The sequence below is a fragment of the Serinus canaria genome, chromosome 1, assembly GCF_022539315.1.
Source record: "Serinus canaria isolate serCan28SL12 chromosome 1, serCan2020, whole genome shotgun sequence".
NCBI classification, from domain to species: Eukaryota; Metazoa; Chordata; class Aves; order Passeriformes; family Fringillidae; genus Serinus; species Serinus canaria.
In genome coordinates, this window is record NC_066313.1 from 86,069,032 (window position 1) to 86,213,210 (window position 144,179).

A 144,179-nucleotide genomic window follows, 5' to 3' on the forward strand; every position below is an offset into this window, starting at 1 on the left:
ATTAGTTCCAGGCTGTGCAGTGGCCCTGTGGCAGATCCAGGCAGGCAGGAATGCTGTGAACCAGGTCACAGCAACCTGAATCTCGCACACTGCCTTTCCAGGCAGAGAAATCTCTCTGCCATTAAAAATAAAGTTCAGTGCACACGTCATTAGAATGCTCCATTTACTAAGGATTTTCCTCAGTGAAAATAATGTTGGTGCAAATAGAAGGAAAGATTAAATGGCTTTGGATGTATTTGGCACCTACTTTTCACTGTTAGTCTCTATTTCTTTGGTCCATGGTGCATTAACAAAGATGAGCAAACATTCAGCCTCTAGGCCTAATGGAAAACAGGGGCTGCAGCACAACAGTGATGTTGCTTATCTATGTGACCCCGAAAGAATATGACATCTCACTGCAATATATACTTCCCCATCTGCTCCAAGCTGGAAGGTATCCTCCTCCTCATGACATCTTTCGCTGCAACCAAGTTCCTGACTAAAGAAATAAAGTGACTCCATCCATTCCCAGCAGTTAAGGTTAAAGAGATGCACTCGGTTCTAAATCTCAGCTGCTAACGCTCTCTTGACCTTTGACTTGCCTTAGCATGGCGAAGTTTGATGGGCCCATGCCAAGCCGTCTTCTGTAACCCATGAGTTGGTTAATATACTCCCATTTCTCATTCAGACAGCCAACAGAGGCAAAAAAGGCAGCAGGGCAACAAATGCTGTCTCCTGCAAATGCTCTGTAATAAATTGCTCTTTCAGTAGTGCAGAAGACAGATTTTTCTTTCCTTTGCTTCTTTCCTCTTTTTGCACAGAAGTCACCAAAGGAAAGCTCTCTTTCCCACCTGGCCCCAGCTGACTGTGCCCATAAATTCGCCTATGCAATGCCTGTTTACGGGTCGCTGCTGGAACACGGAGACGGGTGCATTTTCTAAGCACTGGGTAGATAATCACAGTAATTGATGTTTGGAGCTGCTCACTCCTAGGAGCATAGGGTCTCTTTCTCCCAGTGAGGCCCTGCTCCATGTTATCAGTCCAGCCCATAATTAAATATCACTCTTTTACAATATGTTTCAGGTTCCTTAATGAGTCTAAAGCAGAAATAGTCACCTCTTTCCCCTTTGAGCTTTATTTGCTTGTTATTAAACAATGTTATTGAGCTGCTTTCTTTCTCTGTGTTGCCAAACCTGCATCATTTCCGTTTTATAATTGCACAATTAGAGTCAGTGCTTTGCTTTCATACATCAGCAGGACCAGAGAGAGAGAGAGAGAGAGAAAGAGGAAAAAAATCAGGTGTTCACAGACAACTCAAATGCATCTTATTTTCATTAACTACCAGATTTTGTAAAATGGGAAGCTATTTATCATGATCTGTTTTCTACCACCAGCCACCCCCACCACCCCAGTCTGGTGACTTTCACTATGACCTTGTGCTGTATTGTTAAGGGTCCAATTTGCTCATTGTTACTTGCCTGCATAATTCTATGCACCTCCCCCACCATCTTTTTTTTTTCCCAAGCAAAATCCAGTCATTTATATTCTGAGACTAAATGGTATTCCTCCTCCTCTACAGCCTCCCCCAAAAAGGGGAAAAAAAAAAAATAAAGCCCTAGGAAGATGTATAACACTAGTAATTCCTTCTAACAAATTTCCACAGATCCCCCCCTCCTTACACACATGCACACACTCTCTCTCTCTCTCTCTCTCACACACATACTCTCTCTCACATGCACACCCTTAAGCTGCTCTAAGCAGTGTATTAAGTAGCTGAAGAAAATCCATTCACATTCTGCTGTGTCGCTTTCTTCTCAAGTCATGAACCCATCACAGACTTTTTCTAGCTGTAGGTTGCCACGGTGAAGATTTACAATGCCAGTTATTCATACATCTGCCTTCTCTTTTTTCCCCCCTTATTCTTAAATCCCTTGGGCGAGGGCAACCTTGATACTGAGACTCGTAAAATTCATGCAGGCTTATCATCCTTGGTGAAGGCTCCAGGCATGCATTACCGTATCCAACTGCCTGCTCAGCGCCATGACAGAACTGGGCCTATAGCTTTTATTCCTAACAGGGGGGAAATGTGGTAATGCGCTAAATGCAAGAGGAAAACAAAAAGCTGAAATGTTTTGAGGAAGAAAACAATAGATGGCATGATCAATTTCTCTGAATGATTTTAAAATTCTTTCATTTACTCTACCCCCTACAGTAGCTAAATTTGAAACCTGTTTAGTTTTTGTTGTTGTTGTTAGTTTTTTTCAAGCTCCATATCATTTGTGTGGAATAGTGTTCAGAAAGTCCAATCACACAGCAGTGGGGAAGTACAGTACTAATACAGCCTCTGAACTCCACATCAAAGTAATGAATACAACAAATCTGGAATGAATTTTAAATGTAAATTTTTAAGCCTTTTCCTGATTTTTTTCTGATTTTTTCTTTATTTTTAATGGCTTGACATAAAAAGAAATATTTTCTTGAAAGGAGGAAGAGATGAATGCATTGATTTTACAAAATTAAAAAAAAAAAAAAAATGAAAGCAGAAGAACCCAAACCAATTGAAAGTGTTCAGTTACAAAGTCAGAGGTCAAACATGACGTCTGCCAAAATGCTAATCACTGTGATTATAATTTTGATATAACCATCATTTGCTAGAACATTAATTGCATTTGTATATGTATCTGTTCTTTTCTGAGGAATACTGCTGGGGAGAATTGGGGAATCCTCTATAGGGAGTTCAGGTGTGAAAATCAGAAGGGTTTTTTCAGTGGGTTTTTTTTTTCCTGTATTTTCCAAAAACAACAATCATGCTAAAACCACTCAAACTTTCAAGAAAAAAGATTTCTGGATCCTGTGTTTAAAGACTTTCACAACTCTTCTGCTTTTTTTTTCCCATGAATATGTGCAGTTCTGAGTCTATTGTTTCATTTTACTATGCTTTGAAATCAGTCATGATTTTAGGAATCCATAGTGCATCTAAACTATGATCATCCTAAAAAAACATCTTTCAACACACTTGTGCCTGTCCAAGTGAAGTCAGCATAGCTAGAATGGGTGAGAGTTACAGTGAAAAAATATGAAGATGGAGTGTTGCCTTCAGAAGATGCCTAGGTACATGGCAGACTTTTACTGGAAAATTGTGACTTGTAGTTTCAGAAAGAAGTCGTTTTGAAGACACAAGATTATTCAAAGCAAAATGAAACCTCATGTCCTTTGAGAAGCCGCACCCCATTATCCTCATCCTTCTTTCCCCTTTTGCGTTTTATTGTTGCTTTAAATGTTTCAAAACTGTTTCAGCCATTATGCTGTCAAAAGTGTCTTTTCAATCTTAGATCCATATCTTCTGACATCCTAAGACAGCTACAACAGAAAAGAAGACTTGTGTTGATGTTACTCAGTCAGCATTAAGTTGTCACAAGTGCTGTCTCACTTCATCTTGGTAGTGAAGCTTCGAGCCCACTCATATCACCATCTGCCTGCACAGAGGTAACATCCCGTTTGCGTGATGAAGCACTATGTACAGGGCTCCACTCACAGGTCCACGGGGCTCTGACAGCAGCACATCCTACTCAGCGTGCCCCCTAGAATCACCTGGAAGAAACATTTCTCAGCAAAATAGCAGGACTTCTAATGCTTTGAGTCTGATACACAAAAAATATTGATATGTCTCCACTAACGCAGCTGTTCTTCCACTTGAATTGGTCTTTGTAATTACTGGAAGTACTGCAGGTCACTCATCTTTCCTGGCCAGGGTAGTGCTTTCCCACAGAAGGAAGCACTCCATGGTTCACCCCAAGTGGGAGTTCACTTGCTTCACGTAGAAACCACAGGGCAGGGAAGACAAGTTCTGTTCATCCAATAAACTTTATGCTGATTTACACTAGGAAATGTCTTGCCACAAGTGCAGGTCTTTGCATGAGGACATGTCCCTATTCCCACAACAGACACGCTGCTCTTGGTGTCTCTGTACTCCAAGTGTGCGATATGAGCTCAAACTCTTGGGAGGGATGGAGATGCACTTCCACTATCCGCAGTAGATAAGGGTACTGCTTTTTCTGAGAGAGGTGTCTGCTGGTATCCTGATTCCACCAGGCTTCTTGCTGGTGCCCTTTAATAGACCAATGGGCTCAGAGGGTCATCAAGTCCAATCCCTTCATGCACAAGAAACTATGTCAACAATGCATCTAGCAAAGCAATCCCTTTGTTTTTCACAGCCCTCCCAGTAACCTGCACTGAGCTTTAGAGTGGAAGAGAAGAGAAGGAAGGAAGGAAGGAAGGAAGGAAGGAAGGAAGGAAGGAAGTGAAGGAACGGAAGGAATGACCGGTACTTCACGTTCAGTACGGCCGTACTTCCTTGCACGTCCTTCCTTCCTTCGTGCTTCCTGTCGCTTCCTTCCTTCCACGTCCTTCCTTCCATGCCTTCCGTCCTTCCTTCCTGTCCTTCCTTCCGTCCTCTTCCTCTCCCTCCCCGCTCCGCTCCTCCCGCCCTCCCTCCCTCCCTCCCCTCCCTCCCTCCGCCCTCCCTCCCTCCCTCCCGCCCCTCCCCTCCCGCCCTCCTCCCTCCCTCCCTCCGCCCTCCCTCCCTCCCTCCCTCCCCTCCCTCCCTCCCTCCCTCCCTCCCTCCCTCCCTCCCTCCCTCCCCTCCCGCCCTCCCTCCCTCCCTCCCTCCCGCCGCCCACCGCCCCCGCTCCCTCCCTCCCTCCCTCCCTCCCGCCCCTCCCTCCCGCCCTCCCTCCCTCCCTCCCTCCCTCCCGCCCGCCTCCCGCCCGCCCTCCCTCCCTCCCTCCCTCCCGCCGCCCCGCCCCGCCCGCCCTCCCTCCCGCCCTCCCGCCCTCACCCTCCCTCCCTCCCGACACGCCCTCCCTCAGAAAGAACGAAAGAATTCATAGGTTTCAAGGGCATCACAAAGTCCTTAAGTTCCTGCAGCAGCAGAACTGGCTGGAAGCCTGAGTTATTCAGGAGTGTAGGAGTTACCAACACTACTTGCTGCCAATTAGTCTTTGTATGTGTTGAGTATCCTCCCCCAAACTGACTTACAAAGGACTCACCTCCCAGATATTTCAACTAGAAATTCAGACTGTTGAGCTCAAGCAGCAAAGAAACTCATGTTATTTTCTCTTATAAGGCTGTAGTCCAGCTGATATAGCAAGCATTGAGAACCACAAGTATATCAGTGACACTTCCCACCAAGATACTTTTTTCCTGGTAAGATTTTCTTTAAACATCAGCAGAAGCTGATACTGATGCTCAGTGAATTTGGCCCCATAGTTTTGCTCCTGTGAGGACTCACACGAAGAATTGTTTTACTTGCTTCACCCACTCAGTGGACTTGATGGTTTCCCAGCATTGTTTCCTCTTGCTGCTGTCCCTGTCCTCTGATTAATCCATTGGAGAAGACTCTCTAAGCCATTAGAAAAGACTGTAAAACAAAGAAGACTTTTCAAAGCTGCTTTCCAGTTAGGGATAATTAACTGCATAATTTCCCAGCATCATTCCATTCCAGCATTCCATATGGACACCTGATTCTAGGCTGTGGTACCTGGGACAATTAGTCAAGAACCTTCAGTGCAGAGATTTTTTTGTATTCTTTAATATTAAATTTAAAGCACTCAGAATATGGGAATTTCAAGCTACCAGAAGAAAGAAGCAGATAGATCCAAAAATAAAAGGTCTGAGTAATTTCTTGTGAATCAGTTTGCTTTCTCAGGCATACCCCTTATTATTAGTTAACTGTATGAAATGGTACTGGCTTTAATTATTACTTTTCAAATTCTGTTTTCATCCTGCTGCATCCCTTGTGCATTGTTTTTTGTAAGGTTTTTTAAGGTGAAGTAGTAGAGAAAATTACATGAAGCAAATTCTGTGGGTTTGTTACATACATGGTCTACTAAACAGTGGAGATACACTGAAGAGGGAAAAAAAAAAAAAGAAGAAAGTATTCCAAGCTTGAATTGCTATTATGTTGGCACAATTTTAAAGTTCCTAAAAAGCCAAGGAAGATATGATGCTGTTCAAGGTATTATCTGGTTGGGAAGTCTTGTATTTTATTACGTTAGAAAAAAAATGGGGTGATTCTCTAGAAGCCATCACTTCTCCACCTTCTTCAACAGTGTACAAATATGGTAAATCTCTGGTTTCAGTGAGCTGAGGGGGAAGACACACCTGTTTTCAACAGGTGATTTCGAAGATTGCTTTACACGATGCCTAGACTAGTTTTGAAGGCACCTTTGCCCAAATGGAACATATTGGGGAAGGAAGGGATTGCTGGCCATGGGAGCTCAGCAAAGCTTGCAATGATCATGGCACTCTGATGCTTCAGCAACTGCTTGCGTGTTTATTTTACAATAGGGCTGACAGTCAGCACTGAAAACTAGATCTACTGACCAGCTAATGGAGTTTTAGAATGTCATGTATGGAAAAAACAGATATAATTGCAGGGGCAGTTCCCCTGGCAATGCAGGGGAATTTCTTAGAAATAATTTGTTTACCACAGAATTCTAATTTTGGAGTGGAGGAATATTGTTCTCTAATATCACAGTCCTTATTAGTAGTTGCAGAATTATAAATCGTAATTATCCATCAGTTTAGTCCACAGAGTAAATAACTATGAATGCATAAAGTAGTAGAGTTTGACAAAGTCCCTTGCAAACTGCAGCATCCCTGGTTTGGCAGTATTGTGTTTATGTTATTACAGAAAAACCAGAGTGGCTCCATGGAAGCCTATCAGTCACAGAAGACTTCATACCATTTCAGGAGTGACTAGGTAATGAAAAGGTATTGTGAATCTCAAAAAGGCTCTGTTGCCTTGAAGTTAAAAAGTGAGCAGTTGATATTTGAAAGTTTTCACTTGCAGAAAGCAAGGGGATTGAGGATTAGGCTTGTTTGTCATGTACTCAGGCGTTATAGTTGCAACATTCCATAAGCTGGTTGTGGTCACTCAGAATGAAAGCATAAAATCCACTATCAGCCCCTATCCCTAATAGATAAGAGCCTTTTTAAAGGTAATGTTCTCACAGAAATGTTGCCTCATGGTGGGTCTCCTAGTTCATTGAGACCATTAGCACATTTAGAAACAATTGCAAGAATTTCTTTTACAGAATATAGTAAAAAGCCTTCCAACAGTTCATCAGGTTCAAGAATATCTTTCCCTTTTAGATTTTCTGTCTATGGTAGATGAGATTTTTTTGTTCTACATTTTCTGGTAAATAGAATGTTAGAAGTGCAGTATTTTGTTTCCTTCCTGAAATTTACTTATGTAACTCACCTTCCTTTTCAGGGCTGCACTTAAAGACACATTTTGTCAGAAAGCCCAGAGCCTTTAGGCTTGGTCTCTTGCCATATATCAGTAACAACTGATTTTTTTTTTTTTCTGGGGTCTCTATATGCTTTTTACCTTTTGGTTTTTGGTTTTTTTTCTTGTTTTGCTTTTCTTTGTTTCCTGTCCTACATTTTCGGTATATTTTATTCAACATCACAAATATAATTAATAGAACTGAAGGCACTGCTGTGATACAAAAGCTAGCAAATAAAAGAGAGAGAGAGAAGACAGTTGAACCTAATGAACTTGAGGCTGGATTCTCTAAAGAAATTGAAGCAAGATTTCTCTCAGCTATGCTCCTGCAATGGAAGTTTAGAGCAGCACCAACCATATATTGTAACTGCATGGGCCTACTTTGCACACTTTGTCTCTGAGGTGTAAGATCCTGGATGATCAGGCCCTTGGGAAACATTTGCCATCTTAGGAGGTTTTAAAAAGCAGGATAGCCACCCTTTGAATTATGGGCAGGTGGGCTGGAAAGAATAATAGGAAGGACCTATCCCTGTTTTCTGCCATGATGGTTTACATCAGGGCTTTTAGAAAGCCAAGGGTACAAGTATAAGGCTGCTGCTCTAATTTACACTGGCTTTTAAATCTAGACTTCAGAGGGCACAAATATGACTTCTGCCCATCTTGGCTCTAACTTCCCTGCCCTAACCAGATAATGCTTCTTTTCTTCAAAGTGTTTACTCATAGGAGTAAATTTTGTTGAGCAGATAGCATTTGATGTATAGGGCTTTGAGATTAAAAGGTGCTTTTTAGGGCAGAGACTATGTTCTTGGCCCATCTTTTGTAGCAGCCTTGCACATTCATAGCTCTGAGTAGAAACAAATACAGTGTATGTCACATACTGTTCATATACTTTTTTTTGTATGTGTACACACACCTGCAAATGTATATACATATGAGGAGGAGAGAAATACAGAGACAATATATTACTATCCAGATATTTTCAATTGGTGGGTGGGACAAGCTTTTGCGCTTGGTATTTCATTTATTAAAATTTCAGTGACACTGTCTTGGAAAGCGATCATTTTGGCTTCTATTTCTTTATTTGCATTACACAGCACACCTGGTAGAAAGGATATTTAAGTAGTGAAGGACTTGCAGAATTAGTAATTAATAGGTCCCATTATGCCAACTCTCATGCAAGTTTAGGACATCTTAGATGCTAGATAAGAGATGGATAATTTGAAGTAATTTTCCTGTAATCATGCCAATCACTTCAGCAAAGTAGTTATTAAATGAAACAGTATTATGATGAATTATAGGACATCTATTGAATATCTTTTCTTATCATGTACTTATAGTGCCTGATGCTGAAAAGAGGCAAACATGTGAATGCTCCTTCCCAGTAAAATATGCACACTTCTCACTGTAAATAATAGTTTGTTTAGCAAACCTTGTTTTTTTAATGAGGCCTAGAGACACATTTGTACCTCATACTCTTTGCTGTTCCGGAAGATCATCTAGTTTTACTTTTTCTTTAAAGGTGGATATTAGCAAGGATTAGTCACCTCTGATGACAAGGAATTTTTCTAGTTCAAATTTGCTGAAGTGATTAAATATTATTTATCTAATTAAATGCTCAAAACAGATCATTATTGAAAGGAATAAATTTAGTGGATTTGTTGAGCAGTGTTAGCTGAAATGTAACTGCACATCATTTGACTTTTTAACATTTTATTATATCTAATAAGTCTTTCTGTGCTTAATTAAATCAACTTATTTTTTACAGCTAATTTAACATGATTTCATTTCAGTTACAGCTTTTGCATCAGATATGTAGAAAGCCAACTGCATAGCAAAACTAAGCTTCTGCTACTCAGGTGTTCTGCTTTACTTTTACCTCTCTAGCCACTACTGACATCCAGACTATTTTATAGTGTTTTCTTTTCTTTCACTGAGAAAGGTTACTCATTTGTTAATTATAATCTATTTTAAAAACTACAGTAAAAAAATTATACCATATGGTCATAAAACATTTAATAATTCTGTCATATGTAACAAGCTCTGAAAATCAACTTTTTTCCTTGGCATGGGACTTTGCCTGGTGTCATGAAATGCCAAACAGGAAAGTAAGATTAATTCTGCTCATGACTTCCCCAGCAACATAATCTTCATGTGTTTGGACAAAGATAGCCATAGACCTGCTAGTGACCATAAAGGTTTCATCTGTTTTTCCCAGGGTACACTGTATCTACATAGTTTTTGCATATTGTTCAAAGACTTTTGAATCTGGTTTTGTTGTTCTACTAAAAACAATGCATTGGCTTCATCCCTTTAAAACTTCTGAGGCATTTTGTCTTTTTTGCTGAACAGTAGCCCACCGTGGGGTGGGAGGTGAGAAATTCAGTCAGCCAGCCAGTGATTGCAGTTGGCTTGGATCAATGTCACTCCTTTGACTTCAGCAGGATTATGCCTGGACCCCACCAACATCTATGAGATCAAAACCAGACAGACCATGTCTCTATATTGACTAAAAAGGGGGTTTTATGGTTTTTGGTCAGCCTGCTCACTGTCCAGCTGTTCCCACTGAGTTTTTTTCAGAGTCACTCTCTCTCCAAAATAAAAATGTATAGAGCAAAACTCACTAAGTGTATGAGAGTTTTTGATAGATGATTGTCTAATATGAATATCTTCCCTCCCAAACACCTGAATATTTTTCAGAAAAGCTTGGGAATGCTTTTAGAGCTAGCCCTAAAGGAGAATGAATTTCTGCATAGTGCATAGAACCAGGTTTTAGCAGCATTATCAGTTTTAACTTAAATAAAAATAAAACCACCAGCACTTTTAAGTTCCTATGTGAAGGACTGCACAAAGACACATTTTTTACCCACGTACATGTAACACATTATTATTCCTGTGGTGGTTACCAATAACAATTTCTGTATATACAGAAAACTGCCAAACACTTGGTCTTAAATTCCCCAGAGTAACTGTTCATGATCACAAATTTGGCTAAAGGATTTTTTTCATTACCCTCAAACATTTCCTTTCACCTCCAACCTCTAGGCAGAGCCACGGCTTTCCCTTTAGACCGGGGAACATAAAGCCATGGGGCCATCGGGGCTGGCTGTGCCTGACCCCGAGGGCCCTTCTGTCAATCACTGCCTCCCCATCCCTTGCTCTCTTTCACACCAGGCAGCTGTACCCATCGCTGTCAACCAGGTAACAACCAGCAAACAATAGAGGCCTGAATGCCTGGTCTAGACACTCTTTTAGCCACTTATTTGCTGCTCTTGGCAGCTGTTGAAGCATAAATAAGCAGTTTGTAATCAGAAAGCTGACATCATTGCAGCTCAGCTGAGAGGGGGAATTGTTGCTGTGCACTGAGCTGCTTTCCTCCCTTCCCCCCCCACCCCCCCCACCCCAGCCCCCTCCCTCCTTCATTTTGTGACAACGGATTCTGGGGTGGAGATGCAGATTTCTGCTGGGCTAAGCTGGCTTTTCTTTTTATTTCTAGACTACAATGATGTAGGTTGCAGAAAATGGCATGTGCGAGGCAACTACCATAATTGAAAAGAAAAAAAATCCGTCTTCTAATAAATGGTGGAGTCCTGTCCTACTCCTTCAGAAAGCACTTCAAGCCTCACAAATGTTTTGAATTTGAAGGGTAATATTTCAACAGACTGACCATAAACTGAGAATATTGGCACAAAATATTTCCCGGTCCTGACTGGTATTTCTACCCCTCAGTTTTGTTTTTTCGCCCTGTGGAAGGAGAGAAGAGGTAAAAGCAGTCATACCAGAAGTGAGCGAACACTTGCTAACAAACTCTGGTTTGTGCCAGTGTGCCTCTGCTCCTCCTTTCAAAATGCCCAGCTATGCATCTCCCATCGCTGCAAACATTTGTTGTTCAAGTACATTTCATACACTTTTAACACTTCTCTTTTTTTCTACTTTGGGGCTCAATCATAAACAAGTTCACTGGGCAAAATTTGACACAATATTTGAAACTCAAGCTGGGTTCCTTGGGAAGGATTGGTGGGGCGAGACACGTGGCAGCGCTGCTGCTCCCTGACTGGGGGAAGACGACAGCATACTCAGTGCAAATATTTGCACATGCAAATTTAGAATTCGTTTTCCACAAACACTTGCACGTATGACTTTCAAATTAGCTTTCTGAAAGCATTCATGCTGCTAAGAAACTCTAGTTCAAATATTCATGTAAAGTGAACATAAAAGGGCCACAGGTTTAGGTGGTTTCTTTTTTCAATTTTTTTTAAAGAAAACTGCCACCAAGTGAATATTCATGCCAAAGTCTTTGCAATGTTTGCCCAGTTCTGTTGTTTTCTGACTGTCCTCCTTTAATATTGAGAAGCGATAGGTGTTCATGTAGTACCAAACAGCAATGGCAAGTTCTGCTGCCTCAAACATATAGTTAAAATGTAAACTTTATAATCTGCAGTGCATTTTGTGCTCCTTATTGATAAGAAAGTGAAGCAGAGTGTGTAACCTTCACAATATGTAATCCATTCCAAGTCCTGAAGGTTTTCCCTGAGTTTCATTCTGTCTGTCCTGGTGATGACTGTGGCAATAATGGGAAAGAGGCAAAGGGCTTTCTGAAGGGCTTTCTCCTCCCACCATTGTTTGTTTATCTATCTCTGTACACTTTATGTGTGCCAGCAGTAAGGGAGCTGAGCTTTCTTATTCTTGTGGAGCAAAACTCACATTCCACCAGTGATGTCACAAAGTCTGATCTGACTGCCTGTTGGTACACGGAGTCAGGATGAAAGCCGGTGTCTGTGGGGTTCACTAACTATCCAAAATATCTTCAGGTAGCTCTGTCAGTCTCTGGTTTCAACAAGAAAGAAGGCCAGTTCAACAAAAATATTTACTTTGTATCTCCCAAAGGCTTTCTAGTATTAGTTTGCTCTAAGTAGCTCATGATTTAGAGTACAAAGGCATTTCCAGAATGCATGTTTAACAAAATGACATAGCAGATAATTGAAATTTATTTGCAATTTTCAAACTACAATAAACACAATTCTCCTTTTCTTTCATTAATAATCGCACGGCTAATGCATAACAATCCCTCTGCAGCTTTTACAAGCAAACTTGAGCTGCTGTGTTGTAATAGCTGGAAAAGTTAATGTAGCTTGAACAAGGTTCCTAATTGTCCCTGTCTCTGTCATATTTGTCTACTTGAATGGTCCTAAATACCACAGCGATTAATTACTACAGAGCAGGTATTACAAGATGTTATCATCCTTCCCCAACTGTCTGGGTGAATGGAGAGAGGCAGTAGATTGTTGCAGTGTTTCATCTTTGCACTTCCTGTAAGGCACTTTAACCAGAAGATTTAATGTGTCAAAGTTAACTGCGTTCTCGCACAGATATTCACATTCTAATTAAAGATTAAGAACGTAGTACATTACACTGTGATTTGTCATACATGGCTTGTTAAATAGGAAACCTACCGGGATTCCCTAACATTTTATAAACATTATTCAGGGCTTTTAATGTGGGCAAAGGAAAAGATTATTCAGCTGCTCTGCAGAGTAGGAGGCAGGTCATTTTTCCCTCACTCCTCCATCCTGCCCAAGCTTCCTCTTTTCCAAATAAATTAATAAGAAAACTCAGGTGGTTTTCAAACTGGAATTCTACTGAGATCTCTTTAAACTATTTATCTTCCCAGCGTGCATGTGTGCACATGGATACATATATATGTATATATTTATATATATATGGAGAGAGAGAGACAGAGAGAGAGAAAGAGAGATAATATATATGTCTTCATTATTTTTTGGCATTTTTCAACTTTTGCTGTCAGCTATGTAAACTGAGGTAGGAAGTCTTTGTTTGAATTACAGTGGCAAAGGAAGGAAGAAAGATGAAACAGTTTTTCAATATGCAGAATATGCTTTCAGATTATTCTAGCAATGCTGAGCAGCGTACCACTTCCAGTATTAGTAGCAGAGGACTGGTTCACATTCTTTGATTGCCTGAGGAATAAATTAATGAGGTTACTAGAGACATTGAACATTTGCATATTCACGGATGCTTATTAGGTATAAAGTGAATGCCAGGTGCATTGAATTTTGGGAATACTAGCTATGTATTCGGTCTTCTATTTTTAAAGCAATCACATCTTGCTTTTTCCCTAAAGTGGGAAGTTCTGTGAGTGGAAAAAAAGCAGCATTTATAAAAATAATAACACTCAAAAAAAATCAAATTAATTCAATACAGATGAAGATTTGCTGTAAGATATGCATCAGAATAAATAAGATACAGCATGAGGCTAGGGACTATCTGAATATCTTGTTTGGAACAAGAGTTAGGATGATTACAAATATAAAAACAGTTGTTCTAAGACATAAGGAGAACAAATGTTATATTTTTCACTGTGCTCCTTATGGATTTCTAGCTTTAAATAGCAGTAGGAAAACTCATTATGAAGTTACCTTCCATGACGTCCAATGCCTAATTTTTAAAACATCAATATTTTCGCACATTTTGTTCCAGCAAGTCTCAAACTCAGGCTGCAAAGCACAGAAGATAGAATTACAAAATTTGCTCGACTGTTTCTCCAAGGAGTATCTGCACGTGGTTGCATTGTTGTCAGTGGCTTCCGTCATCGCAGTGTGAAAGCACATTGTGTGAATGATTTGCTCTGTGTCTCATTATTCCTGCAAGTTTTTATCTATATTGCTTATTTGAGATCTTGCATTTTTGCATTCTGAAAGATTCTACGGTATTTTTATTTTGCAGAGGGGGGGTTTCCACCCCATTCTTTAGCTGTCCATAATCTATCTAGAGCACAGCATTAGCACTGCTTGTCCCAGCAGAGAAATATCTGTCAATTGAAAACATGTATTGTTTGTGCTGTCTTTTGCTTCTCCTTTACAGTGTAAGCATCAAGCATGTACATGTGCACAGACTACAGGCTTACATGCCCTGCACACAGACAAATACAAACATGCATTCCCACACAGATGTGCACTTACAAAATTATTGGTATCACCTACTTCCAAGTAGCTGGTGGAGCAAAATCAAGCAGTGATAAGTGTTTTCTATGGATAATAATATGTATCTACAAACAGGCTCCCTTCTGCCCCCTTGTTTCACAGAATACTGTGCTCAACTTCCCTCTCCTGGATGTTGCACTGTGCTGATCACTGCCCTGCCTCTGCAAATCCTATTTGAAAATCTCATTTGCAGCATAACTGACAACAAAGGCATTACACGGTGTATGCCCTGCATTTTCTGCAGACTATTCCTTGCCTTTGTAAGTTATTTCTAACTTCTAATGAAAATACTGTGTGATCAGTTGATGATCTTTTTTATTTATTAATAGTCTGTAAAATTAAGTGTGTCTAATCAAAGAATGGGTCCTTTTTTAAAAGTGCAAGGTGGAATGCATTAGATCAGTGGTACAAAAAGCAGATGTTCTTTACTGTAGGCCTTTCTTTAGGTACTCTAGGAAATCAGGGACTTGAAAATTAAATTGAGGAGGATTTTGAGGTGCAATCACTCCTAGCCACTGCAAGACACAGAAATCCTCTCGAGATATACATTTTCTCTGCATTTGTTTCCAAACTGTAATTCTGTTCCACGATTAAAAAAAAAAAAAAAAAAAAAAAAAAAAAAGGAAAAATTATTTGATATTTCAGTCTCTCAGGGCAGCTTCTGAATAATTACATTCAAAGTGATCTATTAGGTATTTATTGAAAATAGTATTGCAAAGCACAAATCTGCTTTTTTTTTTTTTTTTTCAGGAAGGTCATTTTTTAAAACATCCTTTGTAGCTGCTTCACTGACGTCCAGGGGTTTTTGCAATCCACACGGCACAGATTTTTTTGATTATGTAGATTTTTTTTTTTCCTCCTCTATTGCAGTTTCATATGCAAAGCATGCATCAGCCACATCCATGCTATCTCCTAAAGCAGTCATTCTGAAACCCAATCTGGGGACAGTGCAGACTAAATAAAATTTCATTTTGATTTGGCCTCCCGCTGAGAATGGGACTGCTTTGTTTCAGCCGACAGAACCAGCAAGCCAGAAAGGTATGTCCTGTTTTGCATGGCTGATGGTGTGACTTGAGGATCACAATCAGGCCGTTCATGCTCTCAGGGCTCGGCATCTCATCCACATCCTGTACCGTCTTTCTCTTTTCCTTACCATTTGCTTTCCTTCTGTGCCGCCTGCCGTCTACCTGCAGGGCAAAGCTATGGCAGACCCTCACACTATTGTTTACTTTGGCATATGTTTAATAGCTGCATGGCTGTTTCAGGGTAGGGTTTGTCTATTCCCCCCCCACCCCTTCCCTCCCGCCCCCTTCCCCCTTCGCCTTTGTTTTTTCCCTTCCCTATCCACATTCACTTTCCTTATTTTCTAGGTGTTGAATACACAAATACTGACTTAATAGAAAATTATGTAAGTACCGCTTGCAATGCTTCAGAGATTTTACTGGGAAATCTGTAATGCAGAATTTTATTGTGAATCTGAGGTAACATTTAACAGCTTTGAAGGACTTCAGTTCTCATAGTCCTTTAGAGATGTTTAGGCAGAAAAGCATTACAATTAGTAGGAAAAAAAAAATGAAACACTCTAAGGAAGGGGTCTGGCTGCTTTGCCATCCTCACATGCCTTGCTGTTACAGCTGCAGCATTTGGAATGGGGAATATCAGTAAATATTTCTTTATCTAAATATTAGTATTTATCTTACAGCCAGTTTGCATTACAAGAGAGAATGCACAGCACTTTCCTTGCTGCTGCTGCTACTCCATCATGCAGAAGTGGTGCTGGCATTGGGGGATGACCTCTGTTTTAGCCTCTGGACCATCTTTTAGACAGGGCACCAGGACCTCTGAAAGACTCCTTATGATACAAACTTACTCCTCAAAAGTGTATTTCTCTGATAAAGCTGTGCTATCCCCAATCTGTGATAACTTTTTTTGGGGGGGAGGAAAAAGTTTTTAATGTGAAATAAAATTAGCATAAAATTTACCTCAAACTAAGGGCAGGTTTTAGTTTTGCTTACAGTTTATTTTAATATGGGTAATGTCCTGCTTTCTTACTAAGTTAGACTGGAAATATTACTCCAAAGAAAAAATTCAATTCTTAACAAAAAAAAAAAAAAAAATTAAAAACTAGGATGTTTTATAGAGCACCAACATCATATGCAAATTTATATCTTCATGGTGATAATTATGATTTTTGAGTGCAACATGACTTTGTGCTGGGTGATATTAGTAACAGCAAGTTATTCAGCAAAGTCTTATGGAATGTAGATGATCAATTACAACACTCTCTGCACAGCTTAGCAAGTTTTGTTCCCAGCTTTTTTATGTTACTTCAACTCCACTACTTTCATCAGTTTCTGAATCTCCAAAATGACCACGGATGCAGACTCTTGGCAAAACCACACATATCCTCGCGTGACAGAGTTTTGTGACTTGAGAATTCTCTTTCTTCCTAGCTTGGTTAATTTAAAAAATTAAAAATCAATAAATAAATAAAATAAATAAATGCATATGTGAGTTGGGGAATGAAAGCAGATCCAACCAAAGTTTGAGGGAAAAGAGGTAAAAATGAGATGACTCATTGGCCTCCAAGTAAGGGAGGGTGTGCCAAATTTGAGTTTCAGCTACAGACATTCACCTTGCTACACCACAACAGGATTTCCTGTACCTGACAGGATCCAGCCCAGCATGTTTTGTTATTCAGAGATATTTATAAAGTCAAATGGAGTTTAGGAAAAACTTAAAGAACTATCTGTAGTGATGTCACATTTTCTTTAAAAAATTTGAGGCTGTAGAGAAGCTACAAAGCAGCTAAATTTACGAGAAACAGGAGATACAGTTTTTAAAAGGATACAGTGGGGAAAATGATCAGTTCTGTGGGGTTTCACTCAGTATCTCTAGTCCTCCTGCTTCACCCCTCAGGTATGATTGGGAAGTTTTCCAAGTTACCACTTCTGCATTTTAATCAGAATTTACAAAAATTAGTTCCAACTTTATATTTACCATAATTTCATTTTAACAAATAAATGCAAGTTTTAAGAGAAGCTAAAATCAGTATTTTATTACAGAATATCCCAGTTTATTTACTGTCAGAACTCACAGTCCTGGTAAGATTTTTTTTCCACAGAGTATAGCTGAATTGAAATTAAAATTAGATTAAATAAATGGTTACATGTGCATGAGTGGCAAACATATGACATTTTAATGTTAAATACTCAAGGAAATTAATGGAAGTATTATGTCTTTATTTGTGAGGATGTACTACTTTTTAAATGGGTGATATTCATTATGGTAAAGTAAAATATTCTTAACTCCAGAATGTCCTTACTGTTCTGGATAGCTTTTTTATTAATTATCTAACTGTTGTATTTAACCAGGAATTAATGCAAACTTTATTCTGGTATACTTTGGAAATCAGAGTTCCTTTTTTAGGTTGGTTTATTAGAGCTATATCTTGCAGTCATATTCTGGTTAAGTAAAAGAGGTGAGTGGGTTTTGGAAGCTAGTTTTGCATTTATCACTTCCACAGAAAGAAAACTGTAAAAATATCAGCCCAAAGTCCAGAAACAAAGACTTTTTTCTTTGATAGACATATAAGGTTGCTGTCAGTGGACTCCTTGGAGCTCTTTCTTGTATAACCGAACTATAACTCACTATAACTGGAAAAAGAGAACCAAAAAAAAAAAAAAACCAAAAAAAAACCAAAAAAAAAAAAAAAAACACAAAACAAAACAAAAAAAACCAACAAACCAAAACCAATAAACCAAACCAAACCTAAAACCAAGTACTTGGGCATGTAATAGATTTACTTTTATGCATACTTTTTTTAATGCAAAGGACTTTGGAATTCTAAGTTCTTTCATTTTTCTCTCACTTTTTTTGCTTTACCTGAATGAGGTGACATGACTAAGTCATATGCATGACCAGAGTCCTTTGGAGAAAACAGACCATCTCAAAAAGAGAATATATAACAAATAGGAAATTTGACAAACACACTCAGGACACCGGTGCTTACTTGTTATAATACATATATATGTATGCAAATTGGCTCTATTATGCTACATATATATATATATTTGTATATATACATACATATATATAAGTATACATGTGTAAATATCTTTGTACAAATCCAGAGATTGAGAGAGAGAGGGGTGGAGGACACTATCACCAAAGTTCCTGGGCCCCATCAATGTCACATGGGCAAGTATTGTTTCTATGACAAAATCCTGCATGACCAGTGCATTTGCTGATCTCCAGCCTATCTGAATTTCTCAGAAACTCCTGATTGTCTCAGGAAATTCTCCTGGCAAAAATTCATGGCTGTCCGATTTTAGCATCTGCTTAAAAACTTGCTGAGGTCAATATGATCCCACACATGAAAATCTGACTGCAAGATCAGGGCCTAAAGTTTTAGTAGCAGCCCTTTGGCCAAGCCAAAACTAACTAACAAACTTGGAGAAAAAGGTGGCAGAACTCTGTGATAGCACTGGACTTGGAACCTGCCAGCAGAATTAATAGGCAGCTTATTCTCATTGAACTCAAACTCCTCGTACTGATGTTCTTGCTTTATACACCTGATTTGACCAACACCAATAAAAAAGTCTAAAAAACTGGAAAAAGATACTATAAAATTGCATATCAAAGGGCAATTGACTAGCAGCAGATATTATAAAATTATATATCAAAGGAAAGAAGTAATATCCTGTCAGCAAGTATGAGCATAGGAACCCATTGTGTTCACAGTCCTACAGGGTTAAGGAGCAGAATTGCTTTACTCTAGGGTATTTTACCCAATCTCCTTAGATATAATAAAAGCAAAACTCAAAGTTAGATTTTTATTTTTTTTTAAAAGAGTAAAGTTAATCATAGGCTTACTGATGAAGTTCACTGAAGTAACAGAATGTTAAAAAAATTAATGCCATTGCTTAGCCCTTCATTTGATAACGTTTCAGCCTTACAAAAGTTGCATTTCTTGCTCACAAAAAAGCAAAGCAGGGGCTTTCTTAGCTTTAAGGATATATTCTATACTATAAGAAGGTATTCTTCCTATAATTTTTGTTTTAAATAAAAATTTAATAAAACAATATTAGTAGCTTATCAAATGTCTGAGTGTAAACTAAAACTAAGCTTTGGACCAAAACTAAAAAAACAGAGACAACAAGCTGGCATTAACTTTGTCTAGGAGTAGAGGCAGAATGAAAGCTTATCCCAGCAGCTACTGAGAAATTTAATATTTTCTGAGTGGGGAGAGAAGGAAGTTTGGAAACTGTAGGAAAAAATGGACCAGAAAATCATTTTTTTTGTAACCTATACACGCCACTGGGATTTCCACTACTGGAATGACCTTCTCAGGAAAAAGTTACGCTCAGGTAAACTGCTTCTAAGTACATTTTAACAGATATTCCAAGAACAGAAGTCCTGGCAACGCACATCTTAAAAGATTTTCTGAACAAAAATGCATAATGGCCTCCCATGTAACTGGGAATATAAATGTGTCAAAATGTTACTAACTAAATTAAAAATAAAATAGAAAATGTGTATTAGTCAACTATTTATCAGTCTTTTCTTATTAATGGTAGAGAGAATATTTTTGTCTCCAAAATAAGGGTTAGATGGAAGAAATTACTAGTGAATGTCTAATGGATGTTACATAGACCAGAAATGGATTACAGATTATTAGAAGCATCTTCTCCTTCATTAAGTGTTCTTTACCCGATGGGGGTGGAGAAGGTTAGGTTATAGCATCATTATGTCCTCACAATAAAAATACATTTAATCTCCTAGTGTCTACTGCAATTGGTAATTCATTGTATATAATTTTCTTTATTTTTGAAACCCTTTCCATCTACCAGCTGTCTGACAAAAACAAGCATGAAACATTCTGAAAATAAACTTTAGAGATTATTTGCATTCAATGGGAAAATTCCACTACTAAAAGAGTACTCATTAAGTTTTTCTAGCGATGGACAAATCTCAGAAGATTCAGATGATTGTTTCAAACTTGTATAACAATATCGATGTTTGTCTACAGTGTTTCAAAGGACTGTCTCTGTCCTCATTTTATCTAGGAACCTCCAAATAATCGGAATTTTGGTTGTTCATTAATGACGTCTAGTTTTACTTCTGTTCCCTCCTGAGGTTCCTTTACTTTATCAAGCAGAGCAATATTTCCTCATGGGTGACAGACTACATTTCAGAGGAAATTAATTACTTTTCCAGTATATGTTTCTTTCAGAAGTAACTCACAAAATTTCGATGCAGAGGGCAGCTACAGGAGGTACTAAGAAACATTTTCTTCCATATGTTTCGTTGGTTGGTTGGTTGATTGGTTGGTTGGTTGGTTGGTTGGTTGGTTGGTTGGTTGGTTGGTTGGTTGGTTGGTTGATTGGTTGGGTTTTTTTACTTGTGTCTTCCCTGAATAAAAATTTGCCAGGTATGTATAGCATTCTTACTTCTGTATAGGTAATAAAAGGTGATTTTTGCATCTTGAAATGGGAACAAGAAAGGAAAAGCCATAAGAATATTTACAGTATTCTTACAATCTCTCCTTTATTTTTTTTTTTTTCAAATGGGAAATCCTAAATAAACCATCACAACAAAGCAAAACAAAAAATATAACCCAACAACTCCTCTATAGGATATGGCTAAACAGGATCTAACACCATCTCAATTCTTTTGGCCATACAGTAAATTACAAACAGGTTATCATCTAACAGAACTGAAACATTGGAGCTATTTTTAATGGGCTTGTTCGGAGAGAAGGGATCTGATTTTTTTGTGTTTCTCCTCTCTCTCTCTCTCTCTTTTTTTTTTTTTTTTTAAATTAAGACATTCAGTTAAGGTCCAAATTTGCACTTTAGGGAGGTAAGACAAAAAGACTAAAAGCTGTTTTAGTAGGATCAGCTAAAATGACAAAATAGATCTGGGTGTTCACAGGTTAGCAATGATAACTCACCTTAAGATCCCTAAAAATAGAAGTGAGAGAAGCACATCAGTAGTGAAGAGCAAGGGGGCCAGAACAAAATTCTAAAGATCCCCATAATTAACTGGCAGAGGGTCATATGAACACTTATTAAAATGCAACAAAGCACAACGGGGTGTCTCAAAGATGGAGTTTCAATCTCAGCTGTGAATTTCTTGGTTTTCTCAGTTCAGGCCTGCCATGTTATTTTAATAAGTACTTTTCTCTACATAATACCTTTGAGAATTTGGGGAGAATATTTATATTAAAGGGTTACGAGGGCAGTTTATAGACAATTCAGGGGACAAGGCTCCTTAGGAAGTATAGGAAGAATGATATTATGGTGATATTTTAAGATGTATCTGTATCTGATAATGGAATGCTGTGAGATCAATGCATCAATTTACCTTCCAGTTTCAAAGGCAGCAGTAAGTCTCAGTAAGAAATAGTGTTTCCCAGTGCAATATCCCTACATCACCCTAATGCTGCTAAATACTATACATTGTCAAATCCTCCTTTTACAGCAGGAATACAATATTCTTTAGCTGCCCCTGTCAAACAATTTCAATGAGGAAAAATATAAGCCCAGGCAGTAAATGTAGATCAACTACAACGAAAAAAAAGGATTTTATGGTTTTCCTGGACATAAATTTTGCTTTTTAGCACAAACCACACCTGTGTTTTAAACCATAAAGTCCATCTAATTTCACTGACTTTAACACCACTCTAATGTGGCTGATCTCTTTTGGGCTTGGATTAAAAAATGTTGCTGGAATTGGTTAATTAAAGATAACTGAAGTCAGAGAGAGTTGTAGAAACCTCTGAGACACAGGAGATCTGAAGGGGACAAGACAAAGGTATGGCAGGAGGAGAATGAATACTTCCCCACTTTTAAGAGCAGAGGGAAAATTACACTTCATTTCCTAACACTCAGACATGTTGTATGCTATTCGTTTGATATATTGGCTATGGAAAGTTTTTGGAATGGAGTACATCCCAAGGTACGTTCTTACATCATGATTTACAGGTGTTTTCTTGTATCATAAGATGTTGGCAAAACTGGAGAATATTAGGAGTAGCTGATCTGGTTGAAGTTCTCAAATTCACTGTTCCATGGCAGTGTAAGTTTCTTAGCGTACTTAAGACCAGCAGGCTTTTCTTTATCCCAGGAGTATTTTGAAGTACAGTACTGTTTATCTGCTCATATGTAGGAGGAGTTTTTTGGTTTTATTTTTTTTCCTTTTTTCTTTAGTAAGAAAGATTATGACATCTTGGATTTTGTAATTCCTTCATATATTATTTTAAGTTTTCTTTACATATGTGCATACCCCCACACACATATTTACCACTTGGAGGACAAGTTGGATAAAGCAGAAGTGTAATATCACACCTCCGCTCTCCCGAATGAAGGACTGGCCGTCAGCGGATACCCAAAGTGCTATTTACTCCCTGGAACACAAAGAGAAAAATGCTCTAGAGGCAACTGTCAATATTCTGGCCTCAGATCCTCATTGCTGGGTGACTCCTAGTTCTCTTGCAGTCACGACTCAAGCAGCAATATCGTGGTACGCTGACAGACAGGATCCTAATCTTCCAAAACATCGCCTTCCCTACCCATTATGTTAAAAAGCATTCAAGTAAACTCTGCCCCTAAATATGCAACCACAGCCCATAATGAATGCAGTGTGCAGTTTTCTAGTGGGAAAAGCAGGGGTTGTAAGTTGTTTAAAATGGACTGGTTTTTGCTTCAGTGAAGGAGGAAGTGAACTAGGAGAATAGGAGGAAATGAGAGAAACAGTCATGAGAAGGGTCCCAAAACAAAGGAGACAAAAAGCCTTGGGATTGATTATGTGTGTTAAAATGAAAGAAATCTAGTGAAGGGAAACTTCTTGCTCCATCTTCTCATATGATTAACAGGACAGAATTTTGTGCAATCTTTCTACCAGGTTTGCATCAAAAGTTATACTTCACTTGTTTTGGCCAGTCCTCAAAAGCTGCCGGTCTATGGGAATATGAGTATTTGGGAATCCACTTGAATCAGAGATTCACAAACACCTCCCTGAAGTTCACTACTTCTCACTTGTGCATTTTCTGACCAAAAGAGAGATCTTCTCCTCGCCCTTCTGCTTCTGTCTGTGGATCCTTCTCATCTTTGCTTCAGGTTATCTAAGGGTGCAATTAAAGAAGCAAGAGAAAAGAGACAAGTCCTTGTGTGCTTCTGCTAAGAAGCACAAGAAACACAGGTGTGGTTACAGCATAGGGCTCATGAAACCAATATTCGTTACTTCATGTGGATAGAGTGGATCTCATGTCAGTTTGCTCTCAGAGTTTCCAGAAGCACATTAGAAACCAAGATGCTCTGATCACGGAGTGGTTCCTGAAATTAGTATTGTAATAAATGCACCTTCCTGCCTCAAGATTATGGAAAGTCTGTCAATTTTGTTTGCAACCCTAGAATAGGACAGTCTTACCTAATTTCCTTGAGAAGAGATGCAGATTTCCTCCAATATCTTCACAGTTTCTCCTGACTCTCTGGTTGTATTCTACCTTCTGCTGAGACAACAGAATATCCCTCACACTGCTTTCATCAAAAAGCTCATTCTCTCCTAATCTTCTTCTGGTCCTCACCAGTATCTCAGCTCTAAATATATTTATACTTGTTGGTTTTCACTGATCCTAACCTACTTTTTTTACCTAGGTTTTCTCTCCACAGTGCCCAAAGCTGCCTTAGATAGTCGCATTTTGTGAAAAGCCATTATGCATTTAAAAAATTTGAATCCATAGCCTGGCAAAATGACTGATATGTTTTCCTTTTCTAAGCAAAACTTATGGACACTAATAATTTGCTCAGTATTTTGAGGCATTCACAATACAATGAGCTACCATGCAGAAATCCTGGAAAAACAGCCACTTGCTATGCACAGGCTACCTGTATAGCACCATGATCTAAAGACCCAGTGATCCTAGACAAACTTGCCACACCAGACATGCACCACATATCCTCACAGCCATGGTAGCCTGACTTCTTTGATCTTCCAGGCAAACCACAATTTTCCTATGAGGAATAGGTAAATCTTGCTCGAAGCTCTTCCTCTAGCCCAGGCTTATTCATAGAAAGAGAGAAACTATAACACATGAGCCATGCCATGTGGCAGGTGCAGGGCATTAAAGATAAGTGGAAGTCTTGACTGAGTACAAGACTCCCATAAGGCATGCTTTCCCTGCAAAATTCCTTTCTCTTGGCCATTTTACATCCCCGTAATCTCTGCTCCAGTCTCCAGAAGAATTTAAATCAGTGTTTGTCTTTAAGCCACAGAGAAGACCTCAGTGCAAACTCTCAATAACTGGTCTGGCACAGAACCCCTCCTCTGAGATTTCAGGTTCCTTCCTGTCCTCCTGAAGCACAAATTCACCAGCATCCCATCTATTCAATCTGCACAGAGCTCCTTCCTAGAAGATGCTTGTAAGTAGAAGGAGAACAGTCCTGGGAAAGTCATCCGGTGAGTTTGGCTACTTCACTGAAGGAAATTTCCAGGGAGAATTAATTTCCTGGTCCTTTTCCTGTCAGTAAAGCAGGATTTCCTCAGCAATAGGACATCACCTCCCCACACTGAAACGAGGGTGCATATTTTTGGAAGGTCCATTAGACTTGCTTTTCATTAATGGCTTTTCATTAGTGGCTGGTCTGTAGCTCTTACACAAACAAACCATTTCTCACTATCTGTAAATATTATACAGCACAACTTAGGAAACAGGACTCTCTTCATCAGTTAGTCCATGTAAATAGCAGGACCTTGGATGTGCCCAAAAGATATCTGCATGAGTTGTCCTTGAAATCTCCCAGCGGTGGAGATTCCATAGTCTCCTCAGGTGAGGTGAGTTTTCTTCCCTAGTGCTTAAATTTCCTTACATTTTTTTTTCCTAATGTTTAACCCAAATCCCTCTTGCTATGACTCAAAGCTATTATTTCTTGTCCTATCCACATTGGGCTTGTCATACAGATTATTCACTTTCTCTTACATATCTCTCAGCTGCTATCATTTCTTTCTCATTCTTCTTCACTTTTAGATAGAATAACTACAATACTCTCACTCTACATTCAGAGGTGTTGCTTTCTGGTCATTCTCATTCTCTTCTGACATCTGGTCTCCAAATGGTTCACATCTGTTTTTAAGGACAGTAGTCAAAAGTAGACAGTACATCACTGGAAATGTCACCGGTTTGCTAAAGTCAAATTGTGAGAAAAAGGTCTTTTATTTGGTTTAATTCACAAAGCATCCACTCTTCTGGCTGTAAAGGGTTGCTACCTAATGGCAGTTAGATTTTTAAGACACTGTTTAGGCAGTAAAGGAAATACTTTTTAACATTTTTAGCCTTTTAAATGCTCTTCAAACAGCTTTTGCAGGATTTTGTAATTATTAACATTTGCAATACAAGTGTAAGGAAGAGAAATATTATTGTTGCTATTTTCCAGTGAAGAGGTTGCAGGTTTTAAAAATGTGCTTTGTGAAGGTATATCTCTTCTTGCACCTTGTGAAAAGAAAAAGATTTGCTGGATTCTTCTGTACAGGATTCTGCAATGCATTTGAATTCTTCTTCCACAAAACATGATTATTCAATGAGTGTGTTCATAGTGCAGATTTCCAAGCCAAGTCTCTCTTCTCAAGGGCTCTCAAAGGTGCTTAACTGTAAGCTCATATGATTAATATTTTGTTCATTTCTGCATTTTCCATTTAAGTACCTAAGTTTTGGTCTTTCACGTGCTCCAGAGCACTTTGCCAAATACTTTTATCCCTCTTGGGATAGTTAGTCAAGGAGAAAGACAGGATGGCAGCTGGAGAAGATAGGACCAGAAAAGAACCTGAGGGAGAGGCTTCAACACTAAGCAGAGATAAGCAGAAGCATCCATCTTTAGGTCCTACCAGATTCAAAACATGGATTTTTTCCAAGTTTTATTAGTTTACAGTATCACTCTGATGTCAGCAAACACCTGGAACCCACTTCTCTCTTACTTCCCTCTTGTGGCAGATCCACCAAAAAGAGTTGGTAATCTGCTATTGCTACTAGGTTTTCAACAGCTCAGATGAGAGAGGTCTTCGTTCTGCAGCAGAGGTGTACAGCTTCAAAAGGACAAATGTACAAATCAGAATGGTTCTGTCTAACCTCATTTGTGCCATGACTAATTTCTTTTTCCTTTTCTTTTTAATCGTAATTTATGTGTTCGGTGCATTATGCGAACAGATATGCATTGTAAAATGTGCTGTGACATCAATTTCCAGCACTGCTAAGGTTTTTGCACATGGTGCAATCTGGTGCTTTAGTGGCATGTTCTCATGTGACATAAATTGAAATCACAGTGGGTCATAATGCAGCACAACAGGTGCATCAAAATGTTTTAAATGGTTTCTTTCTTTTTTAATCAAGTCAGAATCAAGAACAATGGCAGCCATTAAATTAGTTCTGTGTAGAAGCTGGAAAGAGAGGATCAAGGAGAGGATGCTTTTTGCTATTTGCAATGGGGTGCAAATGCAGTTTTGCAGTGTAAAACACTTTTTTTTTCTTTCATGTGCTGTGATAAAAGTAGTTTTCTTACCAGTATAACATGTTTCATTAATACAATGTTTAAATAATTAAATACATCAACTCTGGAGGCGATGGCTAAGATAAAAGTTTGTAGGCAATCCATTATTGTGATCAGACAGTGCTTCTTAAAACCCATGGAGATACAATTTAGTAATTTAACTTCTGAAGTCAGTTGTTTAATAAACTATTACATTTTAATATGGTTTTGTTCTTGTCAAAGGGAATGATTCATTTCGCCTCTGTCAATTGTTCCAGCTGAAGTTATTAGTGGTTCCAGGGTTGAGGGGGTGCTGGGTTCTTGTTTGAATATCACTACTGTGTTGTTCCCTTTCTCTAGACATTACCACTGGAATGTTACATGAGTGATCTTTGGTGGTTATAATTATTTTGTAGGCAAAGGAACTGCGATCATTTCTGTCTTCAATATTGATATATTTCATTAAGTTTAATTCTGTTGGCAGAGAGTAAGATGCTGGTTAAAAGGAAAATATAATTAGTGGTACTAGGATTAAATGTATATTAGTATAGTGTAATAATGGATGTCCCAGAAAGAAACCTGGCAAAACAATTAAATGAGGGAATATAGAAGCAGATAAACCAAACAATACCTCTGCTGCTGAGCTTTTCATAGTTTTAACAACCTTTGTTTGATCCAGTTCTGGTTCATTTTCCTATATAAAAAAACAAAAAGCTTTTGTAAGAAACGTATTCCTAAAAAAAATGAAAGCTGTGTTTCTATTTATTTGTCTCTCCCTTTCTATGAAGATTTTAGTTACGTAACATTGGGGTGTAGATTTAATACTGTCTGCTGGGCTCCTTCTGCAAGTTACTGCCAACTGATAAAACAGTGTTAAAGGCAGAGTTGGTAATCAGTTAGATCATTTTCTATATGCCCATCCACTACTGATAGCAATCAAGGATGATGAACATTTCCGTTGTACTTGTGCACAGAAGAGCCCAGGGAGCAAAGAGCAGGACAGCAGGAGCTGCTATGCCTTGAACTGATCCTTGTGACTCACCTGCTGTGGAGACTGTCCTGGTGCTGGGTGACAGGCCTGTGAAGATTAGGGAGCAAGGGCCTCTCCGTGAGCATTTGCTTATCATGAGCCCTGGTGACACGTGGGATTATTTGTGGCCAAGTCCTCTACCACAGCATTTACAGTTCTGAGATAAAAAGCACACACCAGGGTCCCCACCGCCGCTCCAGCTGAGATGGAAATTGGCATTATTTGAAATTCAAGGAGTTTTTACTGTACACAGGAATAATCCAAATGTGGAACGGGATTTGTTATTAACTGTAAATCCCCTTTCCCTTAGGAAAACCAGAGTAAATGCAGGAAATAAGCTCCCATTTATATACCATAGAGACAATGCTTCATTGTCACTTATACTTTAAAGTCACAAGTGAAAAGTAAATGGAAAGTGGGAGCAAATATCAAGGTGTCAGTGGCATTGATCCTTCCACAGTGCAGTCAATAGAAATTTTGTAGCTTACTTGCAACCAATGAGAGATGGCTTCCATATAGAGGATATTTGATGGTTTTCTCTCTAGAACATGTGTTAGTCGGTTCCCAAGTCAAAAAGGAGGGGGAAAGATTTCACTCCTTTTTTTACTATTAGCTCTACAAATTTCATATTCGTTTACTCTTTACATTGCAGTATTTTAATGAACTTTTTAAATATTTCTTCAAACACACAAGTAGGAACCTATGTTAAAGTGATTCCAAGAGTGTGTTCCCAGAATGCCTGAAGGTTATTGTTACTAGGTACTTTTGAGGCAAACAAGATTTTAAAAAGGAGCTACAAACAGAAATTTTGCTCAGTCCAGCTTAACTCCGTGATCAGCAAGTTTTCCCTCACCTGGGAACATTCCCAAAAAAATTATTCTCCCACAGATATGTACAAACTCTCAGGCAAATAATAACTTTCTTTCCTTGCATTTATTTCTTCTTTTTAAATTTTATTTGGACTGCATAAGCCAGAGCCTGTCTGGGGTCCCACATGGCAAAAGCCATCCTGGTTTTCTCTGTATCCTGACACACAATTTCTTGCATATATAGTGTATGTTTTCAAACTCACATTCTGGTCTCTTAAAAGTGGCCCACAGCATTCCCTATTCTACTTTTGTATCATTTAATCTCCCTTTTCTTTTACAGTCCCATAATTTCAGCCTTACAGGAGACCATAGGCAGAATGCACTTGCTGTACAATTTTGTCTTCCGGCAAAGGGGCATCTTTTCTGTAACAATCTGCACAAGTTACTGAACACGCCCCTTCCCAGAGTGATAATATTTTTTTCTCCTTTAAGGACACTACCTCAAACTCTCTAACCCTGATAGATGTTTTCTTCCAACACCTAAATTGTATGCACTCTGCTCATACTGGACAATCACACTCAGCATTTGTGTCCTAGGAATATTTGTCAATATCATTGTTATCTTGTTTGGCATGGTTTTATCCTACTTCTTGTTCCTGTGCCTCTGCAGAACTGTGGGTATGCAACCTGTGGCATGGTGCAAAGATTACAAACCTATATTTATTTTAATGCTATTATCTCAATTAGCATTTACTTTCTTTGTAGGCCCAATGGGTTCTAAAAAAACATTTTCTGCATAAGAGAATGTAGGTGAAGGGAAAAACTAGTTTGCTATCAGTATGCTAGTTAGCGTGAGTGTCTGCCAAATTACATCTCCCTTTTTTCTAAACTGACTTCAGATAAATACATGTAAATTTTAACAAACTCCTATACCATGCATTTGTAACACTAGAGGTGTTTAGTGCACATACAACAGCAAAAGCTTCCTTGTTTTGCACAAGTGGAGACATAAGAAGCAGTGGTGCTCTTGATACCTATGCATGATGGTATCCTAGCCACTGGCATAATAGAGGAATCAGATAAAATAATAATACTCAAATGATGTTTGCAAAGTTGAGCTCGTAAATGTCAAAGGTGATTTGAAGTGGACAAGAGTGAGTCTTAACAAATCAAGTAGAGGCTGCTGGCAATTGTTTCTCTTCTCAGTTCTTATTGAAACTAATATTGGACAAATTGAAAGAGTGATTGCCTTAGAGCCTTTGCAATGTCTTCACCAATCTGTTGCCCATTTCCATAAAAAATGGGAGTGAAAATGGCAGCTGACTTCTTTTGACCTCTCTCAATTTCACAGGAGCTCCTGTCGGAGGCCTGAAAAAGCAGTTTTTCAAGCAGGCCATTATCTTTCATAGCAAGTTAGTTGGCGGAGAAATTGAAAAATATCAGTCAAATAATCTATTTAAGCTTGGTCTTTCTGTATGCACTATGATGTGAATGGAAGCAAGCCAGCAACAGAAAAATAAAAGATAACAGATAAAAAAAGGAAAAAAAAGCCCCACCCCCCCCCCAAAACTAAAAACCACAACAAAAACCAAAGAATAATAAACAAACGAACAGACCAAAACCAAACAAAATTCCTCAACCTGAAAGTGGATAAACAAAAGGAGTTAGTCCCTTTACCAGGCTTCTTTGGTTTTGGTTTGTCAAATTCTTTTCCTGCCCCTCTGTCCTCATGATTTGATTGCAGTATCATAGCAAGATGAGATACTACCCAGAGTCCCCAAATCCTAGTCTTCCTTATCTCCCTGACTGATTGATTTCTACTCTGATAGAATCATGGACCATGGCTCTTTTGCTCTTCTTGTCTTGCTAATTCATTGCCTTTCCATCAAGTATCTTTCCCTAGGTTCACCAAGGTGTCATCACTCTCATTCCATAAAGTAGTTGCAGAAACATCTCCTTCTAAGATTTAGAATCATGAATTTTTTCTTCTTAGAAACTTACAGTCTCAGTAAAGTTTGTCTTCTTTACAAAGTCCAGGATGCATCTTCCATGCATATGAGAGGTGTGCTGATGCTTAGTTTCTCCCAACTTCATCTGCAAACAACAGAGATATTTGTTTCCCTTGGAAGCAGGTCAGCCTATCTAGTAATGGAATTTACTCTTTGGAATTTTGTTTCTCTTCTTATTCTCCTAACCTTCACTTGCCTTTCAAGTACTTAAAATTAGGCAGAGAACTGGAGGATCCATGAATTTGGAGAACTCTTAAAACCCTCGGGACCCTGTTCTATGCTGCGGATCACTCAGCCTTACTGGGACTACTCAGCAAACACCAAGTGAACAGCTTGGACCCTATTTCCACCTCAGCTGTCTTCCATCAGGCTGATTCTTTCTGTCTAAACCCCATGTTGCTCAAAGGCATCAAGACCCTGTAGTCATCTCTTGCCTCCCACATCTTCCAGTAATACACCTCTATTATCCACTTTCAGATTAACTGTGGGGTTTCAGACGTTCTCTCACAGCTGTTTCTAGCTATCACTCTGCTTGGGTTTCTAGGTCTAATTTTCTCTGACTTCTGTTTAGTCACTAATGTATTTTTGTCTTCTGGAAGTAGACGTCTCTCAGTCTCCTTTCACAGAAACTAGGCACTTTATACAGAAAATCGTGATTTCCTCTGAGAAAGGTGCTTAACCTTCTTTTGAATCACCCTCACAGATGATTCTTCTTGGCTTAGTTTCATGGCTAGAGGTGCCCAGGTGCACTTTCCTAAAATTTCATTTGGTTCCAAACATTACCTTTCCTGCTGTGAATCTTAAAAAAGACATATTATTTGTCTTTAGAATATCTTAACTAAAGAATTTGGCTGAAATTTCACTGTTAGAGAGCTGTTACTGAAAATAAGATTTACCTTGTTGTGAGTTCTGGGTTATTTAATGTAAAGTGATTGTTGTGTCAGAAGAAGATTGTTTAAAAAAAACAGATACAGAGTTTTTCAGGAACAAAAAAAAAAATCTTATTTCTTATTCTGTGAATAGAAAGAAACAATTTAGACTTCAGAGAATCCTCACTTTTTTGCCTTCTATTGTGAATCTTCACCATGTTTAATTAAGGGCTGTAACTTACTAGAGTTACTCAAAAAAAGAATATTAGGGTCATTTGGTTTCAATCAGCAGTATTAGGGTAGAGCCAGGGAAGGAACAGTGTGAACAATAAAGGAACTAAATAGCAAACCCAGAGACAGTTACGGCCGCCTTTCTAAGACCCGCTGGAGATAAGTTATTTACTGGCCGTGTTATAAAGCTATAATACCACAGCAGCAGCTCAAGTTTTCTGCAGAGCTGTCCTAATTTCCAGTGAGTTATAACACAGCTGTTATGTTACAGAAAAATAAATTTATGTCACTGGCAACCATAGGGTGGTGTGCTGCAACTGAGCTGGACCATTTCTTTGACTCCTGATTTCAGAAAAGCTGATCTTCACGAAGGTGCAAAGTTTAAAGGTACATCACTGTGGTTATGTGTGCTAAGCTCAAAAGTTTACCCATATTTTGCCAGTTTTGCCTTACTGTGTGACTTTTCTCCAAATGATAGTTTTATTTTCATTTAATTTATTTCTGTTTTGGGTTTTTGGATTTTAGGACACAAGGGCCGTCCAACTAAGGGATAATATAATCAGATTAATCACAAGTTCCAACAGACACTATTCTGCCTTGCAAAGCTTAGGTGTTATGGATATACAAAATTTACAGACTGAATATCAATATTTCACTCACAGACAACCCTCTATTCCCATTAGGCTGTAATATTAACCTCCTGCTTTTCTGTCTGTCCTTTCTAAACTCAGACTTTTTTTTTTCTACACTCCCCACAGTGATTCTGAAGATGACTCAGTTCTGATCAAAGGTTTCCACTAGTCAGAATCTAATTGTGGCAATATGTTTTCATAAAGATGTGTCTAAACCTAAACCTGACCATGGTTTTTATTTTTGCAATTATTAGTTCACTGCATGATGTAATGCATGCATATTTTGTATTTGTTTACTCCAAAAGAATGGAGTAAAACAAAATATAATATAATTTTGATCATCATTTGTCAATCCTTGTGCAAGACTTAAATATCAGACAGCGATTGCCAGTGATACACAGATCTCATAGAAAAATTTCCTTGATATTTAAGGTAAGGATCAGGATACAGTCTTTGCTTTCACTGGGTGCAAGTTTTGGATCTTGGTGTTTTGATTTTCCTTGTAGAAACTTTTCTGCATTCACAAAGGAAGAAGCAAGATTTTTCTGTAAGTGGGTAACAGTGAGGATAAAATGGGACTGCATTAGCCATTGCAAGCAGCTGGGCTGACCAAATTGTGTCTTCCAGGACAGGCTCATTCTCTGCCTTTGCAGGTGCTGAGAAGTTAGAAACAGCATAGCTCACCTCTTGGACAGGCACGGCATTAGATTTCAAAATCCTCATCCTTAGTAAGAAACCAGAATAAAAGGGCATTGTCACAGACAGCAACATGGGAGGTAGGGCTCAGAGTTCTTGGAAAGTGAGCTATCTCTACAAAAGTATTCAGTGTGACCTACTGTCCTCTTACTCCATTTGCAAGGCTGTGGTCCAGCAGGTTCGCAGTCTCTAGGGTCATAAATCCACATACATAGACATTTTTCCACCATCCCAGCAGTTTTCTCTCTGGAAAAGTATGATTTTTGTGCTGTTCCTCAGCTGATACAAGGGAAGTGGCTGATGCTGAGTGATAACAAATTGTGACAATGCCCTGGCCAAGGCAAGACTCATTCCCAAGCTTGTGAAAGGGTGAGCAGGTGGTATCCTGCTGGCCCCAGGGATGGGCACCAGTAGTGCTGACCATTTGGGGTACAAGATTGGCCTCCTCTTCTGTCTGTCTGCAGGAGCCATGGTGTGCCTCAGACACAGCTATGAGTACTTCAAGCTGCAGTACTTTGTGGGCGACAGGCTCTTTTCCAAAAAGTCTTTCTCACACAGACATCTCGCCTTTCTAGTCATGCCACCCTTCTTTTTTCTATTCTCAGAGTATTCTTTTTTTGGGGGTTCAGTGGAAGCACAGAAATCCCGTGAATGTGACCTTTATAAAAGATGGGAGAAGGGTAAAATGTACTTCTTTTTTAATGTGTCCTTGCTGTGTCATTATGATTTATAAAGAAACAACAGCCACTGAGCTTTCTCACTTTTATCTTTGTTTTTCTTTTTAATTTTAGCAGGGTATCAAATCATGATACCCTCCTCCTTTTTCATGAAGACTTTCTAGGGAACTTTGCAACTGGCAGTATTGAGAGCTCTTTCTCAAAGAGCTGACTGTCTTTTTCTCATGTGTTTGTCAAGAATTTAAGTCCTCTAATTGCTTATGAGAAAAAAAATTAAAGAGTACGATTCAAATATCCCACCCTCCTATCATTTAACGTCTTCCAATCTTTTTGTCCCTTTTGATGTCATAATCCTCGCAGTTCTCCAAACTCTTGGGGACTTATCTAGGGAAAACATGGAAATCAATACCTGGAAAACAAATGGGTTTGAAGGACAGAAAAATAAATGTTATGGTTTATCTATACGTTTAAAGGAGACAAATAATTATATTGTATATGCACACACACACATGTATATAACAGTTTTAAGTTCCTCTATACCCTGCTGTCTTCAAGGGACCATGAAGAGACAGTTTTAATATTCTTCTTAATACCACAGACTGATCATCAGAATTACAAATCCTTTTTTATATACTATATTCACTTATATTTTTGGTGGTTTTTTTCTGCACTTACTCATGTATATCTGACATGTTATCAAGTGCTACATAAAATGTCATCAATCTGAATTGCACTTTCCACTTGCCGATTGCGTCAGCTCTAGATTTGACTTTTGCTTCTCTTGTAAAATCTCACTTTTAAAATATGGATGTAAAATAGCAATTAGAGTACTGTGTCTACCAGTGTCCACTATTTCAACCTGTTGCTTTCCCTTAGAGAAGCTTATACATTACACTCTATTCATGCTGTGGAACTGCCATGCCCTAGAATGAATACAAACTAGGGATAAAAAGCCTTTTGTTTCAAGGCTCCACAAATGTGGAATCAGTTATCAGTTGATTTAAGAACAATTGAGAGCTTTTCCTTTTTTAAGATGGAACTGAAACAATACTTCATGATGACTAGAAGTTGTTGTAATTGTTTTAATTGATGTTATTCTAGAGTTATCTTGAGTTATTCTTTATTTATATGCATTTGTTTATCACAGGTCATGCTTGAAAATGGGCTTTCATCTCAATTTACATAGCTAACAAATATATGTATGTATGTGTATCAGCTACACTTGTTTATATTTGACAGCAAAACCATATGTATTCTACAGCTATTTCTTGCCTTTATGTTTGTGCTATCGATTAAGACATATGACTTTGATTTCAGCTTGACTTTTAAGTTTTCAGGACAAACCAAACAAGTATGTATCTAATAATACCAGCCAAATTATTGTCTGGCTCACAGAGCACAAATTAAGTTAAAGCATTGACCAAGAACATATAACTTTGCTTTATAAAGCAGTTCACTGGTTTTTTTTTTCCAGGGCTTTACTCCTGACAGCACTTACTATGCTGTCTTTAAGCAACCTTAACTTTCAGAAATTAGTTCAGTATCTCTAAAGGAAAGCTGTGTATTAAAAACAATTATAACATCCCTTGTAGAGAAGTCCAGTATTTATTATTTATTATCATAGCTCATAAAGAAATGGCATGTGTAATTTACACTCTGTGAATCATAAATATCTATGTGGGAATTTGTGCCTGTCTTTAAATATCTAACAAGCAAACTAGCCAATATATGAGAGGAATAGAGAGGAACAGCAAGTCATTATTTCATCTGTTTCATTTACAAGCTCAGAAGTCACAAATGTGCAGCTGGGAAATGTGTTTGTCTCAGAGCTTCAAATCTGTGACATGTTAATTCATAAATAATTGCAGTCACATGGTCTTCCTCAAGGGCATTAGCTCAGTGTTCCCAGTACAGTACAATCACTTGTAATAGGAAAGAGTGGACAACACTGTTTTTCATAAATCAGATAAAATTGATCAATAAATCCAAAACATCTTTCATTATTTCTAACAGAAAATGAGCTTAGTTATGTAAGCAACATTTTTTAAAGTTGAATGATCTTTGGAAACTGGCAGGTGAGGAAATAAAGGGCAAGGCTACATTATTTCTGGCTATGGAATCTGTCATCTAAATGTTTTACAATCCTGCACCAGAGAGTGCTCTAACTTGCATCCCATGCTACCCACAGACGACCTTATATCCAGATACTAAATACCTCCATTAAACAAGAGCACTTTTCTATTGTTGCAGTCATATGATAACATGGCTTGTGCCATTGTCTAAATGCAGCTGTTTGCAAAAATATAGGCTTTTTCCCAAAAATGTTGTCTTTGGTGCTCTAACTGCAGAGTGAATGATACAGTATGAAAGGAACCTGAAGGAGCCGTTAGGGTCCATTGTGTCAATCCAGCTGCTGCACATGCATATTAAGTCCACATTTCAAAATGCTTGTGCAGCTTTTTCTGTTTGTTTTGTAGTCCATTTTTAAGCATTCATACTTCTTCCACTTTTCTTGTTAGAATACCTAAACTACTCTGAGCTAGCCTTTGGTTAAATTCATTTTAATTAAAAAACATTTTATCCACAAAATAGTATTATTTTCTTTTTCTTTTTTATAACAGGTAAAATTCAATAAGAAAATCACAAAGATTTGATACAAAAAAAAATATTTTGATTGGTTACTAAAATAAGCATCTCATCTCATCTGAGAGCTCTGAGGTTGTCAGGCTCCAGTCAGTTTTAGATGATTTAGTCTCCTGAAAGTACAAATAAGAGTGGAAACCTGACTGACCCTAACTGCAGTTATTATTGTTCAAACCACCACAAATTTCACTTTATAAGAAGAGTGTTTTGTTCAAATATCAGATTAATTCATTGTAGACATAAATTTGTCAGCCAAAATTTCATATTTCTAATAATTCATTTGCTAGAATACTTTGAATTCAGAGAATCAATCTTGTGAGTGTAGCATAAGTACAGCATCACAAATGAGAATGCCAAATTTAAACTGTTTAGTCTGGGAATTTATTGCTGGCACTGGAATGGTAGTTGGCAGAACATGTCCATATAGGGGTTTGTTCAGCTACTTCATTTCCAGTCTATGTCATTAGGCAGTGGTTTGAGGACACTTGGTATTTCAATGCAGTAGACAACAAAAAGAAAAACATACCCCCTTTCCCTTTTCTGTTAATTGTATATTTGCACCTCAGAATTTTGGCTTAAATATTAATCTGATTTGAATTTATAGGTGGGAATTGCTTAGAGTAATTTACAAAGTTTGTCATTAATATAAATGACGTTTATCCTGGATTTTGATACTAGTCCTAATGCTCATTTTGCAGATGTTGATATTTTAACTGCCAAAGCTACAGAAAGGGTGTTGATCCAGCAGGTAGTATAGGGCTAAAGGCTTTGTGTTCCTGAAAGAAATTTGCTTTAGCATTTGCCATGCTCCATGAAAAGATAGTGTATGCTTAGGGTATAGACTATGCTTTTACAAGTTAATGGAAAGTAAGGAGGTGAAGGCTTGAAAGGGCTCTAAAGACAAACCTTGCCCTTGCCTGCAGCATGCTGCAGAAAGGTGTCAGGCACAACCAGTCACTACTTAGACCCAAGAGTCACCCTGTTATGAAAGGTATGAAAACTTCTGTTTCCCTCTGACACCTAAGTGCACACCAGTCACCAGCTGCTCTCAGGATGGGAAATGTGGTCACATCTCTAAATGCATTAGGTGGATGCATATCTGTATTAATTGAAGCCTGGAAAATGCATCTCTGTAGTTTCCCTTTCAGAGGAAGACAGGAATTGCAGATGGGATGGGGGGGGAAATAACAGTAGCAAATAAGCCTCTCATTGTACTGCACAGGGTCAGAGAATCACAGTGGTACTTATCAGCAAACATACCCCATGCAGGTCATTCAGCCCAGTCTTTTTTCTCCTTCCCTAATGCATCATGTCAAGAGTGATTTCATTAAACTTAAAACATTGCTGATAGATCAACAGGAAGTCTGGCCTTAAAATCCTGCCATGAAGCTGATTCTGCAAAACTTCTTGATGGTTTTCTCCATGTCCTTACTCTTCCTATAGTCATAAGGATTTTCCTGATATTTAACCCGATTATCTATATTGCAGATGAAATCCATTAATTTTTGTTTTTTCCCGGTTGGCTAATGAGAACAATTGGTCCCTTTCCAATTAATAACATCCTTTTGTGCAATTATCATGAGTTATTTTGTCTTCCTTTTGGTTTCTCTTCTCGAGCCTGAATGCATCATCACCTCTTAAGCTTCCTTCCGGGCCTTGTTTTTAAAATCTTTTATCATTTTCAATGTCTTTTTCTCAAGTCCTTTTAATTTGTCTGTATCCTTTGAAAAATGGGGTAGTCCAAACTGAATGCGTCTCTCTGGATGAAGCTCAGCTGAACCAATCAGAGTGGAAAAACTGTCTTCCTTGTATCAGACATGATGCTCCAATTAACACAACCTAGGCCAGTATTTGTCTTTTCTGTGACAGCATTGCCTTTATTGCTTGTTCAATGTATTGTCCATTCTTACTCCTACTCCTTTCACTGGAGTTTTCTGATCTAACTAGTTCTATCTGTAACTTTGATCTTTCTACTCTTAAGTTGTTCCAGCATCTGCTTTAAGTTACCATACAGTCACATATGCTTCCCATCTTCATCCATATTTGTATGTGGCTTTTCCTGATCTGAATCTTTGTCCTAGTGCCACCAATGTGCCTTTAGCCATTGGAGTAATTTTGCTGTATCATCTGTAGGATAGACTTCTTTCAGTAGCTGAATTCTTTCATCAGCAATACTAAAGCCCCATAGCCCCATGAGATTCTTATCTCCATAAAATCTCAAATCTCAACTATTGCTGCTATGAATGTAGAGATTAAAGAATTTCATATATATATATATATATATATATATATATATATATATATATATATATATGTGTGTGTGTGTGTGTGTGTGTGTGTTATTTCCTTGGAATATTTCACTGTACGTAGCTAAACAATGATGTATGAAAAAGACAAAGAGGCTAGAATATAATTATATCAAAACAAATTTTCTTATTTGCATGGACTTGTGTATTTTGATGTGGTATCTCATCCCACCTTGATTATAAAATCAAATATGCAGCAATTTACTATGAACTGGAATTTCAAAACCTCTTTTCAGAAACCTGGACAGGTGATGTTCCAGAACTGGGATAAGCATGCATTCCAAACCCATCTGGGAAGCAGGCAGGAGGGAATGCAGCCACTTTTGAATTCCAACCCTCTGACTTTGCAGGACTAGCTACTTCTAGCCTTGCTGGCATGAAAGCCTTGGGAGACAGTTTTGTGTTGGAACCACTACAGTATTTCTCTTTTGAAACCCAGATTTGGGGAGATGCAGCTTAAGTTTTTAGGCTTCTTTTCCTTCACTAGTAAATGTGGAAGACTTCAGAAGCCCAGAATGGATGAAGGAAATACTCTTCAAATTAGATCTTTAACAGAACAATATTTGTCAGTTTTGGAGGCAAAATTCAGGTTCAGTATACTGATATTTTTCTCAGAAAACATTGTTTTATTAGGAACTTTGTGCATACACTCAGAAAGACTTCTGAAGTACCTTTGTTTATCTCTACACATCTGAGTCTTCCAAGGGATTTTCATGATGTTTTTGCTGCAGAGGAGGGCTCAAAACTTCTTTTTACTCTTACTTACCTTTTACTTCCTTTACTCTTTATTGTGCATGAAAGAATGCTCTTTGCTTTCACTAGGCTAACGAAGATTTATACTCTTTATTCATTTCCTTTCCCCTCCTAACATGAACCGGAACAGTTTGCCTTACTCAGGTTTCCAGAGGTATGTCTAACTCGCTCGCTCAAAATGCATTCCCAGGAGCAGACAAGAGCGCATTGTGCCTGCACGCAACCCACACCAGGGCCTTGGGCAGCCTGCCCAAACATGCCTGGCAGGGTCCTAACCACCTTCTTACATATTAATACCACCTAAGAATGCCCCATGTGTTTGGGCTCATGGGATCTAAAGAAGCATTTTCCGCTCACTGTGTGCAGAGCTGGGTCCAGCCCCGGTGACAACCATAGGGCACCTCTCAGAGAAGGACTTATTCCTCTTCTCAGGGTGAGAAGACATTGCCAGCACAGTCAGTCAAAGGCATTTTAGAGTGAGGAGTAGGATTCCCATGATATGAGAATTAACAATGTATTAATAAATGCCCACACTTAAACATGTTAATATTTATAGCATTCATACATTTCTAGTGCAGGAGGATTACTAGGGAAAGAAAGAACTCTTTTTCTTTTTTATTTTTATTTTTCTTTTTTCTTAATCTTTTTTTTTACTCTTTCTCTTTTTTTATATTTTTTCAAAGGAGAAAAAGAGAAAACAAAGTCTGTCTTGCTATATTCTCACTCTGGAAGTACAAAGCAGTGCTGAGATTTCTGTAAGAAAATGTTGATAACTCCATATGGTAGAAAGTCCACGTAAACAATGACTTTGAACAGGCCACATGCCGAGATAGTGACACTAGGTTAGTGTAGCTACCCCCTCTAGCACAGCTGTAACTTATGCCAGCAATAAAGGCTTTCTGCCAGTCTGTTATTCCCCAATTCTGAAAGCAAAGAATTTTTATCAATAACAGTACTTTTAGATCAATATAGTTGCTTCAACATTAAAGCTTCTGCAGTGTAGCATTTAACAGCATAGTTAAAATTAAAACCATGAATAAGCAGCCCATCTCAGATTGACATTATATTATGAGCCACTCCAAATATGAATCTGATCATCATTTTACCGCTGCCTATGGCAATAGCGTTGCCTGTAGGAATAAAATCTTTGCTTGCACAGTGGGTCTGAATATCAGACCTGATTCTTCCAAATGAGAGTGGGAGTCAAACCCAATGTACTGAGTCATGGTTAAGATCTTTTCAAGTCTGAGGAAAGTGTAACTCACAGCATAAATTACCGTACACAACATTTGTTTTTAGGCCAGTTAGCCAGTTACCACTTAGCAAGAATCATTCAAGTGCTCTTATCTCCTGTTCTAAAAGGCTTGCTTTGACGTGTTCAAACATTAGCTGCTTGTTACGGGAAGACTTACTTTCCAGGAATACAAAGATTCAGTCTTTCATCAAACTGTTCGTAGCGGTACATTTACTCTCGCTGAAAAAATTGTTTCTGTTGATACAGTTCAACTACACTGAAGAAGAAGAAAAAGTTCAGTTCTGAGCAGATGGCTGGGATGACTGACTGAGAGCCAGGGCTAAGAAATTACTAAATTTTGTTTGTGTTAAGAGCACTGTAATATCTCGATATATCTCTCTTATGATTCTTTAGCTCTTTTATTTCTCCTCAAGAAAAATAATAATTAGGAACTATTTCAAAATATTTTCTCTCTCTTTTCTTTTTACCCATGCTTTTACTATCTTCTATTTCTCATAGCATTTTCCAGCAGCAGGGGGACCACAAAAAAGTTTTGTTCCATGATGTGGGAAGTAGTTCTCCAGAAACGGTACCAAGATAGAAATTTCCCTCAAATTATGAGCATACGAGAAAAGGCTCTCAAGGTCTCTTCATTCTCAAAGATTTCCTCTGACTGATTTTAGTCAACCTAAGGTTTAAGTCTTTATCGGTGTCATTACTGGAAGTCTCATTCTTAACATACTAGGACTGATGAATAAGTCATGGGACATTCCACAATATCCCAGCTGAGGGATTATGCAGCTGGACAAAATTATCCCCATTGCTTTAGTTTTTTAAATAATAAACCTTCTTGTTGTAGCTGAGAAGTAGAGACAATATAGGACATCAACAGGGACATAATAGGACAAAATAATTCCATAGAAATAATGTTTTAATTTTGAAAAAATGTTCCTTTAGCCAGAATATTTGTGAGATGTCTTGTGGTTACTGCAAAATGGCAACACAAATTAATTTTTGAATTCTGAAATATGATGATATAGAATAAAAAATCTAGCTTTGAGTTGCTTGCACTCAGAGAAACACAACATGCAATGTGTTCTGCTCAAATTAACCAACATAACAATATTGAATGCCAAAACTTGAATATCAAGCACTTGCAATGAAGTTCTCATAAATGTTACACCTTCATTCAGGGAATAATTCTGAATAATAAATCTAAGTCTTAAACAGCTTTCGTACAATTCACAAATAGAAAAAGGAAATGAGGTTTGTCTAACAAATTATTTGGAGTGAATTATGTATCCAGAAACTAGTTGAGTCCCTAATCTGTATCTTCTAAAATTTGTATGGGATGTCTCCTCTAAAGATTTTGCAATATAATTACCTAGATCAGCCATTTCCCAGCTGAATTGTCTATGGCAGCATCAGTGTGCTTATGTATTCTTGGACAAGACTGCTTTATACACCTTTTCCTTATGCCACTTCCACATTACCTTTCTAAGCAGATTTGTCACCTGTTCTGGGAGCCACTGTGGCCTCCATTTCCTTCAATGACCTAAAATAATTAAGAGCTAAATCTCCTGTCTTCAAGGACTTTTTCATAATCTGAAATTTATGCACATGAGTAGTTTCATTGATTTTAGTAGGTCTATTCATGGTGAGTACATTTAAGAAAAGTTACTTGAAGTTTTGGGCTTTTAGGAGGTTAGTCTTCTAATGTTACATGCTTCCTACTCTATCAGTAAATTGATTGTTATTACCCAGCTATGTCTGAAACACACGCTGCTAACTGAAGGAACTAGGAATTATGTATAATAAAAATCCTCAATAAAATTATTGGATTTTGCTTGCATTTATATAACTATTTTCAGTTAGATGCTTATGATCTAGATGGAAATGTATTGGATCAGAAAAAGACCTCAGGTGTTAGGATTTTCTTTTGCTTTAGAAGGGTACTTTGGGTCAGATACCCAAAAAAAACCTCAGCATATCATTGCAGATTACAGAGGTGCTTGGTAGTAAACTTGGCTCTGAACATTAAGAAAAATAGTGTATTTTTTCAGCCATTTGTGGAAGTAACATTGACACCTTGACAGGTATAAATGAGGATGGCTGTAATGCATTTCACTGCTTGTAACCTATGCAGACAGCGCTGGAGTGCAGCAGTCAGCTGAAGGAGCTCGCTTTTAGAAGGGAGAGGAGGAAGGAAAATCTAAATGGGTTAGCTGTTCAGAACAAGAAGCTTTTGATTTAGGAAATATTAAAAGTGAGTTCCTGGATTTTATTCCTGACCCACACCCAATTAATATATTTTCCATAACCAAGACACTGTATTTGCAGGATTTATTTAATATTAATGGAGATATTAAAGGGATAAACTAGTACTGGTAAGATGCTTTTAATTTTTTTTTCCCTGGTTTTGTTTCAAAAACACAGAAGCTGCTTCTGGCCTAATTGATCAAAACTGCTTTTCTTCAGGAAACAGTGCAAAATATCTTCTTTTCAAGGCAAATGAATTTGGGAACTGGTGAGAGAGAGAAAGGTAATATATGCTAGAAGTGCCAGAATTTGAAAGGGAAATGAACCTCCAGCATAACATGCATTTTGATATTGCACATACAACCATTCAGAACTTGTATTTCTTCATTTGGATGCATAAAACTGGTTAAAAATGTCTGTTACAAGCCTTTTCTTCCTGCTACTTTTCCAAATTTCCTTGAAAGAATATTCTTCAAAGTTATCTTATGACTCTTAGAAATTTCACCTTTAGGAAATCTCACACAAAAAAAGCTAGTTAATTAAATAATTTCACCAATTAATGAAAAAAATCTTCAGAAGAAATTATTTCTTTTTACTAGGGTTTTTTGCAGAAATATTCAAGTACCTTATCCCAAATCTATGCAAACATTTATTTTTCTTCCAGCAGCAAAATGCATCAGTTCACTTACTATGATAATTATATAAATATTTTAATCACCAGAAAAATTACTACAAAAGGACTAGGCTTATCATAAGATGATAATTATCACCTCTCTGTTAAAGTATTTAATTTGAAGAAATTTTTCAGTAAAATAAAAAGCAACAAAAATCACTACAATATTACCTTACTGTGCATACTTATGTTTCATAAATGGCTTGCCTTTCACACACTTAAATTCTGATTAAAAAAACCCCAAACTGTTTACACAGTATCTCCACATTCTTTAGACAAAGTACTGAACAAAGAGTACTGAGACCCCTCCCAAGAGGTTGACCTTTCCCCTGTGATCTAACCTCACTTTCCTCTCTTTTCTTCTTTTTAATAACTGCATGGACACCATTTACCGGATACAAGAGGAATAGCTTACATAAGGACACATAACCCAGGACTCATTTTAATATTCATGAGGTCATTGGCATTATTAAAGAAATTCAAGTAGGTAGTGAACACTGGATTGCCTTCCTCCACCATATATCTTTTATCTGGCTGTTAAAGTGAAGCATTACTAATGCAGTTTTAGCTTCTCCTTCTTTGGAATTGAACTCTTTGGTGGACATGTAATACATGCTCTAGATTCTGCAGTGTGTTTACCTACATTAACAACCACAACTATTTATAGCTGCTACCAGAGTCCTAAAGAGATGAGAGTTCCCAGACCCAGCATGTTAGCTTTGAACCCAATGAAAAAGAAAGAAACAAATAATTTAGAAAGTTCTTCTCTCAAGTCAAAATCTAGAGGGTCATTTCCCACATCAGATTTTTTTCTTCAAAACTTACTAGGAAAGGCCAGATGTAGATTTCAAAAACCACAAGGTAAAAAGGAACTTCTTATTGTTACTGGAGGTTTTTTTCTGTACAAATCTTGACATTTTCCAATTCTGTCTCTCTACAAAACAAGAGATCATTTTAGGAATAAAAAAATACAATTACTACATGAAAGGAAACTACATTCAAATGTTGTTAATTAAATGAGGGAGTGGATGTCAATGTTAATGTGTAGGTACATAAAAAGAACCTTATTTTGCAGATGTATGACAGGGCTCCCTGAAGAACACAAGTTTTTCTATATTAATTCCATGGTAGTTGAAAGCTACATAATCAAAAACACCTTCGAAGTTTGGCAGAAATTTAACATTGGCTGTTTAAAATAAAAGGTCTGTATGGAAAGCTCAGTTTTGTTTTGCTGGGTTTTTTTTATTCCCCTAGGATGGTTGTGGTGGAGGAAATATTTTTATCCAGGCCTCAGGAAACGGTGGTCTGGCTGCAGTGGTGCGGATGGTTACATGAACAGAATTCACTCAGGGCAAAGCCTGCCATCACTTACATCTGCCCCCAAACTCCTGGACTGCAAGAACTAATGCCAATATCCTCCTGGAAATATCCAGTGAGGAAGGGCTGGGGAAGATGCTACCCTGAAACAACCCTTCAAGCTCAAGTGAGGTAAGTCACAAGTGTACAAGATATTGGTGTGGATAAGGAGAATCCTACTGACTTATATTTAAAACAAAGAAATCTATGAGAGGCCATCACATACCTAATAAAAATAATAAAATGACCAGAAACATTGTTTTCTGATTAAGTCTTTGTGCCTTTCAAATGAATACTTACAGCAGAGACAATGTGGCACCCTGAAGCTTGCAAAAATTCTGCAGATATTCTGAAGGTAGTTTTACCATTTTTCATTCCTCTTTTCAGGACTTTACAAATATTTCAGCTTGCCCCTTCTAATGCATGAAAGTCCATGTCCTATTCCAGACCCGAAAATTGATGCACATAAATCTGTAGGTCTATCTGAGTTCTTCTGCTGTAAGTCTGCCCAGTCTGAGCACCTTACAAACTGGTTGTCTTTTTCTTGGCTTGTTTAGAAAATATTGAATGAAAATGTTGACATCAGCTGTCAGGCTTAGAGTGCGTGTAGTATCTTAATTCCCAAAGGATCTTCCACATATAAAGTTCACTTATCATTTATAAGTTTAATCAACACTGTCTTTGATAACCAGTCAAACACAAACAGTCAAGTATCTGTACTGGTGGATTTTGTTTATGAAAATACTCTTTTAATCTATTATATTTCAGCTTTTTTTTTCTCTGTGTGTTCCACTTTTGAGATACTTCCCATCACATTACAGTTTACTTTTCTCTGCAGCCCAAATTTTTTATTAGGCATTTTTTCTGCAAGAAACCCCTAGCTTCCAAGCTGAGCAGTAGTAAACATTGCTCCATCTTCCACTTTCTTCATCATAAAATATGAAAAAAATATGCCTTATTTTCTTTGTGTGTTGGTGGCTGTCCTTTACTTGTAGATGCAGCATTTTTTAACTTTGTTAGATGTCAGCAATTGTCTCTTAGCTAAGTCAGACGTATTTGGAACTACAGGAATCTCAGAGGAAAACCTCATGGCAGGTCAGAAATCAATTTTGGGAGGGGGGTGGGGGGTATGAGGGGCATGGGGAGAGGGGAGAAAAACTGTTAAAAGACTACAGCTGAGCTGATACCAGGCATAATTTTTATAGCTGGCCAATACATTGAATTATTAATTCCATACAACTCAATTTAAAAACAATATAGTGCATTAAGAACAGATGATAAAATAGACTATATTCTGGTTTACCTCTTTACTTGCCAAACTGAAGTATTCCCACTAAGGAAGAACTTGTATCTGGCAAATTGCCTGGTTTCAACATGTGATGTTTTGCTGGTGGTATGGGAAGCTGAGCTTTCACTGTAGTCATGATGGATTAGCAGCAACTCTGGTAGCACTATTCGTAGACCAGCAAGAGTCCAAGATTCAGACTTCTATTTTACATTCACCTTGCTCCAGACTTCATTTATCTTTCTTCAGATATTCTAGACTCAGTAGTATCCAGCAAAGAGTGAAGGGAGATAATCTTGTTTTGTATACATCGAAAAAATTCTGACAGTCTTTCCTTTGAGGAATTCCAAGCATTCTGTGCCTGAGAGCAAATTTTTAGAAGGATTCATAGGATTCATATAAATCTAAACCCAATCTAAATTGGACAAGTGAAGAACTTTTGGAAAAATGTTTTCAACAGAGGTTTCACAGTATTACAGACCTGTGTAATTTTAAAAGGTCTTCAGGAGGTCTCTGGTTCAAGCTTATACTAAGAACAAGTTCAACATCAAATTCAGAAGCCAGGTTGCTCAGGACTTTGTCCTGCCAGGCCTTGAAAACCTCTAAGATTGGATTCCATGATCTCTCTGGGAAATCTACTCTAGTACTTTATTTTCTTCCATTGAAAACCTTTTTTCTTACATCCAGTAAGAACAACTCCCTTTCCAGCTGAGTCCATTATCTCTTGTTCTCTAGCCATGTACCTCAGTGATAGAATTATCTCTGCCATCTGAATAGCCTACTCATAAATGTTGAAAGTTGACTCTGAGGTCCCCCTGCAGCCACCAGTCCAGGCTGAACAAAACCCCGCTGCCAAAGATCTTCATTCCTTATAGGACATGCACTGTTAGTCCCTGGATTACACTGATTTATGTATTTCTTGCTTTGGGTTCCCAAAACCGACACAGTGTCTGGATGTGATGATATAATGGGAGAATAATCACTCCCTCAACATAACACACACACACCCTTCCTGCTAAGCGGTGAACTGGAGTGGGTATTTAGGAAATTGGAAGCCCTCACCCTCTGAGGGAGAGAGTCAGGCAATGGGCATAGACAGTAAAACTAGCACAGAAAAGGTGCAAAAAAACCAGCTGGGGATCTTCACAGGTAGAACAGAGATCAGGAAGCTTAAGGATGCCTAAGCCCAAGTGAAAATTCTGAGACTGTTACTGTGAGCAGTGAATCTCATGCTGAATTGACCAAGGATTTCACTACAGTGAGTGAAAATGGGGCTGAGTCAAAGGACCTCTTATGAGGAAGACATTGAACTGAGAAAGCTGTGGCAGATTGGAATTTAGAGGGCATCGAGGTTTGGGAAAATGCAAGGTGACATCTTTAAAAATAAATAATATGTGAATACATCACCAAATGCAAAACATTATGCACCTTTTAAAGGCAATTTTTTTTGAGTTCTTGACTATGTAATTAGATCTTTTGGTTGTGTGTAACTTGTATCATTAAAGTTTATTTTTTATTTGCATCATATAATATGCTGTTATAAGCATTTGAATTTAAGCTCCAAATAAAACTAAGAGTAGCCTTTGTCTCCAGCCATCTTAGTTTTATTGACAAATAATGGAACATCAGCAGATCTCTCTGAAGGAAACTCAGAACCTCAGAGGTTGTTCAGCCTTTGCTCTTCTTTTTAAAACTGAAATTTTCATTTAAAAGAAACACTAAAATTAAGTTTTCTACCTTTCAATTCCCCCCAGCTGGAATCAAGAGTCATAATCTCTGGCTTCTTGAAGAGCAAAGCTTGTTTAAGCCATTCACGAAGGTTACTATTTTGTGCACATGAGTAATGCAGCCTCTGTAAGTTGAACATGATGTTATCTCTAGAAAAATTATGCATAAAATTTATCTTCAAAGATATTTCTGAACTTAACTTACGCATATCTTTGCACTTAAATTTGATTTGATAACCTGCAGAACAGATCTAACTTGTTTGTGATTTTCTGTGCTGGAACCGTACTAGAAAGTAATCTTTACTAGCTACACACTGGTAAAATTTATTAGCAACATCCATAGTTCCTCAACAAGAGAGAAAGGGAGACAAGAAAAGGCTGAGAGAAGAAATAAAAAAAAAAAGTATGGATATGGAAAGGGATAAGAAAAGGGAAAGAGAAAGGGAACGGGAACAGGAACACAGAAATATAAAATATCATCTTAAGTCTATCAAAGAGGACTTGGAATATTATAAAAAGCCTTGAAATACAGTAACAAAATAAGGAATAATTATACTTCAGTTTTCTTTGAATACTACATAAACAGTCTGGGTGTTGAGAAGTCAGGATGTTGATTCTTAACTAATTTATTTCTTTTTAAAAAATGCCATGTGCTTGTTTAAAACATTAATTTCCTATGATTGTATCAAAACTCTACATACTTCAGTTAAAAGTATGCCATCTTGCAGAACTTGTAAATTCACTACTTCATGCTTTCTGTCTCTCCTGCCTGACTCTGGCTGCTTAGCTGAGTTCATCTCTTGCAAGGTGTCACTGGAATGAGGATACCAAACAGCACAAGCAGGATCACCACTGGAAGGAATCAGGATGAGTCCTGGAATATGTAGACCAAGCAGAAACAGTGTCCTGGAGTGAAGGCTGTAAGCCTGAAGGACTGACCTGTCATTGACATGAGGCCACATGTCAGTATTTCCACAGAGAAATATTTTCTTTCACAAGTGAAATATTCTGGGCGTTGATTTTTTTCATCAAAATGTCAACGTTTCACACACATAATGTCAATTTTCCAGCCATTCGACAGTAAATTGCACCTGATACAAATGTATGTGTATCTCCTCTATTTTTCCATACTAGCTGTTTTTTCAATAAGAAATTATGGAAAAAAGTCAAGATATGTCAGGATCTATAGGCTCTAATAGTGGGATTCATCCAACAAAGTACAAAAATCTATAACTGAGACATCTACATCTGAAGTTGTCACTCTGGACTCTTTTCATAATCAATAGAGAGAAATAGGCACTTTTAGGGTATGATTCACCTCATCCTGAAGTAGATGGCTAAAACAGGTCAGCTGAATCATGTTTTAAAAGCATCGCTTTCTCTCCATTGGCATTAGAGGGAATCTATGGTGACAACTTCAGACACTGACAGCTCAAGTTAAATAAATTTTTTTATGCCTGAAGAGTCCATAGAAGTCTTATTCATAAACTTTTCCCTTTGCACCATAAGTTCACCTGTTCATTTTATTTGTTTCTGAATATATGACTTTTTCTTCTCCAGTTTTTCCCTGTTAAACCAATTTTATCTTCATTTTTTCCCTACCTACATTGCATTGCACATCCTTTTTCTATTCCACTCACATCAAAAATTAAAGCTTGAAGCCAGAAATTTCAAACCAAAAGCTGCGATAAATAAATGCATGCCACATTACCAAAACTGTGAGATTGTGAAGTACTGACTGCCTACTTTTCTTGTTAGTGTCACCACCAGTCTGTGGCCTTTTGAAATACAAGCCCTGTAACCAAATTATTTACACCAGTTGCCTGATACAGGAGGCCAGGATCAGAGAAAATATTCTTCTGTTTTATTTCCCTACCTGGACTACACGGCACCCTTTAACAAAGGATGTCATTTAACGTAATAATGAATTTCCAACTTCTTTGTACCTATCTTTGGATGCCACAAATTACAAAACTGTTCTCTTTGATGCCTTTGCTCACATATGGAGCAAGGTTTTTCCAGTAATTGCAGTGACTTGGGAGTGAAGATTGCAAGCATTAATATAATTAATGAAGTTAATAGGTACTATTATAGTCAACACAACTTTCCTGCATTTTGCCATGTCATGATCCTAGAAGTACATGCCAGGGACATTGATATCTCTTTTGAACTCCTCTGGAAATGAAGCGTGAATGAAAGTCTAAACAGTGGTTACAGATCTTTTCCATTAATTTCTCCAACATGGAGCAGCATTGCCCTAGCAGCATACTGAAAGAAAGCAAACAGCAATAAATCTGACTTCCCTCTGGGTAAACCCTGCAAAGGAATATAAAAGAGTGAGGGATGGGGTATGAATTTCACTTCAATGCACCAGTAATCTGATTGGACTAAATCTGGGGTGGAAGACTCAGATTAACTCCCAGGTACATACTGCAGGTTTTCAAATTTTCATAGTGCAGGAAGCAAAGAGGAACTCTTAGATCATCTAATCTACTTTCTTCTTGATCACAGACACTTATCTTTCACACAGCTATCCCTACCTTGAGCCAAATAGTTTCTCTGCAGCCAAAGTATATCTTCCTGAGAGTTATCTAATCTTGATTTGAAGATCTCAGGAGATGGAAAATCCACCACCTCCCTCTATAATGTGTTCTGATAGCTAATAGCTATCAGCATTAAAAGTGTGGGCCTTATTTCCCATTTGAATTCATCTGGCTTCAGGCTCCAGCCTTTGGTTCTTATTATGCCTTCCTCCACTAGATTAGAGTCCTTTCATATCCATTATTTTCTGCCTGAGAAGGTATATAAGCCATAAGCAAGCCACCTCTCAATCTTCTGCTTCATAAAGATCCAAATCTCTCACCAGAAGGCATTTTTCCCATTTTTGAAACATTTCTGTATTTCCTGTCTACCCTTTCCAGTAGCTTTGTTGAATCTTTCTGAAAATGAGGACTGCAGAGTTGAGGCAAAGCTCCAGAATTGTCCTCCTCAAGTTATAAGAGGAAGATCAACTCTCCTGCTCCCTCAGTGATCATTCACCAACCATGTTGGGGATTTTCTACATCACCCCATTCTGAGACACTGTTTGGCTGCTTATCTAGTATGAATTCTCTGTTGTTTCAGCCAGTCTTTTCAGTCATTCTATTCTGTGCTTTTCATCCTCACTTCTAGAAATGCCAGTAAGGATTGGGTTGTAATAAAGTATCCTATTTTTATTAGCTTAGTTTACTAAGCATTCTTTTCCACCTCCACAGTGTTCTCTTTTTTTTTTTTTTTTTTTTTTTTTTCCCACTGACTTATCCATAATTTCTTCCAGGGGTAATGTTATTCTTCTTTTGGACTTCTGGACTGTTAACAAAATGCTTGCAATTATTCCTCTGGTACTAATCAGAGGAGAAACAACCCATGTTAGCTTTGCAATGTTTTGCATAAGAGTAGCAGCAGGGAAAGGAGTCTGACAAGTAATGTTGTCTTGTTACCTTCTATAGCATTTATTATAAGTTAGGACTAGTTCAGAATTACCATCACTGTGCTGAACATTTCTCCAGCTGCTCATAGAAATTCTTAAGTGCTGGTTATCCAATAGTGTGGATTTCAGAATGTTAATCACTTTTTTTTGTTGTTCAACATCCTTTTGGATTACTAATGGGAAATCCTCTTCATTATCTTTACATGATACAAGTAGGTCTGAATATTTTTTTACCTTGAATTGCTAAGTCACCTTAAGACATTGGTTTTGATGCATGTAAAAGTACTCAGAATTTAAATGCCATGCCCAAACCATAAAGTATGATTTCTTTAACTTTTAGGTATACATACATACATGTACACATACATACATATATGTATGTATGTATGAATCACCCCTGAGTTGGGGAAGGAAAGCTCAAATCTCCCTCTTTTTGAATAAGGTTCCTGTTCTCTTGTCTCATAGAAAATGGTGCGAGCACTGAGACAAAGTGAGTTTTACTGAATGAATTCTGAAGTTTCACCACATTTTCTAAGTACCTAGATATATATTTATCTATTAAAAGCAAAACCAAACCCTGTTTAAAATGTTTAGGGGGTTTTGTGCTGAAAATAGAAAGAAAAAATACATCTGTTAATATTTACCTGAAATTAAATATAACCCTTACCAAAGAATAGAATATCAATTATCCATAAAACATACCTAAACATTTAATTTTACTTTTTCAGATTCAAACCAGAAGTGTTTATTAAGTCTGCATTTTCAATATCATACTGAGCAAAAGTTTCTCTTCAACTTTCTGGAAGTTCTTCAATATATATAGTTGGGTTTTTTTGCAAAAATTAAAAATGCCATCTTTTCTATACCTGTGCTTCTCATACATTTTGCTTGGTTTCTCCAGCACTTATATTAATTTCCCACACTTCATGGGCTCTAATGGGGTATACATGGCTGAGGTCCATAGCTGTCAAGACAAAGCCTTCAGTTAATAATGTCATTTTGTATCATCCATTTACTCCAGCCAAAAATGGTAACTGCCCCTGTGCTGGAGCCCCCTCTGGCAGTGCAGATCATTGGCCCAGCAGAATTAGGTCCCAATGCCTCCATGACCCACAAAAAAAACCCCTTCATCTTCAAAAGTATTGCGCAGCCAAAGTTACAAGAGTGCTCTCTGCCTTTTGCTCTTGCTTTTGAGGTCGGAAAGATTTCCCAAAAGATCAGGTTTATTACCATCTTCACCACTGTGCTACCATCCTTTCATCTGCTATTTCAATTTTTTCTGGTGAATACAAATTTTACTGATTTTGTTCATAAAGCTTCCTAGTTGTGGTATGGTTAACTTATGATTTGCTCTTCAGCAAAATAATTGTGAAATATCTGGAGGTAATCTGAGGCAATATGCAGCAATGTTCCTGGTCTGTGTCTAGAAGAGTAATTAGAAGAGGTTCAGGAACTTATCTCTTCCCCAGAGTCCAGTGATGCCAGTTGGTGAAGTCTACACTGTTTATAGGTTTTCCTTTTTTTGGGGATGCAGATTTGTTTTTGAATCACCTTCAGACATAGTCTGCCAACCACTAAGCAGTGCAGACCTTCAACATAATATCTTCTGGACCACAAAACCGCATTCATTCTGCGCCTAATAATTTGCAGACACAATTCATTAAAGTCAGCCAACGTACCTAGAAGCTTCCTATTTATTTAGCTACCTGATCTCCCCTTTTACAAGGTGTTAATTTAGACAACTCAAAATTCATACCTTAAATGTCTTTGCTGAATCACTTTTGTATTTTTTGGCCACCTATGGCTTAGACTCTCTAACACCCCTTTTATCCAGGGGCTGGCTTATCTGAGCGTCGTTACTGAGCTTCATTTCTTCAGTGGCAGGAGAAGAGTTTACACCTGATGGGATTCAACTTCAGATTATAGTTAAAATGGGAGACTTCCATTTGGGACCCTGTCAAAGGCACACAGATTTGAGCCACCACATTAATGGCTGAGATGAACTGTGGGGTGAGGAGGAAGCATCCTGCAAGGTCAATGACTCTGAGAGCCTGGCTGAAGTGTCCTGCCCAGCATTGCCACCCAGCACTGCCCCAGGGAGATTTCCTAAGCTACCCAGTAAGGCTGCCTGAAGACAGAGATAATTTCCATTTTGTGGAGAAAACAAACAAACAATAAAAAGGCAACTAACATGCAGTTCAAAGACCTTTATCCTGGAATGGCTGCACATTCAGACACTGACAGCTTCCTCTGAATCATGCTGTACTACAGCCCCAGACAGAAGAGTGGTTTAAATAATATTGAATTCAGCACCTATTCAAATGCCCATTTTAACTTAAAAAAATACTGACACTACCAAAGAACAATATTTAGGTTAGAAAAATCTCACCTGTCCCTATTATGTAACGTAATATAAATGCATCTACTTAAGTAACTAAAATGGTTACATACCACCTTGCTTCTTATGACATTTATCACAAAAAGCTACTCAGGGCAGTCCAGTACTGTGTTAGGGAAATGAGAGGAGCACTTATTCTTCACATTAGTTAACATGTCAAAAGCTTTTTATCTCACAGATATTAAATGGTAAGAACAGTGTGTTTCAACTTCTAAATTGTCATACATCAAAGATTTTGGAGAACTTCTTTTTCAAATTGACAGTTGTCATTTAATATACCGTATGATCCAAAGCATATTATTTCTGAATGTTACCAGGGAGATTTCATTGGCTTTTGTGACATTTCCAGTCTTTGGTATAATTGGCTAACAGCTTTCTTAACTTAATATCTTTTAAGAAATAGTGTACCTGGTGGTCTGGGGTATCACATCTACTGTTTTCTCTTTTCTTTGTTGTCCAAAAATGTTACCGTAATGATAAAAAGTGACATTATTTTAAAAGATAAGAAACACCAAAATTATTTTCTGTCTGACCTTTACAGTTACCAGAACAAGCGGCTTCTGTTAGCAAAATAGTTCAAGCTTTTTATTACAAAGGATATTTGGCAGCATTCCATAAGAAAAAAATACATGCAGTTCTTGTCAAGGGAAGTCATTAAGCCCTCTCTCCTTATGCCATGCTAACATTTTAACAAAAATAAAATCCTGGGTATTTTAAGATAGAGGAGGAAGTTGACTGTGAGAGGCAGGGATATTTCACATAACGCTCTTTATGAGGGTACTAATGCAGTTTTATATCTTTGACTGCACCACTTTGAAGCAAATATGGTGGGTTTACCCAAGAGTTCAAGGAGATTTTGGTGACCTTCATTTCCCAGCTGCACATTTATGCACTGAGAGTCTTCTTCTTCACCCTGGTCTGTTTTGTTATTAGAATGATGTTCTTTCTTTAGGGGTGGCTGGCTCGATGTATCTAAATTGCTATATTTATGATTTTTAAAATAATTATGGCTACTCCTCATTACTTCTGTTTTTCCCAGGTAAAAGCCTACAAATAAATTCTCAGCTCCACTGTACACCTCTCATTTTGAATTTTACAGGTTTCCACAGGATTTGAGAGGTGGAAGCGCTTGAGATTTCAAAGTCGCATCCAGCACAGATCCTTTTAACAGCTGTTGTTGTTGCTCTGGTTCTTCAGCCCAAATAAGGATGATATATGTCTTGCTTTCAGCTCACATGGCAAAGATATGACATTGTTGTCACTGATGCTTAAGAAAAACTCTCTGAGTCACATTACAGTGGCAACAAAAGTTAGAACAAAGCCTTCTTTCTTGTTGAAAGAGTTTGCTGGTTTGCTGTTTTTTGCTCAGCTGGTGGTACTGAAGATAGCCTGTAAATGGATGAAATATATTTTAGGTGCATGAAAGGAAAAAAAAGTTTGAAAACATAACATTCCTTTAGGAAAATAATTGGAGGCAGCTATAGTCATTAGCTCTGGAATATGTAATTCTTCCCACGATTCTTAATATAAATTGAATGCTGTTGCATGGCACAGTATTAAAGAATATATGGGTTAAATATCTTCCTGCTTAAAGACGAGTGGTCTAAACCCTGACAAATTACAGTATATGCAAATGAACGTAAAGGACTGACTATACTGACCATTTCTTTGTGTTTGGGGGATAGATTTCTGCATGGCATAATATTTCCACTTGCATTGGTTTCCTGGCATGAAAATGTTTATTGCACTCATTAGCTAAGAGGATGTCGGCACTGGTCCAATGAACACAGATCTGCCTTCTGATTTCAGCCATTAAATTGCAATGGGATTCATAGGCTTAACATTGTGGGTGTGAGAATAATAAAATGGAACTCCATCTTTAGCCCAGTTACCATGGATGCAGTTAAAGGTCATAGTGGCAGCTGCTAACTAGTTGCCTTTTTAGCTGTATTTCCCCTCCTGCTATGTGTTTTTGTGTACCTTAGTTTCTGCAGGTCTGCCTTAGAGCAATTTCACTTCCTTAGCTTGGCATATGGGGTGTCTTCCTCAACATGATCGGTGCATTCCCATAAATATGCTTGTTATGGGCATCCCTTTATTGAATTATTTGTGATTTAATGAAAAATGAATGCAAAGGCCTTAGCAAAAAACCAGAAATGCCGCCTGCTCAGCACACTGAATTATTTCTATTTTCTGCACTCTGCTTCACATTCCTAGCTGGGGGTGGGGGGAAGGAAAGAAAAAAGTCCCGTATATAGTGAATTCCCTTCTCCGTTTAAACTCATAATGGGTTCAGGCACTGAGGCATTCACAATGTGGAACATCAACTACTACTTCTCCATTTGGCCCAAAGTCCTAGGAGTTAATTCCCTGTACTGCATGAAGTGTCAGAGTAATTACTGCTGATCAGCCCTATTTCTCAGCATTCTGTCCTGCTTTGAGAGGCACCCTGTTTATTGATGCACCGCCACCTCATCACAGTGCTTTCATTCAGGCAAGCTGCTTAATCGAAAGGGCTTGGACAATGCAGGATTTTCAAAGAGAAGCAGTGGAAAAAAAAATTAAAAGTAGCCAAGTAAAATAAAGTGAATGGTAAAGAAACCTGAAAGCTCTACAAAATACTTCCTTATGTCAACACTTCATTTCAATAGATTTTAAACTCTTATTCATTTCCAAAAGAAGGTACTGTGAGTCTTTTCTGAGGTGACTCAACTATGTGATCACATCTTTTGAAGATTTTTAAGAACGCAGTGCTGGAAGCCCTCCTTGAGTAGCATTTATCAGGTTTTGTTCTGTTTATATACAGGCAATGACTGTGTCAACCTTATGAACCACAATGCAAAGAAATTTTTTTAAAATTTTTGCCTCTCTATTTTAGAGATACATTTATACAACTTGTCATTTTCTGAAAATAAATTAAGTACTATTTGAGCCAAGTTATTTCAGTTCCACACAAGGGTAGCTTCTGGTTATCTTTGGCAGGATGCCACTTTCTTCATTTTTATTTCAAACACAATGTGAATCTTTTAATTCGAATATAGTATAAAAGTAATGGCTATAAAGCCTGCACTGTGACTTATTCATGCACTCCCTCTCCTTACACTTCTGTGAACCTTAGAGGGTGGCAAAAAGTTACACCAAATTCATTTCAGCTTAAATACTATCATGCTTTGTGTGTTTGTTAGAGAGCGAAAAGATAGAGTTATTTGGGCTAGCATTTTCATTAGGACTCGGTGTGCTCCTTGATTAAGTTGCTTTTGGACACTTGTATATCTGGGGTTACCAAGACTGTAGTAATTTTCCAGCTGATCCTATTTTGACTGGAGGAGTGAAATATACTGCCCCACAGAAGATGGAACAAACAGGTAATGGCAAACATAAATATAACTAAACCAGTTATCTAACTGTGTGCTGAGATTCTTTTAATGACATCACTCCCCTCTGTGGCATTGCTTCATTAAAAAGTAATTTTTCATAAGTTGTTCAACAACGCTGCTGAAAATAACAGAATAAGACTGCTACAACTATTCCAGTGTCCTGTTTTACTATTTCCTCCACCATACTTTAAATCAGAGAATTTCTTCTTGTGCCTTGTTTACTGTTGATATTTTCTGGCTGATTGGATAGGAATGACATTTTGACAATTTACTGTAGCAGTAAGCACTGTAAAAACAAAAGGTGCTGATGAAAACTCAGAACCCATTATTATGTAAATTATGGCTGACTAACACAGATTCCATCTCCCAGTCACCATCATTGAGACCAGTTTTACTCAATGATAATAATTTTCATGATTGCAGTCTTCAGAGAGATCAGAAATATGCTCTAGCTGTTGCATTTATCTGCAGCGGGTACTTGACCCTTAATTAAATTCTGAAACTTTTTTATATAATAAGGTAAAATACAGCTGACACTTCTATTCAAACAAAGAGCATCAAACATAGATCTACTAAATAAGATAAAGGTATTTCAGACTTACCTTCTTGTAATGCCAGCAAACACGAAGACAACAACTTCCTTTGAAAGAGAGCTTAAAGTTTAAAATGCAAAAAAAAAGAAGGGAGAACATTCTGTTGGGCAATTTAAATGTTGCAGCTCAGCGCTGTGTCTGCTAAATCTTGGGCTTGCTCTGCAGAATGGTCTTGAACTTTATATTAAAATATGCATGTCAGGTAAAAAAAAAAATGAGCTTTGAGTACATAAATGATGTTTGCTCCCTTATATTATTGCATTACTAAATGCAGAAAGGCTATAAGGTAAAATGATGTTATTCAATGTTCATTACTAACTTTCATTTAACAGTAGTCTCCTAAATCTTGAAAACTGTTCTTTGTAAAACTATTCCTCCTAAAATCAACTTAGTAGCTACTCAAGGTTTTGCACTACTGAGCTACTGTTCTGCTGCTAACTGAAATAAAAATGATTAAATATTGCACAAGCAATTAATATGACATATGTTTTTATATATATGTTTAGAAGATAAGACTGGGGGAAAGGGGTACACTGTAGAGAAAAAGGAATTAAGGCTTTTCATTTAATATTTACATATTTTGAGGCAGTCCTGTAAGTTTTTGGTATTTCTTTCCTCTCTCTCCTCCCCATTCCAGTTTTTCCCCCTCCTTCCCACTGTCCTCATCAGTTTTTCACATGAGAAAATGGCTATTTCAGGTAAGCAGCAACAGCCCAAGTAAGCAGTAATAGTCAAGCTAAAAAGATAGGGTATTATAAAAATGGAGATTCAGTATTTCTTTAGACATAGCACTTTGCTAAACTGTCAGTTCATAGAGCCAATGAGCTAAGAAAAGTAATTACTTAAGTGGATTTCATGAAGAGTAGAAAGATGATTGTGCCACATTAAATAACAATTGTATCCTTAATGATGTGTTGGACTATAATACAAACATCCTTCTGCCATTATATGCACTACAATACACCTTTCTAATTACTCTGGTGGCTTCCTCTTCCTTTATTAAGATGCTATGCATTCAGAGACTATGTGAGCATTATATGAGCTTTTTTTTTTTTTTAAATTACAGTGAATGCAGCTGCATGATCATTGATAAATTGGTTATAAATTACTGACACATTATATATGAATGGAATCATTGTTTTTTATTTTATTAAAATATATAAATTATATAAAATATAATTTCTCTTAGATGAGATGCAATGAAATTCCAAAAAATTACTTTTCTGTGGTTTTTTGGCATTTCTAGATATGTAAGGAGCCTAATATAAGTCAGATAATTAATAAGGCAGATTCAAGACAATATGTCAAACCTATGAAACAAAACTAGAATAGGATAGATAATTTGTTATTATTAATTTCAGTGAATTCTTGCTTGTAGCTTGTGGCCCCTTGGGCATCCTTGGGCTTCCTCTCAGTGGTTCCTGAAAAAGCTATTTTGATAAAGTACCAAGTTTAAATATATTTCAAGAGTATTTCTTTCCACTAAAAACATTTTTAGATTGTCTCAAAATAGAAAAAAGTTGAAAACTACTTCTCCATTTCATTGCTTATATACTTATACCCTTAGAGATAGAAACCCTACACTCTTTAGCATAGCCTTCTATAAATCAGTATGGTTTCTATGATATCTAGAGTTGCACTGTCTGACCACTCATTAGATTTGATTTACTAATATTTTGTCAGCAAACAGAATACTTGGTTAAAATTTGCACACATTAATAGTCCCACTGAAGGAAAAAGAAACATCTTTTATGTTGAACTTCTTCCAAATGTATAAAAAGACTAAAAATTGGGGAAAAAATCATAAAACTTGACAATTCTGGATTCTCTGTCAGAGTCTCACTTAACCCTTTCAATAGAATTTTTTGTGCAAAACCAAACTTGAAGAAATGAGTGAACAAAATAAACCTTGAAAAATATGCTTCTCTATTGTCCCTTAGTAGAGATGCACTCCTTTAATTCATAACTCATGCTCTTCTGCTATTAACTAGTGCTATTAATAACAATAATTCTATTAACAGTTCAGACTACTTTTATGCACACATCCTTGCAGTCCCACATTAGGTAATCAGTTGGGAATTTTATGGGAAAAATCGATACAATATTTTCAAAGTTCCTTACCACTGTTGGGTAACCTGAAATTAGCTTAGAGGAAAGAGGATAATATCCTAGTTTTGGAAATCACATTTGACCCCTTTGAAATATAGCAATAAGAGGAAAAAAACATCATAGCATGACCAAACTATTTTGTAGTTCTCACCAACATTATATTCCCTTTGTGAAAAATAGGACACACTATACAGCTAGTTTCAGATTTAATTGTTCACATATTGTCAAAATAAGAAGAGGCAATGTCCACAATTTGAAATAAAGTCCATGTATAAAATTCATCTGCAATTAACATAATCCATATTCTTCTAGCAGCTCAGCAAGTATATTTCCTCTTTAGTCACAAATTCTACTGGTACAGTAAGAGCTCTGTGCTTGGATCGTGTGCTAGGCAGAATTATGTGAATCTTTATAAACTCCCTGCTGCACTGCTTGGTTAGCTAAATTCAAGATTAGTAAATGGTCCTTGGAAAGTAAGCAGAGCAGTTCCCCTGTTGCTGCATTTGAAACATATATACATAGCCATATATTCTTCTGAAATCAGCCATATGAAGCCCAAGGGGAAAAAAAAAGTAGTGTTGCCTGGTAAAACTGCAAGTCAGTGAAATTTTTTTACTGGGCTGAGCAAGTGGCAATTGAGAATAATCTGTCATTTTTACCTGTACTCATTATCACCTACAAAGTATCCATTACTCAGTATACTCAGAATTAGTCCCTCTGTGAGCTGAAAAATTCTGTTGCTCTGTTTTCTGGAAGAGAAGGGTGGAACAATCTTCTTTTTTGTTCTGAAGTGTAGCACTTATCCACTTGGATTTCCTCAAATCCAAGTGGATTATATCTTGAAAAAAATTAAATAAATTATTGAAAATGTATTGCTTACGGCATTTTCAACTGCTTTTAAGAAACAAGTACTGCTGGAAAAGGAAGCAAAATGTAAAACTGGACAAAGATAGCTGCATATAATGATTCAGGCACACTTTAAAAATTATAATTGTCACACATATCACAGATGGTTCTGACTGCCAGAGAAGATGTTGAGTCACTCTCTTTATGTTTGGGAAAAGTAATTTCTTCCCAAATTAGTAGCTCACATACAAGAATCATATAAATTACATTGAGAATTCTGTTCAGTAGGGAAATTCAACTGTGTTTAGGCGACTAATTGAAATTTTTCACTCATAAAAGTCCTTAGTAAGAGAATGCCTTACTCCTAAGTGCCCAGACTCTGCTGAGATCTTGATTTTCAGCCAGGTGTCTAATATTCCTTAGAAGCTCTTGTACCTAGAAATGCTTCAGTGTGAAAAAAAACAAAAAAATTTAAAAATTATAATTGCTCAGCTTTCACTTTCATTTTTGGTTTTCAGGTGCTTGCTCTAGGTTATCTCCAGATCACATTAAATAGGCTAAAGATAGAACTCACCTCATCTACTTCCAAATATTGGCATCCAGCCTCCAGAACAGCACGAATTAGACTGAAATAAAGAAACAATTTCCTGGAACTTGTCTATTAACTGGCTTCTTGTTAAAAAAGAGATTGCCCACTGTGGTGATAGCATTGAAGGATGCTGGTAGGGATACAGCTCCTACAAGCTCAGCACTTGCCTTCTTGAGGACCACAGACACTTCTGCTTATTTTCATCATCTCAGAAGCTGGTCAGACCTGTTGGGAGTCAGTGCTGGTTTTGCAACAATTCAGAGTAGATCTATGTTATAGACAGATTTGCTGATAGCGAAAAGTCCTGCATGACTCTGATCATGAGAGTCAGCTTTGATAGCCAAGAATCAGAATGCCTCATTGGAAATGATGTAAAAATATTTTTTTCTGTTCAACTTTCTGATCAAATACTTGGAAACATCACCAATTTGTCTTGGCAACAGCTCTGTCACATGGAAAATCATGTTATCAACATTATAAAGAAAGGCAGTCAAGCTTTCCTAAGATCATGAGGCAAGCTGCTGTGGAGGTAAGAGAGGTGCCTGTGTTTGAAATCTGTGTCTGAAGCACAAGTCCATTCTCTTCCTTCTGAAAGGGAGAACACTAGGATAGTCTTTAAAAGTCTGGGATGGAATAATCTTTGCAAAATTCACTGTTTAAGCACGTTGGCTGCTTAGGCAGTACAGATCATCTACCATGGTATGCAGCCCTGCCTCCTCACATAAATGGGTGGAGAGCTACAGCCTTACATATGCCAGCAGTGCATGACCTTTAGAAAATAATAGAAGCATGAAACTGTACTTGTAGGGAGACTTTTCACCTTGATTTTATCCAAATGTCAGGAAGTTGATTCTTCTGGCCCTCTGAAGGTTGTTGTTGCCTCTTGCATGCCTTTGCCTGATCCTTAATGCAGGTCCTGAAGGTGCTGCAGAGATTTTGCATTCCACCTTTAAGTGAGTTGGACTTATGAAGTGGAATTAAGATCAGAACTGGCAGCTCATGCCAAATTGAAGTTTTATTTATTTGATCATTTCATTGCAAGGTAGACACTGTGTCTGTGGTTTATATCTTTAAAATCAAATAAACTATTTATATATAGTGAAGAACTGTAAAACACATAGGCCTTATTCACTAATATTTTTATGGTTTCTTTACATATGACAAGTAAAGAATTTGTGAAAGTGTTTTTTGTATCCAAATCCCACAGATTTCTTGGGGTATTTTTATAATTAAGAAAGGGTACAATCTAGATTAGTAACACAAATTTAACTCCTGTTTTTCCTTGACATGCAGCATAAAACCCTCTGAGTGAATTTCTAATACATATATTTTTATGGGATATATTAGATGAAAACTTAAAATACCATCAACTTTTATCTTTTTAACATTTTCATGTTATTAAATGAGAATACCTCATGTGAATTTCAGGTCATAGTGGAAACATAAAGTAGCTACTGTTTTCCTTCCCATCCTGATAATATTGTTTTGTTTACATGATCATGGAAAGCTTTATGCAAATTTTCTTGCCACACCATATCCATTATACCTTAAAGAGAAAACGGTCTAATAAAAATTCTCAAAACAGCTATTACTTGTAGGAAAGGAAACTAAAGGTCTGCAGTCTTTCAAAGTGTCATTGCTACTAACTGGGGCTTCATAGAGGAAGAAATCAGAGCTGTTCTTTCAAAGAGACAAATTGCAGTGTGCTCCAGATGAAGACAGCAAAGCCATGGAGAGGCTGCAGTTTGCATGCTGGGTCTCATGTGATATTTTGGTCCTTTGAACATGGGGCTCCTGGATGTTTTTGCCATTCATGCTGACAGTTTGTCAGGTCACTCCTGCACACATCTTTACAGCTGCAACTCCTGCTGCATAGGTTGCAGGACATGTGGAAAGCCATTAGTTGTTTCTGTCTGCATTACTGTCATTCTAAAGTACAATCTTGCCATGCACTTTGCACTACAAGGGCTAGGGAACCAGTATCTTTTATAGTAATGACTTCCAGTTTACAGCCTTCATTTGTTATATTTCCTCAATAGCTGTTGTGTTGAGATTAACTGCATAAATGGTCTGCAGCTGGCTGTTATGAATTAAGGGAGTTTAATCAAAGTATTTCTAATGTACAGCATAATGATAATACATGGGGGAAGTACTATTTAAGAGATAATGATGGCTTCAGAAGATCACTGTTGTAATGTTTAGTGCATATGCCTTCAGCATTGAATTTGTTGTTGTTCTGAATATGCTTAATGGATCAGTGAAAAGCTGCCTAATGTGGGATTGTTTGATGGGGCTGACAGAGCTGGAATTAGCCCATTGCTGTTTACTGCATACAGCCATTAAGATTAATTGCTGCCAGATAATTTTGACTGTTTTTATCTTCGGGAAAAAGTGTCACTAATGGGTTTATAAATTGGTTCACTATTACTAATAGTAAGGCCAGTGTAACAGGAGAGGATGTGAGCAGCTAATTCTAAAGATAAAGGTAAAAAGTATAAAGTACTATATGACTTGCTAGTTTTAAGGGATAATGTTATCTAATAACAGACAGACTGATATATGATGCTCATTAATGCTATTTCCTGGGCTTTGGGTTGAACCTAATAGATGCTAATAAAGTCTTATTTGATGTACCATTAAAAAGCTCAATCTGTTTTCTGCATTAATGCACAATGTTGTTTATCACATTTTCAGTGACTAAAACCCAAACCCTCAATCTGTTACATAACTAAACGGTATCAGGCTAGTTATACCTGGTTTTGTCTTTGTTTAGAGACACAGAAAACATTATAGGGCAAACACATTTCTGAATATGCTATATGCAATTCATATCACTTGACAGCTTCCTGTCAACAATAACACTTCAGGTTTCATTTTAATGTATCCTCTTTTACATACATCATCACAGGTAAATTCAGCAAAGCACTCCCTCCAAGAGATAAATTGATTGGTTTGCCAATGTTTGAAAACAGTGTTGGGATATAGGCAAAAGATTATCCAAGTAGGATGAGCCCACATTAGAAGTTAATATTCTGGTACAGCACATATACAGTCTAGTTCAGTGTCTCTGATTTGCTGTGTATTAAAGTTCTTTGTGCACTAAGTCGCAAATATATCCCTTGTATCTAAGGGCATTGACAAGGGAGTGTGAAGAACATGCACTAAATAGATAGAAACACAGACAAGGAATGCCTAATGAAGAGGGGAAAACCAATAACTCATGAGTAGTGAAGTTCTTCTCTTTTCAGGTAGAGATAGTATAAATTATGAAGTGATTCCCTTCTCAAGTTGAAAGAGCATTTATATTTTTCATGACCAGTTTTTATTTTGTGTTGAGAACATCTTCATTTTTTCAGAGACTTTAGATAGTAAAACAGTTTTTGTCTAAAAAAAGGCAATTGCAAACAGTAGCAAAGCTCTTCGCATTATTTTTCCCCTCCGCAATGTTAACATGGGAAGACTTTTAAGAAGTTAAGAGGAAAAAATTGTAGGATGGTAAGATCATTTCTGCTGTATTTCCTTGCATTTGTTTCCACAGCAGTATTCCAAGTGGCATTCTTGTTTCTTTGCCATTAAGGACATGAGCCCTTTAATCTAGTTTAGACCATTTCCCCATGCATACACTTTTATCTTTCATCCTTTTTGCCATATTTGTGCCATCTGCCTGTGTATCTGATGTTCCATATTTATGCATTGGGACCTTATATTGTGTAGGGAACTGGCTACAATCTAAATATTCTTTCCCTTATTTATGTATCTGGATATTGCCTGGACATATCCATTCAGGATTGTTTATTATGTCCGGATCCTGATTTCTTTCTTTCTCATATCCACCACCATTGCCTGCATTATCTATATTCAATAAATCGTCTTCCAGTTAAACTTTTGTTTGTGCACAGTTTGAGCACTGCTTTGACTTAAATCAATTTAAAATCAGTTTCATTAATTCAGTAAAAACTCTATGTAAACACATTAATGTTACAGGCAGCTTATTTTGGTTTACTTTGAACGCAGTATAAGTTAAACCAAGCTCTGGCAGCCTTATATTGATTTAAAAGAGCTGACACTACCTACTTCAGGGTTTCAACTACACTGATTATAAATCCTATTCTTAGTTAAACCAATGAAATTTTCACATTGAAAGTTCCAAGTTTAGTTCCTAAAAAGTGTTGTACACATTTCTGTGCAGGGCCCTGCATAGATGGCCATTAGCCTTTCCTTTCTGTTGCTAATGATTCTTAATAACATCTTGAGGTAAACATTGATTAGGTTGTTAACCAAGCTGTCTGTGGCAGGCAATTTAGGATGATAGCTCACATGAAAATTATTCCAGAATAAGATACAGTGTTGTGGGTTGTCTTAATGCAGTGTAGACATACTGGAACAATTCCAGGTAGAAACAGTCTGAAGGAGATATGAGTGCTCTTATGCCAGTTTGGACAGAACAGGGCATCCTTGCCTGCCTCCAGTGGGAATGGATCCCCTGGCTTAGATAAGCCAGACATCTTGAGCAGCCTAGGACCCACAAGAAACATGTGTTTGGTGACCTGAATCCTTTCTATTCTCCTTTCAAGTGATGTCATTCCAAAACAAATCGTCAGGCAAATTTTTACCTGGGAAGGAAGAGAGGGAAGGAGAGGAAGGAAGTGGCGGAAGGAAGGAAGTGGCGGAAGGAAGGAAGTGGCGGAAGGAAGGAAGTGGCGGAAGGAAGGAAGTGGCGGAAGGAAGGAAGGAAGGAAGGAAGGAAGGAAGGAAGGAAGGAAGGAAGGAAGGAAGGAAGGAAGGAAGGAAGGAAGGAAGGAAGGAAGGAAGGAAGGAAGGAAGGAAGGAAGGAAGGAAGGAAGGAGGAAGGAAGGAAGGAAGGAAGGAAGGAAGGAAGGAAGGAAGGAAGGCAGGAAGGAAGGAAGGAAGGAAGGAAGGAAGGAAGGAAATGATATTTTAGGTGAAAACAGGCAAGTTAGACACATCACACAATGGGATCCTATTTCACTAAGCAGAACCCTCCCAGTCCTCTGCCTTGCAGGTGCATCTGTTTTGGGTCATGCTGTACATGATATGGTGATTTGGCTTTCTTCTTAATCTTCTATTTGCTACAAAGCTGCTCTGATTATGGATTTGCAGAAACAGCATGTTAATCCTGAACTTTCTTTTCCAACCAAACACAGATTTTGGACTGCTTAACCTAAAAACAGCAGTCACTGAAGTTACCCAGGTGTTCTTAAGCTAAAATCTGTTGGGTAAAACAAAATTACGTTTTGCAGAATGCAGAGACTGATCTTCACTGCAGTAAAAACAATCTGATATTGAATAGACTTCACTAAGCATACACAGTAGCACCAGTGCCAAAGTTCAACAACCAAAAGGAACACAAGTTTAAACACAAGTTTACATTGTAGTGCAGTATAATTGCAACTTGAATAGGTTAGGTTTTTTTAATGAAAAACATGGCAAATCTTTCAAGAAGAGGGGCTATCAAAATTCCTGTTAATTTTCAAAATTGCAATGGACATGTGAGTTTCATGAACTTCCTGAGCATTCAGCTTTCTGTGGCTCTGTATTAGATTCACATGGCAAGGTTCTGAGACTTGAGGGAGTTATAGGGATGGCTGTTCTGAGGCACTTCCAGAAGTTTCCCTTTTTTTATTAGTATATTGGGTAATTTCCCCAAGTCTGAGAGAGCCAATTCCAGCTGTCAACAAGATGGACTTGCCACTTGCCAAGCCAATCAGCAGTGGCTCTGTGATAAGATATTTAAGAAGAAAAAAGTTATTATGCAGGAGGAATTGCAGTCAGAGGAGAGTGGAGTGAGAATATGTGAGAAACAAAATTTTGCATATGCCAAGGTCAGTGCAGAAGGAGGGGGAGGAGATGCTCCAGATGCTGGGGCAGAGATATCCCTGCAGCCCACAGTGAAGATCCTGGAGAGGCAGCTGTGCCTTTGCAGTTCTTGGAGATCCATGGGCTGCAGAGATCCACCTGGAACCCATGGAGGAGATCCACTTTTGAGCAAGTGGATAGTTGTGACCCCATGGAAAGCCCACACCAGAGCAGGATCCTCATGGATCCGTGGACCTATGGAGAGAGGAGCCCAAGCTAGAGCAGATTCCCTGATAGGACCTGTGACTTGTGGGGAGTCCACATTGAAGCAGTCTGTTCCTAAAGGACTGCACCCCATGGAAAGGGACCCACACTGGAATAGTTCATGACGAACCGTCTCATGGGGGAAGGATCCCATGCTGGAGCAGGGATAGGACCCCTTTCCATGAGGAGGAAGAAGTGACAGAAACAACATTAATTGACTGTAATCCCTATTTCCCATCTCCCTGAACAGCTGTAGGGTAAGAGGAGGTAGAGAATAAAGTTCAGCCCAGAAGGAGGGAGGGGTGTCAGGAAGATGTTTAAAATATTTGGTTTGCTTCTCATTATCCTACTCTGATTTTAATTAATGGTCACTGCAGTCAATTTCCCCAAATCAAGTCTTTTTTGCCCCTGACAGTAACCAGTGAGTGATCTCTCCCGATCCTGATCTCAACTCATGAGACTTTTGTTATATTTTCTCTCCCTGTCCAGTTCAGGAGGGGAGTTATGGAGCACCTGGAGTGGTGGCCACTTGTCAGACTCAAAAGCAGGTTTTCAAGCTACTTTCCCCACAGGCTGATAACATGTGCGAAATAAACACCACTTTGATTTTCAAAGAATATTTCTTACTTGAAGTTACAAATTGAAGAGATTCTGGTGAAAAAATAATACACTGAAGAGCCAACTTTTTTCTTTTACTGTTCAGGAGAGTTTCATCTCATCCTCAGTCTGAGGATATGATAGATGACATGTGTATCTTTGTATGTATATATATATATATATATATATATATATATGTATATATGTATATATGTATATATATCTCATATGAGGATATGATAGATGGTGTGTGTGTGTGTCTATGTATGTATGTATATCCAGCCCAGGTCAAGCCACCAAGGGCTCTAAGTGAGGGACATCTGTCTTACAGGAGCATTGTAGGATTCCACCTCACTTTCCTGGGTGACTGTTGAGATTCATCATAGCCCAGATCAGCTACTCAAAAACCATGAATGAAGGTACCAGCCAGTTATGAATTTAGCCTAAACAGTACTCTTTTCCTCCATATACGCTCTGTAAAGTAGGAAGTCAGAACTGCAGACCTTTCCAAACTTCCTCCTTCCCCTAACACTCTGTAATTCCAAATACTTGCCTAAAGCAAGCCCTTTTTCAATGACTTCTGGAGCAAAAGTAGTATTGCAGAGCATAGCCATATCCACACAGCTCTTGGGATTGTTCATTTTCCGGCTTCTTTCCCACCACGTCTCACACCAGTGACACATGAAATTAACGGAACAAGGAGCACTGCTCCATATGAGGCTTGCATTGTGCTCCAGAAGAAGTGAACACTGAGATGCCTTCAGAAAAGCAGGCTTTCTCAATAGCCAGTTCAAAGCAAAAACTTCACTGAGGTGTTTTACAGGACTGTCTCACCCTTTCTATGGATTCAACAGGAAGCCTTATGAAATTAACCTCCTACCTGAGGCACTTCATTTAAGGATCCTAATTTAAACACTGGGAAGTACCTTATGATTTTATTTTTGTCAAGAAGACTCTTGGTTTGTTTTTCTTCTTTTAGGGTGACATTCACCTCTTTGCAACATCCCAGTTCAGGACAGATTACCCTTCTAGTTTTCTGCAAACTCTGATTCAAAGACTTTGTTACAAAATGGAGCAAGCCCCATATATAAATCAGAGAATCACAGAAGTGGAAGGGACATTCCAGCCATCTAGTTCCAACACCCTTGCCGTGGGCAGGAACACTTTAAGGTTTATCCATCCCTGCCTTGGAAAATATCTGAACCTAGAGGGATAAATTGTGTTTAGTTTGACACCTTGGGCAAACATGAATTTACCACACAGCCCTGTCTCTCACTTCAACCTCATCAACAACTGTCATCCCGAAAAGAAAATCCTATGGGAAATGTGTACTTTAGGTGAGGGGGAAAAGAAATCAAGTTGAGCCTCCAAAAATTATAAAGTGTTACATTAATAGCTCCTTTTCACTTTCCACCTTCTTGATTTAAGCGTTTACAGCTCATATTTTTGAACTTTCCTCTGCAGTCAATACCATTTGGAATGTTTTTCTTTTTCTTTAATAAAAACAGCGATTATCAGGTAATAACAGGATTTTTGAAGCTAAGACACTAAAAGTACTGATTGTTGCAAAATGCATGATTAAATTACAAGTCTTGGCAACCTCATGAAGAGTCTTTTCTTTCAAGACCAGTTTTCTCATATTTCTGAAGAAATTTCTCAAATGAAACTGCTTTCTCTCTCCCTCGCTCTCTCTCTCTCTTTTTTTTTTTTTTTTTTTTTTTAATGTATACACAGACTTTTGCAATTTGGGAAGAAAAGCAAGGATGAATACAGGCCCACTTGATGCTGGAAGAGCATCCATTCTATTTACCAACATCAAAAATTCTTTGTCTAATTCATGAAGTGCTATTTTTATCACCACCCAAGGGCATGTGGGCTGCTTTTTTCAACTAAAGTATGAATTTGCAGTAGTAGATTGCCAAACTTTCCCCCTAAATTCACACTTGAAAATGATGTGCTGAAATTTTCAAATTGACATAATTAACAATATTGGGAACAAATGCAGATACTTAATATGGTACATGAAATAGGTTAGATTTTTTTTTCTTTTATTCAAGTCATGGTTATAATATCCTGAAATTAAACTATTTAACATGTAAGATTCTCTCAGCTTCAGACAGTTTCAGGCCAATTCTTTCCAACTGCAGCTATTACCTCAAAGAAATTACATAAGTTGCCTTTTTTCTGCAAATCGCTGAAGCCCGACTGGTGCTCCATTATTAACATCAGAGCTGTCAGCATCTCAGGGAGGCAAAAGCAGAAAGCAAAGCACTCCTAGCAGCAGCAACAAAATCATGCTTGCACTTAGAGAAATCTTCTCTCAATCCTCTTTACACCAAGCAGAGAACTACTTAAAGTGCAGTATGCTGAAGGTGGGATTCATTTCACTTTCACTATCTAGAAGTTAGAAGTCTCTCTTAGATGTCTGTAAGTTTAAGTCAGCTCGACTCCATCTCTAAACATGGAGAGAGATAGGCACATCCAGAAGGGTGATTCACCCCATCCATAGACAGGTATCCAAGCAAAGTGGAAGGAACCAGCCTTTGAAGATGTCTCTCTCTCTCTTTTCAGTGACTGTAAAGGAAGACTCTGGTGACAGCTAAAATTAAGTGAGATGAAATCTAATCCTAGGCATAGGTAACACAGGAGGAGCCCTACTGTCCTGTACTGAAGACAATGTTATTAATGATGGTTATTGGAAGCATTCTGCATTAAAAATGCACAACTTGTATCATGCTTGTTAGCTAACATGAATTAATGTGACTGTGCATATAACCACGCTGATATGTCATGTGTGTCTGAGCCTCTGTAAAAAAAAGTAGGAAGGGCAAGTTTCATAAAGGTCATGGCTCCAAAACAGCATTAAATTCAGCTGGGACCCTGACCAGCATCTGATTGCCCCATTTTCTCTCAGAGATAACTGTCTTACAACTGTATTGCAGTAATGACAAACCTGCTCATCTTTTTTACCATGTAAGTGCCATTTGCCTTGTATTTTACAGGAAGTGGAACTGTATTAAAATAAAACTAAGAGAGTCAGAACATATATTTTTCCCATGATTTGCATTAACTTTCCAGCTCATCAAATTATTCTTCATTTTAGTTTAAAATCTGAAAGTAGGTAGAAAATGTCATCCCCTAGGAACTGTAGGCAGTAGTCTGTGTGGCATCAACTGATTGGCCTTCACCTTGCTTCAGACTAATCCTGTCTAGAGCAGGTGGGGCCTGTGAAGTAATAGCTCTTGACCCTGGCTCTCCTCTAGACAGCATACAATGTCTTCATGACCCTAAAGCTTCTCTTTATCTCAGTTCAAAGAGTCTGACATCAGAGAGGGTTGTGCTGGAGCCAACAAGACTGGTGGCTCTTATACCATGGAAGTGACCACACATGTGGCAGGCCACTGAGTTTGGCATGATAGCATTGTCTGATGGTACAAAGTCTCCTGGAAATATGTCTGAAAACAGGGAATAATGGGAAAATCAGCATGACTGAGGATCAGAATTCCTAGGTCTGAACTGGTTCCTGCTGTTCTTCATACAGCAGCATAGGCAAACTCCAATGGACTTTATCTGGACATGGCTTTATCTGTTTTAATGCAGAAACACCATTTTTATCTTCTGTCTTCACAGCCTCAGGCAGAGAGGACATCAAAAGAAAGAATTCAAGAGACCTCTGCAGCCTGAATATCTGTGTCTTTATTAATAATTTCTTGAAGACAAAAGTGAACAGACATAATTTTGTGACTGCGCCCAGGAGTTTAAGGCTCTATCAAATCAAGTTTGCCATCACCCTCTCTTCAGTTTTACTGTGGGTATCTACATAGTTAAGCTTTCACCCAAAAAGTTTTCTGTGATTTACATCAATGCAAGCAGAGAATGAAAGCTTTTGCACTTCGTTTCAAAACACTTTGTTGGAAGAAATAATTCATGTGTATCTGAGTATTTCATCATTACTTAGATGGTCTGTCAGCATCACCTTTTAAATCTAGGTACTTTAGTATTCTTAGTGTAGCACATGCATGAGAAAATACTGTAGCTGTGAAAGTCCAGATTGTGCAATCTACTAGCCTAGAAGGTACTGTCACTTTTATGTGCCCCATATTTTATTCATCCATAGCTCAAATAAATGGAGATTTTAAAAAAATATTTATCTTTAGCTCTTGCCTTGCTTTCCAGTTCTCAGTGATTGGCATTTGAGAGTCAGGTCATCTAGGAAAAAACTCATATGCTATGTACCCTCAGTAAGCAGCAAAAAAAAATCAAAATATTGCAGTTAGATGGGGTTTATCTCATTGTTCTTAAAAATATCCCATTGGTTTTCATGGTAGTCTCAATCCCTGGGTAAGTAAAAATAAAACCAGAATCTTGTATTTAATTCATGCATCTAGACAGGAAGATTTATAAAGCACCATTCACTTAGTGCTTACTTACTTCACTCTAAGTTATCTAATGGTTTTCTAAAATTAGATTCTAGTTTCAAAAAATCAAAACTGTTGGAGTAATTAACATAGCACCTATTTAGGGATATTGTTAGATATCACAAACATCTGGGATAAATACTGAAAGACAAAGTTACATCAGCTTTGAATGTGTTGAAAGCAACACATTAGAAGTCCTCATAAGGTTTCATTTATAGGAAGAAGTAAATTGGTTGAAACCTTGATACCACTGAAACCAATGAGATTTCACCCTCTCTCTTTTGCTAGTCAGACACATTCCATGACCATAAGAAAGATCCTTGTACAAGAACAGGTAAATGGTAGACTCTGTCTCTTGAAACAGTAGGTTTATTTGACATTTCTCTGCTTCAGTATTTCTTGAAGTTGGTGCACATGATGTGCTCCAGCTTGAAGGCTTCTAATTGTTGATAGAAGATAAGAATAAATGTTTCTATTTACAGATCCAAAAAATTTTAAGAGGAGGAGTGAAAAATATTTTGACTGTTTCATAAAGCAAGTGTGAAAAGTGATCAGTGAATAATTTTAAAGGGTCAGTTTTAAATTTGTATTACTGCAGTTAAATCCTAGCTATAATTGGAGAGTAAATTCAGTAAAAAAAAAAAAATGAAAGAATCTTGTAAGCATTCTGCAAACTCAGTCTCTAAGTCTCCAATATTAGGGTGTCAGGCCCTAAATATTCATGCCTTCTATTATATACAGTCAAGTATGTTCTAGTATCTCTTTCTATTTAGTGATTTTAATGTGGCCACTACTTTCTTTCAATCTCTTCATTTTATGGGGTTAAAAGTCCACAATCTATTCCAGGATTTATCTGACCCTTGGAAGTCCAGTGTGTGAGAACTGAAGACAGTGACTAACCTTTGCCCGAAAGCAAGAGCCAGGATACCAAAGAACATAAAACCACCACAAAACATAAAGATGGACAAGATTTAGGAATGGGAGAGAGGAAAAGAAGAAAAGAATTCCACAGCGAGGCAAACTGGTACAGAGTGACTGTCACAGAGTGACAAAGAACTCACATGCTTTTCTTTTGAGGTGGACTGGCTAGTTCCAACACCTTCTCATCACCACCTCCCAAATCTCTGCTATTTCCTAAATCCTTCCTAGGAGCGGATTAAAAACTAGAAGGTGGCCCAGGAAAAAATCCTCTCAGAGAAAATTCAACCTTTCCAAAATGAACAATCAAGTCTCACTTCTTTCACTGTTACATTTGCTACCACAAAAATACTCATGAGCAGCAGAAACAACCTTAAGGCAATGATGTATGGAACAGCTGACTTCTGTGGTTCGCAAGAGCTGCAATTCTAAACATTTTCCCTATGTAAACTGATTTCTGGTTTTGAAATGTAGTCAGTGGCTTCCCAGCTGTTGATAGCTATAGACCTGCCTAAAGCTAAGCCAGCTTCTCTGCTGAGCAGGCAGTATGGTTTCTTGCCGTGATGGAAACGACTTGAAAGGCAGCCTGTTGACTGTGTAAAGGATGGATGTGCATGGCTTTTGTTCAGAGCCAATGTTTTTCCTGCCATCCTCCCCAAAGAGACCTTAAACCTGGAAACCAGTGGTTTCATAGACAAATTCAAGACTCAGCCATAATCAAATAGGCTCAGCACAGCATGTTATTGCACATCAACAAGGCTGCGGTAACTGTCCACTACAAATACAAGATAATGTGACATACGTTAGCCCACAGTGAAAAGGGGCTAACCTAAGCCAAATTACTCTCAGTGTGCCATGGGCTAAGAGCATTTGCACAGGCATTTATTGAGACAGTTAACCAGAGTAATTTGATCATATGTCTGATTTCAAAGACAAAATAGACTCTAAATTGCTACTATGGTATATGGGAGATGTAGCCATGACATTCTGTTGCACTGTCATCTGACCTAACAAGAATGTAAAAGATACACTCCCTTCTTGGCATTATTTTAACACAGCATTTTACCAGCCTGAATTATGAACACAGAGGGAAAAAATGTGTTATATTTAAACTGTAAAAATGCAGTTTATTCCTATTTGATAAGGCACAACTTTTTCTAGCAATTGTAATCTGTAGCATTACAGCCTTAGGAGGTAATTTACTAAATAGGACAAAATTAGCTGATTTTTGGACCATTTAAAGCAACACTTCTGTTGAAAGCATATAAAATGTATTAAAGTAATCTCTAAAGTCTTTACCCCTGCTTGAGATTTTAATTTACTCAGAGTTAATAAATTATCCCCTTTCAGAAGCTATTGAAAATTTTCACTTAAATCCTTTTTAAAACTTAATGTGTTCAATTGAATCTTAAGCAATTTATACACACATACACAGAGCTTGAGGTGGTCACCATTCTAAGGTGAAGGCTGAAAAGAGGTTAGATTAGCACTAACTCCTCTTCCCTTAGGGATTGCTGGGGTGCTATTAATGAATGTGAATTCCCTCCATCCCCAGAGCCCTCCCCCTGCTATGCACTGGTCTGGCTTTTGAGTAATTACTTTTCCACAACTGCATTTAGCAAAATACCCTGTTCAAAGCCCAGGCCCTTTTTATTTCCTGCTGAAGGATGTGACTGCAATCAGGGAAGAGAACTGCAAATCTGGGTCACCCCAGTATTCAGGTTAGCTGAGACACAAAACCTTGCTTCATCTCAGACAGGGCTCTCTGTTACACTTGCACACTTATCAGAAATATTTTTTTCAGGCTATCAATTATTATATTTGAACATTGCATCCTTGCTCTGGGGAGCCCTTAGCAAGCTGTAGCAAAAATCAATCCACTTTTACAACTTTTACCTTGGCACAGCTCCAACTCTTTATCTACCTCTCACAGTTATTTAAAGATGCGGTGCCTTTTTTCCTGGAGTATAGCTATATTCCTGAGTAGGACTTGCCCTTTTTCCTTTATTGGGGTTAATTGGTGAATCTGCTTTGGTTTCATTTTTCATGTTTGACAATTGGTGCGTCTGTGGCAAGGCTTGTGTGGCTGGGTACCCTCCTCTCCCAGGCAGTGTGTATTTCTCATGGCAACCAGAGCCTCTTATTGCAGGGAACAGGCACGTGGGTTGGAGCCCACTCTTGCTCAAATTGCTTTAACATTGCCTGCAACTGCAGCAGTGGAGTCTGAAAATTTCTCCATGTGTTTATTCTGAGCTATATTTTTCCAGTGCTGGCCCTACCTAAGAGGTGGCCAAGCCAGACCTCCCTCTCTATATGAGTAGGTGCACGAGGCACCGCTGCCAGAACACCTCGAGGGCCACCTTCATCCAAGACATTATGAACCCCAACACTGGCAGCAGTGTTCCAAAACACAGACACTGTAGCTGTCTCAAAAGGCTACTGATTCCCATATGGTGGGAACTCTGGATAGCAAACCTGGTCTTAGATATTAGTGCCAGTGTAGGCTGCAAAAACAGACAAGCAGATGCTGGGCATCACTGGAGTTATGAAGTAAAAGGCACTAAAAGAGAAAAATCCATCTTAGAGCTGTACTTTGGAGGGGTTTTGTGTTTATTTTAGAAACAGACGCAGTTCCTATCTCTCTATTGAACACTCATGTGGAAGCTCACAGAGCCACTTAATCAGATTGCACACATTTCTATGTTTCTAATTCTCTACTTTTCAGCTCAAAAATGTGTTTTACCACTTCCTGTTAAAGTTACTTTATTAAATTCCCTCACAGCAGTTAGCTCGAGGGCTAAAAGACACCCTTTAATTTACACCATGCAAGTTAATACAGAGTGAATGTTGGAAAGTCCATAAACCATGAGTTTGGCTCATTGCTTCCAGCCTGCTTGCACAAACCAGCCATGGCTATGCTCAGAGAGACTCTGAAAGGGTGCCAGTCCCTAGTGGCAATTGTGCATCCTCTTTCTCCAGTGGAAGGCAGATGCTTCCTTACATAATGCCACCCTAATGCCATGGGAGTGTGGTGTGAGTGGTGTGTCCAGTAACAGCAGCCACACAAAGCAAACCAAATCCCTGCCCTCTTCATGGTATAATATCTAGTTTAACTAACCTCATTAATACGCACTCTTTTCTTCAGCAGTGGCATTTCAAAGAAAGTAACTAATGAGGCTTACCCTCCTCCCAAGCAATATGGAGCTAGCTACCTTTAAGCATATTGCCCTAATTGAAGCAGGAGATAGCTGGATCAGTTCCTATGGAGGTTCCATCCAAAAAAAAGAGTTGATATTTTTGGTTTGATTCTATTTGGACCCCATTTCTCCCTCTTTCCTTATAGTCAGTATACGTGACAGCATGCCGGTGGCCAAGACCTTAAATCAAGTGTTTAGCCACTTGCAAACATTCACTGAAAAAAAAGCTTATTCTTTTCCATCTTTCATACTTTCTTACTTGTCTTTTACCTGTTTAATTTAAAATATTGTTTGATATTACCCAGAGTGGTGTAGTGTTAGAGGCTTTTGACAGCTAGCTGTATTTTAGGAGCAGATGAACTGGTTCATATTCTCAGAGAAAACATAAGGGATCTTTTAGAATAAAATGTACTATAAAAACACACAGTAGCATTACCAAAACCAATATTTTCACTTCTTTCTTTTTTTGTGAGAAAAAGAAAAATTACAGAAGAAACAAGTACATATTCTGACCTCAGTGTAGGCAAAAAAGGTCTGGATAGTGGGAGCCATTCTTATTTACTCACATAATAAAACTTTGCAGGCAAAACTAGGGGGAATTTATGTTTTGTAACTCATGCTAAGAAAAAAAAACCTCAAAATTTAGGTTCAAGCTTCTGATTTCATTTTCTAGTTAAAGTTGGAATGCTTGCTGGAACTTTCTCCTTCCTAGCTTTTGTAGATTTCTGTCATTCAGGAATCATGAAGTAAATATTTATTAACATGGGAACCCTCCTCCCTTCCTGCCCTTCCTATTTGTGCTTCTTATGCTAATGAACTTACTTTAACAAGGGAACCACATTCCTCCTGGGTCTGCATCAGTTCTGGTGCCAACACATTAGTTATTTAAATGCAGTTTCATATTAATTTTTCATATTGTAATGCATTGTTCCCTGCAAATATACATGTAGCTGGTTTTTAACAGTAAACAAATGTATGTTAAAGATATTGTTAGTTGAACACCTTTCATCTTTCATTTTGCTTCCTGTGATAAATGGTGGTCATTTCACACTCTTGCCCTCTGTCTTTTCTCAACTATCCTCTTTCCCTTCTATACTTCAGTGGTGATCACCATAAGGGGTTTTGTTTTCTGTTTTCTCAAACAGGCTATTAAGGCAAATACAGAATTCTGAAACTACATATTTTCCATGCATTCAACATCTACCTCTAGCATCCTCAAATTCTGAGATAAAGGCTTTCAGTCTTTGATTTTGGAAATCCAGTAAACAAAACAGGAATTTAGCAAAAGCTGAAAAACACATGCTCTTGAGAAACAACCTTGCTAGTATAACAATGATACTTAGGAAAATAGAAGGGAGGATATTGTACCATTCTCTTCTTACTTTCTCACCAATAACAAAAAAAGACATACTAACTAAATGCCTGAATATATATTTATATGATACAGTACCACAGCCATATCAAAAGAAATCTTCTTGCTAATTAAATTACTAAAGGTAAACAGGCAAAAATGACAGCTACTGCTCTCTGTGAGGTGGGAGCTGCTATTTCCAAAAAGCATGGTTTTAGACTAAAAAGCAGAAACTGGACTTGATCACATATTGTACTGCCAGGGCTGCTATTTTGTACATCAAAAGGCCTTGCTGCACCCAGACTCTCCATTTTGAGTAATTTGAAATTATCAAATATTTGGGTCTCAGGAGTGGATTGCTCTTATGGAATTTGATAAGAAGGCTGAAGTCTTCAACAATGTTTTCCTAAGAGCTGTCAAGAAACGCAGACATTAAACAATGAGCTGAGGTGTATGTGAGACGTTGCTTTATGAGTTTCAGTGCTAGGGAAGTAGAAGTCAGTTAATGAGTTCTCAGTCTTTGAAAGAGGCCTCACAAATGGGACAGCTACAGCGAGTCTGACTTCCATATCAGGTAAATGAAAGAAACTATATCAAAAGAGAGAAATAACAGATATCTAGATAAATATGATGTATTACAGGGAAGAACCAACTGAGCTTCTGTCAAGGGAGTCCACTCTCACAGATCAATGGAAGTTCTTTGAGGAGTGGTAAAGGCTAAGGATTATGGTGACCCAGTGACTCCGCACTTAGGTTTTGAAAAAGCATTCAACAAAGTCCCTTAGAAGAGATTTCTAAAGAAATTAAGCTGTCATGGGTAGGAAGGAAGGCCATCTCTTGGATTAATAATTGGTTAAAAGCGAAGAAAACCTGGGTAGAAATAAAAGGTTGGTTTTCACAATGAAAAGCCATTAATAGCAGGGTTCTTTGTGCCCCTGGCATAAGTGTTGTCCAGTGTGTTAATAAATGACCTCAAACAGAGAGCAAATAGTCAGGTGACAAAATGTAAAAGTGAGACAAAGTAATTCAAGACGCTCAAAACTGATACTAATGATAGAGTGTTTCAGAAAATATTCTCATGTCAATAGTAAATGGAGTTCAGTAAATGGCTACATAGCAGTGCTCTCCTGATGCAGACTGACTGCCACTACTCAGAAAACACATGCTGGAGTTGAGGGTGTTTCTCAGCAAATATCAGCTCAATGACAAAAAGCAGCCAAAAAGACAAATACATCTGATTCTTAGCATTACATGCAGTTTAGCTTACTGGAATTTTGCTGGATTATAGGAAATTTAGGGAAATACTGTGAGAGAGATTAGTAGGATGGTGTAGTTTCTATATGAGGAAAGACTCTATTAGCAGTGGGGGGATGTGAGTGACATCTAGAAGTCCATCTGGAAAAGTGTATAAGAATACTGTTTTTTATAACTGGAGAACAAGTGGTCATCCACTGAAAATATTAAATGCCAGGTATCAAATAGATGAGAAAAGCATTCTTTTTTTCTCACTGAATGAAATAGTGGAATCACTGATGATGGAAGACCAAAAAAATAAAAAAGTATCTGAAATGATGTTAGAGAAATTAATGGATGATAATCCATTAGAGTTTTAGACATTGTTAAATCTCATTTTTTTCATTGTTCAGCTCTTCAAAGGATTGTTCTACACCTAAACTTTTCTGCAGTAATACATGGAGGTGAGGCCACTTTAAGTAAAAAAAAATAATGGCACTAGATTAAATGAAGTTTTAGCCCAATAAATTAAGGTTACTTTGCTATTCCTATGAATCTAATAATTTGCAATTTTCAAGCAATTTTCAAGCAAAAATGACTTCCCTGTCATTCAAAAATGATAACTTTTAATGATAATTTTAGTTTCAGGAAGTGGAGGCAGAAAAATTCTTATTTTTTTAGAAAAAATTCTATTTTTCCAAAGCCAGTGTAAACTAGTTGCTAGTAAGCGTTCTGGACTTTTGGACAGAGCAAATGCTCTAAAAAAGTTTGACACACACAATCTCTATACTTTGACTTTTCAAGAATTTTCCTGCATTTCAGTTCTCTGACTAAAATCTTGCTTGCCTGAGTCATTATATTATCTTCAATTAATTATATTAAACTACATAAGCTAATCCACTCATTCTCTTTATGTTAAAATAAATTTCCATAGAGCATAAAAGATCAAATGCATTTCTAAGGAGGGAAGAGACATTTATTATTTTTATAAAAACTCCGAAAGTCAAGAAGGTGTAGTTTAAGCACTGTCAGTTCTTCCACTTTGTAAGAAACCACCAGAGGACAAAGCATTGGTCACATCTGCCCATAAGGGAGTGGCAGGCAGCAGCTCTGCCTCTGGAGGAACTCTACAGATGGGCAGAAGACAAAGCAAAGAGATGGATTTTCTGTCCAGCCAATCTACTGGTGAGGTACTCAAACAGGGCCTGAAATATCTGAAGTATTTTTCATGCTTTTGATCTCCCATGGCAGTTATTTTTTTCTTCATCATTCTTAATTTTGTCAATCAAAAAAGACTATATGGAATGATGTCTCTTTTTTTTTTAATCCTTACATCATGAGGATTGCGTTTTGAAATATTTCCCATTTCTCACTCTCTCTTTCATGTCAATTTTAGTAACCAAAATAACTGAGAAAGAATATTGACAGAAAATAATCAGATAAAAACAGAAAATACAAAAGGATGTAATGCAAAAAAAAAAAAAAAAAGAGAATAAGGTGGAAAAGCTGAAAAGTTTCAGCATATAATTTTCTTGTTGTCCTTAGCTGCTGAACTTTATCTGTCAGGGAAATAAATTAATAAGTTTTCTTCATCTCTAGTGACTGCAATCCTACCCCACGATAAGATTAAATTCTAGCATCATAAATCAACACATAGAATTAACATTAGGAGTCTGCCAACCAACCCTAGAAAATGTCAATTGATTATATTCTGTTCCTAGGTCTCGATAATTGTAATTTTTCCTGTGTATATGTGTTTTATTTTTAAATGTATTTCTTTAAACAGGATGAAAATCACAGTAGGAACTACCTACAAAGTTCAGGGGTAAGATGGAAAAAGAGTGAAGTCGTGAATCTGCCACAATTTTAACAGCTTTATCTCCTTTTTAGTTCTTGTTCTTGTTTTTTCTTTTTCATCCATGGAAATGGGTTTTGTTGAAGGTCTGTTTTTAAAATATTCAAAAGATTTCCATTAGCATAAACAGGTTCTCGCTGGCTTGTTCTAGGCTCCAGAATCTTACCTTCCTTAGCCACTTGTGATTCAGCATGGTGTATTGGTGCACACTGTACACAATCCTTCCAGAGAGACAACATGGGGTGGTTGCTTTATAAAGTACAATTCTTGAGAGTTACTCCCTCCTCTTAGTGAAAATGGGCTGCAGAGCTACCTTGGGATTGCTCTGCTCTGGAACATGTACTTCTCCTCCCCATTTTCCCAGGCACAGGGACAGCAAGAGGCCATACAAAGGTAGAGAGAAAGTTGTTTGTCATCCTTTGGACCTTGCCAGCTGCTGACACTGCCTTGCTCACTTGCTCACACATGACCCACATGTGCAGAGAGAGCACATGTGGGTCATAAAATCTGCTCCTTGGAGCAGTTCAACAACCTGCAAATCTTCAATAGGCTCATGAGGTAGGCATGTTAATAGGATCCTGCTTGGCAATGGGGTGCTAGGAAATTATCACACTCCTTCTCACTTCCTTTGAGCTCAGTATTGATGCACTTCACTGCCTATTCCCTACCCAGTCACACGGACAAACCCAGAACTGGCTGGATGGAGGAAGACAGAAAAAAGAGACAGAAAACGTCATGTGCCAGTCATCCCATACCTGCTAATGACCCTGAGGTTTAGACAGGAAAACTCAGCTTAAATTTATTACAGAAATGGGATTTTAGTGGTGTGCACACTTTGAAGGATAAAGGCATCCCAGCAGGATGGCCACTGCAGGCATGACCAGCTTGGCCTCCAGCTCCAGACATGCACTCAAGCCTGGAGAAATCCTGTGACACAGTAAGGCACAGCTGGGAAGACAGACTGGGGGCAGATTAACAGCACTGACAAAGCTTTGAATTTCATCCATGAAATTCCCAAATTAATAGCCTACATCCTAACAAGACTGTACCTGTAGAGTACTGCACAGAGGCAGGTGTGTGTGTGTTTTGGTTTTGTTATTGCTGTTTGTGTTGTGGATTATTTGTTGTGATGCAAGTAATTACATCCCTCTTTGTACTTTTTCAGTGGCTCAGAAACTTGTTTTTAACTATAATGCTATGTTTTTACATGAATTGTATAAAAAGAGGTCAGAAGGAAAATAGTAAAGGGAATAAGTGGTGTGCTCGTATGGTTTTTCTATTTTGGTTCCAAAATTATACACAGACATTAAGAACAAAAATATCACCTATCTATGCTTGACCCTCAGTTCTTCCCATTCATTCATCTAATACATCACCTACCAATCGACTTTCCTTACATTCAGATCTCCTTAAATGAGCTAACAACTCGCTATTTTCTGCACTTACAGACAGAAAAAAAAACCAATATAATCTCTGTGTTGTTGCAATCAGTTGCAGTGAAGCTTCCTATTGCCTTTTTACAAATTTTATAGCCCTCTGGCTCAGAAAGGTCAGATTTATTGTTGCCTGTTTACTGTCATGTGAATTTATGAGTGTTCAGCTCTGAAGCCTGGTATAAACATACCAGCATTGTCTTGTCACATGATGTTGCCCACTGTTTTGGAGCAGGAGTCACAAAGTGTAGCACACAGGATTTGCACAGCTTTCATCAAGCTGGTACAAGGAAAACCTGCCCTACTTGTGCCTGATGATTCAAGCAATGATGGCTAGGATGCCCAAACTGAACTTAGAAAAGGAAAACTTCATGAGACAGAAAGATAAGATTTTATAAGCTTGAATTATGACAAACACATGATTTCTATCTTTGTTAAGTTTTTTCCAATTAGTGAATTACCGCTGACCTCTCTCTCTCTAAAATAAGGAATTTATTTACAGTAGTTAATGAAATATTGTGTAGAAGGTTGTTTTTTTATGCAATGTATATAGCCTTTCAGATGAGTTTTGGCAAAGTCACTCTATGAAAAGATTTAAGAGAGTTATGTTAAATAAGCTTAGCAATCAGATAATGAGAGATAAGCCTTTCTGTGGATCAAAACATGGCTAGGAAACAAAGGAAAAGAAAGCAAAATATGACTACATTGGTCATTTAACCTTGCTGTCAAAGGATCATTAGCAGTGTTACCAGAAAGTTTCAGGGCAAGTTATGTTCAAAATTTAGCTCTAAAAAGCTGTCAAAATCTATTTCTATTACCATTTACCTATCTGCATTAATTATTTAAAATATTAGCTTGTCTTTAGTGTTCAGACAAAATTCATCTGTCTGAATACCACTTGATATCTTTGCAAAGGTTGTCGCAGCCTAGCCATGAGGAAGCATGAGAGCAATACAAAATCATGAAATGACAAAATGGCCAGTGTTGGAGGGGACCTTAGAAATCACCTGGTTCCAATCCCCTGCCATAGACAGGGATCCCTTTCACTACACCAGGTTGCTAAGAGCTCTATCCAACCTAGCCTGAAACACTTCCAGGAATGGGGCATGCAGGTGTTGAATTGGAACGAGAAGATTTTTAAAGTCCCTTCCAACCCAGGCTACTCTATGTTTCTATGAAATCATCAACGAGTGAAAAAATCAAAAGCTGCAGATTAGGAGAGGTCCAGTTTGAAGCAATCTGTGTTTTCAGGTGCTTAAATTCTTTGCTGGGATCCGTAAATTGTAAATTAAAGTTCTGACCTAAAGGATAGAGGAGACACAGTCATTTAGCCACATGTTGCGCATGTCTGTTTTCAGTGGTGTCATTAACAATTGCTTTAACTATTGTGTTCATAATCTATTTTTTCGATTTCTTGAGTATTTTGGTTCAGATTTCATTTTTCATTCAGACTCTGGTACCTATCCCAAGGATAGAAGTGTCAAGCCTGAGGTAATCTCTTCAAGCAAAACCTGAGGGACAGAAACATCTTTTTTTTTTTTTTTTTTTACTTGTTTTTTGGCATTAGTGTTTGCAAGTAAAATGAAAGACTTGTTTTGAAATTCAAGGCTAGATCTTAAGACATAGTGGACCCTTGCATATCCCAGTGGCTTCAGTGAGATCAGTGCATTTCAGGACTCATCCCCAAGACTGGATTTGATGCATTGTTTTTGTTTCAGTATATCTCTGCTAAGAAGTAATCCATTGAGAATTTACTGCCCTTTTGGAGAATACTCCAAGTTTCATGTACATATTTGTCATTTTTTTCCTTTGGCCTTGTCAAACTGAGCGTGTTATTTTGTTGTTTGATAAGACATTTATCATTTTCTGAATTAAACATTTATACATGAATCAGAATATAGGCTGAAAAGTATAGATAGGACCTTCTTCCAGCAATACTGTAAAAGAGTACATATATTTTGATCATTTCACCCCCTACCCAAGCCCCCATTAAAGGAACTAGCCCTGAGATAATTCATAGCTTTGGCATTAAAACTGTCATCATTCTTCAGGGCTAACACAGTGGAGAAATAACTTCTCAGCAGTCTGCCAGTCAGGGGCAAGGGGTAAAGACTTTGTTTTCTGAAGATTAGAAAGGAACTGTTTGTTTGTTTGTTTGTTTGCTTAATTGAATGAAAATTTAAGTTTTGCAAAAGTTGGTGAGACTGTCCAGTAAGCTTTGTATTACTCTGTATCCTATTTACAACAGGCCAGCAGAGAGAAAACATAGCAAAAAAGCTCACCTAGAAATTTGGTGTTTTTACTCACACAAAAACCATTAGGAAGATTGGTATGAGTCAGAGGGGTAGCAACAGAAGAAGGGGTAATGCACCTGAACCTCTTTATTAGTGTTCTTTCTTCCCTATACTACTTGCATGTAGATGATTCCTGCTGCAGATAGGGATATTCTGCAGAAAGTCCCAGTCACTCAGTGTTGCTCACTAGCTATTGGTCTCACTGGCATTTTCAAAGGTATTCAGCTCTAAGTTCCCATTGACCAGTCCCAGAATGACAGGACTAGACCAATAATATGTGTGTAGAATTTCACATGCCTTTTAAAATATTTCCACATTAAAACACTTTGAAGAATTCAAGATTATCTCCTCAGAATATTTATAAGACGGATTCATGGGGGAATTCATCCTGTTCTGTGCAATAGTAGCAGCACAAAGCAGCCTTAAAGTCAGCTTAGGCATCTCTTTGAGGATTTCTCTGATGTACAGAAATCCTGTAGCAATGGCTTTTTCCCTTTCCCTCACTGCAAGTTCCACTTCAAAGATGTTTGGATGGTATGAATACTGGAGAGGAACTTACTGCAAGTTTCTGTGCCCCAGGTATAGCCTGTCATTATCAGAAGGACTTCTTGTGGGCCTTAGGAATCAGAAATACCTCAAGGTAGCCTTGAAACTACTTTAATTTACCATGAAATCCAAAGGTCAGCCCCAGGATCCTGAGGTTTGGAGATGTGCATCTCCTCCTATCATTTTCCCTAGAACTTATTCAGAATTGCTCCTTTTCTGCAGCCATGGCCCAGTGATTCTAGTTTGCACCCTGATAGTAGACAGACTTTTTTCCTTCATCATCAGAGGAGATGCAGAGTGATTTTGATTAATGACTTCATTGTCCCCAGCCAGCAAGAGACTTGCCTTTTTCAGTTTGCATCAGAATGGATGCTGAACTGACTGTGAGTCTCTAACTGGCAGTAGATTTCACCTGCTGAGAAGGGAGGAAATTAGTCAGGAAAAAAAAATGGTCACAAAATAATACTGATTTACTCTAACTTCAACTAGAATGCCAGGGGATGCAAAAATTTTCCTAAACTTCCCCAGACTTTTTTTCCTAAGTCTATATAGGCAAGAAAGAAACTGTTTATCAGAAGCAAAATAATCTTAAGAATCAAGTGAATTCCCATTTAATTCTTTCATCTCACATTTTCCCTGTGCAATTTTAATAGGAAGGAGAGTAAAGGCAGGGGTGAATATTCAGTGATACCAGAACTAGATTGTTTTCATGCCTGCCCCTACTCTTCTTCCAGTGAGGAGACTGGGCCTGTCTCAGGAATTTTGGGAATACTGTTTTTTTGTTATTCCTGTAATATTTTAACAGATAATGCCACAAGTATTAATGCCAGTCAGTCACAGATCGTGACTAGGTCTTTTAAACCTCAGCTTGACCTACTCTTGACATCCTGGAACTTCTTGGGGACACGGCAATCAACAACAGCTTTGACTATAGTGACCATGAAATTGTGAAGCACAAGGTCCTGAGGCAGGAGAGTAGCAGAACAGAGACTCTGTCCCTCAGAAAATCAGAATGCACCTCATTCAGGAAACTGCTACGTGAGATCACATGGTTGGCACCTCTGAAGAAAAGAAGCTCGGGAAAGCTGACAAGCCTTTGAATACAACCTCCTCCAATCACAATTGTGGAACATCATGTTACTCAGAAAAATAAGTTCAAGATAATAGCAGGAGACCCCACTGGTTAAACAGGGAGCGTGTGACTGAGCTTCAGTGTAAATAAAGGGTAGAATATAGGAGATGGAAGGAGGGATGGGACACAAAGGAGGAATTTATAAATGTTGAGTGTGCAGTTATGATGTTAGGAAGTCCAAAGGTCACTTAAAGTCTGCCAGGGTCATGAGGTGTATGATATCCCAAGGTGCATGAGGTGCCATGTTTACAGCAAGTCAGGAGGTGATCAGCACTGGTGAGACCACACCTAGAGTGATGAGATGAAGCACATTTCATGTAAGGAGAAAGTTCGAGATGGGACTGTTCAACCTGGAGTAGGCTCAGGTGGGCTCTCATCCATGATGCAAATACTTTAAGGGAGGGTTTGAGGAAGATGCAGTCAAGCTTTTTTAAGTGGTGCCCAGTGACAAAACGCTGTGACAAGAGGCACCAGGCACAAACTGAAATAAAGCTGTCCCTGTCTAAACACCAAGAAATACTTTTTTACTGTGAGAGTGACTGAGGACTGAAACAGGTTGTTCAGGAGTCTCATCCTTGAAGCAGGTGACGCTGCCTGAGCAGGAATGGTAAGATGAGATGACCCCCACATCACAGAATATTCTGAGTTGAAAGAAATTTACAGGGATCATCAAGTCCAGCTCGCAGGTGGATGGTCCATATGGACATAACTTTTATTGTCACCATGATCTGACCAACAGAGCTAATCTGTTTTTTCCAACCTCAACCATTCTGTGATCATGTGACAACAAGAAAATCTTCCACCACTTGGATATTATGGAGAGTGGAAGAACAGGAAATGTATTTTGAACAGCACTAAATGGCTGTTATATTTTTACATGAAGGAAAAGACCTCCTAGGTTGACACTGAGAAAGTTTAGATAGCTTTTATTCCTTAGGAAGGTTTTTGCTAAATAATAATTAAACTTCCTAGAAATGGAAAGGTATGAGGGGGCAGATGAGAAGGTGATAATGTGCGCATCCACAGATAATACACCATTATTGGCAGTTAGCTTGTTATAGGATGGGAAAAAGCTAAGAACACACAAAGAATGTGAAGTTAATGCTAAAATGTAAAAGTTGGAATGCTCTGAACATTTATACATGTGGTTTATCTAATTTCTGCTTCTTAGTGGTGATCATTGACCAGCAGGCTGTAGAGCAAGCACCAAAGTCGATATTGCATTCACTCACATACTGCTCACATTAGTCAAGGTCTTGTCTAACAAGAATAACACAATCACCACACATATAAATAACTAAAGGCATCTTGACTTCAATTCCCCACACAAATAAATCTGCAGCCCAAACTTCTAAATGGTTATAAGTTGTGTCTGTCATGATGCCAGCTGAAGTGTTGTTTCTGTTAGCCTGGGTGGTATATACTTTGAATTTCATTTGAGTCAGTGAAACTCAAAGATATGAGGTAACTGAAACAGTTCCAGGAGATCCTTGCTGTCCTTCCTCTCATCTTCCAGGTCATCTGCCCAGCTTCCTGGAAGATGTGATGGGAGATGTTGGCTGCTCAGAGCCTGCACAGCTCCTCCGATTGCTAAAGGCCCTCAGAGATTTCCTGTTTGCATTGTTAGGGACACCTCTAAGAGGACAGCCTTGGGTTAAGGGTTGCCTTGCAAAGAATATCCTTGTTGGTTTATGTTTATCTCCTGATAAAAGAAGGCCATATTTGAAAATGCTGAACTACTCCAAAAAATCCCTTTTTCTTCCAGCAGCCTGCTTTTACCTGATGAGAGAATGCATTCACAGAGAGTTTCTAAATGACACAAATGAAGAAAACAATTGTTGGAAGAATGAGATTCAACACTTAAAAATTGCTTTCTGAACCTGTTTGAGATAGTCAGCTAAAAGGGTAGTCTTCTTTCATAACTCCTTTATAATAATGCACAGCTGGGTGAAAATTCATCTCAAACAATACTTACTTTTGTCTTTCCTTATTTACCATCATTATCATTACTTTTTACTTTGGTTAGCAGATGTTTCTTTAGTGCTCTGACATTCTTTATAATTTGCATATTTTTTAATTTAACTGGCAGAAAAGTCAACTTACTGTACAATATGCACCTTGCATTTAACACTTATATATATGTGGCATTCGTAACAGGAAAAGATCTTCTGATACCCCCAATACATTTTTAATGCACAAATTTAACATACTTTTTAAAATTCATGTATTTGGGCTTTTCTTTGTGCCATGAAAAAATGTCTGATTCTTTAAAGCACAGCTCAAATCCAAGGAGGAATCATTTTGCATCTACGCTATAAACTCATAGCATCCAGGATGTGGCTGTGATGAACAAATCAGTAATTAATTGGGCATTCATTCCAGTGACCTGTCAGCATTCAAATGCTTTAATTAGATGGAGAAATGGAGGCAAGTAATGAGGGCCAAAACTGTATCCTTTTGAATACAGTGGCAAAACATCCACTTGCTGCAATAAGATTTAGTCCTAAATGCATGACAGCACACTATAGAAGATGTCGTCTCCACCAACTGTGGTTCAAGTGTATAATACTGATAATGTCACTGGCATTGTATCTTTCGTTAAGGAAACAATGATGCTCTAAGGAAGCTTTTTGTCTGCTCATGCATACAAAACAGGCAATTTTCATGAAGTATTAATTGCAAATTATCTAGTATAAATGAGGGTCCCAAAAAGAAAAACCTACTTTATACTGTATCTGCTGTTTATTTCATTATTAGTAGTCAATGTGGTACAGCTGAAAGGAAGCACCATATCCTGTGTCAAGGAATCACACTTTAAACATGCAGGTGTATAGGGACCTGGAGGGTTTTTTCTACTCCCGAGCTTTTTCATAAGTATTCAAGCATATACATGTCTGAATGTACGCCAGAAACATTTTTCTGCCTAAGATTTTCTGTGCATATTGGCCAGTTTCAGTTTCCACCCACAGATAAACCATACTAAAAATAACCACACTAGATTAAAATGCTGATTATATATTTTGTTTTCTTTATCTTTTTAAAGTCCTGACTGTAGCTCAACACCTGTTTTTTTGCTACCTAGCTAGCATTAACTTTATATTTGAAGTGTAGGTTTGAACTATTTATTATGAAAAACATAGACCACTTTTAAAAATTGACTTAACATTTAACATTTTTTCAAATTCAATGTATATTTTTTTCTAAAAGTGCTTTTGTTTTCACTGTCTTTTTTAAACAATCCTTCTAATTTACAAAATATGTGATGAAGTCCATGGCAAAATGCAGTGCACACAGAGGTACCGCAACTACCCTTGAATGAGGACCATGCTTCCATCCCAGAGAATCATAGGCCTCTAAAAGTCTTTCTCTCCTTTTGTCTCCTCATGGCTGTTAGAAACCACCTGCTTGTTTTACAGCCAATTAATACCATATGCTCATGACCATCTTATCCAATTTTCTTCTTGGGTTTATAATGTCCTCTTCCTTGTTTCTTAAGTACAATTTTTGCTTTATGGTCTTAAGCATATATTGAACTTTATTAACAAAACAAAAGCATTCTTCAGTAACCTTTACTTTATAAGATGAAGCCACTGCAGGTCTCCTGTCAAAAGCATGGCTTCTGTTCCTCTGAATATCCACATATTCTTCTTTGTTGAACATAATTGAATCAAACTGTATGGAATTCAGATAGATAAAGTCTCAAATGTACAGAAGTACTAAGTACTTCTACTAAGTACAGAAGTACTTTTGATCCCTCCTGAAAATACCTCATGTGGTATATTTGGGGATTTGTTTTGTACTTTTCACAGCCAAGTCAATCTGAGATTCACAGGTTTTATGTGATCCACTGATATATCTTCTATGTATTTCCATCTCCTGACATTTCAAAATGATGAATTGTCAGCCTATAACAGAGATTCTTGTTATTAGTCCTGAAGTACATGACTTGGCAATTTGTACAATTATATCTCATCCCTTCTTTTCTAGTTCACTCATCTATTCCAATATTATATTCCGATCCCTCTTTAAATTACTGTTTCCACTGCTTTGTCACCAGCTTTTTTCATTCTTCTTCAAGTGACTGACACAAGCCCTCAATCCCTCCCCACAGACATCTTGTACTTTTCCTCATAACCATCTCACTGAAGTAGATCTGTTTCACCTAGATTTTTTTCCAGAAGAAATGTCACAAGCTATCTTAAAGACATGGTCAAGCCAACTTTATAACAGCTCCCAAACATCTGAATCTTCAAAAATTTTCAGTTTCAGAGTAGCATTTCAAGTATATAAATATTAAATTCCTAAAGAGAAGAACTTAAGCAAATCCCTTGATACATTTCATCTCTTTCTATTTATAGGATCATTACTAAGATTCCCCCCACCCATATCCTTCTCTGGATCTCAAGAAGGTCTTTGGGTTTTTTAGGTTTTTTCTGATCCTTCCCACAAGTGCCTCACATAGCTTTTATATCTTTGATGAGAATCACTTTGGGTGCCATGGTCAGTTTTGGGAAGTCTTTTTTTTTCCTCATTTTTAAGAGCCACCATCTGTGAGCAGAACAGCTTCCCACCCTTGCTGAGGGTGAGGTCTCACCCCTAGCCCTGCTAAATAAGATAGAGTTGTTCTGACTGTGGTAGCTTTAAAAGTTCTAGGCAATGTGAAGAAGCAATCACTGTCTGACATGTATAAAGTTCTGGGGCAAGAAAGGTCAATAGTCAATATGGTCACCAAGCTTTAGATCATGGTGACTGGGGAATCCTGCCCCAGCTGTGGAACACTGACATCACCTTGAGTACACTTTGTTTCAAAATATCTGAAATTGTTTTGCTTGATTTTGAAACTAAATAAATCTCTGCTGAGTTCCTCAAATACCTACTTAGCATCATCCTTCTTGCCCGAGTAAGCTCACCAGATTCCAGTGTTTCCTAGCTGCTTATTCAGCTCAGCTGATCTATTGCCTTATCTGCTCAAAAATTGTCTAAAACACTAGAACCAGGAGTTCTTGAGCTCAGATCGCTACTTACCCAGGCATCTTTGTGTTTGATTTTGATTTGTTTTCCAGTGAATGCCTCCAAATACTCCTTGAGAGAGCAGGGAAAGTTGCACAGGCTCTCAGTATCTCTGTCTAACATTCACCAGGCTATCACACCATCTCTCAGTCTTGTGACAGCTGGGAGATTTCCTCTTGTCATCTAGCCCTCTTTGGCAGATTTAGACACAAGATTTTTGTTACTAAAGTGGCAATCATGAGGCTTTAACTCAATGGGCTGGTTTCCAAGGTCCCATATATCATTACATGCCATCTTTTGACAGGGTTTGCCACAATATCTACATCAGCCCCAGTAAAGGAGGTTTTCCTTCCTGTAATTCCACAAGATCCCAGCGATGGTATGAAAGTCTCCATTTGAAATGATGAACTATTTTACTCCACGATGAGTGCACAACACATTCTGTCAAGGCAACCCTGTATGAACTGCAATATCCACAACAATCTTTCCTTCAATCACTGGAAAGTAACCAGCCAATTCCTTTTATCAAGACACACACAGAAATAATTATGCTCCTTTGTGCTGGATTGGTTTGGCTTTGTGCCAAAAGTAGGAATCACCAAGATAATGCCATGTTTGTGTTGAGGGGTTTTTTGATGCTGCAGATTCTGACCTCAGGTGTGTAAGACCCCAGCGAGAGCTGAATCAGATTCATCTCTTCACCAGCCACTCCTTTGACCCATTCAGATCATTGGCTGACCTAAGCACTGCTGTTTTAGGACCTGTATCAACTAGGGCTGGTCTCCAAAAATTATGGCCTCAGTTGGGTCATCAATCAATAAAACAGCTTTTCTTGATTGTCCATCTAGTATATCTTACAGTGTGACCTGCAAGTGAGCAATACATGGATAAATGCAGCAATCATTGCAGGTATAATCTCCAGTCACAACAATACCTCAAAGGCTGTGCTTAGACATTGAAGAGTTTAATTGATCATATCTAAAGGAACATCATGGTCTGTTCCTTTAGACATTTGATACACATTCATGTAGTATCATGACTGCACAATAGTGTTTTCTTTCCATGCCAGAAATATGTTTTTACAACACAAATTTTCATTCCCTAGTCTGTCTTCCTTCATTCATTCCATGTCTTACATTTCCTCCTCATTATTCAATGCTTTACACACAAAGGGTCTGAGGGACTTATTTAATGAGCACAAATGACAGTGGATGTAAAAATTTCTACTATTTCCCCTTCAGAAATACAAATTTCATACTAAGTTACAAAAAAAAAAAGCAACAATAATATTTATATAATTTATTGTCCTTTTTAATGCCTCTTCTCTGAGCATCCAATGACAATGGCTTCCCAATAGATGAAGTTTTTTGCCAAAAGATGAAGAACCTAATAGAGGAGTTTTCTGTGTTGGGAAACTACCAATGAATCAAAGTACATGATTTTTTTCAAACATTACTATCACAACTGTTTGTTTGGTTTTTTTACCTCTAGCAGTGTTTGCCTGAGATTCCTCACCCTGCTGGTGATCCAGCTGGGAAAATGTAAAGTTTTTGCTAACTCTATAGTAAAGCCAGCTCATTATTTTACTCAGATATATGAGAAATAAAGAGAAATTATGACAGACAAAGAGTGATAAAGTTTGGGTAAGTGTGTCCTGAGGAACAAGGCACAAAGAAAACCAAATCCAAGGAAAAGTTTCAGGTTGTGGCTACATAGCAAAATTTTTTCATTATGACCTTTGTAAGGTCCTAATGAAGTGATGAAACCTGAGCAGCAAACAGTACTGCTCATCCACTCTGCCCCCATGGTAGGCACCCAAACAGCATGGCTTATTCAACAGAAATAACACTGAGAAGGGAGACCAGGTAGATTTGGAGGCTCAGAGCCATAATGTAAAACTATAAATCCTGCCTATACAGAGAGCTTAAGCAGCACACTGGCATTCCATGACAAACAGTGGTCTCAGGTCTTGGATTTTATGGTTGCCTGGAGTATCAATAGTAGTTTGTTTCATAACATTGCAAAGAACTTATTTGGCCATACAAATACACCGAAGTGTAAGCAGAAAGCTAATTCATCCTCTACCTTCCAAGAAGGCAGAGAAGCAGCCTGGGACAGGATGTACAACTGTCAATTAACTTTGCTTCACTCAAGGTAATAATTTTTTTGATAGATAAAATTTGGTTTGATAGATAAAATTTGGTATCAATAAATTATCTGCTTCAGCACAATTACTTTGCTGACTTCATGGTTATTGGCACTGCTAAACTCTTCCTGAGGTGAGCAGCTCCATGTTGAGTGCATTGGTGCAAAGGAAATAAAACCGTGTAAAAATTTGAATAGTTAAATATTGTCTTCTGAAAATGCTGGGAATATAAGCGCTTGTGTGTAGGATTACAGGTGGTATAAGCTGTACTGAATACTCTGCAGTTACTGTATATGTGCTTTGGGATAGAAGGAGTGGTTATACAACCTAAGGAAAGAAATGTGCAAATAGTGCTTTAAGACAGGTGTTCATAGTAAGGTAGGATAGGAGCTTACTGGATGGTGATTTTCCATTGAAGTTTCTCTTCTGGCTTTATGGAGGGCAGAGTAAGATATTTTTGAGAGTGTCCCATTGATTGGAGACATCTATTGGACTAAAAGCCTTCATACTTAGCTTCATGTTTACGACTTTGATGGAATTATAAATAAAGCTCAATTTCAGACTACAAGAAATGTAATAAAAAGAGGAAAGAAGAAGCAGGGAAACCTCCCCCAGATTTCCTAGAAATAATGCCACACTGCAAAGATCAACAGTTTATAATAAAAAGGTCATGTTTCCAAAATAAAAAGCCCAAACCTGACCTAAAAGTGCTGAAAAGGACTAAAGAAATAAGTACAGTCCATTCATAGACTGAAAATATGTGCTATTTTTTTATAGTCCTTGGTTGAAAAATATAAGTTTTTCAGAGTGGTATCCTGAGCAGAGCCTGCAGCTTTTTTCAAAATAAGATAGGCAGAGAAAGTTGATGCTTTGCAAAGTTATGTTCATGACATGTGGGGAGAGGCTTCAGTAGTTCCTTATGCTTTTTATTTCCCTTGGAACCTGGAGGGTGAGAGAGCATTGGTTATCTGGGGTATCACTAAAGTCGTGTTGTTTGGAAATGGGGCTGCATTTGTTCCAATCTGCTGTTGAGAAAAAAATAAATGATGGAAATATATTGTGTCTGTGATTTAAGGTTTTCCTTCTCCACTGTTGTTGACATCTGACCTCAGACACCCTGTCCAGCACTTTTCTTCACTATCTCAATATCATTTTCACATTCACTTTCTGAATCCTTTCCACAGCCTGAGGAAGAAGCCAGCAGAAACCATTTTCATATCAGGGCTGTCATTCTAAACTCTGCACCTTCTTGGTCATCCATTTTTAAAAATAGCTATTCTCATGAAAAATACAGAACTACTTAAACAAAAGAGCATTTCTGTCCACTAATGTTCACTCTTTCACCCTCAATTAATTCTTGCATTTTTATTCTCCTTAAAATTCAGTTAAATGAACATTCTCTTTTGAGTTTTTGAAAACTCAAATCATTCATGTGTTTAGAAAGCTATCTGTTACCTCAATGAGGCATAAATTCCCTCTGAAATTTTCAAAATTTAAGAAATCAGGTAACAATTATTCTTTTTTACAGATGTGTACGTATTTCTTACACCTGTCAATATGGCATCCATAGCAGGGAAAGACAGAACTCCCTATAAAAAATGTGAGCTCCACTCCCTCTTACCAAAAACCACACTTGTAGACATTTTTCATTTGATTTTTTGTTTTGGTTTTTTTTTTTTAATTTCTCTGAAAACAAAAACCACATAGTTGGAAAGTTTTATCCTGAGTAATAATGAGTCTAACATTTTTCCATCAGCATTGCTAAGACAGTTTCCTGGTTCCAGTTAGAAATGGTTGATCAACACTCATACAGTCCATCATCTTTGTCATGAGAAATGCAAAGAATGCTTAAGAGTGAAACAATATTTTCTTCATAAAATACAATACAATATCTTCATATAGATGCTTCAAATATGGTGAAATGGAAAGTGTATGTCCCTCTTGCACATTCCCTCTCTTCACATCAGCATGGCAACACCAGGTTCATGAGAGCAGCAGTTCTCCAGCTGCTCAGGCTCAGAATAATACCCCAACCGAGTCTCACAAAGAACTTCAAGTGAAAACATGCACTTCCACAAGTTTCACAAGCTGGATTGGGTTTTTCCCCAAGGGGAAATTCTGAGAGGGTTTTATAGTGTTTTGGGATTTTTTTTAAGGAGTCTGAGTTTCAAGCGTTCTGAAACATCAAGAAAGCCTTACTTCCACTTCTATAAGGGAGTCAGAAGTTACTCGATAGTAGTGTGAGAAGAACCTCAACATTTGCAGGGCATTTTTCATTTTATTTAGAATGTGAAAACTCTGAGTAAGAATAAGGACATTTTTGCCTGAAGCAATCTAAAATGATTAGTGAGTCTCAAACATGGAATTTTTTTCCTAAAAATTAAGGCAATATCTCTTTGCATTATTTGTTTGCCAGTTTATCTTGGTTTAGTTTTTTTTATTTCAGATGGATTTCATTTGGCTAGGGGTGTTGATTTGATTTATTTTGATTTTCTCCCTATTGTGCAGGGAAAGATTTTACTTGGACAATGATTAGTTACTTTTTTCTTCATGCCCATAACAATATTTTTCCTTATGGTCATTTTCAGAAAAAAAGAAAAAAATGCATCTTCAGATTCTGATTTACTATTGCCCCTGTGATTTACCTGGGCACTTTTCCATGCACATTCAGGTAGGAGGGAACCCTTACTTCTGGGTTCCTACTACATCCCCATTAATACAGCAACTCCTTTACACAATGACAGAAAAAAGAGCTTTTCTTTTGTTGAACTGGTTTTACATAAAATAGACTATAATTCAGAGTCTGTAATGTCTACTGAAAGGTTAGGCTCGTTACCATCCAAATAGGCTGAGCTAATAAAAATTATATTTGTTACAATCCAAATAGATTAGCCAGCCTTAAGGGCTTAGCTATGTATCACACTTTTCAATTTTCTTATAATTAAATTAACATAAAACAGACTTGACAAATAAATGACTGTATCAGAAACAGTTAAGCTCTATTTAACCAAAATAACTGCTCTATTTACATGTACAGCAACCTGTGTCTATTTTGGGAGCTATAAGAAGCCTATCTAGTTAGCAAATCCTTGGGCATTCACAGTCTGCCACAGACTGTTAAGTATTGGTCCCAGACTTTCAGTGGCCCTCATGTATCCTAAAGGATAGATTTTGTGGTTTAGCTTCTGCACTCCCTGTTGGTTGTCTCCCATCAGACACTTCCTCCCCATCACAACTAAGCAATGGCCTTGAAAGGATTCATATGCAGAGTTTACCTTGATTCACTAACTAGCCCTTTTGACTAAACTATTTCAGTAGGATTATTTACCTACAGAATCATAGAATCATTTAGATTTGAAAAGACCTTTGAGATCATCAAGTCCAACCATTAATCTGACACTGCCAAGTCCACCACTAAATCATGCTCCCAACCACTAAACATTTTAAATACCCCCAGAGATGGTGGTGACATAGCTTTTTTTCCAGGGGACCTGTTCCAATACATGACAATCCTTTCAGGGAAGAAATATTTCCTAATATCCAATCTAAACCTTCCCTGGTGAAATTTGCAATAATTTACCCTATCACTTGTCACTTTACAGAGGAGTCGGCTGCCACCCAGCTACACCCTCCTTTCAGGCAACTGCAGAGAGCAACAAGGTCTCCCCTTGAGCCTTCCTCTTACAGGCTAAACAAGCCCAGAGAAGAGGAGTTTTATGAAACCAAGAACACAAGTCTTTTTAAGATAATGATTTGCGTCTCTTCAGCATTTTCCCCATCCCCATCCATACAGATATCTGTTGCACACATATCTAAGCTGAAATAAGGTCTAAGGCAGCATGTCCTGGATGGCAGCAGGGGACTCTTTAATAGTTTTAGCAGTTCATTACTGAAGGCTGCCTAGTTTACTCAGCAGCTCTGGCCTTCCTAAAGCACTGTGAATGTCCATAAACTATGTCTCTATGTATCCGCTTTTTCATCTTATTTTCCTTCTCTTCCATTCCACTGTAAATCTTGAAATCATAATGCTCAGAACCCTAATTTTCACCATGTCTCCAACTTAACTCTAAAAAGAAAGAGTGAGATGCAAATAACACTCCAGCTTACAGTCTCCTCAACCACAGGTATAACCTCAGTAGTTAACAATTACACAAATATGGGTTTGTGGACCAAGATGGTAATTTTTTCTCTTGTTCCATGTGGCAGGGTGTTTCGACACATGGCTGGGGAAGGTTTTCTCTTGAGGAGTGCTGTTGGAAAGACTTTCACAAAGGTTTTGTTTCCCTTTCTGCTGTGGATATTAAAAACTTAGTATGACCTAGCATCAAAGAAAAAAATTGCAGAGACAATACCAGGTGTCTGCTACCTAGGGTGTATTGGATATGGTCAAGGGCTTTTTGTGTCACACTGTCACACACCAAGTGAAATAAATTAAATTGATGTGTAACCTGGTTTTGTGAAAGCCCTGAAACTCTATCTGTTATGCTGTAATATATGTGTGTGGTTTGGCAAATGGTAAAGAGAATAGTTTCCACTTTCCATAAAGCCATGCAAAATCCACTTAAGTTTCTTAGGGCTTTGTACTATAATTAACCATTCTGAGAGTGCTATTGTCTGAGGACTATGCCTTTAAGCCCCATCTCCTCCCTGTAGGATCTCACTCAGAGCAGAGGAGTGCAAATGGAGTTGAGATCAGCAAGCTGGATACTTACACGCTTCTTTCACTACCATTTTTCTGGTGCCTTAATTTTACGAACAATGGGCTGCCTATTGCAGAAATGATCAGTATTGCACCTCAGGTATTCTCCCTAAATTACAACTGTGCTGCCTGGATCTAAGCTATAAATATCAATGTATATTGCAGAAGTTTGCTTGAAAAAGAAGGAAAAAGATAAATGGATACTATTTTTAAATGCAGCCCTAGAAGCAGGTGGCTTCATGCTGTTTTGATAAGGAGCTGAGTGGCACTGGCTGAGAAGGAGGTCGAAGCAGCAGCAGCATAACCTCTGCTCACTGCAGCCAGCCAGATAATCAGGAACTTGTGCTCCGGCGGGTGGGAGGGGAACAAGGTGATGATTATTGTTTTACCTTAGGCTTCCTCTGGGGAATTAACTGAGCTTTTCAAATTCAGCTCTCCAGAGTGTAGTTTTCATGGCCTTCCCTTGTGCAGACTCATAATAGCCTTTTGACATGGCTCTTGCAATGGCCAATAGCGAGAAAGAGGGACAGAGCTGTTCAGAGGTGAAAGAGACAGGATGACCCTAACAAAATTCACTGTTCTGCAAGCCATGGGTAGCCCAGGACCAGTCTGGAGCAGAGGTGAGACTTGATCCTGTGAGAAGGATTGATAGCACCTTTCCTAAAGTTTCCTAAGCTAAGATTGAAAATGTGGTTTTCATCCTCTTTTCCCCTTCACTATATATATGCTGATGTGTGCCCCTGTGGGAATTTGGTTTGGATTGTTTTTAAACCATAGAAGATTCAGAGCAACTTCCAGCTTAGGACACTGCAAGGGACATTTCAGTATGGACTGCTTGGATGTTTTGTAACATTCATTTTGTTTGCCAATATGGGATTTATAAGTCATGGGAAAGGAAAAAAAAAAATTTTAGAAAAGGAATGGTGAGAGACTGTGAAGCAATATAACATTTGTTATTCTGCAAAATGAAAGACAGTTAACTCTTTAGGACCTATTGCACACAGTTTCCCTTGCATGCTATCCATCATCTCTCTCTAAATATGCCAGGTTCTCCACCTTCCTTTTTGGTGGCTCCCAGTTCTATCTGGGTTAAAAACAGAGCAGTAGAGTATGCACAGACTCAGAGCTGCTCCATAGCTGTGCTTTGACTTCTGAGATATTAGCTGTTTCCTCTTCCTCAGCTTTATGTATTAACGCTTATTTTTAACTAACACTGTGATCCTAAGCTTCTTCACAGCCTCAACTAAGCTGTGTGATTCATGTTTCAAATCCTAATATTTTAGTCTCAAAAGCAGGATGAAATACTGTCATTTGAGTTTTTTAATGACTATGGACTAGTACATGCTTTTTCAGCCTTTCCTCAAAGGCTCCAAATTAGAATAAAACTAATTTCCACAGCACATGTAAGCCAATAAAAAGAGTTTAGCAGGAGGAGGATATGGAGCTGGAAGAGAATAGCATGGTACTGGGATTTGAGCTGAGTTTGTAGTGTATAATGATAAATTATGTACAAATATTATTGCTATTATTATGTAGTAGTATTATTCTGCGCCAGCACTCTTTGCTGGTATGTCAGTCCTGAATGCAAAATTCTTCTGGTTTTCCTCCCCTTTGCAGTCTGAATAATGGGGCTTATTTTGTGCAAGTTTTGCCCCAGGGTTTCCCTTCTCTGACTGGCAGATGAATATATGGTTATAGCCTTCCACTCTGAGCCTGTGGAGCCACCCAGCTTCTCTGCTGTGATGCTTTCTGTAGCATAATACTCATGTGGAGCTTTACAACTGAGAAGACAAGTGGTCATGGGAGCTTAGCTGGTAATCCAAAGCCCCTTGAAACCAAAGGGCATTCTCCCTTTGGCCCCAGTGTGCTGCCAATGGGCTGCTAAATTCTACTCTGGGATGTAGACCAGAAAAAAAAACTCTGTGAGAAATTTAAGGAGGATGCAAGAAAGGAGTAAATTGGTCAGAGGGAAAAAGGGAACAAAATGGAAAAAGGAAATGGGGAATGAGAGATTACATTTAATAATAAGGGTCCTTGGGGAATAAACTGCAGTAAGCACTGAACAGCAAGAGAGAGAAGGTGATCCTGCAGTCAAGATCTGTGGAAAGGGGTGGAGATCAACACAATATCATCTCCATAAAGGAATGCAGATGAGTCCTTTTCTGCATAAACCTGGAGGCAGAAAAATGAAAAGTATTCCAGACTTCCCGAGGAAAATTGGAGATTCAGTCTGAGACATCCCTTCCCGTGGATTTCTCTTTCTGTTCTTGTCTTTTTGGCACAAATAAGGACTCGCCTAATTACCTACCTCAGCATGGGCAGAGTTCAAGAGAGAGGTCTTGTTGTTTGGTGTCTTATCTCCAAGAGCCTGAGTAACCAAATTTTTTGATGATGCAGCAGGCAAAGAACAAGAAACTACAGTGTTGTGTAGCTATTTTTTCATGGACTGTCCCAAGAAAACAAATCTCAGCCAAAAGAGTGGTAAAGAGCTGCTGTAGTCATTTGACTAATCCTTTTTATGAACAACCCTAGAAAAACAGAATATGTCTCTTCAGAAATGACATCTAAATTGCATGTACAGCCCCAGACATTTGATTTGCAGAGGATGACCCCTTGGAGTTTGAGCAGCAAACACACACAGTCCTCTGTCACTTGAAGAACACAGGCTGCTCCTTGAACTCTCCAGTGCCATTCCTCTGATGCAACTGTGGTCTGCAAACCCACCACACCATACGTGGCACATCTCTGGGGGGGCTGTAAACAAAATCTGAGTATTTCCAGACCCAGTTGGTCATCAGGTTTTGATGATCATGAAATAAATTGTGAGCACTTTTATACAAACACATTAAGGGCACAGCTGCCTCTCTTTTTTTTTTTTTTTTTGGCAGTATAGCATGCTTTCTTAACATCTAAATATCCTTCTTTGCCATGTTATAGAAAGATGGAAGTCGTGGTTAATGAAGGATGGAAATATCTAGATTGATTTTTTTTTTCCAATTGCATGAAAACATAAGGATATCTTGGTTACAAGAAAAGAAAAAGTCATGTGAATTATTTACCATGAGAAATACAAAGAGTAACACTGAATAAAAATAATAAGTGCTATTCAAATGCAATAGAAGCCAGTAGAAGGTGGGTACTTGCATTTAAAAACTTATTGTATTCATGGCTTCATTTATTTTGGTGGTAGTAGAATGTAAAGAACAAAATAAATTAGAACTAAAAATGGAAAGGATGGGATTAATATACAGTATGCTGTGAATGATTTGTTTCTCTTCCCACAATGCTCCTCTCCAGCTTATCTGAACACTTAGCTATGTTTATTTCCATAAAGAATGCATTTTATTATGAAGGAAGCTAGCATGTGCTTTTTAAAATAAGGCAAAAACTTTATTAAAATTCAAAAGAAAAGTAAACAGAGATGATTTGGGAAGCTTTATTCATTTATTTGGGCAAACACTGCTAAAAACATTTAGGTGCACTGCATGTTTAAAAAGTAATAAATAGCTATTGTGCTTACTTCATAAACTTGTCAGAGTGTCTTCATTTTATTTTCCTGAACAAACTGAATTTCTGTACTGCTCATCCACAGCCAGTTAATAAATACATCACCCTAAAAAGTGCTGTGGTATTAAATTTACAGCAGATAAAATATGGATGAAGTTGCTGTGCTTCAGGTACGTCAACTGTGATTTAATATCTCTGACTACCCTTATGAGGAGTAAAAGATTACTCGGCTGCTCCAACAGCAAGATACTGACCTTTGCTCCCAAGTAACAGCCACTCAGCAAATAGTACCAAATGAAGAAGTAGAATAACATATAGATTTGCCATAAGAAAAAATTGATCTATACCCATATATCAAATCTGCTGATCAGAGCTCTGCAGAAAAAGCACCTCATAATCTTTAGCACGGAATTGCAAAAACTTTTGGTGAAAGGTATGGGGTTTATTTTAAAGTGAAAGATTTCTGGGGGCAGAAGTGTTCTATATCTGTACATGTGGTGCATGGAGAGTGTCACACATATATCCACATATGCCACCTTGACACATCTTCAAGTATAGAAGCATCAACAGATCTATTAGATCACCAGCTAGTGATCTAGCAATCAGTCTTATCCCCATTTTCCATTTTTCTGTTAATTCTTTGAAAGAATGGAGAAAAGCATAACATTGTCTCGGTAAATGAAGGTGAAATTCCTCTGGGAAAACTGATAAAAGCCTGATTTAATTTGTATCTTTTTAAAAGTTATATCTAAAGGTGATAAAAACCTCACAAAGAAATGTTTGTTAACAAAGAAAATAAATTCTTGTGATTTACATTTTGCCTTCAAAAAAAAGATGGGTGAGTGAAAGGGTGCTGCTCTGCACTTCAAAGCAAAAGCAAATGAAAAATTTTCAACAACAAAGCCAAAATATGAAACAGACAAATCACTCTGCTGAGTACTTTTTAACCTACGGTGGCACATGCTAGGAAAGCAACTGCTGTATATATAATAAGGATTGAAAAGGTAATCTTTATGTGTGAAAGCAAAATAAGAAAACTTCCTTAATTAGTGCTGATTAGCCCTACTTAAGGAGGCAGAATTTGATTTACAATAGTAAAATCAGTAGATTTATATGAGTATGAGACTTGCACTGGTGAGATTTTCTCAAGCCGTTTGAAATTAAAAAATCTTCATTCTGTAACACCCATAATTTTCACATGATCTAATGATATTTGTGCTTTATAGTCTAACAGTTAGGTACATATTACAACTTGATATCATAAGTAATTCCTGAATCCAGTGGTTTTTTTTCCACACAAATGAAAGCCTTGTTCAGCTCCCGTTTCTGTGCAAGCTATTGTTTTTAATAGGCAGGGGTTTGTTTCTTGGTTTTTTTTCCTGAAGAGCTGATTTGATTAACCTGTCCAAGAAAAGTAACATGATATTTGTCTCAAATATCTGCTGTGGTTTTATTGCAAATTATAAACCATGATGCTTAAAGATTATCAATGTTTTTTTGTGAAAGTTGGATTTATTTCCAATTGAGACTTAGAAAATAATGTGATTTTAAAATGTGGAAGTGGTGACATTTGTTTTCCTTTCAGTTAAAGAACACCTTTTGCTATTAAGATGCAGTGGCTTGGTCAAACAGGAATGTGCATCCTGCCCATCTTGGCCCAGATGTTACTCATTCAAACAGACGTCAGCCCATAAACCTTTCTAAACAAGTGCTTTCTCCACTCTGACTGCACAAGGGATTTGGTTGGGCAAGATGACATTTTCTTGAGTGACAGATGCTCATGCTGCAGCAGTACCATGGACACTCATAATGTCCTTGCAGAGCAGCTGCTCCTTGAGGATTTTATACAGTTTTCTTTGTCCTTGTAATAATAAAGAAAAATATATTTTGCTCTTTAATCTTGGGGGGTTAAAAAATACACACAGGAATGAGAACCAAGACTTACTAGCACGATTTAGAAAGTCTCAGAAGCTGAAGATGTGCAGATACTGCCAACCTCCTAAAGGCATATTGCTTCAAACACCATTGAGGTATTTTATTGGGCATTCCTGTCTTGCCTGGTAGCAGAAAGCAGGAACAGGAGGGATCGCAGGAGATGGAAATTAGGAAGGATAAAAGCCTCGCAGATAATCTGAGAGGCTCAATTTTTTTCAGAATAAGTGGGTGGTTTCTAAAATTATGGATATTTTCTAAATTTTATTTATCTGTATTTGAATTAACTAGAAAGAAGATACAAAATTGTTAATATGTATTTTTATCATAATAGAAATAATAAGCAGCATCGGATGTCAATGGATATTATTCAGAACATTAGGAATTATCACTGAACAGTCTATTACAGAATGGATTTCAAAACAATTTCATAATAGAGAACTGTGAGGAAACTGCTAGCACCCTAAAATGGAGGTGAGTGGGATCAAAAGGCATTTCTTAACATTGCATTAATATTTCTGGCCAACAGAGTAGTATTTCCCTGGTACAACCAAAGCAGAGCCAGTGACATCATGTCGCAGCCCGTTACAGCATTCCCGAGCTCAAGTGGCTGTCATGGAATATGACATGCCACAAATATTCCTATAATTCACATGAATATTTTTCTCATTGCTACTTGGGTGTCACTTCACACAGTTAATACCCAGCCTCAGTCCTGGCCTCTCATCAGCACTTAAGACCCAGCCTGTGGGGCTTGTACGCTGATCAGGAGTGCTGACATGAGTAAAGGGTGGCATTTCACCTTGAAATCCCATTTAAGAATATGAAAATGGGGGCCTCGAAAAGAAACCTGTTGAGAAACCTGTGCCATCTTGATGCCACAATCATGACTTCTTTTTTTTTTGTTGGATTACCATGCTGAATTTCGCCCTGTCAAATTTGCATCCTCTCTCAAGGACATCCAGGTGAGATGAAAAATTCCTCCTCTCTAAGGATCCTGTAGAAGAAGAAAGTTAGCACAGTGAAAAAAGAATTTAGAGCACCTAAATCTAGCACAAATGTTATCTGTTTGTTGAGGCAGGGCAAATTTAGGAGATATGAGTTGCCATCTAGACCCTGCTGTTTATCATGTCAAGTCAGACTCAAGAGCCACTGGTCAGGAAATATAAGGTATTTATTGTTTTGCTGGTGCCTGCAGCAAGCCTGCCCTGTGGCCAACAAACTGGGTTCACTTTTCAAAACTAGCAGTTGTGTGAATAAGCAGAGTTTTTTGAGGGGAAAGTTGATCTAAAATAAAAAGTGAAAATCTGTGGCAAGGACGTTACTCTCAGAGAATGGCATTTGGTCTCTCTTAAAATTGCTAGAGTGTTCCAGAGAACACTCTTTGAATGGGATAGTCCAAATCCAAAAGGCTCTGTTAGCATTCAGTAATTAAACAGATCAAGTTTAAATTGTTTCAAATCCGCACTTTTATTAGTTCTCTCCTGAAGTAACAGTGAATCTGATATTGGAAAATACAGCATCAACACAGTTCTGGAGTTCTTCCCTGCAGGCAGAAGGCAGAAGATGGAGGGTTGAAGGCAGGAGAAAGAGCATTTGGGCCTGGAGTTTGTTTCTTTAAGAGCTGCAAAAGAAACAAAGAAAATACAGTGATTAGAAACCTGGAAATCAGGATCAGGGGCACAAGGGGAGGGGGGTGCATATTTAAGACCATATTTACATGGAGGTGAAAAGAATGGTGATTAGGGAGGCAAAAGTGAATTTAAAAATCTTCCAAGTGTTCAAGGCTGTCTGAGAGGAGAGCAGTAATAAAAAGCATGATATGGGCTGGAAAGGGCAAAAAAGGAGCATGGAAAACCTAGGCTTCTAGAAAGTAACACTGGGAGATGCACTACCAGACATAATACGGGTTGCTTGGACCAAGGAAAAGTGAAAAAAAACTTTTTGGGAGATTGTAAACAGGATCTAAGGACTCAGAGTTGCAGCAGGGGCTTTATTAGCAGAAAGCTTGCAGCACACTTGCTAGCTCCAGGAGACCTGGCTGCAGCACTGAGGCCGTGCACGCTTCTAACAAGCCGAGAGGGAGCCTGTGAAGAAAAGCTCCTGGCTTGCCTTGTGCCTGGCTTAGGTGCTCGGTGTGCCCTTCTCAGCCTAAAGCCGGTTCTGTGCGTAAGGACATGGCAGCACCGTGACTGCAGGAGGCTGAAGACTTAACCCAGATTTTATTCAGTGAGATTGTTTGATAGCACAGCCTCCCTGGTGGCAGTGGCAGCGGCTGAGAACCGAGCTCTGCTCCTGCCGCCGCCGTGCACCGAAGGATTGATGCCGCAAGCTGCCGAGCACACCTGGGAACCCTTCAGCCCACCTGAGTTCAGTGGGGCCTGCGAGCACTCAGATCCTTGCAGAAGTGATTGGCAGATGCTGGATGGCATCCTCAGAGAATAAATGTTGCTGGATGTTCCTTCCCCTCCTTATTAGGAGCAAATTATACCGGCAGCTGTCCAAGATTTTTTTACTCTGACCTGTCCCACTCTTAATCAATTGCTGATTTGTGTGTGTGCAAGAGGTGAAAAAAGCATATTTGCTCCTTTCCTTTGAATATGGAGCCAAGAGACAAATTTAAAGTGGGGGAAGGAGGGGAAAGAGAAGGAAGACCAAGGATTCACAGAGACTCTTGCAAATAAAATCCATTGATTTACATGGCTTTTTGCTAAATCACAAATATCTAGTTAGATCTAGAGTAAGAATTTATTCACAGAAATGCTCACAAAAAGCAAAGCAAATCCTACCATGAATAAATATTCATGGGTCTATTTGCACTGGGAGAACTCCCCTGGCTATTTTAAAAGCCTTTTCTTTTTTTCCCTATAGTGTGGCTGGAAAGTCTAGAATTAAGTAGTTTCAAGAAGTGAAAAAGGAACATGAAATAGTAGTCAGAGAGAAGTGTATTTGTTATTAGCACAGCCAGGAAGAGTGAAGCTCTTCATCAGGCAAATGACCACTCAGCCTTACAACTGGTTTGCTTTCAGTCGCAAGAACTGATGGCCCTAGGAAACAGGGTACAAGTACCTTACATGCCTACACGGTGTAAAACAGACTGTAAGCTGGGGGATTATATATTAGCTGTCCCAATGGAAGCTTTCTCTGGCCAGGACAGGGGAGATGGACATTTACAGTCACCATTTAGCTGATGCTAGATTCAATAGGTGGGAAACCTCTATAAGCTTTTTAAATCATTTGGGACAGTTATTCCATCAGGGACCAGGACAGACATCTTCCTTACCATGTCATAGCTGCAGTTACAGAGGCTCTTCTTTTTTTCCTCCTCTTTTCATCTGGTTAATTCAAAGATTTTCACCTGTACAATGGCATGTCTCCAACAGTGCCATGAACTTGCTTGTAGCTTGTAGTTATGGGCTTTGAAACCTTTTGAGTGGAAGATACAAGTGATCCAGTGGAGTTCTTACTGCTCCCACTGCCACACTTTTGCAGGAGCTCAGCCCTGAGCTTCTCTGAAGAGAAGGAAAAGAGGAGAAATGAAGAAATTAGTTGTGAACAGCCATTGAAGGCACCTCCACATTACCTGACCCTCCTTGACACACAGCTGCTCCCTAAGCCTGGCTGGGCTCTGCCCAGCACCTTAAATAGAGCCCACTGCTGGTTTCACCCTGTAGCACAGTGTCTGAAAAGATTGCAAGTCCCATTCAGCCACCCCAACTGCAGCAGGGAAACCCCACTGTGCTGCTGGTACCTCCAGCCCTGGCAGTAAAACCCTTCTGCAGTCTTCTGTGAGGAAGCTGACCACCTTGTTACACAGACTAGGGGAGACACACTGAATGGCTGTCAGTGCATCAAAGTCTGAGAGTTGCAGCTTGGGACTGTGACTCTTGGAGAAAAAAAAATTCCTTTTTTAACCTGACAGATTCCAATCCACTTTGCTTTTATACGCAGAGTAAGCAGCATTTTATTTATTAGTGAAAAGGCACAATAACATTTTTAGATTGATTCTTAAAATGTAACTTTATTGATAACTGAGATAATTTTGTGGTCAAATATTATAAACAAAGAAAAAAACAAGAATACAAACAACCAAGACCAGAAACCTTGCCAGTGTTGACCATATGCCTGAAAACCTAACAGCATCCAGTAGACACTTCATCTTTTCAGTGTACAGTTCCAGTAAAAACAACAGAACTGAGAACCAGGGCTTACTTGACTTTGTTAATACTTTTATTTATTTATTTTCTTTCCAGTTTTTCACCCTTGATGTACCTCCTAAGACTGTGAGCAGGATACATAGTGCTTCATATTCCAAGTGCTGAGGCCTATCTATCAAAAGCTGACTGGAGTGGGTGGTGAAATACAGTAGGAGGTGGCTAGCTACACAGTTGTACTATTAAATTACTGTCTGTCCAAGGAGAGTAATCTCTTGTTTCAGCAGCAGGTACTACTACCAGAGACTGTAAAAACCTCAAGCACTCTGAAATAGGCTGTCATATGGAGCACCATAAATTACATCAGTCAAATATTCCATCATTCATTCTCTCCACGGTCTTACAGTGGGATGAATAGTCTGCTCAAGGGAGAAAAACAACCAACTTTCTGATTCCTTTTCTATTTATTTTCTGGGAGAGCTCCAGGGGCCACCTTCCCAGAAATTTTAATTAACCATAAAATATAATTTTCCTTTTGCATAGCAGCAGGTTTCAAGGACCACACAGACTGCTCCCCAAAATGCAACAAAGGTGTGGGATTTTCTTTTCCTCAAACTGCAGCTATTGTTATCTACCCTATTGTTAAGAAGTTTAAGAAATGCAGCATCAATGACTTCCTTTTCATCTTTGTGGAGTGGAACATCTGACAGTAAGTTAAAATCCTAAATAAAATATGAAAGCTGCCAGCACATGCCAAAAGTCTCTCGGAGAGCATATATGAAAAGTTGCTCCTAAGACGCAAATGCCACTAATACCATATGAAAATTGCAAAAAGGTATATGAAAGTCACTAATGTGACATGAAAGAACAAAAGTCTTCAAATTATGTGAAAGTTGCTGTTACGATACGTTTCCCTTACTGTTCTAGTTACTTTCTATCCTCTTATTAGCAACTTCCATTTCAAACTAATCTTTGATAAAAGTCTTATTATATTAACAATTTTCTTTAAGTATCAGAAAATTGTATTTCCCATTGCACTGAGTGAAGTGTGACCTCATTAGCAGACTCTTGCTCCCTTTCCTCTGGAAAATACCTGCATTCCTGCAGTCACATTCTCTGCTCACTTTGTCTTTATAAAGAAAGGCATACACTGACAATGCCTCCCACAAAAATTTAGGAGCAGGCTCAAAGGAGGTTTTTGGAATGAAGATTTCCAACATCTGTACTTCTCGGTCCACATTGGTAGCTGTAGAACTATTTCAAGGCAGCCATGTCTAGGAAGAGCTATGGTTTTTAGGAAACCCTATCCAAAAGGGAGGTTGAGCCCACAGTAAGATGCCATATATGTTTGACTTCTCTTTCCAGTAGAGACCTCTGATGCAGGGTTGAAATCCATGTTTGAGTTGAGGGGGTGCATTTTTATTAATCCTGTACAGAAAATATTCAGTAAATCCCTACTTCTGCAATCAAAGATGAGTGTCCTTGTTGACCCCTTGAATGACAGTGAGACCTCATGAATGCATGAGTGGGGCAGCATGAAGCTGAGTTTGGGGTTATTAGTACTTCAAGGCTGTTTCTCTACAGACCAGAGCCTGTGAAAGTGTCAAATCTGAAATGATCTAGAACACAGATGTGTTTATGGGTCTGCTGATTTTGAATATATTTTCATCAGCCGTGCATCTTATTTCTTCTTTTCTTTTCAAAATCTTCTGTGAAGGTGATGAAATGCATTGCATTGCTAGTTCAAGCTGCTGAAGTCCTGTATTTCTCCCACGGAACTCATGCAAGCAAAACAGCAGGTCAAGCATGCTATGAGAGGGTCAGGATGCTAATAGGAGATGAAAATACGAATAGATGACAAACATTTGTAGTTCAGAATTCCTGGCTCCATATGTAGGCCAGACCCGACCCCTGCAAACAGTGAGGGGATGGCTGCATTCCCCCACAGTGCAGGACTCAGTTTGTACTCAGTTTGTACCTTGACAAAAAAGGTACCTTCCACAAGGGAAATGGCTGTTGAGTGTCATGTGGCAAATCTGTGTCCCAAGATTCAGCAAAAGTCGCTGAGTGACATTAAGCATGGCATCCTTTTAACAGTTTCTCCTCTTCCCTTTAATAGAGGGAAATTACAATTAGCACCAAAAATAGACTAATTACTAGTGAGTGCTCCTAAGCAAGAGCCTATAATTTTCCCCCACCAAACCCTTCTCCTTCCATTATCGGTCAGAAGATAACGCAATTTGTGCATTTAATAACAATTTGAATATACTACTCTGGAGGGTTGTGCCTGACCAGATGCCAGGTACAGACCAAAGCCACTCTATCACACCCCTCTTCAGGGGAGAGCAAATACTACAAAAGCTCATGGGTCAAGATAAGGACAAGGAGAAGTCCCTTACCAGTTACCATTAAGGACTCAACTCAGGAGAATTAATTTTATTTATTAATTAACAAATCAGAGTAAGATAATGAAAAATAAACCCAAATCTTATAAGCACAGTCCCCTCACCCCTCCCTTCACCCCAGGCTCACCTTTACCTCCTGCGTTCTCTTTCTCTTCCCACATGGCACAGGGGGACAGGGAATGGGAGCTTCTGTCAGTTCATCTTGGCTCTGCTGCTCCTTCTTCTGAGAAGGAAGGACTCCTCATGCTCTTCTCCTGCTCCAGGGTGGGGTCCCTCCCAGAGAAGGCAATTTTCCATGAACTTTTCCAATATGTGTCCTTCCCAGAGGCTGTGAGTCCTTCCTTGAGTTCATCATTAACAACTCCAGCATGGGTCCCTTTCCACAGGGAGCAGTCCTTCAGGAACAAACTGATGCAGTATGAATACTCCATGGGGGACAAAATTCTGCCAGCAAGCCTGCTAAAATGTGGGTTCTTGTCTGCGTGGGGCCACAGGTCCCACTAGGAGCCTGTTCCAACATGGGCTTTCCACAGGGTCATAACTTCCTTTAGGCATCCACCTGCACTGGAACTGGGGTCCTCCACAGGACTGCAGATGGGGATATCAACTCCTCCATGGACCTCCATCATGGACCTCCACCAGCTGCATGCCTGATCCACCATGGTCTCCCTACCACAGGCTGCAGGGGAAACCCTGCTCTGGCACCTGGAGCACCTTATCCCTCTCCTTCACTAAATTTGGGGTGGGCAGGGCTGTTTTTCTCATGTATTCTCACTCCCCTCTTCTCTGAATGCTGTTGCACAGTAACTTTCCCCTCCCCTCGAATGCAGAGGCACCACCAGTGTCACTGATGGGCTCGGCCTTGGCCAGCAGCAGGTTGGTCTGGGAGCCAGCTGGCATTGGCTCCATCAAATACAGGGGAACCTTCTGGCAGCTTCTCACAGAAGCCCTGTAGCTACCCCTGTAGTTCTGCCAGTACCAAAACCTGGCCACACAAACCCAATACAACAGCTAAAAGATAAAGTTATTATAATTTTATTTGGAAAAAAAAAAAAAAAAAGAGAAGAAGAAAAAACCAACTTTGAAGCTAATAATCAAAAGATTAGAGAAAGGATATCTTTTAATTAATTTCAAACCCTGGACTGAGTATTAAATAGAAACATGAAAGAAAGATTTTGAATTGGAAGGGCTGGAAACTGAAGAGTCTTCACTCTCTTGAGGATTACCATTTAATTTTAAACATTGATTTAAAATAAATGATGGTACAGTCCCCAAGGAAAGATGTATTTCAGTTGTAAACATAAGAGTGATGTATAATAAATGAAATATATAACATTCTCCTTGAGGAGTATTTTTTACTTTATTGTGCAATCATGTTATGGGAATAATTTATACCTTTTAACTTGAATATCAGACAAAAGCTACCAGGTGTCTTTCTGTAATCAGCTTTTCTTTTATTTATTTTTCTATATTTACATATTTGAAAATTTGTCCATAATATCTGTTCTCCTTTCAACACCTGCGAAGGCACGTGATAGATGGGGAAGGTTTACTCTGGATCATCACCTGAATGACAAGGGTCTCACTACAGTCCTGGCCAAGTATCCCACCTTACAGAAAGCCTCCTAGTTCCTCACAATCAGTTTCCTCACTTATCTCATCATAACCAATGCAGACTTTCTCATTCATGACTGTGTTTGTCAGCTCTTCACTCTGTTGCAGTCCTCCCACTTTTGAATTTCTTGTTCCTAAATATTAAGATATATTGTACCCTAGTTCTAGGAGAAGCAGCTTTTCCGCTTCATTTGTTTTGTGTCCTGTCAGCATCTAGGTGAACACAATAATTAATTATGAATAGCTGCTTCAGTGCTGCTTCTAGGGATTCTTTTTCTAGGTGTTCCCATTCCTCTTTTTTTTTTTAATTTACAGAAAAGAAAAGTGACTGCCAATTTTACTGGGCAAAAGTTTGCTATAAATAATTTTCCTCTTAAGGAAAGCATGTGTTCTTTCAACTCTGCTCTTGAGACCCGTTTCTGAGGGTTCAGGGTTTGCATTACTCTAGCTGAAAGACAAAGACTTGTTCAGTATTTAGCTGTCCAGACAAGACTGAGCTTCTAAATCTTGCTTTTCCTGAGACTTCCTTTGCTCCAGGAGTGAAAATAGAGGCATTTCCTGATGTCGGTGAAGCACAGCTCAGGAGGCAGTATGAAAACCAGAACAGGTACCCCAGAACAGGTCCTGATGGTTCCCACATTCTATGTGAGACCTATATAGTGAAGCTAATGAATGCACATTCAGAGGGATGATGTCATCTAACAACACTTGCTTCCTCTGCCCTCTTTCATAAAAATTCAATATTTGCTGTTTTCAGAAGAAAACTACTGGTTTTTTTCTTATTGTTTGGATCCTACTGCATCTTGTTGTCCTTATAGCAGGGCTTTGGATCAAAAGCACTTTGTAACTGCAGTTTATTTGACTCAAAGCAATGGAAGGTGAATGAAGAGATAGAAGGTGTAGAACATTTCCTAATTAATTACAATATTATTAAAGTAATTACAGTTGTGACATGTTACTCGAGGATTAGTCACCTCACCATGGAAATTCCTTTGCACACAAAGCCACATGTGGAGAGTTGCTTTCTTTGAGCTTATTCTACACACTGAGCTTTTGGATACTGGGAAATTTTGGTTATATGGAGTTCTCAGTAGAGCTAATAATGTGAACAAAATGGAACCTTCCATTCTATTTTCCTTGTTTAGACCATTAAACATCATAATAAAATATGTTGTGTGAAATATTAACACCACTGGAGAAATAATATTTTCACTGAATTTGTGTCTGGAATTAGAAGTGCAAGGAACACACATAGCAGACCCTTAATATTTCCCTGTCTAAAGACTGATGCACTCATGGAAGTAAAATGTTACTTCATCATGGTGCAAACTGGGAATTGTTCTCTTTCCCAGATTTAGTTGTAATAATCTGAGGAGGCAATTATAATTTTTTACATTCTTCCCCTGAGACAAGTTTCAAATAGGTGCATAAATACCTGTCATTCAAAGATCAGCAGATTTGGTGTGTTTGAACAAGCCAGCTTCTTGGATTGGTTATGAGGCCAATCAATTGCTCAAAGATCTGTGTGGACCTGAGACCTTAGTGAAAGAATCCAAGTCTCTAATTCCTGCTGTAACAGCTGGATGAGGTATTGCTGACCAATTCATCAGCCCTAGCCTCAGCCTCAGTGAGAGACATCTGCCATTCTTCTTTTCCAAAGTTTAACCAAAACCTTCAAATATTGGTCAGGCAGAGAAACCTTGCCCTCAGAGAGACAATGCCAGTCTTCTCCTGGAGCCTCTACCCAAGAGCTGGATGTGATCTCAGGCACTACTGGCTCTCAGAGAGGTATAAGTTGTCTGTCAGTGGGCTCACCCAGGACAGAGGAAGAAAGTGGGCTCATTTGCCAAATCGCTGCTTTTTGAACATTAAAAGGTGGTGAATTTGTACTTGAAACTCCAATCAAGGAAGATACATAGAGGTAGGAAACTCTGCTCCCTGCTGCGTGTCTGAAAAGAAGGAGTTTCCAGCCCACCACCACTAAAAACCTGAATGAAACAAATGGCCTAGAGCTCCTGTGAGATGTGCTGATTCAGCATGTCTTCTGTGGTCTCCAGCCCCTGTCTGCTGGCCATTTTCTCCCAGGACACTTCCAGAAGAGGGCAGCAATGGATCTGCTGGCTATTTTCCCCCTGAGGGGAAGCACCCCCTGCTAGCCTTCCCCCCCTTCCCCAGTTGCACGCACCCTTTCTCCATTGGGTGCCAGCGAGCATAGCAAGTCCCTGGGTTTGCCTCAGGGGTTACTGAAGCCATTTGGACTTTTCCTGATGAGTTAATAATTATGGGAAAGTTCTTTCCAGAGGTAGTTAGGTTTACTGCTCGATGGCTTCTGTTTTAAGACAAGCACTCTGATATTAAATGCTGCATTGTAACTCATGGACACCTGAGTTTCACGGCGGTGCTCCATGCACCTCTGCTTTCTTCACTCTCGTCCCTGCAGGGATGCTCACTTGTACAGGATGAGCACCATCAACAATTGTATTACTCAAAAGATCTCTTTTTCTGTTTTAGAGAAAAATTTTATCAAATTTGAATAAACAGCAAAGGAGGAGTCATTTTTTTTCTCCAAAACATTTAATTTTTTTGTTCTTTTATTTCAGAAGGTATTTCCCTTTCTATTTTTGTGGCAGGGTTTCTCTAGTCTGAAAAGTATGTAACAAACTACAGATAGGAGCATTTTTTTTAAAAAGAAGCATTAATTACTGTTAGCTTATTTTAAGTAAAACACTACTAAAGTTATTTCAGACCAATTGCTTTAGTGTGATAAAAGGAGACCTTAGATGTTCACAACAGTATTACAAATAAGTTAGTACATCTTAAAAGCTAGAATTCTAGGTTTTAGTCTGAGTCAGACAAAAACGATCCGACACTTTTATTTTAAAATTTAAGCAAAATCTGATAGTTCTTTAAAAACATTTCCAGAGAGAAACTTAAATATCTTCTGTCTGCTTATTGTGCATAAGATAGCCCAAAATATTTGCCATCTTTATGATTATGAGGGAATTTTCAAAACCCTGCAAGGCAAAGAGAAGACAAAAAGCTTAAAAATCAATCATTTAGAAAGAAGTTGTATTGATTCCAAAAACTTCAGGGTTCATGTGATGAGCTTTAAGCCTCTCACCAATTGTGTGGCACCATGCAGAAATCTGCCAAAACAACACAGTTTGGTGCTCATTGTATCCTAATTAATACTATAATGAGTTTCCTTAGATAGCCAAATCCTTAATCAGCCCTATCAAAACTATGTCTGTTCAGAGAAAGACTCGTGTTAATTCTGCTTAATTCCTGACAGTGGTTAAGCACCATTAATACTCCATAATTTCATTGTATGTTGTTGTAATCATATCAGCATATATCTCGGCAGCCACAGAAGGCTCAATAGGCTGTTCATGAATTATCAGTCACGTGGTCCTGTTTCACTAAGAGACTATCTTCCATCACAGCCAGACCTCCTCTGCCCTCCCCACAGTCAGTAGCCTAAGCAGGTATTAATAAAGGTCTCTTTTTTAAAATTGCACTGCTCTAAATGGTCTTTAAGGGACCCAGCAGTAATCTCAAGATCCCTATATTTTAGCAGGAAGGCAGGACAGAGGAATTAATAAGAGCCCTTTCTGTGTAAACTGCTCCCTGCTCTAAGGCTATATCCTGATGTCAGGGCGCTAAGAGAATTTTAAATGCACAGGATGGATTGTTTGTGTTGCGAAAGCGAAACAGGGGGCAAAGGCTAAGAGACTTGAGAAAATTGAAAGACTGCCAGGGATGCTGGGATGCAAATAGCAACAAAACAGGGATAAATGCTCCTGCTCACATATGCAGGAGTCCTGCAGAAGGAAAAAAAAAAAAAGAAAAAAAAAAAGGGGGGGGGGTGTTATTAATTTTCACCAGGCTGTATCTTACAGCTGGTAGCTCAGCATCAGTTTTTGGTGTAATGAAAATGGTCTGAGCAGAAGATAAATGGTTCATAAAGTGGACCATTTAGATGCAATCGAGGCTCAATCTGGTCAGTGACTAATCACGTCCCCCCAGTAAAGCTGAATTCCACTAGCAGACTTTTTTTTTTTTCCTGCTGTACCAGTGAATTGTAGTCGGGTCTAAGTTCAAGGCAGGCAGAGAATTATCTTGATTTATTAGAGCGCTGCCTGGCCGTGCCACTCGCGCTGCTGTGGCTTTGTGGGCTTCTGCCCTGTTGCTGTCGGAGTGTAATTTTTACTGTTCCCCTGTGACTAGTACACGGCATCATTTTCAGCTGCTAGAAAAATGGGCTGCTTTTGCACCTGTAATTTTTCTTCTTTTGCTGCTGAAGGTATATAATATATCTCTAAAGTGCGTAATAAGTTTCTGAAAAACGTGTTTTTAAAAGAAATTGATTCCAATGGTTTATAAGCCTGAGCAAGGCCACATAAGGAAATGCACCAGATTGCAAAGGTATGCTTGGTTGAAAAGGCAGCCATTTTTTTTTCCCTTCCATTTAGTAAATTCAGACTTCCAGTCCAGGGTGTAATTTCAGGCATTTTCTATACAGTAGCTGCTTCTCATAATGAACTCTGATCAAATAAAAATGTTGTTTATATTGAGACTTTACAAGTCCTGATTAAATATAAAATAGAGTAAAATCTCTCATAATGACATTTAATTGTGAGAAAGAAAAGATTCCAATATAAGAGCGTTCAGCTGCATTTGTTCAATGTTCCTTTGCATAATGCCATTTATAGATAGTTCAATTATGACATTATTATGAGCAGCATATGAGTAACTAACTGGTTTGTCGTATTTTTAGACCTATGGAGAAAGAACTTGGGTAGGAACTACATCATTTCTGGTGGGAGTTTTTTCACAAAAGGCACATTATTTCTGCTGAGATTTGCAATGCCAATTTGTTTAATTATGCCTGAGGTTTCACCCATGATTCTGTGAGAATCTTCACAAAAAATGGGAGGAGGGAGGAGGGAGGAGGAGGAGGAAGGGGGAAAGCCCCAGCTTACCTTCTTGAGAGAAAAGAACAAACCAACTGAATAATTTAAATATAGGTGCTAATATATTTTCCCCAAGCCGGTTTGTTCCAGGCACTGGAAGAAAACAAGCTGGTGAGGGCTTTTGTGTTTTTTCCTCTGAAGAATCTGACAGATGTGATAGGTAAACTATCAGGGCTAAGCAGGCAAAAATGTTACTGTAAACCCTGGTGGCAATATATCTTCTGCCAGTAGAGTTCAGTTCCTCAGCTGTAGCTGAATATTTTTTGAAGAGTAGAGTTGGTTTTATGAAGTGGAAGTATGAATCTGAGCATATCTGATCTGAGGTTTGGAATTAATTAATTCAAGATCAACTTCCCTATGCTGTCTTTCACCCATTTTTTGTGTATAAGTGAATGCTTCAGTGACTCAGTTTGGGACGGGCTAGGTTATTTCTTTTCCTTTCTTTTTTTTCCTGAAGGAGCAAATTCAAATTACTCTTCTTGTCCTATTGTCCAGAAGGAAGTCTGAAATATCCAGGGAGTGATCTGAAGTTGTACCACCATCCAACGCCTTGAAAGACTCCTTTCAGCAACATTAGGTTTTTATGCTAATCTGCCAGGCTTTCCTCGTTATCACATTTACATTTTCATAGCCATACCTGCTGTTTCCTTCTTTTCTTTCTCTGGTGACAAAGACAGCAGCAGAGCAAAGCCGGTGCACATAAAGAATTGAAAACAAATCTAACAGTCATTAAGTACAGCAGTGTGGTCATTTTGGTGCTCATCCACTGATTTCATGCAAGCTTCTAAACAACCACCATGGTGTAACTTTCAATCACTGTCAGCAATGGGCCAAAATTGAACTGTGAGTTCAACACCCTTCTAAACTTGGGCAGGGGAAGGCCACACAGACATGCAAATACTTAGGGTGCAGAACAATATCTTTCCAGTTCCTGGCTGACCATGACCCAAATATCATGTTATCCATTTCATGTACTCAGAAACTTGTTCAATCTCAGTATGGCATTCCATTCAAAAATTTGGCCTTTTCAGGGCACAGAGTCCCCAGACCAAACCTCAAGCCGTCATCTGACAACATCCTCAAGCCATGTCCAAACCTGAGTAATAATCTGAGCCAGAAATGTAACAGAAGCAGAGTCAGTCCCCTGGAGGCAAAAAGATCCTTGACACCTTATTAGACAGGCCTTGCTCAAATTTGGCTCACTTTGATCATTTTTTGCCAATCTCTTATGCTTGAGAAGAATTTTTTTGCCCCAAAGGCAAAGGGAGGCAGAAGAGAGAGGAAGAGCTTTCACCTGTTTGTTCTTTATTTGGAAGCAATAACCCATATTTCTGAAAGCATGTATTGCTAAGAAAAAGGGACCATTTTCAGTGGTCACAAAATGATACTTTTACCCCTCCTTAATGTGACTTTTCAAGGAAGAAAAATTTTTTTGAGTATAAATAGGGAGCAGCTATTCAAGACATTTTTGTTTATTAATAGCTAGATTCTTTCTCTAAAAAAAAACAACACAAAACCTTCCATAGCACCTTGATTGCATTACTACTTCATATTTGCCTGCATAAATAAACCTGACGTTTTACGGCAAGAGAGGCAGCTATTTTAAAGATGGCAAAATGTCAGCTCTTGGATGGTTGGTTTCATTTAACAGGGCTCCACATGAATTTATGAACTGTTCCATAACATCTTCTCCCTGCACCAAATGGCAGACTTTGGGCAGAAACCCAATGTATGTTTAGCTAATGTATAACAAACAGAGTATTTACATAGTCAGTGGACCCTATTAGGTATTAAGAATGGTCTCTTTCTAAATTTACTGTTAATTCCCTTCCGCAACAACCTAACTGAAGTGCTCGCTTCTCAGAGAAGGCTAAGAAAATGTGCATTTACTCACATCTGTGTATAGGACTTTTCTTTCATTTTAAAATGCCTTTAATAAAACTTCTGACAGTTATTTTTCTGTTGCTGCAAGGGTGAGAATGTAGTTTAAGATATTGTTTCCTGACTTTAAAGGTGCCTTGTGGTTTTTAAGGATATTTCAGCAGCTAAAGAAATTCTACTGCAGACACAATGTACCAGTTCATTTCTTAAGCAATAAATGGCAAGCAGGGTGGTGCTGAATAAGCATGCTTATATGGAATTTCTCTTTGAAAAGACCACTAGTTAGGCCCTATAACACTTCAGTTGATATTTCCACAGTGCAAACACGATAGTGGAAATTAAGTTGCCCCAGCAAATTCAGTTTAGGAGAAATTTGTTATGAATAAAATGCTGCTGCTGGCCTTAGAACATTGAATTTATCCACCAAATAATATCTTAGAAATACCACTTCAGAAGAAATCAGCTCTAAATAATTGATAAATTTGGTTTGTTTAGAAACCTTTTGACCCCTGTAATAGAAAGTAAAAACACATTTCAGTTATTAAAGTCACATATATTCCCTCTGGTAGGGGAAGCTTTTAATTTTAAGCTGGTCTCTGTTGGGGCCATTTGATAAAGCTTGGAAAAACCTTTTCAACTGCTGCTGGTGGATTTGGGTCAGCTTCCCTTGGGAAAATGGCAAAAGATAAATTTGTAGCTTTTCATAACACATAAGAAAACTTCAGAGATTTTAAACATCAAGAACTATTGGAACTGAAAGACAGAGTTTCTCTTTTGTTTCTCCCCCTCCTCCTCCTGCTCCTTCTTCTCTTTTATTTCCAGAAAGAACTTTAAATTCTCTTGTTGTTTTAATTTTTTTTTTCCACTATGGAGGTTAGAAAGTTTTGACCTCTCTAACTGCACTACCAGTGGTCCTTATTAGCGTAAGATTTATTTTGAGATAGAAATACCATTATGCAGTTTTTGTTTTCTAATGGAGCCATTTCATTCTACTAGTTTCAAAGCCAAGAGCAAAGTAAAAACCCTCTATCACTCTTTTTTTTTTTTTTTTTTAATGCATTTCTTAAACTTTGCTTTAGTCACTGTTACTCGATCTTCATGTCCACAAATATAAGTCAGTCTTATTTCCCCAGGACAGTAATCACAGTTTATGAATGAGGGCACTGATTCTACTGGGATTGCCAAAATGTACCTGACATTACTGCACTGCCATTCCACTGCAGGGAAATAAACAGGGGTGAAGGAAAAGAAACATACTTAATGCTTATGAAAACTAAAAGGCATAACAACACCCAATGGTCGAATATTAAAGTAGCCACTTCTGCGTAAAACAAATACAGGCAACAAGGCAGATTGTGCTGCTCTCTGAAGCTCTGACTTGAAGACATCCCTACGTATATTTGTCCATTCAGGTGCTGCCTCCAAGAAGCAACATTTGCTGACTTTGTGGGGAACATCCGTTTCTATACATTCATCTGAGACTATAAAATTCACTTCATATAAACTACTGAATGGCCATAACTCAACAGAAGCAACCATCTTTCTCTGATAGGGTGGGCTGAACAAGAACAAGTGCCCTAGAGCATAAAATCTGTGTGCTTTCTTACAGGCTCTGAAATGATTCAGCCTCTCTTCCCTGTTGCCATTAAGACTAAAGTATGATTCCCTGGAATATATTTGTGAGCACAGTGAGAATCTGGAGTGGTAGACAGCTCTGGCAAGCTGAGTTCCTCTTCCTGAATTTCGTGGTGAATGAAGCATTTGCACTTCTGAAACTACAGAGCAGCCAAATTTTTTGATAACTGGACAAGTCCCTAAAATTTTGCTTACCTACAGCCTGTGGAGAGTCCTCAGCAACAAATGGGTAGAAGCAAAGCTTTTCTTCTAGACAACTAGCCTTTCTTGAGAAGCCAGTTCTTTCTTTTTGACTTTTCATGCTTGGTTGCTATTCCCAGCATAAGACACTTTGTCGCATGGATGCAGTGGTAAATTATTAAAAGGGCCTCTACCAGGTATTCATTCATGCAATCACAAATTATGTGTTCATGTCCCTCTGCCTATTCTTGGCAAGTGCAGCTCCTCTGTGAGTACTTTAGCAATTCAAACATCTGCATTATTTCGTTACATTAGAGCTATTATTCAAAGAGTTGCACCTACACCCCATTAGCACCCTCAGAGGGAGGCCAACTTGGTAATTTATGTTGTGGAGGGATTGCCACCTTGGACAAGAAAGATGACATGCAGAAAGCTAGCCTGTGATTTTACAGCCACACTATTCCAGCTTCTCAAATAAACACACATAGCACACATCTTCATGGTCACTTGGTCCACTTGGATGAGTGAAAGGGGCTTCTTTGCGTTTACTGTGCTCTCAGTGTTCACACAGGAAATAGTTGAGGAGCCGCCAGTATTTAAAAAGGTGACAGCCTGGAGTATTTCATAGTGTTTTTCTTGTGCAGGAATGTCTTGGAAGGATGTGACATTTTGAATTGAAAAATTTCTTTTTATTTTTTAAGGTGTTTTTTTTCTTTTTCCTATTGATACACTTTACCTGATCTAATCTTCTGTTTGCACCAAACCAGCATAGGCTGTTCAACATCATTTATATCAAACAGTTTCACAACTCCACACATACTCTAACACAAAGGCAATGCTAGCTAATAGTACATGTTGTCCTGCAGTTTATACCTAGTTGCACTTGATCTCCTAGAAACATAGGTGACTTCTTTAACCTGTTTTTTCTTTGGCTTTTCTTTCATCACTCATGCTACAAGCAGTTTGTGTAATATCTCTGCTTCTGCTCTTTCTCTCTTCCTTGGACCTCTTTTTCTTCATCTGCATTCTTTCTTTTTTTTTTTTTCCTTCTAGTTCTCTCACCCATTCTTCTTCTTTCTCTTCCACCCACCTTATCATAACCTCCAGCTCACAGACAACTGCTGGATGATTCCCTTCCACTGCTTGTCTCACATTTCAGTAGGCTGGCTCTTCCCACCTACTGCAGCACACAAACTACTGCTGGCTAATTCCTTGCCCCTAACGATTGCTAGCAGCACCTTCCCACGCATATGCACCAGCACACATTCACCTGCTCCAAGCCTCTTTATGCCTTTCCTCCTCTGACATACTGAAATAAAGCCTGTTTCTGGCCAAAACAATTGGATGTTTACTCCAGTTACAGAGGAAGGAGCCAGCATACACAAAGCATGATTGTTTCAGTTACAATACAGTTACTGCAAGTGATTAGCTAGAAGAAAAATCACCAGGTAAGCAATACTGAAATATTTTTAAGTTTATCTAGAACTTAAAACATGAGCACAAACTTCTTCAAACTAATTGCCCAATAGCAAAATATCCCAAGTCACAAGCGAGTGCAAATATGCTCTTTTGGGAGAGGAAAAGAAAAAGAATCCTGCAATTATTTCTGTCAGCAAGCAGTTCTTCCAGAAAACATAATGCAAAAAAGCCAATCAAGTTCAAATACAGAGTGTCTGACCATAGTGAAATTTGGAAACCATTTTATAGAATCCTTTTCTAATGGCAAAAAGCAGTGGAAATAAAATGATATTGTTAAGAATAAAAAAACTTTGAGTATATTTACATATTTAACATACCTGATAGTGTCTTCTCCAAGACAAATTTTCCAAAGTACCTGTCAGAAAAAGGCCACAGTAAAATAATAAGCCCAGCACACAGCTGACCATTTTCCACACAAATTAATTGCAAATGAAAACACAAAACAGATCTGACTTTTCAGTGCTAGAAGAGGGTAACTGCAGCTGAATATTCACCAGAGGAGGCAAAATTATCCATAGGATAAAAATGTTGTAACACCATCATAACAAAACAAGCACTTTGACACTGTGTAAAGAACACCACTGTGTCATTGTAGCTGAAGGCAAGAAATCAGGGATGGTAGCATTATCCCTCATTCTTCTCTACATAATTAGAAAACAGAATCCAAGATGCCTTATCAAAAATAAAACATGAAACAACACAATCAGCAGTAAATACTGTAAAGTAAGTGCAAACAAAGCCCTGAAACCTCATGAGATCCATGATCATGTCAGCCTAGTGTTGGAACAGATTTATTTGAATCAAAGTGGAAGGATTACCTCTTGTAATGATTATTCCTTGAGTATTTTTTAAATTGAGCTGTTGAACAGCCCATTGATGCAACAATGTAATGACACATTGAAAATCACAGTTTGCTCATCACAGGATTCCAGATGAGTTAATAGCAGATAATTGCACACATTTTGCAAGCACGTCATTTCAACAGTTCTCTTTGATATTTCAATTTAAGTGCACCTTGTAAACTCTGGCTATGTACAGCCAAGTGCACCAGAAAAAGACTTTTCTCAAAGAGAAATGAACTTAAAACAAGATAAAAACAAGCCAAAACTCAACAATCCAGCCAAAAGCCTACATTTTCTAGGTTAGAACATTTTGATCACAGAGGCATAAATGTTGGTGTCAAAACAAGTTCTCTGAATAAAAGGTTTTTGAACCTAAGTTAGCTTCAAAAGAAAATATACATAAACTGGGAGCAAGCAAACACGGGGACAAAAATGCCATAAGTTCTCTGCATTAGCAGCAGAACTACTGCCAGGAGTTACATCACCAGCACCAAGACCACATGCCATCACTGTTTGTGATACTGGTGAAATGAAAGCCTTTAGAGAACACCCAGCTGGATAATACCACTCTGCTTTTTGAGGTAACACAGATGCAGCCTTCTATGTCTCACTGACTTTAGCTCCTGAATGGAATGGAGAAAACAATTTTGAGGCATAATGCATTGTGTCCTAAATTAAACACATAAAACAAGTTTACCTTCAGTTGGGTAAAGCTCACTCAAACTCACCAGCCATGCCATAAAACAAAGGAACACACAAACACAGCAGCACACGCTGCATCAGAATGCAAATTTGCTTTGACAACTGCATTTGCCATAGGAAAATGAATTGTTTGGGGAAGGAAAGAAACCAGATGATTTGAACAGCAGTTACTGACAATTGTCCTAAGTTCCACCTGAGACATTTCTATTCATGTGTGTGTTATGAATCAGTGTCACAAGTTGGTAATGTCTTCATTTCAGCTGGTTTCATTACCTGCATTTCATTTCCAGAAGAGTGGTGATACAGATCTCATGGTACCCACTGCAATTATAAAATTGATTTCTGCCCTTTGTAGATCCACAGAGAGGCTGAACAATCCTCCTGGAAGCACTGCTTCTGAGCTTCTGCCCTGGTGCCAGTGTGTCCAGCTTCATGTCTTTTTGGCTGGTGGTAAGAAGTGGGGTTATCATCAGAGCCCAGGTTTGTCTGCTTAACACGGTGCTGCCGAGCCTGAGACACGTGCTGCCGAGCGTCGGCGTGGCTGCAGATCTGCAGCACATTCTTAGCCCTTTCCCTGCTGAAAGCAAATAGCAGTTTGAAGGAGGCATGTTCCCACAAGGCTCAGCACAATGCTCAGTTCCTCTCTATGTTGCAGAAGGCTATCTGAGCTGGAACTCATGCATGCATTTAGCCATTAGAAATTTGGCTCACATTTTTGTACTACCAATAACCTCACTAGAAAACTAGCATAATAAAGGACTGAAGAAGTTAGTCTGTTTTTTCAAATATAGATATTAGGACCTTTATATCACACTAGTAAAGATTTCTCCATTAGGTTAAAAACATTTTAACATTTATGCATGAGTCTTTGAACTGCTGCTATTCTGTAGGTAGCTGAAGGGAAGCTGGCAAGAACAATGTCGACTTTACCCATCAGTTTCCAAGTTCCTGAGATCATATTTCATTTCAGAAACTCATGAGAGAGTTCAAAAAAATCTCAGAATTCTAATATCAGGAGAAATTCTGAAAGCAAAACATTTCTGATCTCTGAATTGTTTTAAAACTAAGTCTGAAATGCCTCTAAATTAGGAATCTATTTTTCATGCAACTCTTGCTATGAAAAGTTTTTGTTGAAGCTGAATATGGTTCTCTTGATATGTGTATGTGTATGAAGCTGGGGGTTCCTCTCAGAATCTGATAATTGTGAGTCCTGGATGCAATCCACACTTGAGCACAGTGTTCAGTACACGTCTGGGTTAAATGCTGAAGAAGCGAATTCTGGGTTTCATTCCAGGACATCATTATTCTGCAAATTCTTGCGTAAGATCTCTCTGCATAAGTAAAATATTAAGAGTGTGAAACATTTTCAGTGACTTAATTCACAATCTACACTAATAACATAGATTGTATGGCTTTCATGGTTTCTAGGTAATTATTGAAAATGTTTAAATCCTGTAATTTTTTAACAAAGGAATGACATGCGTGACCTAAAATTTACTTTAATGGATAGCACACACTATTTCTGAGCATAAGAACATATGAGATTCCAGGTCCACAAACTACTAGTCAAAAGTAGTTATTTGGACTGCAAAACCAAACATGTAAGACTAAAATAACAGCCTTTTGATTGTATGTGCTAAACTTCTCCTACCCTCTGAACAGGCCACCCTGAATATCGATTTAAACAGGATCAGTTGGAAAAGGTAGTATGATCATATATAACACATATTTGCACCAGAGCACATTCATGTAAAAGAGGCTAAATTAGGGTTCAGAGGCGTTTCTCAACTCTCAAGTAGAAGCTCTTGTGACCACAGGAAACTTAATTTAAAGACAACTCTGCTGGAAGTAATTTTTCACTCCTTATTTCTGGCATTGGAAGTTACACATGAATCTTGAACCTGCTGCATTGCAGTGCAGGATGATATTGCTAGGATTGTTGAGATCTTCAAGTGTACAGATGCACATTAGCTGAGAAAGGAGTGTGTGTGTTTATGTGCATGTGTGAACGAGGAAAACATCCTGAGTCGACAGTGTCAAGATGTCTGTACTGTTACAGCTTAAGCAAAGTATTTTAGGGATGGTTTGGGATGGAAACTGCTCAGTTTGGAATTTTTTGTAGTGTAAGACAGACTCAGGCTCTTCTTCACCTACCTTTCCATTTTCTTGTCTTCAGCTGGTTCAATCTGTGTCTCTTGGTGTTGGCAGTGTCAGTGTGAGCTTGGTCTGCAGCCTGGAGTCTACTAATGTTTTCCCAAGAGATAAAAATAAGAGAAGGGTAATGACAATTTCTGTCACTTTGCATCCTGAATGGAATTTTATGGGACAAAGAGAAGAGACTTCTGTGGCCCAAAGGGATTTCCTCTGCTGAATACCAAACACCTTATACAAACAACAGAAATGTGAGAGATTCTCAAAATAAAAGGTCACAGGGATTTTCTATAATAGAAAGGCTTTAGCAACAGGGTGTTGTTACCAGCTGCCCTTCCATTGAATCAGGGAAAATCTTGGTGAAGGACTTCCTCAATATGTTTTTCTGCAATTCAAGGAGCTACTAATTTGAGGAATAGTCACTGGAGTTGTCAGAGTTTGAGTCAGGGACCATGATGTACATTTAGTAGGAGCCCTGAACACAGGGAAGGGAAATAAAAAAGGATTCACAGCAGAAAGGGAGATGACCATTCTACTTGGACACCTTGGTGACAGCATGTCTAGGCTTGCTCTGCTAAGGTAACATCCATGTGAGGGACAGAGGAACAGTATTTGTTTGATTTCTGGGAAGAGCCTGACTTCCTCATGAGAAGGGAAGAGGAATATGGCTGGCTAATGATTTCAGACTGCCTAAGGCAGTGAGTGGCCTGGCAGCTGTAGAGAAAAAGAACTCTTTCTCTGCCCAATCACCACTTGAAGTCATAGTATAAACAGTTATTTATAACCAAATTTGGCTTAGAACACAATCAAGGATAAGAAAGACAGGTGAACAGGCACTGTGGCCGTCCTTGCACCGCACTAGGTATCCACAGAAATGGGAGCTGCTTCTTTCTGTGGTTGAGAAGAAACAGGACCCACAGTTCAATCAGGGCTACCACCCACTCCAGAAGTTTGTGTGCCTTGAGGGGTTACTAGCACACATGGATTTAGAATAATATCAAGTCATTTCAGCATGTGGAGAACATACTGAGTTCTCCACATTCCCTTTCTGTCCTCTCTACTCCTGGCTTCTAGTGATCATCCACATCTGGCCATCACCATTGTTTTCCCCACCCACTCTTCTCCCTTGGACTCACAAGCTCCATTTCTTCACTCTGGTCGTAATTGCTTTATTTCTTTTCCAATCTGAGTACAGAAAAGCATAGGAAGAGGGACAGCACTTGAACCCCATCCATTTTCAGAACAAAGAATCTGACTTTGAGATATGATGGAACTGGAGCGAAGGGCTCCCCTCCCCCCACAGAGGGTCAGGGGAGGGGGATGTGACTCATGTGTCTGTGCTTAGGACATATCATGAACACAATGAGACCTGTTGGTGAGCCCAATGATATTAAAAGACAATGATAACTAATAGGGACTTTGACTATTCAGTGGTATGAGAGTAACCTTAACTTTTTATGCGTATTTCCACAGATCGAAAAGCAAAATTTTTGGGATGACTAGGATTTCAAAATATTCATTATGAGCATAAAACACATCTTAAGGCACATATTATAGGTCCAGAAGAACACGTCTTTCAGTCTTTGGGAAGTATTTAAACTACTCTGGCAGATGAAGGTAAGAAAATATTAATTTCAGCTAGTCTCTCTTTGATACGTGCCAATGAGTACAAAAATGCGAAAATGAAACAACTTAAGAATGTGTAGTTTAAATTACATATGAAAAATCATCCATTCAAAGTGTGGATTTAATCATTTTTGTCTTAGTCAGCTCATTCTTTCAATCACCCATTTCCCATTCCAGGTTACAATACTTGCACTGTAGTGTAGATTACTATAATTAACAGGTTAAATGCATGAAAACAGTTTTTTCCCCTTGGTGTGCCTTTGGATCCTTTATTTTTGCTAGCAGTTATACTGTAGAGTCACTTCCTATGAAGGAGAAACAACTGCCGTGGGGTTTCTTAATGCTGCTTATGTTCTTTTCTTTCCCTCCAGTAATAACAGTAAGAAATTATTGTCTGTAAATAAAAGAATATAATGGAGAGCATATATCAGGAGAAGTATGTTGAAAGCTGCATGTATAACATCTGTAGGTACAGACCACTTATATTGATGGAGTAGCCAATGCTGGCTTTTATTAGGATGCAATGAGAACCTTTCTAATCTCATTGTATAGAGCAGACCTTTTCTGATCCAAAAGAATCCCTTCAGTTAGCATGCAATTTAATTCTACAGAATAAGAAAGAAAATAGTCTTTTGTGCTGTGATACTTACAGCAAATATCAACATTGTTCTTACTTTGTTTTCTCCACCAACAATGCTGTGTGACATATCCGTAGATTTATTTATTTTTTAATCATATGTCCTGCTGGTTATAACATAACTTAATGTACCAGCTGCAATTAACAGACTGTCAAAGGATCAACTAACAAGTGCTGATAAGCTTCATTTAACTAATTTGAGGAGTGGAAGTTTGATTTTCTTTTTTTTTTTTTCCAGGAAGGTAGCTTGTTTCCTTATTTCCTGTCAAGTGAGCCAACTCCTGTGACCTGTAGTTAAAAGGGCCCTTTGTAATTAAGGCAGTGAGCCTCCAAGTGAACAGTTCTCACAGTAGGAGGGGGAGCAGGGGGAAGAAGAAGAAGAAAAAAGCAACAAGAAAAAAAGAGGATGCATGACACTGCTTAACTAACTAATCGGAGCTGAGCCAATCCATTTTCCTGCGGGCCACTCAGTGCTCCATGCGCACGCGGAATCTCGCCCTTCATTGGCTTCATGTCCATTTTATGGACCAGCGAGTCTATTAAGATCTCGGTGAGTGGCCCTATCCGAGGGCAGGGCTCTCTCTCCGCCTACCCATAGACTACCAGAAACTGATCAGCCGTGTTATATCAATAACGTTCTCACACCAGGTTGTGTAAATTGATCTTTTACAATTTCTCTCGGTGACAGTCTCTGTAACCAACAAGATAAATCATTCCTCCTGTGGCTTTTTTATTGATTGCTGAGACCTGTATAAAAATTACGCTGCTCAAGCTGTGAAGTGAACATCCTCATAAAAGAAGACCTTCTATTTACAACCAAAATACGTTTGGTCCAGATCAAGCACAGATAGTAAATACCATCCCAATACTATAAGAGACCAGAATTAACTGAGATTCAAAGCACCAACAAAGTAACCCACATAAACTTTTAAATGTAAATGGTGCACAGCAACACCAAGAAAAAAAAGAAAAGCAAACAAACAAACCCCAAACTTGAAGGGTTATAAAGTCTTGCAGAAGTAAATGCAGTTGTAATAGCAAACCATCTGTTAAAAACAATGATGCAGAAGAAACACAGCAACACAATAAACCAGCTTCTTTTTCTTTTTGCCTTTTTTTTTTGTAATGGCTTGTACAAACACTAACACAAATTGCTTTTTGATATCCTTTTAGAATCCATGCAAATATATATTTTTTTAATGGGACGGTGAGGTTTCAAGGCTTCTCACCTTTTCAGAAAATAAATGATCTTCAACTTTGGAAGACCTGGCAGCTGTAATATCATTCTAGGGAAATTGATTTAAGCTGCTGTATAGTATTGGCTTTACTGTTTTATTAAAGTAAATAGTCTAATGATGTCTAACATAAGCAATCAAATGCATTTACAGTTTTAGGCAGCATCAACTCTATAATGATTATCCTCCTTCTACTTTATTCCATCATTTAAATTCTGGCAAAATAGTCTCTAATTTCTGTTGCTTTAATTATTTAAAACTTATGCTAATATTGTTTAGAGACAGTTTACTAGAGTGTCTTTTAAAACAGGTGGACTTTTAAACAAAGCAAAACTGTTAGATGTTAAATCATCAAGCGTGATGAAAGAATTAGCAACTGATTCAGAGGGCTGAAAACCAGATATGAAATACAAATTTCATTGTCTTACTGACACAGTCTGTATTTTTTGAATAGGACATTCATGAACCAATACTTCAATTTGCCCACCTGTAAAAAGTTATTACAGTATCCAGAGGAAATGTGTCATTTCTGTATCATGCTAAGTGAAATCAGTAGAGATACACCCAAGCCAGCCTTGCTCTCTGGCAAATTGTGAAGTTTAAATAAGTGTTTGCAAAGTACTCTGAGACCTTCAAAAATGCAAGCTCTTGTTATTATGATTCTCTGACACAAAAAAATGAAGGATGCATTGAAGTATTTCATGTTATCAGAAAACTGTGCAGCCATGATTAGTGCTACCAAGGAGAATGCTGTACCAAGTAGTCTCTCAAAATTAAGGATGTTGTTAAAAGCACTGTTCCCACTAGGTCCAAAAAGTTATTCTCTTTTTTCTGTTGAAATCAAAATCTGTGGTTGATCCAAATACCTTTGATGCCAGAGAAAAGGTAGAATTTTTTCTTTCTTTTAGATTGTGCACATTACATGTTTAGAACTGCTAAATACTCAACTACACTAAATTATTTTAAATGGCAAAACCATATGCTATTTTTGCTGTTTAGAAATTGGTTGGTCAGAGAAACTTCAGAAAAAAAGTGTGCATCAATCTGAAAATCAAGACTATGAAAATTTTTAACGTTATAAAATTCTCCATAAATGACAGAAGCACTTCTATATTTGTTAGTTGAGTAAGTTGATTTCCCCACTTAAATTAAAAGAAGGAAAGGAAGGAGTTTGTTGGACAAGGGGGGGTTGTAATAAATATGGTTAAGACTGCACTCTTAGGGAACTGACTTCAGAATAAATTTTGCTGGTATTGTCCATTCATTTCTCTATTCTTCTTCAAACATATTTTCAAAGGGCGAGAGTTAAAACAATATTTATTAGAAAAACTTGATTGGGAGAAGCCAGTTCAAGGCTCAGAACCCAGACAAAGGGCCAGGGCAAAAAAAGGATTGTGTGAGGACAGTGAAAACAGTAAAATATAAAAGTTATGTTTAAAGAACATATTTTGTCTGTATTTTGGAATACTTTGGCAAAGAATTACCCAAAACAGATTCATCTGGTTCACATGAATTATCCAAACCAGATTCATCTGAGTCATCTTTTCATTATTAGCTTTATTGATATGTTTCCCCTTGCATCTTAGTGGTGAACTGATGATGACAATAGCAGTATTCTGGGGAATTGAGGGGTTTAGTTTGTTTCCTTTAGGCAAGAATGCAAAATAACTGGAGCTAATTTCTAGCAGCATCCTCTTGATTTCTCTTAATCCTGGACTGTGATGACTCTTCAAGCATCTCATTGGAAGCAATTGTGGGAAAAAGGCCATTCCCTTTTCAGCTGTTCTTCCAAACCCTAATGAGTTAACAATTGAAATACAGAAAGTTGCTTCAGAGGTCAGGAGAGTATATTCTACACAATGGTCACAGCATTTGAAACCATGACAGCACTATAAATTGACAAACTAAAGCAGAGCACTTGGTGGTCTGAAGTGGAGAAAAGAACATCAGCCAAGAGCAGTAAAAAGACGAGCCATGAAACCACACAGAAAAAAATGAGTGATTTTTTTCAGATCACCTTGTTAGAATTTAGTGTATCAGAGGTCAGATGAGTAGAACAATAATAAGGTCCAAGGTTGAATACCAGTGGGGAAGCTTAACCCAGGAGCTCCAGGTCAACCATAAGTGAATGAGGTAGAACAGTGAAGCAGTAGTCACCCGGGAAGGGAAGGCACAAAAGTCAGTGGGTTAAGGGGAGGAGCCCAACAGTTATCAATTAGACTAAGAGAAAGCCCAGGCTCAGGCACCTGGGATAGAAAAATAATCCCAGTGTGGTGAAAGGAGATTTCCTCCTGTGCATGGCTCCTGTTCCTTAGTTTTCAGGTTTTGAGAAATTTGAAATGTGTAAAGCTAACAATCTTAAATCTGTAACAGATGAGAAAACACTGGCCAGTTGGATCCATGTTTTATGTGCATTTGACAATGTTTTCATCCCACGCTGGACAGTCTGCTGAGATACAGGCATAAAAGTAAATTTCTTTTAAAAATATGAGCAAGCATATACATACACAGGCAAATACGGGCCTGCACACGTGTACACCACTGTGAAGGGGGTGTTTTTCAACTTCTTATTTTGTCTTCAGAAAAGTATAATTCACACCAGTTTTATTTTTAACCTATGAGGAGGAATTTCTTCAGATTTGTGAAGAAAATTGCTTCAAGTGATAACTGTGGAATATTTAAGTGACATTTTACAATGTAAAATGTATATATATATATATATATATATATATATATATATATATATATATATATATGGTTATGCAACTTCCACTTCCGATGAACATGCATCACCTAATTTAGTAGGAATTTTGCCATTGATTTCATTTGAGCTAGAAAAGGCCTAAAATAAGGCAGATCATGTCTGATATCCCATAGTTCAGAGTACATTGGAAATATCCAAGTAGAGCTAGTCATAACTGTCAATTAATATGAACACGACTTTTTCTGTTATGCAGATTTACATTTATGATTGTTATAAGATATGAACAATTGTGGTATTACCTTTGTACATCTCTGTGTGAGTGGAGTGGGGCTGAGGGGGTAGTGTGTGCATGTGTCTATACAGCAGAAGTTTTTTGTGATGTCTACACTATGTACCTGAAATATCATTCAGTCCTCATGAGTGATCTGTGGTAAAAGGGCAAGGATGTACAATATCAGCTAGACTCAAGCTCTAAACATACTTTGTTTGTAACCTACTACCCTATTTTTCTACTTGTCTATTCTTAAACTCACATTTCTGAGGAATTATGTAATTCTAGATGGCTGCTAAAACCAGCAAAATTCTTACAGGCAGAATAAGTGTCACCAGCTGTAGCAAAGCACACAGTATCCCTACTATCCTCTGGTGTGTACATGCTTCTTTTTGGATTACAAAAGACCTATTGTCAAGGTATTGTGATAACTTTTCAAACTCCTTCTCTTTTGCTTCTCCAGAACAATTGCACTAATACAGACAAAGCAGAGGCTGACTGCTAAGCACGCAGGTACACTGCTCCACAGTCACTGCCTTCCCACATGCACCAAAGAAGATGAAGAGATTACATTGCCAAGTGGCTTCTTTCTGCTTTAAACAGGATGAGTTTTCTGACATGAAAGCTTCTCCTACAAAGACTGAAACAGAGAAGTCCAGGGACAAAAATACCCAACCTTTTTTTCAAGAGATTGGCAATGGCAACCTCTGAAATCTAACAGGACAGGTCTACTTAAAAAAGCCGAAAAAAATTATGGTGTACTTAAAGAAGCTGAAAAAGTTTAGGAAAGGAGAGTGGACTGTAGTTCTCAAGCTCATGGTTGGGTACTATGCTTGTTTGGAAAAAAATAGGTGAAGAAGAAGCTATGAATTTATTGCATATGATAAAAGAAAAAGGGTATAACTTCTTGAAGAGTTCATGTCAAGATATGATTTGTCTAAAGGAAAAGATGCTTGATGTATTTCTCTCTAAACAGTTCTTTTTCTGATGCCATTAGACAGCTGGATTTACATCTTGGAAATTATGGGAGGTCATGCCAGATCTAAGTAGGGGAATCAAGAAAAGGGGGATAAGAAAGTCTCTTGTTTTAAGAGAGGAGGTCCTTTATAAAACAGTGTGGAGAAGCATGTGTGGCAATAACATTTCTTTTGTGTGCAACAGGGGAAGTTGGATTAACTAGTATTAGGATTTAATATGCTTTTCTTAGGTGAAAGTTTGTTGCTTTAACTTCACACAAGAGTGAAAGTGGTGCACCATTCAGTTTAAAGAACATTTTTTCCTTCTAACAGAACAAGAAAGTTTCAAACTCAAATTGATTACATCTCTTTGGGATGCTACTCACAAGAAGACATGTCATTTTTTGCAGTGTTCCCAAATAGTGTTGCAGTCTCCAAAAGTACTCTGTATGTGTTAAAGCTCATGTTTTTAATATTTTTATACTGCAAATAGTTCAAGGGAAAAAAAAAGTAGTTCCATTAGCTGACTCTGATGATCTAATATTACAGTAAACTGAGGTAATAATTGTAGGTTCACCAGCTGCAATGTGAAACAAATCATAGTTGCCTACCAGACAAATGAATAGAGTTTTCTGAACAGAAATTTACCACAGTCTTGGGGAAGGATTTGGATCTAGCTCAGCTGAATTTTCCTCCAGACACCTGTACTACCTAGAGCTCCATTGATGTAATGGAAATTCTAAGTCATGTGTTGACGCCTGCCCTGTAAGCACCTAAATTTGAGTGCTTCAATTGATAGATATATAGAGAGTATAGATACAGTTTATATCCACCCATCATTAGATAAGGTAGGCTAGTTGGAAGAGCTGTAAAATCATCTGCATCTGAACTGGAACCATGCACTCCCCTGGTAGTCAGTGAGAAGGAATAATCACTTGCAAAGTGAGACTCATGTCAATCCACAGTAGATGCCTGAAATCAGTCAGATAAGTTTCACCCAAAAAGCTGTATTGTTTTGCACTGAGGATAACAGAAAACTAGTTCGGTAAAGACACCTACATAAGGAGAACAAATGTCTCCTTCGCTCACAAGCAGTCAGGTAGAGACATTTAAAGATTTGAAAAAAATAATGAAGTACTTTTTAGAACTGTTGGTGAGGGTGATCTCCCACAGGAGGAGGATGCCACTGATATCCCATCTGAATTTTAACTAGTAGGTGGTGGATATCTGCCAGAGACTCTGACAAGAGCCACATCATAAAGTACTTATAAGCTAAATAAAGAGGATGAGAAATGTTATGTGATGGGGAAAGGAAACACTAGAAGGACTCAAGGCAGTGATTCCATGAGCCTGGAAAATAGTTGTTGTGGTCGTATTTTCAACAGATACAAGCAGGAAACAACAGCAGCTGTCAGTACTTGAAAGCAAAAAACTGCAATTCTCCAGATAAAAGCTAAGGTGAGCTGTAAGTGGTGGAAATTGAGAGAAGGATGCATTCTTAGACATGCATTGCAGAGTTGGCAAAATAAAGATATGGCCTGTGAATTCACCCTTGCTGACTGTGTAGGCTGCCCCTGTGATTGTGGAAGAGGGATTCCCAACTACAAGAAATGGCAGATGTGACACTTCAGCTCCCCTGCCCCCATCATATTTAGATTCTGCTGGTTTAAAATGGATCTTCAGCAGTTAAAATGTCAATAGACTCTTATCAGAGGCATGTTATTAGCTCTAACTCATTTTCTTGTACAGTTAAAGAAATGTATAAATTGGTTATACAGATTTATCAGTCTGTTAGACAGAAAGACAAACTCTGGTCATCTTAGGAGGTAGTGCTCTTAGCACATTTTACCCAGTTGAATGAAGACCAAAATGATTGATCACATCTTTGTTAAGGATTGCAGCAGGGGACACTGGGAAACTGTGGGAGTCACAGTTCATTGAAGTAAATCACATGTACTCTCTTGTGTTAGTGCAGAATGGCAGAGGGGACAGATGACCAGCGTGATCCAGTCTGTCTAATTTCATACAACCAGTGAATCCTTGGCTCTGGGCTCTGCAGGGCTCTGAATGTGAAAAAGAAGGGACTAAAAGATCACGGTTAAAAACCCTCAGTATGGAAAATATGCAAAGTTCTCAGTAGGGAAGAAAGATAGATAAAAATATTATAATTTATCACGGAGGCCATAATTCCCTCTCCTCACCCATCACAGAGAAATTCAATTCAATAGAATGCCTGCAGAGTTTTCAGAGATTTTGCAAAACTGGTGGTACTGGTAAAATGAGCACCAACTTTGGTTTTTTAAATAGTGCCTTTTATGCAAAGTCTATATTCTTTTGTGACAGTGCAGGATCAAGCTGACACAATAAGAATTCTGTTGGAAATAAAATTAATGGCATCACCACTAAATTGTTTCTGAATTTAGCATAAAAATTGTCTAGTAAGTGGGCAGTCAGAAGTGAAAGCACTACCTATTCCCTTTCAAAAAGGGGCAAAAATATATCCTTAGAAAGTTCAGTTCACTCTGGTGAGGGGGTGGAATGATTTTCACCCTTTTCTCATCAACTAGAATGCTTTTCACAGCCAAAAAATCACAAGGTACAGTTAGATACAAGACTACTTCTGTAGGAAAATGTGTTCATGTTAAAAATGAATAGAAATTATAGCAACAGAATAAAATGAAACTTGCAAGCCCAGAGAAATAAAACAAGTTGTTATTTATGATAAACAACAGGGGATTGTTGTAGGTCTGAAGCAATCAAAAGAATTTTACACCACAAAGAAAATCTGAACAAAAATAATAATAATACTTGGAATGCAGACTTTTCATTTATTGAATTGTTTCTGTACAACAAGCTTTACAGAATAACACAATACATTCTAATGCTCTGGAATTGTTAATGAAACAACCTAGTTGTAAAAGAATATAGAGCTCTACAGAAGAGAGAGCTGTTATTTCCTTGGTTCACATGCTTCTTACTCACATACCCATTGTGTGTACTTTTCTGTCCTAAAAGTGTTCCTCACATTAGTTTTTAAGAGTGTAGGAGGGCACTTAATGATTAACTGGGAGAAATAACTGTTTGATAATACCTTACCATGTGTGGACATAAACTGGATCACAGTCTTTATTTTAGTGGTTTTCCATTTCCCCTTGTTATTATTTTTATGGTACACAGCCTCATAGAAAATCTGACTTCTTCCATGGCTTTTCTTTTACGCCCTTGTTCACACTTGAAAGCTCTGCAAAACTCAAAGGACTGACTACAGGTCTTTTTCAAGATTCAGACGTAAAATAAATCAGTGATCACTGTCAAATTACAAATTTTTCCTTTTAAAAAACTGCAAATCCTTATCCCAATCTGTAAAGCAAAATTCAACATTCCAGTGGTGCACAAGTCAGGACACTATTTGGTTTTATGCGCAGTAAGGAAAACACCATATTCCAGTCAATGTAATCCATACACTTGAAATGGAGAAAAACTTTTAAATTCAGGTGTATTTAATACTTAGACCTTCTTGTGTTCCTGCTATCATTTAAGAGCTTTACAGAAAGATGGTCTGAAGGCTTTGTCAGGGAAGTGTTATCTCTTTTTTTATCCTAAGCTGCAGTACAAGCCCAGAAGGAAGAAATATTTTCCTCCAAAAAGTTTAGTCAAGTGTGTGTGCTCAAAGCAGAAGAATTTTTCTTCCTTCTTGAGGAAATTTAACACAGCTTGTTAACTTTAGAATAGCTGGAGAAAGAGAAATAATTATGCTACTGTATAATTTCAAGTCTGTCAAAATACTTTCTGCCTCCATCAGGATACTGATGGTCACTTTAGCAACTGCCTTCTCTACTAGAGTTTTCATCACCTTGCTCAATTATTAAGAAATAAACACATGAACACAGAAAATGTAAAAGCTGCTCATGTGCCTGCATGAGAAATGTATCCATGAGTTTAAATTTTGAGCACCTCTGGAGTGTGCAAAGTCTATCTGAACTGACCTTTGAAGCTTTTGCATTGCAAAGAGCAAAGGGGATGAAATTCTTTGAATAGATTGTTATAACTTGTTCATCTAAGTCTTTCAAAGGCTACTGGACTGCCAGAAAGAGAATTTTATCCACTGAGGTAGGTGAATATGTATATGGAAAGTTAATCACACAATGTCCATAAAATGGGGACAAATTCATACAATAAGATTATATTTTATCTCAATTGTATTGAAATTAAATGGGAAGATTTTTGTGCGTGAAAAGAAAGTACATAATGATCCTAAAACAGTTTTAAAGTAGAAAGAGGCAGAAATCCCCTAGCTACAAAGCACAAGCCATTCACTTCTTGTCTAGAAGAGGAAAGAAGAACCAAAAGCTGGATACATCTGTAAGTGTCTTGTTCATACTTCATTGCATCTTCCTTTGAAGTTGTGGCTTTGATCACTGTTCACAGGACAGTGGACCAAATGGGCTTTCAGTGTGATACAACTGAACATTCCTGTGATCTTGAGTGCCACAGGATTCCTCTATGCAAGAAGACATTCAGCATAGAGGATAAAATTGTGAGCCTTTCATGAAGGAACAGATATCCTAGAACATTCCCTTCTTTCTCCATGAACTCTTTTTCTCAGCTGTTGCTCTTCCTCTATATTATTTTTGTTGTGAATAGTTCTTTATTTATCTTTATTGCCCAGGCATGCTGCCTCACAGAAAAGTTTATGATACTGCTGAGTACAGAATGATAGAAAGTTGGTCAGAGAGGAGTGAGCTACACATAAACAAACACCTATAGCTCAGCCTGATTTCAGTCCCAGATCCACAGCAGTACAGATCTCTCTCTGTTTTTTTCTCCAGACTACCCTACTACAATATGTTACATATTTTGGTAATTGAAGGCTTTATTCAGAACACAGCAGTGCCTGGATAAAGATTCTCATGGATGAGCTTAGGACAAAATTCTTATTCTTTCTCCAACCTTACATTAACAGAAAATCAAGATCTGCAGAGCAGGATGAATTAGGTCCAATGACCTTTTGCTGAATAAAAAACGCAAGGAATGTTAGTGTTATCCTGTGAACTGTTAGTTTTATCCTGTGAACTGTCTGATAATTTTACGCTGTTCTGCTTTGTATTTGTATTTACCTGTACATATACATATATGTACTTTTTTATTTTTACTCTGAATCTTACTTAAATTGAAAAAATTGCCTTCCCCACTGAAATAAGCACTATCAATGCATTTTATGCCATTGAAATACAGTGAGGTATCAATGTATTTAATGCCATTAAAATACAGTGAGGTACAGTGAGGTGGTGCCTCACTCTTTATGACAGCTTTTCTTGGCCCAAAATCAGTTGATCTAAGTTCTTCATCTAAGTTGATCTAAGCTCAGAAACGTTTGTTCAATGCTTGTCATTCCATCATAGAGATGCTGATCAGATCAATAGAAAACACTTTTTAAAAGTAACCTTTTCCTCACTAGAAAACCAGCAGTTTCCTTTTAGAAAGGGAAACATTCTTACTGAAAATTTTCATACTCTTACAATCTCAAATTAGTTTGCATCCAAACTATTTGTTTCACTAAAAAAACAAAAAAAAATCCAGAAAAAAAATACCAAAAAAAAAAATCCCCAGCCCTAGTTGCTCTTCAGTTTCATTTCTCTCTCTCTTTGCTTTTTTAGGATTTATTTATCATTTGTCAAGGAAAGCAATATAATAACAGTACACACATTTTTTTCACTCTTCATTTTCCACTGATTTCTCAACCATACTCAATGAAACTCTTGCTTGTAAAGTTATAACATGCAAAAGCAAAGGAATCTGTTGGAAGAACTGTACAATTGCCAAGATGGTTCAAGTGTCTTTTCTCACTTCTTGGACATGGATATTTGCATAACACTGTATATTTTCCATTAACAAATCTTAGGATTTTTTAACTCCCCTGTTCTTGGATACAGTCCTGAAATCCAGCCAGAAAGACCCACTGTTTTAGTGACTACTACTTTGCACATTAAGTGATACAGGATGACCAGGTGTCAGGTTGTCTATGGTCCACTCTAGTAGCTCTGAGAGTCCTGGGTAAATTTCAGTTTTCCAATATTTATTTCACTGGCAAGTGCATCTAGCTGCCTGAAAGACTGCCTCTCACACTGCTAAATTTCTCTGCTGTAGAAACTAAATCCAGTGAAACACAACTTTCTGGGATCAGAGCCAGGTCACTCTCAGTTCAGTGGCCTTATCTTTGAATTTACAATTAAGGGCTCATGCATGTCTCCTTTCATGAGAGGCAAACCTCATTCTTCCAGTGATCCATCCCCTCAAATATCGAACTGGTGCTACCAGTAGACTGCATCTTTGCACACACGATGAGATTTCGCTGGCAAAAATTGCTGTAGAGTTTTATTCCTCCTTGACTGAATATCTGTCACTTCCAAACTGATGTTAATTGATGCCTCCTTGCTGTGGTGGTGGGAGTTTCAGAACAGATGTTAATACAGCAATGAGTGTGTAAACAAAATTTAAAATATAAAAAGACTAACTTGTGCTTACAGGCTATATATACTACTGGAGATTTATTGAAAAACAAAATAAAGAATATACTTAGCTGCTGTGGGTGGGGTCTGAAATTAATACATTCTCTGCATTTTTCAAACTAAGTCAACATGAATAAACCTAATTCTCTTCCTCCTTAAGTAGTATTTTAAATGCACCACTTATCTTTTTCCTTCACCAGGTAAGCATCTGGAATAACAGGCCTTACTGATGATACACAATCTAGCACTAACATCTAGCATGAGAGGCACAAGTCAGCTGAACTTAGAAAATATTGCTGTTAAATAATTACACACTGTCTTTAAATTATGGTTTGCTGTTTCTGAAAATGACTGTATCATCCATCAAAGTATACTGTAAGCTTTTTAAATAGATATATCATGTAGATATATTTTTTTAAGATTACATATAAATGCATTTCTTTTTATTTTGTATTCATATTTAATTCGAAGTCCATTACTTGAGATGCAAGATGGGATACATCTAAATATGAAGCTTTTATTCTACCCTGTAAGTTATACAGTATAGTTTAATATTGAGATTTTACTAGACAGTTACACAGTACTCAGTTTTAATATGGAATACTTCATCATGTTCATTATCGCCTATTTAGACTCATGTAAACTGACACTCCTGAAATAAGCAAGCTTTAAAATGTGAATATAAATGTTATGACTCTTTTAATTGCAATAGACATCTCATTAAGTAATTTAATACCAGTGGGACCTCTCACCAATACACAAAAAAACATACTTTGCCCAGCTTTTACATACAGCACAATATGACAGATAAATTTTTTTCCACAGTGATGCTCATCAGCTTTCTCTTGGCTATCCATATCCTGAGTGAGAACATCTTGGTAGCAAGCTGCCTGGATGGGCTGGATTAACTGGCTTAAACCAGATCACCTTTGGTAAGGCAGCACTTGTCTGCTCAGGATTAACTAGCAGGACCTCTCAGAAGCAGCACCAGAGAGAGAGCTACCTAGACCATGGCCATGGTGGAATTAGTTCTTCACCTAGGTGGAGAGAAAAACATGCATGACATTTCCATTAGCCTAGAAGGCAGAAACATCTGGTTACTTGGTTCAGCTCATCAGCAGGAGAGCCTGTAGTTGATTAGCCCTTCTCTCAGTAGTAGGTGTTACTACAGTCAGTGGGAATTACTAAACATGGTTTCAGGGGACCGACGTTAATTTGGCTTGCCGAAATAATATGCAATTTTTTAAGGAGTTTGTGTTAATTAGTTGTATAGTTTGATGTGATATGATTGGTTTTGCACAAAGAGAAGCAGAACAGGGTTTGCTATTACAAGCTGCTGTAGGAGAATCAAGAGATGGCACTTAAACAGCTCACAGTGTGAATTTGCAGTGGTGAAAGGCCTTAGTTCATGATCTAATTATACAAGAGGATTCCCTTTCTCAAAAGCTAAAAGTCTATTGACTCTTTTTGTCTTCTAAGTTACTTTATTTGATTACTGTACTTTTAATTCCTTGCACCTACTATTTCACCACAGATTAAGTCACTTTGGATATACTATTTTGGCCTGTTTTGTATAATATTCCTCTTTTATGAGAAAAGAAATATGCAAAATGATAAAAGTTGGTAATTTATAGTCTATAAAATTCCTAACTGAATCTCTCTGTCCATTCACTAACTCTTTTTCAACTATTATTGGCAATTTAGGCTTCTTTGCTACCTGTGGAGTGGTAATCAGGGGTAGTACTGATGTCAGAATTACAGTTTCTGCCAGGATAACTGATAACTACGTAGTCTGGGAACTTAGAAACATACGTGAGGTACTCAACATCCTCTCACTAAAAGCGTTTGCTGCCTGATGGCTGTTGAAAAAATTTTAGAACTGCTCTGAAAAGAATCTGCTGAGGGCTCTGGCTGAATGAGAGGGCTGTTTAAGATTCTTCCTCAGGATTTGCTGAGTATGGGAGAAGGCAACTGAAGCAATTCTCAGAAATAGTATACCCATCCACCTTTCTCTGTTCTTCTCAACTTTCTTGCCTATTTGGATGGCAGATTCTTTGGGCTGATGGCTATTTCTTCCTAAGTGCTTGTACAGTGCTCTGCACACAAGTTGCCAGTCCTGGCAATGGCCTCCAGGCACAGCTCTCTTAGACATGCCTGTTAATTAACTCACAGCTCTCTCCCATTATCTACCACCACCACCTAACATTTTAAAATTTCATGTCACCTCCACTAGTAACAAGAGGCAGGAGTTTATTTATTACTATTTCCACAGGGAAGGAAGTCTGAAACATACAGTATGCAGTATCTACACTATCCAAATTTAGCTACCTACTTATTCAGGAGATTTGTCTCCTTAAGCTGTTTGTCTTGTTAATGGCTACTGCTTCAGATCACCCTTGGAGTGAGACTATCTCCCTCCAGGAATTACCAAAATTTAGGCAGCATTGACCCACCTCAGGATATCCATTTCTATCCTTCTGCAAGAAAACCCCATGCTTGAAAGCCTGTCTCCACTGAGGATGGCTGAGAGAGACTTATTTGCATGTTGCTTGAGAGAGTCCTCTGTGGACTGGGGTTTCACACAAATCTGCTGGGCAATGGAGAACCTTCTCTCGCTTTGCTGAAAGTCTGCCTGAACCTTGCATACTGATGTCCAGACTTCTCAGGGATGTTCATAAATCTCAGACTCAGAGTTGCCTGAAATCTCTTACAACTCCAGTTTCCTATGATACAAGGTTCCCTCATAAATGTTTCACAGAACTCTCTTCAAATTTCTAAAAAGAGGAAGAGCATAGTTTATGGGATGTTCTGTTCAATACCTAATCCCCGTGGAAAATCCCTGTATTTTAGGTATGACTTTATATAGTAAAGCAAGTCCACCAAACACAAAAGAGAAAAGAGTTCTAATAGATTCTTTATACCATCAAGGCTTGGGACATATGAGCTTACTATTGGTGGGCAGTGTTTAAAAGCCTGAAAAAGATTGGTGTCAAAGGAGGCATGCACAGTATGCAGTGGAGTGGAGTTGGTACTACCTAGAAATAAGGGGCAAGTGTGCTAGTGCAGAATTGTGCATTGAGCAGTTCCAGTAAGAGAAAAGTGGGGAGGAAGAAAAAGCCCAAACGTTTCATTGGCATAGATCAGGGCTGAGGATGCCTGGAGAGCTTCCAGGTAATTTCTATTAGGTGCAGCAAGAGTGCTGGCATCCATCAGGGTGACTGTCTGAGCAAAGCTCAGCTGTGTATCATGGGATCACCTGAACCCTTTATGGACTGTTGATTTAAAATGATCATATGTTTGCTATTTATTTTCTATTTGACTATCAGTTATTACTGAAACCATGTTTGTTTACCTTGAGCAGTCAATAAGTTGTAGTTACTCCTCAGCATCTTTAAACACTACCTGCAGTACTGACTGGTGTTACCTGTTTCTGATATTGCCTCAATTATCTGCCTCTTTGTCATTGCCTATCTAATGCTGTCCTGGTTTAGGGCAAATTTGGAGAGAATCCCCAAAAAGGGCTTCTCCAAAAGCAAACCCACAGGCCCCTTCCCCAATTGGTTCAGGAAGAATTCCTCGGAGAGAGGTGGAAAGAACCTGTTTATTTGACAAGCACAGCACCCCCCAGCACACACAATGAGCAATACCGGATGACACCACTCTTCCACTGCTCTGAGAAAGATGACAAATTCAGAAAAGTCTCTCCTGGGGGTTTGCTGTTGTCAGTCCCTCCGGTGCTGAGGCAGCTGCTGCAGCCACAAGGTGTAACCTCTCTCTCTCGGTGTTCTGAATCCCAGTCCGGAGCAGTCAGCAGGTCCAACGCGGGGGGGGGGGGGGGGGGAGAACAGTCCAGAAAGGAATTTGGACTGTTTAGCTAAGGTAACTAATGAGAAGGGGGGGAAAGAAGCAAGAGCAAGCAAAGCAGAAGCGAAGCAGAAGCAAGAGCGAGAGCAAAAAGCAGGGCAAAAAGCAGAGAAGCCGCAACATGCTCTGGTGCTATCTGTATGTCCCGCCGAGTAGCTGATAGGAGGCCCAAAACAAAACTCTCACTCTGCCAGTCTTAAAGGCACAGAACATAATATCCAGCATAAATTACATACACACGAATGGGGATAACAGTCACCCTAGGACAAATGCCTAGATTTCAATCTCATGGAAAGTGAATGTCTGCATTGCCAAATTCTATATATTCATACTTTTTGCAGAATGAGTTTCTGTATTTTGTTCTGTATTTTCTACCCATCTATCACAGTGATGTCTCTAACGGGGAGTACCAGGAAGTACAGTAATGTGAATGACAGATTGATATTATTTTAGTTCAGGTTGACTTTTACAGTCTTATAGTACAAATACAGAATTATTTCTATTGGTGTAGAAAAGTTACATTTTCACTTATTTAATGAAAGGTGGTAGCAATTTATGTAAAACCAAGGCAGCAGTACCATGCTAATAGCCAGGACCAAGTAAGCCAGCCTATATAAATCTATATTAATTTTAAATTATTAAAAGAGTGGTAG